This window comes from Cherax quadricarinatus, chromosome 53 (assembly GCF_038502225.1).
Source record: "Cherax quadricarinatus isolate ZL_2023a chromosome 53, ASM3850222v1, whole genome shotgun sequence".
Lineage (NCBI taxonomy): Eukaryota > Metazoa > Arthropoda > Malacostraca > Decapoda > Parastacidae > Cherax > Cherax quadricarinatus.
In genome coordinates this window covers 28,764,002-28,888,541 of record NC_091344.1, presented here as the reverse complement: position 1 = coordinate 28,888,541, position 124,540 = coordinate 28,764,002, and the positions used below count along the sequence as shown (strand labels likewise).

The 124,540-nt window shown below is 42.1% G+C and overlaps 2 protein-coding genes across 3 annotated transcripts in view; one reads left to right on the top strand and one right to left on the bottom strand.

Annotated features, from left to right (window-relative positions):
* Positions 1–2,883: 2,883 nt before the first annotated feature.
* LOC128692434 (uncharacterized) lies at positions 2,884–70,825 on the top strand. Of its 2 annotated transcripts, XM_070096511.1 has the most exons (15): positions 2,884–2,954; positions 3,514–3,730; positions 8,325–8,398; positions 33,948–34,158; positions 44,231–44,304; positions 44,863–45,079; positions 45,533–45,832; positions 47,440–47,596; positions 49,654–49,683; positions 51,594–51,778; positions 59,502–59,673; positions 60,664–60,748; positions 67,017–67,172; positions 68,957–69,092; positions 70,459–70,825. In XM_070096511.1, the coding sequence occupies exons 1-15, from the start codon at positions 2,889–2,891 to the stop codon at positions 70,665–70,667; spliced, it is 2,289 nt and encodes a 762-aa protein (XP_069952612.1). In that variant the 5' UTR covers positions 2,884–2,888; the 3' UTR covers positions 70,668–70,825. The 2 variants fall into 2 exon arrangements, with proteins under 2 accessions (XP_069952612.1, XP_069952613.1); XM_070096512.1 differs by lacking the exons at positions 33,948–34,158; positions 44,231–44,304.
* A 25,790-nt stretch (positions 70,826–96,615) lies between these two features.
* The window catches only part of LOC128692435 (pyrimidodiazepine synthase), a 106,795-nt gene continuing 78,870 nt past the window's right edge, over positions 96,616–124,540 (bottom strand). Inside the window, exons 7-8 of the mRNA XM_053781620.2 lie at positions 97,277–97,356; positions 96,616–96,794 (exon numbers count right to left, since the gene is read on the bottom strand). Coding sequence (XP_053637595.2) covers positions 97,285–97,356 — 72 coding nt within the window. The 3' untranslated portion in view covers positions 96,616–96,794; positions 97,277–97,284. The remainder of the gene's footprint in view (positions 96,795–97,276; positions 97,357–124,540) is intronic.

Genomic DNA, 124,540 nt, shown 5'->3' with positions numbered 1-124,540 from the left:
CTTCAGTCGAGTACAGAAAAGTTGATAGAAGCAGAAGATACTTGAAGACGATGTAATCAGTCCATCACCCTTAAAGTTTTGAGGTGGTCAGTCCCTCAGTCTTGAGAAGAGTATTGTTCCATAGTCTGAAACAATATGGAGTTGAAGTGACAGGATGGAGCCTTATATAGCGCCAAGAGGTGAGATGTAGGCCACTAGTAGAAGTAAGAATGATGTCGTTGGAAGATCAGGTCCCTCTCAAATCCAGCCATTCTCACTAGTAGAAGTTGACAAAGTTGATTTCAGGTCTGTACCAAGATACCCTTGGTGCATCTGAATGTTCAACTCTTGGGTATCTTTATTGAGGAAACGTTTCGCCACACAGTGGCTTCATCAGTCCATACAAAGGAGAAACTTGAAAAACAGGAGGAGAATGCCGTATTCTATTCAAGATTGATGGACTGACCACATCGACTCAAGGCTGAGGGACTGGTTACCTCATTCTCCTCCTGTTTTTCAAGTTTCTCCTTTGTATGGACTGATGAAGCCACTGTGTGGCGAAACGTTTCCTCAATAAAGATACCCATGAATTGCACATGTGTCTAATTTATCAACGTGTCGGTTCTGTGAACCATTCATCTTCAATCCTGTCAGACACTGCAACTTCTTGGGATCTTAATACTTGGGAATTCTTCGCTTGCCTAACCCTTGGGCACGACCTACTTCCACATTGGACAAATGTGACACCACCTACGACTGCTGCACCTCTCCTGTCTACGGATTATAAGCTGCTTCTCCGCTTATATGCCGTATTCTATTCAAGATTGATGGACTGACTACTTCGACTCAAGGCTGAGGGACTGATTACCTCATTCTCCTCCTGTTTTTCAAGTTTCTTCTTTGTATGGACTGATGAAGCCACTGTGTGGCGAAACGTTTCCTCAATAAAGATACCCAAGAGTTGCACATGTGTCTAATTTTTCAACATGTCGGTTCTGTGAACCATTCATCTACAGTTTCACTACTACTACTTCTACCACCTCTTCCCACGCGTCACTTCATGAACCTAGCACCTGTGCTTTACTAGTCGCTGCTACAGTGGCCAATGACTGGATTAAATTTTACCGCGAAAGTGGCTACGGCGATTGACTGAGAAAAACAAGAGGATTCGTAGTAGTCCTGTTTTGAGTCCTCGGGTCAAGAAGGGAACGTGGTCAGTGGCTGGACAGCATGGGACGAAGTTGACGATCAAGAAGATGAATGGAAAGGAAGAAACGATGAAGAAGAAAGAGACTGTTGTGGAAACATCTAATACATTCTCTGTGCGAAACGTTTCCTTTAATAAATGTCCTGAACTGTACATGAGTGTCTTTTTCCACATCTTGTCGGTATCACAATTTCATTTCCTCAGTAACAGTAGACGATGTAATCAGTCCACAGTAGGCGAAACGTTTCGCCTACTGTGTAGGAGAAACGTTTCGGAGTAAAGTTGCCTAACTGTTGCCTATGTGTCCTACCTACCAACCTGTCGGTATTGTATTCCACTTTGATATTCACTCTTGTTAATAATTTTATACTGATCCTGCATACTTTCTGCATTCGACTGAAGAAGCCTACTGTGTAGGCGAAACGTTTCGGAATAAAGTTGCCTAACTGTTGCCTATGTGTCCTACATACTTACCCAGATTTACTCCATGACAGTTACTATTAAGATTCTTAATATCAGAGCATAAGTCAATATATCCATACTCATTATTTATCATTTCTAAACCCATACCTCTAACTAATCCTAGTTTAAAGTCCTAACAACCCCCTCAACTGAGCTAGAAAGAAAACCCACACCTGCCCTGGATAAGTGAACCCCATCCCTGGCATGCATGTCATTTCGGCCATAGAAGTTGTCCCAGCTGTCAATGAATGGTACCCCTTTATCCTTACAGTGTTCATCAAGCCAACAATTAATACCAGTTGCTCTGGACAACCATTCATTTCCAACTCCCTTTCTTGGCAAAATGTCACATATAACAGGGCGCCCCACCTTTTTCCTAATTATGTCTATAGCTATCCTGAACTTTCTAACTAAATCCTCACTTCTACGCTTGCCTACATCATTGCCTCCAGCACTGAGGCAAATAATAGGATTTATCCCATTACCGTTCATGATGTTGTATATGTATAATGTTCGCCAAGACCAGGGTCCTGGCACGGGTCCCAAGATGGCACGGGTCCCAAGATGGCACGGGTTCATGATGTTGTCAAGCCGGCTAACAATATCCTCCATCCCAGCCCCAGGAAAGCAAACCCTCTGTCTCCTACTCCTGTCCTTCAAGCAGAATGCCCTATCTATGTACCTAGCCTAGCTATCTCCAACTACAACAATATTCTTACCTTCCTTGGTGTCGTTCGTCGTGACGATCCCAGTAGTCGACTCATATTCGTCGGGTAGCACAGAGAATGCATTAGATGTCTCCACAACATTTTCCACAGCAGTCTCTTTCTTCTTCATCGTTTCTACCTTTCCATTCGTCTTCTTGATCGTCAACTTCGTCCCATGCTGCCCAGCCACTGACCACGTTCCCTTCTTGACCTGAGGACTCAAAACAGGAAGACTACTACGAATCCTCTTGTTTTTCTCAGTCAATCGCCGTAGCCACTTTCGCGGTAAAATTTAATCCAGTCATTGGCCACTGTAGCAGCGACTAGTAGAGCACAGGTGCTAGGTTCATTTATCTGATTGTCACTATTGGGGGGCCATCGCTCGATTACCCGAACTGGACTCAGGGGTCTCAGTGTCATTATTGTATATTAGGCCACGGCAGCAGCGACGGCTGGATTGCCTGTGCCGGACTCGGTTGAGTATCGATACCATTTTGCCTTTTCATTTTTTTCCTCTGGTTACAGATGTGGTGATGCCAAAACCAAGCAACCTGCGGGTACTGACAACTAATAGTGAATATATCGACATAGATTGGCAGGTGAGTTGAGGATTCCTGTTCTCTTTAATTTACCAATAATAGACTATACTTTTTCCTCCATGGGACTGTGCTAACCTTCTCTATGTACCATGTTAATTAGCAGAAATACTTAATATTCTTCATAAACTATATATGAATTTTTTTCGATGTCTGCAACGGTGAATGCCAGTTACGTTGATATATGCTGATTAACAATGTAAGTTAGGTATAATGTATACACAGGATATATACACCTCTGTGTATATATCCTGTGTACAAAAAGATTACTTGATGTTAATGTCCAGGTGAAATGTCGCCTTAAACTTAACAATTTTAAACAAGTGTTCATCATAGCGAATATGTTTCAATGCTGAGTTTACACCAACGTGAAGTTTCCGGCTATTTAACTAGACACAGTATTCTGGTTTTGTTCCAGTATTGGATGTGGGTGATGCATATTGATGTTCGTAGAGAACAAGATGTCAACAAAATTATTTCATCTCATTATGATCATGATTATTTAATGTTACTGTCTTCATTGATTTAACAATAATCCTAATTTAGCTGTCGAATTTAACAGTTTGACGGAGATCAAAGAGACGTAGAGTACACAGTGAAGGTTTTCTACAGTAGCGGAGAGTTAGCTAAAGAACAGGGGTCACGAGTAGCGTCAGCGAGGGTGGGCGAACTGGCTCCAAGTACCGATTACACAGTGTCAGTGATGGCGTTTAAGGCTCTCCCTCGAGGTCGCCGAGCTAACAGTCCTGATAGCGATCCTGTCTCCGTTAGAACTCAAGGTTAGTTATTGTAAGCTAATGTACTGTGGGGCAATGATCCGACAAGCTAGAACAGAGATGTGTAATGTAGAGTAAGCTTGTATTTTAGAGGCAGACGATGCCTCGTTTAGGATTTACGTTTATTAAGTGTAATAAAGTTGGTAGAATTACCGACAATATGTAAAGTAAAAGGACACAAGTGCAACTAATGTGACATTTATTGTGGCAACGTTTCGCTCTCCAGGAGCTTTATCAAGCCATTACAAACAATACATGTTGTTAAAGATTCGCCGGTATTTTCCCGGCCCGGGCCCTTCCAAGTGGTGGCCCGGCACTGGCTCCCTGTCTAGGGAGTGTCTGAGACCTAAGTCTCCCATGGGAGGAGGCACAAGTACCCCCCTCATATTGTAAGGTACAAACTCGGGCTCTGGCACCAACCATGCCCTAGAAGGGCAATGCATGGTGTCGATCGTGCTAGCGCTTTACAAACAATACATGGACACAGAGGGTATATAAAGGCTCAGAGTGAGGTGAATACTAGTGAGGTACCATTTCGATGTTCACTAGTGGTAGTAGTAGTAGTAGTAGTAGTAGTGGTAGTGACAAAAGTAATACAATATGGTAGAGCAATTAATTCGTACATGAGTAAAAGGTGTGATGAATGATTTGAAAAACCGACAAGTTGAAGATTGAGACACTTATGCAGCATATGGGAATCTTTATTCAGGAAACGTTTCGCCACAACTTGTCGGTTTTTCAAACCATTCATCACAACTGTCAGACACTGCAGCATCATGGGATCTTGTTACAAAGAATTCTTCAACACTTGTTCAACCTTTGGACGAAGACCTACTTCGACTAGTGGATGATACCACTATGACCCCGCCTCCATCTGCTTCACGTCACCTCACTACAGTATATAAGCTACGTCTACGGCCCTATGCTGTACATTCTACAAGATTGATGGACTGAACACATCGACTCCAGGTTGAGGGACTGATTACCTCATTCTCCTCCTCTCCTTACGCCTTCCTCTTTGTATTGGACTGATGAAGCCACTGTGTGGCGAAACGTTTCCTGAATAAAGATTCCCATATGCTGCATAAGTGTCTCAATCTTCAACTTGTCGGTTTTTCAAACCATTCATCACAACTGTCAGACACTGCAGCATCATGGGATCTTGTTACAAAGAATTCTTCAACACTTGTTCAACCTTTGGACGAAGACCTACTTCGACTAGTGGATGGTACCACTATGACCCCGCCTCCATCTGCTTCACGTCACCTCACTACAGTATATAAGCCACGTCTACGGCCCTATGCTGTACATTCTACAAGATTGATGGACTGAACACATCGACTCCAGGTTGAGGGACTGATTACCTCATTCTCCTCCTCTCCTTACGCCTTCCTCTTTGTATTGGACTGATGAAGCCACTGTGTGGCGAAACGTTTCCTGAATAAAGATTCCCATATGCTGCATAAGTGTCTCAATCTTCAACTTGTCGGTTTTTCAAACCATTCATCACAACTGTCAGACACTGCAGCATCATGGGATCTTGTTACAAAGAATTCTTCAACACTTGTTCAACCTTTGGACGAAGACCTACTTCGACTAGTGGATGGTACCACTATGACCCCGCCTCCATCTGCTTCACGTCACCTCACTACAGTATATAAGCCACGTGTACGGCCCTATGCTGTACATTCTACAAGATTGATGGACTGAACACATCGACTCCAGGTTGAGGGACTGATTACCTCATTCTCCTCCTCTCCTTACGCCTTCCTCTTTGTATTGGACTGATGAAGCCACTGTGTGGCGAAACGTTTCCTGAATAAAGATTCCCATATGCTGCATAAGTGTCTCAATCTTCAACATGAGTAAAAGGATATAAAATCTATTACTTGGGTAACATAAAAATAGGTTGGACAAATATAAACTGGAATGAGGCAGCTTGTTTCAGTGTTCACTCTCTGTGCTTTGTGTAGTATAACAGGAGAGACTATGTGATGGCAGGGTTTACTCTTTTCAGGAGGATTCTTGCAAAGACTTCGGAGATGGTGAAGCTGCCGTTGTTTTGTTTAATTGTATTCGAAACAGCGATCAGTGCTGATTCGAGGCACTTGCGTCTGCGGAAATTAGTTTCTTTGATCACTAATTGGGCGTCTCTGAATTTCATGAGATGATTGGTGGAATTTCGGTGTTGTACACAGGCGTTGTTCAGGTTATCGTTCCTACATGCGTAAATGTGTTCATACAGCCTCCACAGGGTATAGTGTAAACTCCTGCATTGACTGGTTCGTGGTGCTTGGATTTTGTCCTGGTTATATCCTTTATTGAAGTGCTAGAATAGAAGCGATGGCGACTCTGGTGTTAGCTTGTGAATGTGCTTTTGAGACGTTCAGTGCAACCTGACTGTTGGGAAGAATTATAACTTTGCTGGGAGTGGTGTTGATGCGTGGAGAATTTATGATCTGAAGAGCTCTTTTCTTGCAGTCTTTGATGAAAAAAGAAGGAAAATGTAACTCTGTGAATGTTTGGTGAATGTATGTACACTCCTCGTCAAGAAACTCAGGACTACAAATTCATCAAAGACTGCAAGAAAAGAGCTCTTCAGATCATAAATTCTCCACGCATCAACACCACTCCCAGCAAAGTTATAATTGAGATTAAGACACATGTGCAACATCTGGGTATCTTTATTGTAGACGTTTCGCCATCCAGTGGCTTTATCAATACAAATTCTAGGACATAACTTGAAGACAGTAGAACTATGTACAGAAGATGAGGTAATCAGTCCCTCAACCTAGGAGTAGGTGCGAAGAGCACCATAGTCGTGGAGATTCTGAAGCAGAAGAAAGGAGCCTGGCGCTTATATAGTAACGTCAGGTTACTAACGTCAGGTGTAGCAGACGAGGGCATATTCACTGGTAGGCGGGATTCCCCAGTGGAAGTAGGTCCTTCCCAAAGTGATGGGTTAGTAGTAGTAGTAGTTGTCGTAGTTGTGAAGGTATTGTACTACTACTACTAACCCATCACTTTGGGAAGGACCTACTTCCACTGGGGAATCCCGCCTACCAGTGAATATGCCCTCGTCTGCTACACCTGACGTTACTATATAAGCGCCAGGCTCCTTTCTTCTGCTTCAGAATCTCCACGACTATGGTGCTCTTCGCACCTACTCCTAGGTTGAGGGACTGATTACCTCATCTTCTGTACATAGTTCTACTGTTCAAGTTATGTCCTAGAATTTGTATTGATAAAGCCACTGGATGGCGAAACGTCTACAATAAAGATACCCAGATGTTGCACATGTGTCTTAATCTCATCTTGTCGGTATTATATACCATTCGTACACAAAGTTATAATTCTTCCCAACAGTCAGGTTGCACTGAACGTCTCAAAAGCACTTTCACAAGCTAACACCAGAGTCGCCATCGCTTCTAGCACTTCAATAAAGGATATAACCAGGACAAAATCCAAGCACCACGAACCAGTCAACGCAGGAGTTTACACTATACCCTGTGGAGGCTGTGACAAGATTTACGTAGGTGAAACAGCCAGAAACCTCGACACCCGCCTCAATGAACACATTTATGCATGTAGGAACGATAACCTGAACAACGCCTGTGTACAACACCGAAATTCCACCAATCATCTCATGAAATTCAGAGACGCCCAATTAGTGATCAAAGAAACTAATTTCCGCAGTCGCAAGTGCCTCGAATCAGCACTGATCGCTGTTTCGAATACAATTAAACAAAACAACGGCAGCTTCACCATCTCCGAAGTCTTAGCAAGAATCCTCCTGAAAACAGTAAACCCTGCCATCACATAGTCTCTCCTGTTATACTACACAAAACACAGAGAGTGAACACTGAAACAAGCTGCCTCATTCCAGTTTATATTTGTCCAACCTATTTTTATGTTACCCAAGTAATAGCTTTTATATCCTTTTACTCATGTACGAATTAATTGCTCTACCATATTGTATTACTTTTGTCACTACCACTACTACTACTACTACTACTACCACTAGTGAACATCGAAATGGTACCTCACTAGTATTCACCTCACTCTGAGCCTTTATATACCCTCTGTGTCCATGTATTGTTTGTAATGGCTTGATAAAGCTCCTGAAGAGCGAAACGTTGCCACAATAAATGTCACATTAGTTGCACTTGTGTCCTTTTCTTTACACGTTTATTAAGTCTTGATAAAGCTCATTCCTGAGCAAGGCGATGATCGGAAGCAACATCTTAAGGTTCTTGACTGCAAGATACCCAAGGTGTGCTGCCGTCCTCTCGGGTCTTTCCTACAGTGTGTTGCGGGAGGAGGTGGTTAAGTAGGATAATGAACTAGCCACTTTTGCAGTAAAATTTAATTAAGTCATTGGCCACTAGCGACTAGTAGAACACACATGCTAGGTTCACTTATCTGACTGTCACTATTGGGCGGTGATCGCTGGATTACCCGAACTGGACTCAGGGGTCTCAGTGTCACTATTCTATATTAGGCCACGGCAGCAGCAACGGCTGGATTGCCTGTGCCGGAGTCGGTTGTTTGAGTATCGATACCACTTTGCCTTTTCATTTTTTCCCTCTGGTTACAGATGTGGTGATTCCAAAACCAAGCAACCTGCGGGTACTGACAACTAATAGTGAATATATCGACATAGATTGGCAGGTGAGTTGAGGATTCCTGTTTTCGTTAATTTACCAATATAGACGAAACTTTCTCCTCCATGGTACAGTACATTGTGCTGTCTCTGGAGGCGGTACAAGGTTCGTAGGGTCGAGCCCTGGCCTGCCGCAGTTTGGTAAATGATCTAAAAATCACTTGTTTCGTGTTGGTTCTCCCTTACATAAGAACATAATAATGCAGGAACATTGCAGAAGGCCTACTGGCCCATGCAAGGCAGGTCCTTATCATAACGACCTCTTCCTAAAGCTACCCAAGAAATAACTCCCGTACCCAATGACACCAATCAAACCCAGCCCCTCCCACTCATATATTTGTCCAGTCTCATCTTGAAGCTACCCAAAGTCCTATCCTCTATCACCCTTCTGAGAAGATTGTTCCACGCATCTACAACTCTGTTAGAAAACCGTGAATTTGCACAAGATGTCCTCTCTTGAGCAACTCTACCAGCAGCTAAAAGAGGAGCTTAGGGTTGCTAAGCTTGAGATACGGCGACTGACGGAGGAAAACAAGAGGATTCGAAGTAATCCTCCTGTTGTGAGTTCTCAGGTCAAGAGAGGAACCTGGTCAGTGGCCGGCCAACATTTTGAAGCTGAAAATCAAGAAGACTGTTGCAGTGGCGGAAACAACGAAAAGCCAGAAGACTGTGGTGGAGACTTCCAACCCATTTTCGGTGTTACCAGACGAATGTGTGTTGTCAACTGGAAACGTCGCAATGAGTACCAAGGAATCATTGGCAGAGGAGGGTGAGTCGACATCCCTTGAAACCCCAACGAAGACCATCGAAAACGTCACTACAAACTCCACCAGTGAAGGTAAGAACATTGTTTTAGTTGGGGACAGTCAAGTGAAATTTATGGATAGGGCACTCTGTCTTAGGGACAGGAAGAGGAGGCAGAGGGTATGTTTTCCCGGGGCTGGGATGGGGGAAATTGTTAGCCGTCTGGACGACATCATGAAAGGTAATGGGAGTAATCCTATTATCTGCCTTAGTGTGGGGGGCAACGATGTTGGCAGACGTAGGAGTGAAGACCTGATTAGCAAGTATAGGACAGCAATAGAGATAATTAGGAAGAAGGGTGGGAACCCTGTGATATGTGGTATTTTCCCTCTGAAGTTTCCCTCAGGATAGCTGGAACTCACAGGATGAATTTCATCCAGTAAAGCAAATGATTAGAGGTCTTGGGGACGAAACGTCCTCAACCTATTCTCAAACTTTAAATGGGTGAGATGCCGAGCTTGCTCGAACACTTTAATAATTAATGTCTTGGTCTGAAAAATGGCAGATGAAGTTCAATGTCGAAAAGTGTAAGGTACTAGCCATTGGTAATGAAAATAACTCTCGAAGCTATAATCTAGGTGAAGTAGAGCTTGATCATACAAAATGTGAAAATGACTTGGGAGTCATGGTGAGCAGAAATCTAAAGCCAAGACAGCAGTGCCTTAATGTGCGCAACAAGGCCAACAGATTACTTGGATTTATCTCAAGAAGTATAAGTAACAGAAGTCCAAAAGTTATTTTGCATCTCTATACATCACTAGTGAGGCCTCATTTAGATTATGCTGCTCAGTTTTGGTCCCCTTACTACAGGGTGGATATAGACTCATTAGAGAACATACAGAGAAGAATGACCAAAATGATTTACTGTGTAAGGATTTAGAAAGACACGTAAGCAAACTCTATAGAAGTGATCAAGGTCCCAGGACCGAAACGTTTTCTAATAAATATGTTATAGTGTTTGCTAACGTGTCTTTCTAAACCAACTTGTCGGTATTTATTACCAAGGTTTATACCACTGTGTAAGGAACCTCCCGTATGAAGATAGACTTAAAGCCTTAAATCTCCACTCTGAGGAGAGGCGTAGAATGAGGGGAGATATCATTGAAATGTAAAAGTGGATGACGGGCATAAACAAGAGAGATATTAATAAAGTACTGAGGGTGTCGAACCAGGTAAGAACAAGAAATAATGAATTTAAGTTAGATAAATTTAGATTTAGAAAGAACATAGGTAAGTACTGGTTTTCTAACAGAGTTGTAGATGCGTGGAACAGTCTTCCCAGTGGGGTGATAGAGGCTAGGACCCTGGGTAGCTTTAAGAAAAGATTGGACAAATATATGAGTGGGAGGGGCTGGGTTTGATTGGTGTCATTGGGTACGGGAGTTATTTCTTGGGTAGCTTTAGGTAGAGGTCGTTTTGATAAGGACCTGCCTCGCATGGGCCAGTAGGCCTTCTGCGTGTTCCTTCAATCTTATGTTCTTATGTGTGATGAATGGTTTGAAAAACCGACAAGTTGAAGATTGAGACACTTATGCAGCATATGGGAATCTTTATTCAGGAAACGTTTCGCCACACAGTGGCTTCATCAGTCCAATACAAAGAGGAAGGCGTAAGAAGAGGAGGAGAATGAGGTAATCAGTCCCTCAACCTGGAGTCGATGTGTTCAGTCCATCAATCTTGAAGAATGTACAGCATAGGGCCGTAGACGTGGCTTACATACTGTAGTTAGGTGAGGTGAAGCAGGCGGAGGCGGGGTCATAGTGGTACCATCCACTAGTCGAAGTAGGTCTACGTCCAAAGGTTGAACAAGTGTTGAAGAATTCTTTGTAACAAGATCCCATGATGCTGCAGTGTCTGACAGTTGTGATGAATGGTTTGAAAAACCGCCAAGTTGAAGATTGAGACACTTATGCAGCATATGGGAATCTTTATTCAGGAAACGTTTCGCCACACAGTGGCTTCATCAGTCCAATACAAAGAGGAAGGCGTAAGGAGAGGAGGAGAATGAGGTAATCAGTCCCTCAACCTGGAGTCGATGTGTTCAGTCCATCAATCTTGAAGAATGTACAGCATAGGGCCGTAGACGTGGCTTACATACTGTAGTTAGGTGAGGTGAAGCAGGCGGAGGCGGGGTCATAGTGGTACCATCCACTAGTCGAAGTAGGTCTACGTTCAAAGGTTGAACAAGTGTTGAAGAATGCTGCATAAGTGTCTCAATCTTCATCTTGTCGGTTTTTCAAACCATTCATCACAACTGTCAGACACAGCAGCATCATGGGATCTTGTTACAAAGAATTCTTCAACACTTGTTCAACCTTTGGACGTAGACCTACTTCGACTAGTGGATGGTACCACTATGACCCCGCCTCCGCCTGCTTCACCTCACCTCACTACAGTATATAAGCCACGTCTACGGCCCTATGCTGTACATTCTTCAAGATTGATGGACTGAACACATCGACTCCAGGTTGAGGGACTGATTACCTCATTCTCCTCCTCTCCTTACGCCTTCCTCTTTGTATTGGACTGATGAAGCCACTGTGTGGCGAAACGTTTCCTGAATAAAGATTCCCATATGCTGCATAAGTGTCTCAATCTTCAACTTGTCGGTTTTTCAAACCATTCATCACAACTGTCAAACACAGCAGCATCATGGGATCTTGTTACAAAGAATTCTTCAACACTTGTTCAACCTTTGGACGTAGACCTACTTCGACTAGTGGATGGTACCACTATGACCCCGCCTCCGCCTGCTTCACCTCACCTCACTACAGTATATAAGCCACGTCTACGGCCCTATGCTGTACATTCTTCAAGATTGATGGACTGAACACATCGACTCCAGGTTGAGGGACTGATTACCTCATTCTCCTCCTCTCCTTACGCCTTCCTCTTTGTATTGGACTGATGAAGCCACTGTGTGGCGAAACGTTTCCTGAATAAAGATTCCCATATGCTGCATAAGTGTCTCAATCTTCAACTTATGTTCTTATGTTCTTATTTTGCCTAGGAGAGGAGTTGGTAATGAATGGTTGTCCAGGGCAATTGGTGTCAATTGCTGGCTGTAAGGAAAATGCAGTAACATTCATAGACAACTAGGACCTCTTCTATGGCAGAATAGACATGTATGCCAGGGATGGAGTTCACTTTTCTAGGTTTGGGATGGGAGCACTGGCCATCGCAATGGAGGGAGCTGTTAGGTCTTTAAACTAGAAATAGATAGTGTTATGGGTTTTCGCGGAAAATCAATGGATTCTGAGTGTAGCGATAGAGTGAGTTTTAAGGAAACCAGTTATAGGAAGAATGAGGAAGAATTATTGGTGAACATAGGAAAGCCAATGGCATTAGGTGATAAGGAGAGTAACAGGCATAGTGGAGGAACAGAAATCAGCAATAAGAAGAAAGAGAAGGGAGGGTTTCTGAAAATATATTATACTAACAGTCGTGGTGCGAGAAATAAGATGGACGAATTGAGATTAGTTGCATGTGCGGGTAACATTGATGTTTTTGCCATAACTGAGACGTGGTTTAATATGAAAAATAGGGACATGCCTGCTGAATGTCACATACAGGGTTTGAAATTGTTCCAAGTAGACAGAAGTATTGGGAAGGGGGGTGGGGTGGCACACTATGTCCATGATCGTTTAAATTATTGCATAAAAACGGGTATAAAGTCTGAAACACATACTGAATCTGTTTGGGTAGAATTTACAGAGGGGCCTAGAAAATTGATTTCAGGCGTGATATACCGTCCACCAAAATTGGATAGAGACCGAGGAAGACTACTCTGGGAGGAAATTGTTAAGGCCACAAGGCACGATAACGTTGTAATTCTAGGGGACTTTAGCTTTAGTAATATTGATTGGAATCTTCTAACTGGGAATCTGGAATCTACGACTTTTTAGAAGTGGTTCATGATTGTTTTTTGAAGCAGTTTGTGATAGAACCTACAAGGGGAAATAACCTGCTTGATAGGTAAGACACATATGCAACAGTTAGGTATCTTTATTTCGAAACGTTTCGCCTACACAGTAGGCTTCTTCAGTCGAGTACAGAAAAGTTGATAGAAGCAGAAGATACTTGAAGACGATGTAATCAGTCCATCACCCTTAAAGTTTTGAGGTGGTCAGTCCCTCAGTCTGGAGAAGAGCATTGTTCCATGGTATGAAACAATATGGAGATGAAGTGACAGAATGGAACCTTATATAGCGCCAGGAGGTGAGACGTAGGTCACTAGGAGAGGTAAGAACTCAGATGTTGGGAGGGCAGGTCCCTCTCAAATCCAGCCGTTCTCACTAGTAGAGGTTGTCGAAGTTGATTGTAGGTCTGTACCAAGATACCCTTGTGTTGCAGTGTCAGACAGATTGAACATTAAAATGGTATAAAATACCGACAGGTTGTTAGGTAAGACACATATGCAACATTTTCTGTACTCGACTGAAGAAGCCTACTGTGTAGGCGAAACGTTTCGAAATAAAGATACCTAACTGTTGCATATGTGTCTTACCTAACAACCTGTCGGTATTTTATACCATTTTAATGTTCAACCTGCTTGACTTGGTTCTGGCAAACAAGGAATCACTTGTTAATAATTTAGAAATTTCAGAGGAACTGGGTGCTAGCGACCACAAATCAATTACATTTAGCATTGATTGGAAGTATAATATTAGGGATAACTCAGTAACAGTCCCAGATTTCTGCTTAGCAGATTACGATGGGCTTAGAGAACACTTATCATCTGTTGACTGGGATAACGAAGAGAGCTATCAGTATGAGAGTTTTCTAAACACTATAAATGCTGCCCAAAGAACATTTATCCCATATAAAGAATTTAGATCGAACAGACATGACCCAAAATGGATGAATAATAGGCTCAAATATCTTTTAGGACAGAAAAAGGGAATTTATAGGCGCATCAAAAGAGATGAGGGGTCATCTTTTGAGTCAGTATATTGACATTAAGAGGGACATTAAAAAGGGGATAAGAAAAACCAAACGGGACTATGAAATTAAAGTTGCCAGGGATTCAAAAACTAACCCGAAAAGTTTTTTCCAGGTTTAAAGAACGAAAGTTAGAGATAAGATAGATCCTCTTAAAAATAACTATGGGCATCTTACTGACAAAGAGAACGACATGTGCTCGATTTTAAATAATTATTTTCTCTCGATTTTTACTCAGGAGGACACTAACAATATCCCAGTAATAAATTTTTATAGTGGGCTTGAAGACGACAAATTATGCAATATCATAGTCACTAGCGAAATGGTTATCAAACAGATAGACCGACTGAAGCAAAATAAATCCCCGGGCCCTGATGAACTTTTTTCCAGGATTCTTAAAGAGTGTAAAATGGAATTTTGTGAACCATTGACTAATATTTTTAATATTTCTCTTCAAACAGGTGTAGTGTCTGATATGTGGAAGATGGCTAATGTTATTCCTATTTTTAAAGCAGGGGACAAGTCACTACCGTCAAATTACCGTCCAATAAGCCTGGCCTCAATTGTAGGCAAATTACTAGAGTCAATTATAGCTGATATTATAAGAAGCCACCTGGATAAGCATAGCTTGATTAATAATACTCAACATTTATTCACGAGGGGCCGTTCCTGCCTAACTAATTTATTACCCCTCTTCAGTAAAGCTTTTGAGGCCGTTGATCATGGTAAAGAATTCGATATTGTTTATTTAGATTTTAGTAAGGCTTGATAGAGTACCGCACCAGAGACTGTTAAAAAAAAGTTGCAGCTCATGGTAATGGGGGAAAAGTGCTGTCATGGATAGAGTCATGGCTCATTAATAGGAAGCAGAGAGTATGCATAAATGGGGTTAAATCCGAGTGGGGATCTGTAACAAGTGGCGTACCACAGGGATCAGTCTTGGGCCCGTTGTTGTTTATAATATATATCAATAACCTTGATGAGGGTATTATTAGTGATATGAGCAAATTCGCCGATGACACAAAGATAGATAGGATAATTGATTCAAACGTAGATGTTAGGGAACTCCAGGAGGATTTAGACAAACTCTATTCTTGGTCAGAAAAGTGGCAGATACAGTTCATTGTAGATAAATGCAAGGTTCTGAAGCTCGGGAGTGTCCATAACCCTAGCACTTATAAGTTAAATAATGTAGAACTTAGCCATACAGATTGCGAAAAGGACTTGGTGGTTATGGTAAGCAGCAACCTTCACCCAAGACAGCAATGCCTAAGTGTGCGTAATAAGGCAAATAGATTATTGGGATTTATATCAAGAAGTTGGTTTAGAATGACACGTAAGCAAACACTGTGACATATTTATTAGAAAACGTTTCGGTCCTGGGACGTTGATCACTTCTAACATACAACAATAAAGTTTTAAATCTTCTCAATGATGCCAACACATATCAGCCTGTATCAGAATCAGTGCTACTTCAAAGTACCCTGACTGTTCTTCGAAAGTCTCGTAGCATCTTACGAAAATCAGAACAAGGCAAAAAACTACTTAAACTTTTACCAGGTCAACCGATACCAGCACGCCTGTATGGCCTTCCTAAGACACACAAGCCTGGCATCCCACTACGGCCTATCACTTCGGGCATTGGGAGTGCACCACACAGACTAGCCGGCCACCTTGCCAAATACCTTTCAGCGCTTCTGGGCACCATCAGTCAAGCCCACCTCAAACACTCAGGTGACCTTCTCTCCCGAATTTCCAACTTGAATGTTAAAAACAAAAGCAAGGCTTCCTTCGATGTCACAGCCCTCTTTACCAACGTTCCTACTGACGCTGCAATCAACATTCTGAGACAGAGGCTCACTGAAAACCACGACCTCCCTTTACCTCTTCTAGATTTCATCAGTCTAGTGGATCTTTGTGTTAATTTCAACTTCTTCAAGTATCAGGACAACTGTTACAAACAGTGCTTTGGGATGGCAATGGGCAGCCCGCTCAGTGCTGTGCTTGCCAGTCTCTTCATGGAAAACCTCTTCATGGAAAACCTCTTCATGGAAAACCACCCTCATTCCCAACACCGTTACTTGGCTAAGATACGTTGATGATATATTGGTTTTATCTCCGAGACGTCTCAATATCCAGGCCCTTCTCAACAAGATCAATGCAGCCGAACCATCAATAAAGTTTACACTTGAACTCGAAAACGATGGCAAACTTCCTTTCCTCGACGTTCTCCTGTGCAGATCTCCCGACAGTGACAAACTTCTCTTCAAAGTGTATAGAAAGCCTGCCAACAAGGACGATCTTATACACTTTTATTCACACCAAGACACCCGCACTAAAAGAGGACTCCTCATTGGCTTCTTCTTGAGAGCTCTTCGCATCTCCAGCCCTTGTTTTCTTGAAGAAGAATGTACCTACATAACACAAGCCTTTACACGTCTTCAGTTCCCATCTTTCATCATCCGAGATTGCAGACTCAAGGCACAAGCTATCCTCAACAAACCGCCCATGGAACAGCCCCCTAAGCAGTTCATAGTGCTCCCATGTGGTGATGTGGCCACGAATACTCGCCGGTCACTTGCTATGAGTAACATCAACGTTTCCACCATAAACGCATCATCTATCAAAGACCTCACTACGAAACGCAGCACCACACCTCTAACTTCTACAGCAGGCGTCTACACCATCCTCTGTGAATTCTGTCCCAAGAAATATGTAGGCGAAACAGGCAGAGATCTTGCAGTCCGCCTGAATGAGCATCGAAATGCCTCTAACAGAGACGATGTAAGGTACGTCTGTGTCCTCCACAGAGACTCCACAGGGCATTTGATAAACTGGAATGAGGCACAACTCGTTCTCACCGAACCAGACCTCAGACGTCGACTGTGCCCAGAAGCCTCACTAATCGCCGTCACCGACATTATAGAACGTAACACTGGAAACTACAAAATTTCAAAAACATTGGCATACATGATACTCAAATACCACCAACCCAACAACGCAGGAGTCACATGATATCATCGTCTACCCGTCCTCATCTCAACATGACATTCTTCAGGTCACCGAGCGTCACTCACACCTCACTCTCCGCCTATATATATAAAATGTCTTTCTACCTCTGAATGCTAGAAGTGATCAAGGTCCCACCACCGAAACGTTTTCTAATAAATATGCCATAGCGTTTGCTTACGTGTCTTTCTAAACCAACTTGTCGGTATTTATTACCAAGGTTTATATCATGTCAAGAAGTGTAAGCAACAGAAATCCAGAGGTTATATTGCAGCTTTATACGTCATTAGTAAGGCCTCACATAGATTACGCAGCTCAGTTCTGGTCTCCATATTACAGAATGGACATAAATTTATTAGAAAACATTCAGCGAAGAATGTTTACAGTGAAACATATATAAGTGAACAGTATTAGATAAGGCTAAAGAGGTTTTTGTGGCATTTGTGGATTTGGAAAAGGCGTATGACAGGGTGGATAGGGGGGCAATGTGGCAGATGTTGCAAGTGTATGGTGTAGGAGGTAGGTTACTGAAAGCAGTGAAGAGTTTTTACGAGGATAGTGAGGCTCAAGTTAGAGTAAGTAGGAAAGAGGGAGATTATTTCCCAGTAAAAGTAGGCCTTAGACAAGGATGTGTGATGTCACCGTGGTTGTTTAATATATTTATAGATGGGGTTGTAAGAGAAGTAAATGCGAGGGTCTTGGCAAGAGGCGTGGAGTTAAAAGATAAAGAATCACACACAAAGTGGGAGTTGTCACAGTTGCTATTTGCTGATGACACTGTGCTCTTGGGAGATTCTAAAGAGAGGTTGCAGAGGTTGGTGGATGAATTTGGTAGGATGTGCAAAAGAAGAAAAATTAAAAGTGAATACAGGAAAGAGTAAGGTTATGAGGATAACAAAAAGATTAGGTGATGAAAGATTGGATATCAGATTGGAGGGAGAGAGTATGGAGGAGGTGAATGTATTCAGATATTTGGGAGTGGACGTATCAGCGGATGGGTTTATGAAAGATGAGGTGAATCATAGAATTGATGAGGGGAAAAGGGTGAGTGGTGCACTTAGGAGTCTGTGGAGACAAAGAACTTTGTCCTTGGAGGCAAAGAGGGGAATGTATGAGAGTATAGTTTTACCAACGCTCTTATATGGGTGTGAAGCATGGGTGATGAATGTTGCAGCGAGGAGAAGGCTGGAGGCAGTGGAGATGTCATGTCTGAGGGCAATGTATGGTGTGAATATAATGCAGAGAATTCGTAGTTTGGAAGTTAGGAGGAGGTGCGGGATTATCAAAACTGTTGTCCAGAGGGCTGAGGAAGGGTTGTTGAGGTGGTTCGGACATGTAGAGAAAATGGAGCGAAACAGAATGACTTCAAGAGTGCATTAGTCTGTAGTGGAAGGAAGGCGGGGTAGGGGTCAGCCTAGGAAAGGTTGGAGGAAGGGGGTAAAGGAGGTTTTGTGTGCGAGGGGCTTGGACTTCCAGCAGGCATGCTTGAGCGTGTTTGATAGGAGTGAATGGAGACAAATGGTTTTTAATACTTGACGTGCTGTTGGAGTGTGAGCAAAGTAACATTTATGAAGGGATTCAGGGAAACCGGCAGGCCGAACTTGAGTCCTGGAGATGGGAAGTACAGTGCCTGCACTCTGAAGGAGGGGTGTTAATGTTGCAATTAAAAAACTGTAGTGTAAAGCACCCTTCTGGCAAGAGAGTGATGGAGTGAATGATGGTGAAAGTTTTTTCTTTTTCGGGCCACCCTGCCTTGGTGGGAATCGGCCAGTGTGTTAATAATAATAATCAGCGAAGAATGACTAAATTAATACATAGCATTAGAAATCTTCCGTACGAAAAACGACTGAAGACTCTTAAACTACATTCACTTGTAAGACGAAGAATGAGGGGAGACATGATCGAAATTTACAAGTGGAAGATGGGTATTAACAAAGGGGATATAGATAAGGTCCTCGGGATATCTCTCCTAGAGAGAACCCGCAATATTGGATTCAAATTAGACAAGTCTACATTTAAGAACATAAGAACATAAGAATGTAGGAACACTGCAGAAGGCCTACTGGCCCATACGAGGCAGGTCCTTATCAAAACGACATCTACCTAAAGCTACTCAAGAAATAACTCCTGTACCCCTTGACACCAATCAAACCCAGCAACTCCCACTCATATATTTGTCCAGCCTCTTCTTAAAGTTACCCAAGGTCCTAGCCTCTATCACCCCACTGGGAAGACTGTTCCACGCATCTACAACTCTGTTAGAAAACCAGTACTTACCCATGTCCTTTCTAAATCTAAATTTATCCAACTTAAATCCATTATTCCTGGTTCTTACCAGGTTCGACACCCTCAGTACTTTATTAATGTCTCCTTTGTTTATGCCCGTCATCCACTTATACACTTCAATGATATCTCCCCTCATTCTACGCCTCTCCAGAGAGTGGAGATTTAAGGCTTTAAGTCTATCTTCATACGGGAGGTTCCTTACACAGTAAATCATTTTAGTCATTCTTCTCTGTATGTTCTCTAATGAGTCTATGTCCATCCTGTAGTAAGGGGACCAAAACTGAGCAGCATAATCTAAATGAGGCCTCACTAGTGATGTATAGAGCTGTAAAATAACTTTTGGACTTCTGTTACTTATACTTCTTGAGATAAATCCAAGTAATCTGTTGGCCTTGTTGCGCACATTAAGGCACTGCTGTCTTGGCTTTAGATTTCTGCTTACCATGACTCCCAAGTCTTTTTCACATTCTGTATGACCAAGCTCTACTTCACCTAGATTATAGCTTCGAGGGTTATTTTCATTACCAAAGGCAAGTACCTTACACTTATCCATATTAAACTTCATCTGCCATTTTTCAGACCAAGACATTAATTTGTTCAAATCGTCCTGGAGTTCATTGATATCCTCCTCAGAGTGGATTATACGGCTTATCTTTGTATCATCAGCAAACTTACTCATGTCACTAGTAATCCCTTCATCAAGGTCATTAATGTAAATTATGAACAGTAGAGGCCCTAAAACTGATCCTTGTGGAACGCCACTAGTGACTAATCCCCATTCAGATTTCACTCCATTAATGGTAACTCTCTGCTTTCTATTGGTAAGCCATGCCTCAATCCATGCTAGAACTTTACCTCCTATACCATGAGCTGCCACTTTTCTTAAGAGTCTCTTGTGAGGTACTCTGTCGAAGGCTTTACTAAAATCCAAATAAACAATATCATATTCCTTATCACTGTCAACTGCCTCAAATGTTCTATTGAAGAACGTCAGTAAGTTTGTCAGGCAGGAACGACCTCTCGTGAATCCATGCTGAGATTCATTTATCAAGTTATGCTCTTCAAGGTGACTTCTGATAATGTCAGCTATAATTGATTCTAATAACTTGCCCACTATAGAAGTCAGGCTTATTGGACGGTAATTTGAAGGAGTGGACTTATCCCCTGATTTGAATATAGGAACCACATTAGCCATCTTCCACAACTCTGGCACAACACTGGTAAGGATGGACGATTTGAATACACTCGTTAATGGCTGACTAAGCTCCATCTTGCATTCCTTAAGTACCCTTGAAAACAACTCATCGGGTCCCGGGGACTTATTTTGTTTCAGTTTGTCTATCTGTTTAATAACCATGTCCCTCGTGACAGTAATATTAGTTAACTTAAATTCATCAGGAACTAAATAATTGTTAATTACTGGAATCTCATTTACATCTTCCTGTGTAAAAACTGACAAAAAATAGTCATTAAATAAGGAACACATTTCCAGTTCATTATCCGTCAGCTGTCCATTCCCAGATTTCAGAGGTCCTACTTTTTCCTTCACCTTCGTCCTATACACTTGAAAGAACCCCTTTGGATTAGTCTTTGATTCATTAGCAACTCTAATTTCATAGTCACGTTTAGCCTTTCTAATCGCCCTTTTTACTTCTCTTTTAAGCTGAACATATTGGTCAGTAAGGTTAACCTCTCCTCTTCTGATGCGCCTATAAATTTCCCTTTTCTCCCCTAATAGATGCTTTAGCCTCCTGTTAACCCATTTGGGATCGTTATTATTAGACCTAAATTCTCTCTGGGGAATGTATATACTCTGGGCACTGTGTACATTATTAAGAAAACAATCATAAAAGCAGATCCCTTCATATTCATAAGTATGATTATTGTCAATAAAATCATTAGCTAGATAACCCCAATCAAGATTAGACAGATGTTCCCTAAGTCCATTATAATCGGCAGAACGAAAATCAGGGATTTTTACTGTATTATCATTATTCTTGCATTCCCAATTAATGCTAAAAGTGATGGATTTGTGATCACTTGCGCCAAGCTCTTCAGTGATCTCCAGATTATTCACGAGTGTTTCCTTATTTGACAAGACTAGGTCTAGCAAATTATTACCCCTGGTAGGCTCAGTTACACTCTGTTTCAGAAAACAGTCCTGAACTGTTTCCATAAAGTCACTGGACTCTAGATTACCTGTCAAAGAATTCCAGTCAATTTGACTTAAGTTAAAGTCCCCTACTATGACTATGTTACTGTGTCCAGAAGCCCTAACAATTTCGTCCCAAAGAAGTCTCCCTCTATCGTGATCCAAGCCTGGAGGTCTGTATAATACACCTAGAATTAGTTTTTCTTGACCCTCCACGAACTCTACCCAAACAGACTCTGTTACTGCTCCATCTATTTTTATACCTGTTTTAATGCAACAATTAATATTTTCTCGAACATACAATGCAACTCCTCCCCCCTTCCCATTACATCTATCCACATTGAACAACTTAACTCCCTGAATATTACACTCAGCAGTCATATCCCGACTCTTTAAATCATACCACGTTTCAGTTAATGCAATGACATCAAAGTTCCCAGCACATGCTACCAAACGTAGTTCATTAATTTTATTTCTTGCACTTCGACTGTTAGCATAAAATACCATCATATGTTTTTTCTTCTGCACATTTTTCCTATTCATCTTTGTTTTTACACAATTTCTGAAATTATCATTACCCAGAGTTACTCCATGACAGTTACTATTAAGATTCTTAATATCAGAGCATAAGTCAATATATCCATACTCATTATTAATCATTTCTAAACCCATACCTCTAACTAATCCTAGTTTAAAGTCCTAACAACCCCCTCAACTGAGTTAGCAAGAAAACCCACACCTGCCCTGGATAAGTGAACCCCATCCCTGGCATACATGTCATTTCGGCCATAGAAGTTGTCCCAGTTGTCAATGAATGGTACTGCATTATCCTTACAGTGTTTATCCAGCCAACAATTAATACCAATTGCTCTGGACAACCATTCATTGCCAACACCTCTTCTTGGCAAAATGCCACATATAACAGGGCGCCCCCCCTTCTTCCTAATTATGTCTATAGCTGTCCTGAACTTTCTAACTAAATCCTCACTTCTACGCTTGCCTACATCATTGCCTCCAGCACTGAGGCAAATAATAGGGTTGATCCCATTACCATTCATGATGTTGTCAAGCCGGCTAACAATGTCCTCCATCCCAGCCCCAGGAAAGCATACCCTTTGTCTCCTACTCCTGTCCTTCAAGCAGAATGCCCTATCCATGTATCTAACCTGGCTATCCCCAACAACAACAATATTCTTACCTTCCTTGTTGTCGTTCGTCGTGACGATCCCAGTAGTCGACTCACATTCGTCGGGTAGCACCGAGAATGCGTTGGAGGTTTCCACAGGAGTTTCCACAGCAGTCTCTTTCTTCTTCATCGTTTCTGGCTTTCCATTCGTCTTCTTGATCGTCAACTTCGTCGTCCCCTGCTGTCCAGCCACTGACCACGATCCCTTCTTGACCTGAGGACTCGAAACAGGAGGACTACTACGAATCCTCTTGTTTTCCTCGGTCAATCGCCGTATCTCCATCTTCGCTGCCCTCAATTCTTCCTTAAGTTGCTGGTAAAGTTGCTCGATGGAGGGCATCTTGGTTCAGTCCACGGGAGCAAACAAGACACTTCTTCACAGAGTTAAGTACAGGTCACCACTGGGTTAAGTACAGATTCACAGAGAGCACACAAACAGGTCTTCACCCAGAGCACACAAACAGGTCTTCACCCAAGCACACAAACAGGTATTGGTTTGGAAATAGGGTAGTTGATGAGTGGAACAGTCTACCTAGTTTTGTTATTGAGGCTAAAACCTTGGGTAGCTTCAAATTTGGCAATATAAACACAAATGCAGTATAATGTGATCCTTTATTGACTACGTTTCGCCCACACAGTGGGCTTTTTCAAGTCACAAACAGAACTACCTGGGGTGGAAGGAACGCGAGTATTTATAGTCCGGCTGAGGTCAGGTGAAGAATGCTGCATCTGATGATGTACCGAGTTGGGTTGTAGAGTCTAAAAACTTGGGTAGCTTGGAAAGGAGACTGGACAAGTTTGTGAGCAGACCTTCTACAGTGTTCTTATGTGGGATAGCGATGAAGAAGTTTCTTGGCAAGTGGTTCAGCTATGTTATAGAAGCCACTATTCTGGTTGAAGTTGTCGGATATAGAAATAAGTGATGATTCCAGGATTCTTCGGTATTGAGTGTTGTCTTCTGTGGCGATAAGTCTTGAGTTTCTGTAGTTTATCAAGTGGTTGTGTGAATTACGGTGTTGTACGCAGGCATTCCTTGTGTCGTCAGACCTGCTTGCGTATTGGTGTTCTGAAATACGTGTTTGGAGGTCCCTTGATGTTTCGCCCACGTATAACTTGTTGCAGTCATTACAAGGGATTATGTATACCCCTGCAGAGGATGGAGGCTTGTCCTGCCTACTACTGGTGATGTCCTTGATGGTCGTGGTTGTGGAGGTAGATACTTGGAATGATGTTTTGGCAAAGATGTTGGAAACATGTTTGGCAATGGAGTTGGTGGGAAGGACTATGTATCTCTTCTCGGCAGTGTCTTCTCTGGGTGTGTTGAAGATGTTTAGTGCTCGCCGTCTGCAGTCTCTGATGAAGTGACGAGGATAGTGGAGTTTGGAAAATACCTGTTCAATTATAGTGCATTCTTCTTCAAGGAACTCGTTGCTGCAGATTCTGAGTGCACGCAGGAAGAAGCCTATAATTACACCACGTTTGGTTTTGGTGTCGTGGTGAGAGTAGAAGTGGAGAAGATCGTTTTGGTTGGTGGGTTTTCGATAGACTTTAAAACGAAGTTCGTGGTCAGCTTTGCAGAGTAGAACATCAAGGAAAGGAAGAGTGTTGTCGACCTCTTCTTCAAGTGTGAACTGGATTGAAGGCTCGACCTGGTTGAGCTTGTCTTGGAGAGCTTGAACGTTGAAGCGTTTAGGAGTTATGAGGAGAATGTCGTCAACATAACGGAGCCAGGTGACAGACGAAGGAATAATGGTGGAGAAACGTTCGGCTTCTAGATGTTCCATGTATAGGTTCGCTAGGACTGCACTGAGTGGCGAACCCATGGGTAGTCCAAAAGTCTGCTGAAAGAGGTGATTTTCAAAAGAGAAACACGTAAAGCCAACACATAGTTCAACCAGGTCGATGAAGTCGCTGGCTGGAATGGGAAGATCAAGTGAATCGTCAATTTTCTTGCGCAAGAGATCGATGGCTTGTTTAGTAGGTACTTTAGTGAATAGGGAAGTCACGTCAAGGCTGGAAAGTTTCTTGTTCCTGATGTTGATGTTGCGAATGCGATTGAGAAGATCACCTGAGTGTTTGAGATGTGCTGGACTGATAGTGCCCAAGAGTTTCGAGAGGTGTTTGGCGAGAATTCCTGAGAGCTTGTGGGGAGCACTGCCTATTCCCGAGGATATGGGCCTCAGTGGGATACCAGGCTTGTGAGTCTTTGGCAGGCCGTACATTCTGGCAGGTCTGGGGTTGCTGGGCATGGTGTGCAGAAGTTTCTTCCCTTGTTCTGAGCTCCTCAGAATGCGGCGAGTCCTTTGAAGAAAAGTTTTAGTAAGGTTGTCCACTTGGTTAGTTGTGAGAGGTTTGTAGGTATCTGGGTCATTAAGTAGATTGAGCATTTTGTTCCTGTAATCGTCAGTGTTCATGATAACAACACCACCTCCTTTATCAGCGGTGGTGACCCTGATGGTCGTGTCTTCTGCTAAACCTTTGAGTGCATTGATGTAACGTCGGGGTATGACTGGGGAGCTGCGTGTTGAGATGGCTGCTGAGATGATGCCTTGAAGATAGCCTTTTTGGAAGTCGGAGTCATTGTGTCTGTAGTTTTTGGCGATGAAATTGAGGTCTTGTTTTGGTTTCGTAATTCCTGTTGCGAATTTGAGGCCTAAGCTGAGGGCTTCAGTTTCTGTGGTTGACAGTGGACGAGATGAAAGATTTTGAATAATTTCAGGTCTTCCTAAACTTTTCCAATTACTATGCACTATAATTGAACAGGTATTTTCCAAACTCCACTATCCTCGTCACTTCATCAGAGACTGCAGACGGCGAGCACTAAACATCTTCAACACACCCAGAGAAGACACTGCCGAGAAGAGATACATAGTCCTTCCCACCAACTCCATTGCCAAACATGTTTCCAACATCTTTGCCAAAACATCATTCCAAGTATCTACCTCCACAACCACGACCATCAAGGACATCACCAGTAGTAGGCAGGACAAGCCTCCATCCTCTGCAGGGGTATACATAATCCCTTGTAATGACTGCAACAAGTTATACGTGGGCGAAACATCAAGGGACCTCCAAACACGTATTTCAGAACACCAATACGCAAGCAGGTCTGACGACACAAGGAATGCCTGCGTACAACACCGTAATTCACACAACCACTTGATAAACTACAGAAACTCAAGACTTATCGCCACAGAAGACAACACTCAATACCGAAGAATCCTGGAATCATCACTTATTTCTATATCCGACAACTTCAACCAGAATAGTGGCTTCTATAACATAGCTGAACCACTTGCCAAGAAACTTCTTCATCGCTATCCCACATAAGAACACTGTAGAAGGTCTGCTCACAAACTTGTCCAGTCTCCTTTCCAAGCTACCCAAGTTTTTAGACTCTACAACCCAACTCGGTACATCATCAGATGCAGCATTCTTCACCTGACCTCAGCCGGACTATAAATACTCGCGTTCCTTCCACCCCAGGTAGTTCTGTTTGTGACTTGAAAAAGCCCACTGTGTGGGCGAAACGTAGTCAATAAAGGATCACATTATACTGCATTTGTGTTTATATTGCCATTGTGTCGGTATTTTATACCATTTATTTCCAGCTTCAAATTTAGGTTGGATAAATACATGAGCGAGAGTGGTTGAATTTGAGCGGGACTTGCGTATGATGAAATTAAGACACATGTGCAACATCTGGGTATCTTTATTGTAGACGTTTCACCATCCAGTGACATAACTTGAAGACAGTAGATCTATGTACAGAAGACGAGGTAATCAGTCCCTCAACCTTGGAGTAGGTGCGAAGAGCACCGTAGTCGTGCAGATTCTGAAGCAGAAGTGTATGTGTATAATGTTCGCCAAGACCAGGGTCCTGGCACGGGTCTTAATCTTGAGATGACCCGTCTCTGGCTTCTGAAGGAGAACTGATTCTTCACTCTTGCAGTATATGCTGCTCAAGCACTGTTCCGGACAGTTCAGCTAGTGTGCCTCATAAGCGACTGAGGTTACTCTATCTCAGCTGTTTCCTGAGCTGGGGACTGGGCTCTGTCCGCTCTGATAATCTGCAGATTCATGGCACATGTGCAACATATGGATATCTCTATGTTGCACATGTGTCTTAACTTTCATATTGTCGGTATTTTATACCTTTCTTGCACAACTTGTCAGACACTGCAACATCATGGAATCTTGGTTCAGAGGACATCTACAAGACCTTCTTCACGGCTGCTGCAACTAACCCATCTCTTTGGGTAGGACCTATTTCCACTGGGGAATCCCGCCTACCAGTGACTATGCCCTAGTCTGCTACACGTCCTTATCCACTGACGCCTATATAACCGCCAGTCTTCTTGCCTTTGCTCCAGATTCTCCTCCACCACGATGCTGTGAACACTAACTCCAAGGCTGAGGGACTGATTACCTCATCTTTTGTATATAGTTCTACTGTCTTCTAATTATGTCCTTGAATCTGTATTGATAAAGCAACTGGATGGCGAAACGTCTACAATAAAGATATCCATATGTTGCACATGTGTCTTAACTTTCATATTGTCGGTATTTTATACCTTTCTTGCACATTTCCCTGTTGATAGGAATCAGTATTGGTTCTCCCCTCAGGTTGAACCATATCTTGAACTTCAGTTTGTGCCGTGTTTCCAGGTGTGTAACCACGCCATAGTGGGTTTTGTGTTCCGTATAAGCCTTTACCTTGAATCTGGAAGGTGATTTGAGCTGGGTTACCTGCTCCTTGGAGGGACGGCGTGTCTTACAGTTCACATTGATCCATCCTTCCGTATTCTCTGGTTGCATGGTTATGCTTGTCAGAACTGGAGACTCTTCGTCTGATGACACGGAATGGTCTCGCAACTTCTTCGCTAGGATTGCGCTCCACATTTCTAAATCCGAGTCATCCGTCGTGCCCCTGGAACATCGTGACCTCTTCCTTTCGGCAGAAGCCATGTGTCTGTCCATGTGGTGCTGGACTGTGATGTTGAACTAATGAATCTATAATACCCTGTGTAATGTTCTGATGTGAAGGAAGCAGAAGCAAGAAGCCTGACGCTTATATACTAACGTCAGGTGCAAATGGGACGGGTAGCAGACGAGGCCATTGTCACTGGTAGGCGGGATTCCCTAGTGGAAGTAGGTCCTATCCAAAGTTAAATAACAAAAAAGGTACAATACCGTGACTGGAACGATACACAAATAACCCGCACATAAAAGAGAGAAGCTTACGACGACGTTTCGGTCCGACTTGGACCATTGACAAAGTCACACTAACCAGAGGTACGAACGAACGAACGAAAGTTCAGGTAAGATCCCAAATGGGATGAGCGGGGAAGACGGGACAGACGAAGAATAGTGCTGGAGAGGAGTGTTCTTAGTCGTAGAAATAGAGCTAGGGCTTAACCCAGCAGCGAGGCGATCGTGGGACAGATATTGAGAAGAGAAATTCAGGCTCTTCTGTTGGGACTCCGGTGGGGTGAGCGGGAAGGAAGGGACATGTGACGTTCAGAGCTAGAGAGGAGTGTAGAACTGAGCCATGTCTTAACCCAAAGGGTAAGGCGAACGTGGATCAGAGAATGGTACATGTCATAGAAGGTACCTCTCGAAGAATCCAAGGTTATTTGTAAATAGGGTTAGGAGCAGGATCATGCAAGGAGTAGAAAAGGTTGTGTTGGTTTGTGGGTCTGCGAATGTCTTCGTCAAGGAGAGAGGTCCAGTAGTCATGTCGTGTCACAAGTTTGTCAATCTGTCTGTCACTGAGCGTCTTCCAGTACAGATTCAGCGCAGGGATGTCTAACTGGGCATGGAGAGACTCGCTTGTGGCGAAGTCCTCCCATCTGACATCAAGCACCCAGTGCAGAGCTTTGTTCTGGACACGCTGCAGTTTAAGTAAGTTTGTTTTTGCTGCAAGGGAGAGGGCTAGAGGAGAGTAAGTTATCAGAGGACGTATTAGGGATTTGTAGAGGTGTAGTTTGGTGCGTTGAGAGGCATGTTTCAGCTTGTAGAGGCCCGCAAGGGCCTTACTAGCTATTACATGCCTTGAGTGAAAGTGTCCGTGTAAACGAAGAAGGTAGTCAAGATTAACGATAATGACAGTCACAGATTGTGTGATGGGGATGTAAGTGCGGGTGTCAGCTGTTCTGAGCTCGACAGGTAATGGAGGATCACGTTTCTTGTAGTTAAAATACGTAATGCTGGATTTAGCTGCATTGGTTTTAATCCTCCATTTTTGTTCCCAGATGGCTATCCTGTCGACCTCATTTTGTGTTTTGTGTGTGAGTATATCTATATTGGCATGAGTGATAAGTTGTGTAATGTCGTCTGCATAGGCTAGTGTGATGGAGTTGTGGTATACAGGTGTTGGAATGTCGTTAGTGTATAAAATGTAGAGGGTAGGGGAGAGGACAGATCCCTGGGGTACTCCTGCATTTAGTGTGAAGTAGTCAGAGTAACAGCCTTGGAATTTGATTCTCATGGTACGGCCGTCTAGGAAGTTGCAGAGGAGTTTACGAGTAGTGAGAGGCAGGTTGAAGTTAGTGCAGAGTTTGTACTTGAACCCTTCGTGCCAGACAGTGTCAAAGGCTTTTTCAACGTCTTTTGCAACCAGGGCTGTCCTGTTTCTTTGTTTTGTGTTTATGTGGATGTAGTTGAGAATGATGTTAATGGCATCTTGTGTGGATCTGTGTTCTGAAGCCAAACTGACCATCAGAAAGTAGAGAATTGTGTTCCAGGTATCTGCGAAGGCGATGATTGATGAGTTTTTCAAAGAGTTTTCCTAAAGACTCACGAAATCGTAATGACACGATTGCAAACAAACCATACCCAGGCAGGGATTGAACCCGCGGTCAGAGTGTCTCAAAACTCCAGACCGTCGTGACGGTCTGGAGTTTTGAGACACTCTGACCGCGGGTTCAATCCCGGCCGGGGTATGGTTAGTTTTCCTAAAGTTTCAAGGAGGCTGATAGGGCGATAGTCTCTAGGGTCAGAGTGTTCTTCATTGGGTTTAGGAAGGAGGATAGCAGTAGCAGCTTTAAAGAGGGAAGGGAAGTATCCAGAGGCAAGGGAGGCATTGAGGAGGTTTGTGTAGGCAGTAATGATAGAGTAAGGAAGGTGTTTCAGGATAATATGGTTTAGGCCAGAGGCACCAGGGGCCTTGCGAGGAAGATGTCTGAGGAGAGTTTTAACTACTGTGTTGGTGAAAGGAGTGTCAAGTTCTTGGGAGGAGGTAAGAGAGTCCAAATGGATGTGGCTATCTGGTGTTGTTTCGTGTGTGTGTGTAGTGTTCCAGTGTTCTATGTTCTGAATGTGTTGAATAGCTTTAGGGTGGGGTGGGTGAGGGTGGAAGATGTTCTCCCAGATGTGTTTGAAGATGTTAGTAGCAGCCTGCAGGTTTGAGATGTGTGTGTTGTTGTGGGTGATGTGTTTGAATTTGTTGGTGGAAGTGGTGCCTCTGATTTTTTTGACAGAGTTCCAGAAGGCTTTTGTGTTGTTGATACGCTGTTTGTCCGCTTGTAGTATGAGCTGTGACCAGTGATTGTTGTGGTCTTGGTCTAGACTGTGTAGAATGTTGTTTCTGAGGTAAGTGAGATCTAATCGGACTTGATTAAATCTATGTGTGTTGTAGAGAAAGCGGTTGTGGTAACAGATAATTAGTCTTCTTGTTCTGATTGAGGGTTTGAAAGAATAATGAGTGGTGTGAGTTTTCTTTGGTATTGCGGCGTTGGCTGCTTGTGTAATGGTGTCCTGGTTGAGAGCAAGTTGAGTGTCAATGTCAGAGATGGGTTTGTTGTTGTAGTCATAGGTGAGGTTAGTATTATATATGTGTTGTTTGAAGGCATCCCAGTCAGCGTTCTTGTAGGAGAAGGAAGGTGTGGCCGGGATGAGGATAGGGTTGGAGGAGATGTGTAAGATGACGGGAATGTGATCAGAGCCTGTAATAGGGCCAGGTGATATATAGTGTTGAAAGAGAGAGCTGGCTCGGTTTGCCAGAATGATGTCGGGTTTGCCTTGGCCAGTGTATAACAAAAAAAGGCACGATACCGTGACTGGAACGATACACAAATAACCCGCACATAAGATAGAGAAGCTTACAACGACATTTCGGTCCGACTTGGACCATTTACAAAGTCACACTAACCAGAAGTGGAGCAGGACGGCTATATATAGGCAGGAAGAGGTGGTGGTGGTAGTAGTAGTAGTAGTAGTAGAGGTAGTAGTAGTGGTAGTCGTAGTAGTGGGGAATAAGGAGGAGGAGCCAGTCAAATACAAAGAAAGGGGAGCACTGCAAGGGAGCTAGGTGCCCACAGAGGGAGAGCTTTACGTATTTTAATTATAGAAAACGTGATCCTCCATTCCCTGTCAAGCTCAGAACAGCTGACACCCACACTTACATCCCATCACACAATCTGTCACTGTCCTTGGCGTTAATCTTGACTACCTTCTTCGTTTACACGGACACTTTCACTCAAGGCATGCAATAGCTAGTAAGGCCCTTGCGGGCCTCTACAAGCTGAAACATGCCTCTCAATGCACCAAACTACACCTCTTCAAATCCCTAATACGTCCTCTGATAACTTACTCTCCTCTAGCCCTCTCCCTTGCAGCACAAACAAACTTACTTAAATTGCAGCGTGTCCAGAACAAGGCACTGCACTGGGTGCTTGATGTCAGATGGGAGGACTTCGCCACAAGCGAGTCTCTCCATGCCCAATTAGACATCCCTGCGCTGAATCTGTACTGGAAGACGCTCAGTGACAGACAGATAGAGAAACTTGAGACACGACATGACTACTGGATCTCTCTCCTTGACGAAGACATTCGCAGACCCACGAACCAACACAACCTTTTCTACTCCTTGCATGATCCTGCTCCTAACCCTATTTACCAATAACCTTGGATTCGCTGACAGGTACCTTCTATGACAGGTACCATTCTCTGACCCACGTTGGCCTTAGCTTATGGGTTAAGACATGGCCCAGTTCTACACTTCTCTCTAGCGCTAAACGTCGCATGTCCCTTCCTCCCCGCTCACCCCACCGGAGTCCCAACAGAAGAGCCTGAATTTCTCTTCTCAGTATCTGTCCCACGATCGCCTTCGCTGCTGGGTTAAGCCCTGGCTCTATTTCTACGACTGTGAACACTCCTCTCCAGCACTATTCTTCGTCTGTCCCGTCTTACCCGCTCATCCCATTTGGGATCTTTCCTGAACTTTCGTCGTTCGTTCGTTCGCCTTTGCTCATCATCAGTCGTAGTCGTCAATCACGGTGCTGCATTCCTCGTTTGTGATTTAGCTCGAGTGGTGACGTGTGCTTACCTAACACATCACTCACACATCGACGATCTCGCCTCTCTCGAATTACCCCGTATTGGGAGAGACTTCGCTTAGAGTAGTGCTTGCTGGACCTTCGTCTTCCTCTCCACCATCTGGATTGGTGCGTCGGTGGTTGCCTACCCAAGGGCAGGAAGCCTGTTGCTGCCTGAATTCTCTTCGCCTGTTGACTGCACGCCACACAGCCAGTCTCGCCGCCACTCAGGATATATAGCGCTCCATGAAGCTACAGTTCACCTCCTCAGTGTCCTGCGCCAGGCAAGTACGTGTGTCTACTTACACGTACTTGCCTAGCTGAGTACTCTCACTTTTTGGCCGACTGTCACCGCCAATTGCATCTTTTCGTAATTAGACGATGCCTTCATTGCCTTCCACCTCCCACCCCCCTTCCACTCTCCCCCAACCGCCCACAACTGCCTCTGCTTCTTCTAAATCCAATTCCTTCTCGCTAAACCTCAAATTCCCTAATGCCACTACCTGTCCTGAAAATTTATTATATCAGATCACTGGTGCACCTCAACTTAAAGTCTTCAAAACCAACTCAGGCTTCAAACTCCTTCTTGACAAACATTCCTACGAAGCGTACACCTCAAGCGATACCAGACAAAAACTTCTCAACGCAGGCGTCACCATTATTTGGACTCCTGAGCACCGTGCCAAAAGCACAGTCATTGTTAAACACGTAGACTACTCTCTCATGACAGCCTAAATTTGAAACTACCCAAAGTCCTAGCCTCAATAACCCAACTAGGTAGACTGTTCCACTCATCAACTACCCTATTTCCAAACCAATATTTTCCTATGTCCTTTCTAAATCTAAACTTATCTAATTTAAATCCATTACTGCGGGTTCTCTCTTGGAGAGATATCCTCAAGACCTTATTAATATCCTCTTTTTAATACCTATCTTCCACTTGTACACTTCGATCATGTCTCCCCTCATTCTTCGTCTAACAAGTGAATGTAATTTAAGAGTCTTCAATCTTTCTTCATAAGGAAGATTTCTAATGCTATGTATTAATTTAGTCATCCTACTCTGAATGTTTTCTAACGAATTTATGTCCATTCTGTATCATGGAGGCCAGAACTGAGCTGCATAATCTAGGTGAGGCCTTACTAATGATGTATAAAGCTGCAGTATGACCGCTGGACTTCTGTTGCTTACACTTCTTGATATAAATCCCAGTTATCTATTTGCCTTATTACGTACGCTTAGGCATTGCTGTCTTGGTTTAAGGTTGATGCTTACCATAACCCCCAAGTCCTTTTCACAATCTGTATGGCTAAGTTCTACATTATTTAACTTGTAAGTACTAGGGTTATGGACACACCCGAGCTTCAGAACCTTGCATTTATCTACATTGAACTGCATCTGCCACTTTTCTGACCAAGAATAGAGTTTATTTAAATCCTCCTGAAGTTCCCTAACATCTACGTTTGAATCAATTATCCTACCTATCTTTGTGTCATCGGCGAATTTGCTCATATCACTAGTAATTCCCTCATCAAGATCATTGATATATATTATAAACAACAAGGGGCCCAAGACTGATCCCTGTGGAACGCCACTTGTTACTGATCCCCACTCGGATTTAACCCCGTTTATGGACACTCTCTGCTTCCTGTCTGTGAGCCATGACTCGATCCACGAGAGCACCCTTTCCCCTATGCCATGAGACCTTTACCAGCTTCAAGCAACTTGCCTGAAGCATTCTAATATAAACTTCGAAATTAAGCACCTCACGGGGAATTTTTATAATTACTGCATAATTTTTGGAGAAGAACTAGACCAGTACTGATCACGTAGCAGCTTCATTTCACTGAATATTTCAACAGTATGGAGAAGGAGGTGTGGAGTTCCTGGTGAACGTGTACTACTCAGGAGAGCAGTTTGCTAAGGACCAGTTGGCCCGAGGTACGTCTGCAAGGGTGGGCGGGCTGGCTCCGGGCACCGACTACACACTGAAGGTCAAGGCTTTCAAGGCTCTTCCTCATGGCCGTCGAGCATACAGCGCAGAAAGTGAACCTGTTTCAGCCACAACTCAAGGTTAGAGTAAATATAGAAAGGAAGAACACTGCAGCAGGCTTTCTGGCCCATACGTGGCATGTTCTTATCAAATCCAAACCCTCTAAAAATACTCGCCCCACCCATTATAAATATTGCTCAACACTGGACAATATTGATAATGGTTTAGGCGAATATTTTATAGAGGATGAAGAATTGAGACACTCGTGCAACACATGGGAATCTTTATTGAAGGAACGTTTCGCCACACAGTGGCTTCATCAGTCCAATACAAAGTAGAAATGGGTAAGGAGAGGAGGAGTTCGAGGTAATCAGTCCCTCAACCTGGAATCGATGTGTTCAGTCCATAACTCTTGTAGGAAGTGCAGCATAGGGCCATAGAGGTGGCTTATATACGGCAGTCAGATGAGTTGAAGCAGGAGAAGGCGGGATGGACTGAACACATCGATTCCAGGTTGAGGGACTGATTACCTCGAACTCCTCCTCTCCTTACCCATTTCTACTTTGTATTGGACTGATGAAGCCACTGTGTGGCGAAACGTTTCTTCAATAAAGATTCCCATGTGTTGCACAAGTGTCTCAATTCTTCAACTTGTCGGTTTTCAAAACCATTCACCACATTTTATAGAGGGTTTGGATCTGAAAAAGATATGCCATGTATGGGCCAGTAGGCCTACTGCAGTGTTCCTCCTTTCTTATGTTCTTGTATGTAGAGCTGCGTTTAACCCTTTAAATCCAAAAAGTTTATGATTTGGAAAGAACTAAAAACAATTTCAAAGTTTGAGTGCTTGTCTCACAAACTGAATGATTAATTTCGCAACTAATTGTACAGGTGTATTTTTCTACACAATTTCAATAGATAATCGGCTTTTTATGCTTATTACAAATCGAAAAATAAAGTAAAATGTTCCTATTAAAGGCAGTTACTTTTGTATATATATAAAAGACCAGAAATAAACATGATGGTAGATAAGACACATAGGCAACTTTATTCCGAAACGTTTTGCCTACACAGTAGACTTCTTCAGTCGAGTACAGAAAGTAGGCGGGAGCAGTAGAGATGTGAAGACGATGTAATCAGTCCATCACCCTTGAAGTTGTAGAATTTGAGGTTGTCAGTCCCTCAGCCTGGAGAAGTTCAGTTCCATAGTCAGGAACTATCTGAAGATCAAGCGACAGTGTTGAGACTTAAATACTGTCTGAAGGAGAGGTGCAGAGTAGTAGTAGTGAGAATGTAGCCACTGAGAGGTCATGTCCCTCTCAGATCAAACAGTTCTCACTTTTTTCAAGTGAGATAATCACTTTTTCAAGTGAGAACTGTTTGATCTAAGAGGGACATGACCTCTCAGTGGCTACATTCTCACTACTACTACTCTGCACCTCTCCTTCAGACAGTATTTAAGTCTCAACACTGTCGCTTGATCTTCAGATAGTTCCAGAGCACTGCTTACTCACGATGCATTACTCTAACAGAGTAAAGATCAAACCAGCGAGTGGCACAACCAATGAGTCGTCCAAACTAGCACTTGCAGCTGTCGTTAGTGACGACACCCTCTAACCGGAGGGCCAAGAAAGAAGAAAGAAGAAGATGATCGTCACCCCCCACCCGGGGGGCCACTGCCGGGTCATCATCTGGAGAAGACCCGGGCCGGAAGTACCGGCAAATCAACATGAATGAATGAATGAAAATGAACACTAACACACGACACTCCACACAGGAGAGCACAGCGCTAGCACGATCGACACCATGCCCTGCCCTTCTAGGGCAGGGTTCGTGCCAGAGCCCGAGTTTGTAGCTCACAAGATGAGGGGGGTACTTTTGCCTCCTCCCATGGGAGACTAAGGTCTCAAACTCTCCCTAGACAGGGAGCCAGTGCCGGGCCACCACTTGGAAGGGCCTTGGCCGGGAGAATTCCGGCGAATCTTTAACAACAACCTATGCTGGACTTAGCTCGAGTGGTGACATGTGCTTACCTAACACATCACTCACACATCGACGATCTCGCCTCTCTCGAATTACCTAGTGTTGGGAGAGACTTCGCTTAGAGTAGTGCTTGCTGGACCTTCGTCTTCCTCTCCACCATCAGGATTGGTGCGTCGGTGGTTGCCTACCCAAGGGCAGGAAGCCTTTTGCTGCCTGAATTCTCTTCGCCTGTTTACTGCACGCCATACAGCCAGTCTCGCCGCCACTCAGGATATACAGTGCTCCATCAAGCTACAGTTCACCTCCTCAGTGTCCTGCGCCAGGCAAGTACGTGTGTCTACTTACACGTACTTGCCTAGCTGAGTACTATCACTTTTTGGCCGATTGTCACCGACAATTTCATCTTTTTGTAATTAGACGATGCCTTCGTTGCCTTCCACCTCCCACCCCTCTTCCACTCTCCCCCAACCGCCCACACCTGCCTCTGCTTCTTCTAAATCCAATTCCTTCTCGCTAAACCTCAAATTCCCCAATGCCACTACCTGTCCTGAAAATTTATTATATCAGATCACTGGTGCACCTCAACTTAAAGTCTTCAAAACCAACTCAGGCTTCAAACTCCTTGACAAACATTCCTACGAAGCGTACATCTCAAGCGATACTAGACAAAAACTTCTCAACGCAGGCTTCAAAATTATTGGGACTCCTGAGCACCGTGCCAAAAGCACAGTCATTTGCTAAACACGTAGACTACTCTCTCCTGACAGCCTATGACACAGACAAAGAAGACAATAAAAGATATCAGCACTAAGAACAAAGTCTCTGTTGACGATATTTACAGACCCGAAAGCTCTACCATTCTCAAAATACGCTGTTCTACTCCTGCTGACGCCTCTACACTCTTCAGTCAAGAAATCTTTGCTAAGACCATCCGCATTCCTCCAAACACTCTCTTCACTCCGAACTTCCACCCAGTTACACAATATCTTAAATACTACAAATTCGGCCACGACAAAAACACATGCACTTCTACACAAGTCTGCTCCAGATGTTCAGCAACTGGCCACTTCTGGAATACTTGCAACCTCCCCTTTAAATGTTCTAACTGCGGCGGGTCACACACTGCAGTTGCAAATTCCTGCCCTTCTAGAAAGCGCTTTTCTCCTCCCTCAGAGCTAGCCAACCTCCCTACCTCCCCAACCCCTTCCCTGCACCTCCCTCCCCTTCCATACCTCCCTCCTCTACCCCCAATGCCTGGGCCTTCCCATGCACTTGGTCTACCTCTTCTACTCTACACACATCAAACACCAACACACAGACTACAAGCACTTCTCCTTCTACACCTACACCCACACTAGACTACAAAACTAACTGTCAACTCGCCACTGCTGCCCACTCTGCGATGGTAATCTCTAAAGCTTGCCAATCAGACTACTCACATGTCCTTAACCTAATCTTGTCTGCTAACAATCTTCCCTCTTTAATTATCCCTCCTTCCTGCTTCTCTTCTAAGCCTCCTACATCCTCTCCCTCCCTCCTCTCTCCCACTCCCCCCACTTCCTACTCCCACCAGCTCTCCTCCTCCCCTACCCTTCTTCACTACTTCTACACCTACCACCAACACCCCTACTGCCGCTGCTACGACCACCCCTCCATCCACTTCCTAACTCACTTCCTCATCCCCTTCCAAAGCTTCCACTTCCTCATCCCTTACCTTAGCTTCCACTTCCTCATCCCTTACCATAGCTTCCTCTTCCTCATCCCCTACCAAAGCTTCCACTTCCTCTGCATCCACGTTAGCCCACTCCTCCACCACAACCAAAATTTCATCCAGGTCCAACTCCACCTCCTCCAGACAAAATTCACTCAAACCTAAACCTGCCCCAACTTCTGACAGACAGACCAAAGAAAATAAAAACAGATCCATCTCTTCCTCCCCCTCCAGGAAACGGGTCCGTAGCACCTACAAACACACGTCCTCTGATGGCACCACTATCACGGGCTTTAATCCAAACTCCTCCCCCGACATTAACTTTGGAATGACGAAACCATTAAATCATGTTTAAGGTGATTCAGTTCAACGTACGGTCTTACTTTTCAATTAGACACCTACTGGCCGAGCTCCTTGAAGCAGAGAGGCCAGATGTTGTTTTGCTAAACAGTACCTCCTCAAAGTCCCTCAACGTATCCGCCATTATGGTTATACTGCACTAAAGTCCCCCTATGATCCTTACGATGGGATTGCCATCCTTGTCAAATGCAACATAAAACACAAATTTCTCCCAATCCCTTTTATACAACAATGTCTTGCGGTCAGAATACACACCCACCTTGGCCCCTTTATCTTTTTCACCACCTATGCTCGCCCAAACACTACTCTCAACATACATGACCTTTCCTTAGTCTTCAACTGCACCAACACACCAACATACCTACTAGCTGATATGAATGTCAAACACACCGCCTTTCATCACACCAGTAACAACCAACTTGGTCACCAATTACTCAACTTCACAAACCACAAACACCTAGTTCACCTCGGCCCAGACTTCAATACCTTCTGCAATCACACTGGCCAAGGCAAACCCGACATCATTCTGGCAAACCGAGCCAGCTCTCTCTTTCAACACTACATATCACCTGGCCCTATTACAGGCTCTGATCACATTCCCGTCATCTTACACATCTCCTCCAACCCTATCATCATCCCAGCCACACCTTCCTTCTCCTACAAGAACGCTGACTGGGATGTCTTCAAACAACACATAGATAATACTAACCTCAACTATGACTACAACAACAACCCATCTCTGACATTGACACTCAACTTGCTCTCATCCAAGACACCATTACACAAGCAGCCAACACCGCTATACCAAAGAAAACCCATACCACTCGTTATTCCTTCAAACCCTCAAACAAACCAAAAAGACTAATTATCTGTTACCACAACCGCTTTCTCTACAACACACATAGATTTAATCAAGTCCGATTAGATCTCACTTACCTTAGAAACAACATTCTACACAGTCTAGACCAAGACAACAACAATCACTGGTCACAGCTCTTACTACAAGCGGACAAACCGCGTATCAAAAACACCAAAGCCTTCTGGAACTTTATCAGAAAATCAGAGGCACCACTCCCACCAACAAATTCAAACACATCACCCACAACAACACACACATCTCAGACCCGAAGGCTGCTATTAACATCTTCAAACACATCTGGGAGAACATCTTCCACCCTCACCCACCCCACCCTAACGCTATTCAACACATTCAGAACATAGAACACTGGAACACTACACACACACACGAAACAACACCAGACAGCCACATCCATCTGGACTCTCTTACCTCCTACCAAGAACTTGACACTCCTTTCACCAACACAGACGTTAACTCTCCTCAGACACTTTCCTCCCAAAACCCCTGGTGCCTCTGGCCTAAACCATATTATCCTGAAACACCTTCCTGACTCTATCGTTACTGCCTACACAAACCTTCTCAATGCCTCTCTTGCCTCTGGATACTTCCCTTCCCTCTTCAAAGCTGCTACTGCTATCCTCCTTCCTAAACCCAATAAAGACCACTCTGACCCTAGAAACTATCGCCCTATCAGCCTCCTCGAAAGTTTAGGAAAACTCTTTGAAAAACTCATCAATCATCGCCTTCGCAGATACCTGGAACACAATTCTCTACTTTGTGATGGCCAGTTTGGCTTCAGAACACACAGATCCACACAGGATGCCATTAACATCATTTTCAACTACATCCACATAAACACAAAACAAAGAAACAGGGCAGCCCTGGTTGCAAAAGACGATGAAAAAGCCTTTGACACTGTTTGGCACGATGGGTTCAAGTACAAACTCTGCACTAACTTCAACCTGCCTCTCAATAATCGTAAACTCCTCTGCAACTTCCTAGACGGCCGTGCCATGAGAATCAAATTCCAAGGCTCTTACTCTGACTACTTCACACTAAATGCCGGAGTACCCCAGGGATCTGTCCTCTCCCCTACCCTCTACATTTTATATACTAACGACATTCCAACACCTGTATACCACAACTCAATCACTCTAGCCTATGCAGACGACATTACACAACTTATCACTCATGCCAATATAGATACACTCACACACAAAACACAATATGAGGTCGACAGGATAGCCATCTGGGAACAAAAATGGAGGATCAAAACCAATGCAGCTAAATCCAGCATTACGTATTTTAACTACAGGAAACGTGATCCTCCATTACCTGTCGAGCTCAGAACAGCTGACACCCGCACTTACATCCCCATCACACAATCTGTCACTGTCCTTGGCGTTAATCTTGACTACCTTCTTCGTTTACACGGACACATTCACTCAAGGCATGCAATATCTAGTAAGACCCTTGCGGTCCTCTACAAGCTGAAACATGCCTCTCAACGCACCAAACTACACCTCTACAAATCCCTAATACGTCCTCTGATAACTTACTCTCCTATAGCCCTCTCTCTTGCAGCAAAAACAAACTTACTTAAACTGCAGCGTGTCCAGAAAAAGGCTCTGCGCTGGGTGCTTGATGTCAGATGGGAGGACTTCGCCACAAGCGAGTCTCTCCATGCCCAATTAGACATCCCTGCGCTGAATCTGTACTGGAAGACGCTCAGTGACAGACAGATAGAGAAACTTGAGACACGACATGACTACTGGACCTCTCTCCTTGACGACGACATTCGCAAACCCACAATCCAACACAACCTTTTCTACTCCTTGCATGATCCTGCTCCTAATCCTATTTACAAATAACCTTGGATTCGCTGACAGGTACCATTCTCTGACCCACGTTCGCCTTAGCTTTTGGGTTAAGACATGGCCCAGTTCTACACTCCTCTCTAGCGCTAAACGTCGCATGTCCCTTCCTCCCCGCTCACCCCACCGGAGTCCCAACAGAAGAACCTGAATTTCTCTTCTCAATATCTGTCCCACGATCGCCTTCGCTGCTGGGCTAAGCCCTGGCTCTATTTCTACAACTAAGAACACTCCTCTCCAGCACTATCTTCGTCTGTCTTGCCTTCCCCGCTCATCCCATTTGGGATCTTACCTGAAATTTCTTTCGTTCGTTCGTTTTATGCTGTACATTCTACAAGACTGGTGGACTGAACACATCGACTCCAGGCTGAGGGACTGATTACCTCAAACTCCTCCTCTCCTTACGCCTTTCTACTTTGTATTGGACTGATGAAGCCGCTGTGTGGCGAAACGTTTCCTGAATAAAGATTCCCATATGTTGCATAAGTGTCTCAATCTTCAACTTGTCGGTTTTTCAAACCATTCATCACAACTGTCAGACACTGCAGCATCATGGGATCTTGTTACAAAGAATTCTTCAACACTTGTTCAACCTTTGGACGAAGACCTACTTCGACTAGTGGATGGTACCACTATGACCCCACCTCCTCCTGCTTCACCTCACCTCACTACAGTATATAAGCCACGTCTACGGCCCTATGCTGTACATTCTACAAGATTGATGGACTGAACACATCGACTCCAGGCTGAGGGACTGATTACCTCAAACTCCTCCTCTCCTTACTCCTTTTTACTTTGTATTGGACTGATGAAGTCGCTCTGTGGCGAAACGTTTCCTGAATAAAGATTCCCATATGTTGCATAAGTGCCTCAATCTTCAACTTGTCGGTTTTTCAAACCATTCATCACAATTGCCTAAATGTTGCCTATGTGTCTTATCTACCAACCTGTCGGTATTGTATACCATTTGATAATAACTCTGTCAGACACTGCAACACAATGGCATCTTGGTACAGAAGAGAAAACACCTTGGACAACTTTTTCAAGTGAGAACTGTTTGATCTGAGAGGGACGTGACCTCTCAGTGGCTACATTCTCACTACTACTACTCTGCACCTCTCCTTCAGACAGTATTTAAGTCTCAACACTGTCGCTTGATCTTCAGATAGTTTCTGACTATGGAACTGAACTTCTCCAGGCTGAGGGACTGACAACCTCAAATTCTACGACTTCAAGGGTGATGGACTGATTACATCGTCTTCACATCTCTACTGCTCCCGCCTACTTTCTGTACTCGACTGAAGAAGCCTACTGTGTAGGCGAAACGTTTCGGTATAAAGTTGCCTATGTGTCTTATCTACCAAACTGTCGGTATTGTATACCATTTGATAATAAACATGATCGATGTTATCTCAAAAACATTACGTGACAGAGAAAAACCAAAAACTGTACTAAAGTTAGTTTCCAAAACTTTAAATGGCACACCAAAAATTATCTCTAACGAATATTCTTTGTTGCTCAGCGCAATAATAATAATAATAATAATAATAATAATAATAATAATAATAATAATAATAATAATAATAATAATAATAATAATAATAATAATAATAATAATGAAATAATAATTACAATAATAAAGTAATAGTAATAATATATAATAATAATAATAATAATAATAATAATAATAATAATAATAATAATAATAATAATAGTATATAATAATAATAATAATAATAATAATAATAATAATAATAATAATAATAATAATAATAATAATAATATACAATAATAATAATAATAATAATAATAATAATAATAATAATAGCTCAAAAGAACAACATTCAAAATATGAGTCTGAATTTATTAATAAAGATTTTGCAAGAATGACTTCCTCGGGAATAACAGAGATGGATTTCATGAACCTACCAACTTCAAGAATTTATTATTGTTGGTTTATTCTTCCAGGAAAACATGACGCTGGTCTTTGCTGGCACAACGGTGGAGACGCAACAATTTGGTTGTGTCTGTGAACACGAATGTACAAATTGATCCTTCGTGGACCGCATCAAGGCAAAAGGGCACAAATGCAACTAAAGAGACATTTTATTGTGGCAACGTTTTGCTATCACATTAATTGCACTTGTGTCCTTTTTACTTAACATATTGTCGGTAATTCTGCCAACATTATTACATATCAAGGCAAACCGAAACGTCGTCTAGTTTCGGTCTGCCTTGACCGGGCTGCAATCAGCGGGAGGAAGTTAGGACCTTCACTACTTGTTTGTCTGGTTAGGCAATAAATGTTAAGCGTATTACGAAAGATAAAGTATCTCTGATTTGTGGACTAGTTATGAATTATTTCATCACGGTATTGTGACTCTTATTTAACACAGGTATATATAGTTTAAGCCTGAATAAATCCATAACTCCTCATAAGATGAACTGAACAACTTACAATGTAAGTTGACTTGACCGATGTTATAGGAGCCAAATTTAATCTTCAGTCAGTTTGCAATATACACAGACAATCGTTGAACTAAATGCCAGGTACAGAGTCAGCGTTATGGTTACTCTCTCAAGCACTGTTTGCTTGATTGTCCATTTATTAAGACATACTGCGGTGGACATTATTGTAATCTGTGAGGTATAGCATTGAGTCCTAAAAATGAAAAGAAGATGCCAGACATTTTAAACAAATATTTATTTACAGCAGAAAAAACATTTGTTGTAAATATTTTTTTACAGATGTATTGTATTCCTTTTGAAGCCTAGTTCCAAGGTCTTTTGTGTATCCATTAGCTCGTTAGCATCGGTTCACATGATGTACATATGTTCACATGATATAGCGTGCATAATTAACCAGCAGGTACAGGTAGCATCGCCAGGAAGGATCCTGGTCCGGGTCTTCTCCATGCGGTGACCCGGCAGTGGCTCCTCACTGGGGGGTGTCATTAAGTTTTACATCGAGGTGGCGGGTGGCAGGCGATGATCGGCAGCAACATCTTAAGGTTCTTGACTGCAAGATACCCAAGGTGTGCTGCCGTCCTCCCGGGTCTCTCCGACGGTGTGTTGCGGGAGGAGGTGGTTGAGTAGGATAATGAACTAGCCACTTTCGCGGTAAAATTTAATCCAGTCATTGGCCACTGTAGCAGCGACTAGTAGAACACAGATGCTAGGTTCACTTATCTGATTGTCACTATTGGGCGGCCATCGCTCGATTACCCGAACTGGACTCAGGGGTCTCAGTGTCACTATTCTACATTAGGCCACGGCAGCAACGACGGCTGGATTGCCTGTGCCGGACTCGGTTGTTTGAGTATCGATACCATTTTGCCTTTTCATTTTTTTTCCTCTGGTTACAGATGTGGTGATTCCAAAACCAAGCAACCTGCGGGTACTGACAACTAATAGTGAATATATCGACATAGATTGGCAAGTGAGTTGAGGATTCCTGTTTTCTTTAATTTACCAATAATAGACTATACTTTCTCCTCCACGGGACTGTGCTAACCTTCTCTATGTACCATGTTAATTAGCAGAAATACTTAATATTCTTCATAAACTATGTATGAATTTTTACGATGTCTGCAACGGTGAATGCCAGTTACGTTGATATATGCTGATTAGCAATGTAAGTTAGGTATAATATATACACAGGATATATACACCTCTGTGTATATATCCTGTGTACAAAAAGATTACTTGATGTTAATGTCCAGGTGAAATGTCGCCTTGAACTTAACAATTTTAAACAAGTGTTCATCATAGCGAATATGTTTCAATGCTGAGTTTACACCAACGTGAAGTTTCCGGCTATTTAACTAGACACAGTATTCTGGTTTTGTTCCAGTATTGGATGTGGGTGATGCATATTGATGTTCTTAGAGAACCAGATGTCAACAAAATTATTTCATCTCATTATGATCATGATTATTTAATGTTACTGTCTTCATTGATTTAACAATAATCCTAATTTAGCTGTCGAATTTAACAGTTTGACGGAGATCAAAGAGACGTAGAGTACACAGTGAAGGTTTTCTACAGTAGTGGAGTGTTAGCTAAAGAACAGGGGTCACGAGTAGCGTCAGCGAGGGTGGGCGAACTGGCTCCAAGTACCGATTACACAGTGTCAGTGATGGCGTTTAAGGCTCTCCCTCGAGGTCGCCGAGCTAACAGTCCTGATAGCGATCCTGTCTCCGTTAGAACTCAAGGTTAGTTATTGTAAGCTAATGTACTGTGGGGCAATGATCTGACAAGCTAGAACAGAGATGTGTAATGTAGAGTAAGCTTGTATTTTAGAGGCAGACGATGCCTCGCTTAGGATTGACGTTTATTAAGTCTTGATAAAGCTCATTCCTGAGCAAAATGTACGTATGATGAGAGGGTTACCTATGTGAGCAGGGATAGTTTCTCAGCTTCTGTGGTACTACATTAAATCCTTATTCCTTAACAACCAATATTGGAATAGCATATATTCTTCTGCATTAGTTATATTTTGCACGCAGTGTTATTATTTCAGCAATCTCAAAATTCTTGCAACAGTTGAAAAAGACCAGTAAAAAAAATTGTGTGAGAAGAGCCATGCCACAGGACTAAAGATCTCTGCTCGAGATAGGTATCAAGGAGAAATATATATAGCTTTACAGAAACTGTTTCTTTTCCAGGGACTTCCCCGCCAGTCACTCCACCAACTCGCCCCACTACACCACCACCTCCACCAACTCGCCCCACTACACCACCACCTCCACCAACTCGCCCCACTACACCACCACCTCCACCAACTCGCCCCACTACACCACCACCTCCACCAACTCGCCCCACTACACCACCACCTCCATCAACTCGCCCTACTACACCACCACCTCCAACACCAGCTGGTTGTGGTGAGGGTTTGTGCTCCTGTCCCTCTCCTAACGAGCGTTTCTGCGTCTTCTGTCAGAGTATGGAAACTTGCAACAATCTAGGTCAGTAACTTAATGCTTTACTTACATTTTAATATATTGGTTTAGAAAGATACTTGTCGGTATTTATTACCAAGTTTTATACCATGGTATACCATGGTATAGCAGGCTTATTTTTTCAAGTAAACTTGTTGAATAGGTAAAATCTGCAATACAAGTATTGTTTTTATGAAAATCCGTTGATACTTCTCGTCTATACGAGGAAAAAGGAAGAGGAAGAATAAAGAGAAGGCAGGGGAAGACGGGGAGGAGCAGGGAGGGGAGGGGAGAGATGGGGAAGGGGGAAGCAAGGAACACTGACACAACGCTTCAGATATATCTGTTATGTCCAGCTGATGCCAGTCATGATTATAGCTACAAATCAATATCCGGAAAACTATTATTGGTAAAAGACTCTTAATCCAGTCGTGGATAAATCCTGGTTACCTCCAGTTCCCCGTATAATAATGATATTTATTATTGTGTTCATATTCTTTAATATAACACTTCTTTACGAGATCCACTGATACATCTTCTAGGAATATGTATAAGCAAATTACTCAACTCACAACAAACATGTAGCAACAAACCGTCACTACTATGTATCTTAAAAATAAGTAAAAAGAATAACTAAAAATTTTTAAAGGGGTGAACTGGTAAGCCAGTGGAAGGCCTCTGTCAGATGACCTAAAGCTCCAATGGCGGGCCATCATCTGCCTAAGACCCGCGTCAGGAAACACTTGTCCTGACGCGGGTCTTAGGACGAACCTTACCTAATCTAAAATAAGTGCAAATTTTGATATATTAGAATATACTACGTGTAGAAGCACTAACCGTCTAGGTATCGCACTTAGAGAATGGAAGGGTACCAGATTCGATTCGAGGAAGGAGAGGATTGTTCCAATCTCTTGAATCAAGAGACCTTCAGCAGCAACATAAAACCCTAGTCGAAGGGAAATTTTGACTTACCTCTACTGTATTTCGAGTTTCTTTTGACAGCCTGAAGTGGATCTGTTGTTGCGACCACTGGTACCTTGAACCAAGGAATTAGAGCTACTGTACTCTTCCTCCCATTAAATATGACTGACTTCCATGAGCTGTATCACCCTTTAATTTATAGTAATTAAGAGGCCGCCTAGTTGAAAAAAACATCAAATATATTTTTTCTTACACATCTGAACGGTTTATAGTGGAATCTCAGCAGGTCATGTGTCTGTGCAGTAGACAGTAACATTGCAGTTCAATGAGACAATTAAATCTAGTGTAGAAATTTTATGCAGGACAGAGATTCGCTTGATTTAAAACTTTTTCCCACTCAGAGCCAGTATAATATAGCCACTAATTATATTATGTTGCATTATTTTATTCCGCCTTGTTTGTATTCCGAAGACTTTCTGCTTACAGTCAGTGAAATGATGTTCTCACAGGAGACATGCTGACATGATGTTCTCACAGGAGACATACTGACATGATGTTCTCATAGGAGTGGTTGAAAAATATGACACGGACTCGGTATGGAATCTTTATTTGTGAACGGCATGAGCAAATGTTGCTAATTAACAAACGTTCCATAATGCTTTTCTGTCTTATTATATCCATTGTGTTGGTACAGTGTACCTCTGTTTTCACAGACAAGGAAGAAGCGTGCAGCGTGGTACCAGATTATTATTATTATAATCAAAAAGAAGCGCTAAGCCACAAGGGCTATACAGCGCTGCACGTGGTACCAGAGAGGAACGACATCAACATGACCGTCAGTGTTCTCTCCTGTGGATTTCAGATCATCGTGTTAGTACCATAATATTTTCCTTGTGTGCTTATGATTTCGCATTTTATCATTGATATATGTGGACGCTTAAGAAAGACACATGTGCAACGTTAAGAAATTTTTCTTCAGATATGTATCGCTCCAGGAGATCGGTAAGTTCAAGTGTCCCTCGTATACGTTTCTCGGTATAATACACCTTATGCGATACAGTCTGTGGAGATACTGTCCTATATGTAATTTGTGTGTATTTGAGTAATTGCCTGTGAGAATTTGAGTAATAGTGTGTACTTGAAGTAGTGAGTATGTGTGTACATTTGTGAAAATGATTATCTGTGAGTAGTTAGGGGATTGATTATGTTTAAGTATTGAAGAGAGTGACTGTATGTCATTATTTAAGGAAATATAATTGTGTGATGATATTTAAGTATTTATGTTTGGATTTGAGGGGGTGTTTGTATCAACATTTAGAGGTGTAACTGTGTCTGTTTTTGAAGGGCGAATTCTGTGAGAATAATTGAGAAAATGAGTGTAGTATAAGAAAGGATTGTGAGTGCACTGGAGGAAGCGATGTATATTTAAGAGTGACTGTGTTATGTATTTGAAGGAGTGAATATACAAAAAGGTAGACGAGGGTCTTGAACCGCGATTCGAGCCCCTCGTCCACCCTTCTGTTTATTTATTGAGAGTTATTTATAACAACTTAATTTGAGTTTATTTAGAGGAGTGTTTGTGTGTACTTTAAAGTACATATAGTATGATTTTTTCACGAAATGTTTTCGCTCATACAAACGTGATTTCATAGGCAAAAATATGCCAACAGATAAAGTAATATAAATATATAACGGGGTAATAATTCGAGCAATGTTTCTCTTCTGAAACATTAAACCAAACTTTGTCTATATGAAAGCTTTAAGGGCCTTTGCATTACCATATTTGTATATATAATGAAGCAATTTGTTTGCCTCAGCGTGTGCAGAGTCACTGTATCCGATGGTTATACATAAATCATTTGTAGATCGACACCATGCCTCACCCTTCTAGGGTAGGGTAGGTGCCTGAGCCCGAGCCTTTAGCTCATAAGACTGTCATTCCCATTTGCCCCCTTGGGGGCGGGGATGGCAGACCAGAGAGGCCTAGCTTGTGGCTAGGCCTGGGGACAGTTGGTCCCAAAGATGAGGAGGTACTTGTGCCTCCTCCCATGGGAGACTTAGGTCTCAGACACTCCCTAAAGAGGGAGCCAAGGCCGGGCCACCACTTGGAAAAGGCCCGGGCCGGGAGAATACCGGCTAATCTTTAATAATAAATAATCATTTGTACTCTCTTAGCATAAAAACCAGTAAATCATCTTTTGGAATACTTGCAGTACTAGAGAGACTTTTCGCCAACCAGAAAAACTTCATCAGTCTAATACAATCACAATAGAAAAGAGACATGTAGAGATACCAGAGAGGAAGTATTAACAGTAGCAGTCACACAAGCGTGGGCAGTGCTAACTGGACACTTTTACATGCATAACACAGCTGTCATGAACGACTACATGGTTGGCCAACATTGTTATTACTGTCACTTCATTATACGCCACGTACCTCTCCAGTACTTCCACGGCCAGTAAATTACGCCTCTACATTGGAGCTCTGTCCAAGTTTGTGGTGATAACTGTGTGGTTCGTCTATGTGAGACATTTCTCATGTCTCTGAATCAGACTGATAACGTCCTCGGAAAGCGATACTTCTCTCAGATAACGTGATGTTGCACTTGTGTCTTATTCATCAACTTGTCGGTATTATTTATCTCTGATACAGTTAGACTCGTGATTAACTACACTCTGTATACACTCTGTATACACTGTATACACTCTGTATACACTGTATACACTCTGTATACACTCTGCATACACTCAAAATACTCTAATAAAATCTGTATTAGTCTTGCGTTATACTGGTATAATTTTGGCGATAAAATAGGATGTTGTAATGCACTACTAATAATTATTCACATTGCTAAAACATTATCACCTGATATATGTCTTCTAGTATGAGAAAAAAATATTCTGATAATATTACCCTTTTTATTTCAGAAACGTGGAAGGAATTGTCCGAGAAAATGGGTAAGTTCACTGCAGCTCTAAGATGAAAAACATTACTGACAGTTTTCAGTCAGGATTATCTTTATAGAATGATTTGAAAGCAAAAACGTCAGTGATGTTTCTTTAAAATGTGATGTTTCTTTAAAATGTGATGTTTCTTTAAAATGTGATGTTTCTTTAAAATGTGATGTTTCTTTAAAATGTGATGTTTCTTTAAAATGTGATGTTTCTTTAAAATGTGACGTTTCTTTAAAATGTGATGTTTCTTTAAAATGTGATGTTTCTTTAAAATGTGATGTTTCTTTAAAATGTGATGTTTCTTTAAAATGTGATGTTTCTTTAAAATGTGATGTTTCTTTAAAATGTGACGTTTCTTTAAAATGTGATGTTTCTTTAAAATGTGATGTTTCTTTAAAATGTGATGTTTCTTTAAACTGTGATGATGTCATCTCGCACAAGGGTCTACCGTAGACCTATTATTGAGTGGGTTTTTTCTGGTGCTGGTGCTACTTGACTCAAGAAATCGTCGATCTGTAGTTTTATGCCTCACTCACCGCAGGTTCAATCCCTGCCCGTAACGTGGTTGATACTATTTGTTTCAGTTACCTGGTAAACGACCCCAATACTTCTTGAACTAAGTGCGTAGAAAAAAGTGGTAAAAAATCCAGAAGTAGTAAGGATATTTTATTCGGAAATTATTAATTCCATTTCCTGGTGTTTCCATGCATTTCTTTTGGCGTTTTTCCTTTCACGAGACACACGCCACATGTGGATGAGTGGAACAAACTCCCGAGTAGTGTTAATGAAGCTAAAACCTTGTGTAGTTTTAAAAATTGTTTAATGAGTGTGAGTTGGACCTGCCTAGCTTTGGCCAGAAGGTGTGCAGCAGTACTCCCACCTTTTTAAGCAAGTGTAACTTAGACCTGCCTAGGATGGGCCAGTAGGCCCGCTGCAGTGTTCTTTCTTATGTTCTAAACGTTACTTACAAATAAAGTTCGATCTTGTGTGGTATTTTGCTGGTCGACAGTCATCGCTATGCAATAGACAATAATACACAAATTTTTACTTTAACTTAGAGTAAATAGTGACAGGTTCAGCTGACCTGGTGTTGGGTGAGACTAGATCCTGATCATTGTCTAGTTGTGAAGAGGCGTTATCACTGTAATTGTTATATAATTGGTTGAAATACCTTCCTAGTTATGAAATACCTTCCTAGTTATGAAATACCTTCCTAGTTATGAAATACCTTCCTAGTTATGAAATACCTTCCTAGTTATGAAATACCTTCCTGGTTATGAAATACCTTCCTAGTTATGAAATACCTTCCTAGTTATGAAATACCTTCCTAGTTATGAAATACCTTCCTAGTTATGAAATACCTTCCTAGTTATGAAATACCTTCCTAGTTATGAAATACCTTCCTAGTTATGAAATACCTTCCTAGTTATGTTTCACTTACCAGTCCCTTCATGAAAGGTTCCAAAGAATTGTAACCATCCTCTCTTCCTTGATTCGAGTCTGGTTACCTCCTGTTTCTCTGGTGCTAAATCAGGAAAATAAGAAACGCTGATGAGAGGAGCGCTAAACCCTAAGGGTAAGCGCTCTTTTCATGAATGTAGTAATAGATTCACATACATATCTCGTTTCCCAGTTCGAGGATTCTATTTTATTTTATTACATAAACCATTTCTCATTAGTATAGGTGATTTAAAGAAGAAAACACGTTTACCATTACTCAGTTAGTACATGTGCGAAAGCCAAAATTCAGATGACCTTCCGAGTTTTAATATATAACTTCAGTTTATAATATGAGAAATTTAAGTGTTTGCTAAGGATTGTTTGCCACCTGTGTAGAACAATAACTTTTATCAGTGCTGTTTGCATTTGCTATATTATACAGAATACGATAATGATTACATTATTTTTTCTAGAGGACTTGTGTGTGGGACGTCCAAAGGAGTGCCAGTAGAGACAGTAGTGATGGCAGAATGTTGGGGCAGCGTCACGTTGTTGGCACAGTGCCGCCCTGATGGCATGTGGCACCCATATGGCAAGAACCAGGGCCAGGCACCCTCCACGCAACACCTGTGTCAAGATAATATCGTCAACTCTCCTGGTAAGCCATGCCTTCATGCTGCTAGTGCAGTGCTGCAAGTTCTGTACACACTTCCTCAGCATTAGTTAAGCTTTTCCAGCATTTCTCAGTCGCATTCGTTACATTGCAAACTTAACAATAATAAGGTTTTGTATGTTTCATGAATAATAAATGCATGAAATTCACTGAATGGGAGACTCTTGCTGCTCGAGCACCAAACCCTAGTGCAGCACTGGCTCACAAACAGTCAAGCTGGGATGGCCCGATCGCTGAAAAGGTGCTTGCCAACATGCTCAGGGCTGCAACATCAGATAGGGAGATAGTCTCCATGCTGTGAGCGCACATCACTCCGGGGACTTCCTCCAAACAGTTCTCATATCGGCAATGGGAACGCGACTCGACCCTAAGACAGTGGCTCTGCGCCTTGCTGCCCCAATTCACACAGAATATACGTGTATTTGCGCCGAAGCACAAGCAGACCAGTACGGTGTACATGGTCTTAACTGTTCCAAAACCAAGGGCTGGCATGCAAGACACAATGAGGTCAACGACATCATTAAGAGAACCCTTGCTACAGCTGGATGCCCAGCCGAGAGGGAGCCCCGATCACTAGCAGCCAACAACCCAGCAAACCGCCCCGATGGGATCACCATCTATCCTTGGAAGAATAGAAAGCTCTTAGCATGGGACTATACCTGTGTATCCACACTGGCTGCCACCTATATCCATCACAGTGTGGGGCGACAGGGAGGAGCTGCTGACCACAGGGAGGAGTACAAGATCAGCAAGTACAGGAACATAGCCAACAGTATCAATTTGTCCTAGTGGGATCAGAGACCTTGGGATCATGGGGAAAAAATGCCACTCGCGTCCGGCTTCGGAGGAGCTGGAGGAAATTTATGATCTTTAATACATTGTACCATTGTATTCATGTTTGTGTTTTTCTGTAAATGTATTCTGTTTATTAATAAATGCTTATATATATATATATATATATATATATATATATATATATATATATATATATATATATATATATATATATATATATATATATATATATATATTGAATGTATATGTAATGTATTGATTTTTAGTAGCCATGAACAATGTTTTATTAAGAACGAGAAGAAATACATTCACATATCATAATATATACACCAATATGTATTTATCTGTATATACTCTGAAGGTCTATTTTAATTCCTATCTTTAGGATTAAAGAATTGTTGTTTGGCAATAATCAGGTAATATAAAGCTTTATTGACCATGGCATGGTTGTTGAGATTTAACTCTAGCAAAATTAACCAACATTGACTTGTCAAAGTCTGATCTTACTTGTCACCTCTCAGATGACTGTATTTCCTTTCACTTGCATGAACATTGGGTCCATGCAGATATGATGCTATGCTTTCTTTGACTGTTATTGTAATTAATTATGTATGATTTGTTAGCTTATCTTTAATATTGTTTACAAAATCCACTTGGCATGGAACTAATTTACAATTAGGGGTGGCGAACCCATGACATGCCTGGCCAAGGTGACACACACAAAAAAATTGTTGGCACTCTGTATGCACTGTATGCACTGCCATCCCTAAGTTTTTTGGGGGGTCTCGATTCTGTCCATCATTTTCTCCGGTCAGATGTTAACAAATTATAAAATGGTCTGGCCTAACTTTACCTTACCATAACCAAACGTCATATGTTCAGTTTTCCTTGACTTTTTTTTTTTTATAATTTATAATATGAGCCAAAGTTTAATATTTCACCTTCACATTAATATTAAAAGTTTTTTTATCAAGTTTTCAGAAATACTTTTATTTACAATAAATTACTGTAAATACTAAGGATGTTTAAAGCTATAATAACAATTTAGGAAAGATTTTGGGTGGTTCAATATATTTTAAAGAATGTTTTTAACCCTTCAGAGGGCAAGACGAGGCTCTCTTCATAACTTTTTTTGTAAAATATTAATAATAATAATAATAATAATAATAATAATAATAATAATAATAATAATAATAATAATAATAATGAAATCTGCTACTTAAATTTTTCACTGGCACACAGAATCTTTCAGGGAATTATCGCCAATTTTGGCACACGCTCTCCAACACATTCGTCACCCCTGTAGGCACTAAATTGCTAGTGCCAGCCACCAGCGCCGGTTTCTGAACAATACACTGTTAAATACCTTGTAAAGCATCAGTTTTTAAGTCTAGTGAACATGACATTTAATTAAGTATCGTATAATAATCTATAAGACTTGTTGCAATATTTTTATTATTATAGGTTTTGTTATATGTACTGACTAGCTTTGTTGTCCAAGATTATCTCAAATTTGCTTCCTTGTACCTAGTATAGTTAATATATCTGATTAAATGAAGAAACATTTACTTCAATCCTCAGTTGTAATTTAGAAAGCCTTTAGCACCGTAGACGCTGCGTCAACAATCAGTGGAATGTGATAACTGACTAATGTTTGATATGAAACTTGTGGTTTATGGATGAAAAGTAACTCCGGAATAAGAAGTTGAGTTATCACTTGCACAGCGACTGCAAGTAACTTCGGATTAGATTTTAAAAGTTTTTTACAGAAGAACTTGAATGTTACTGATCAACAGTTATGGGACACAGTAGATACTTCCCAAATAACGAACACTTTGGAAAAGAAGCTTCATTTCGGGTCCGCTATGGGCTATTCTCAAGTCACAAGTGAGACATAATGATTCGAAATAAATAAATGGGTATAGTTAATTGTATCATAGATACTTTAGAAAAAAAACATGACAGAACAAAGAACAAAAAGGCACAATATCGTGATTGGAACAATCCCCTTCTATATACACTTACTTCCTCACCTTCGTGTGTTAGTGTGACTTGTAAATGGTATAAGTCGAACCGAAAGGTCGTCATAAGCTTCTTTCTCCTGTGTACATGTTATTTGTGAATGGCAGAACAAGTTTTTATTGGACAAAGCTTTGCTCTGTGTAGAGCCTAATCAAGTCATGACATGAGAAACCTCCACACACACACACAGAAATATCGTGTCATTAAAAGCTTGTCCTGGAGCGTGTGCTTATACCACATTACCAGCGGCAATACCTACTTGGATTTAGTTAAGAGTTAAGAGACATTGACGAGCTGGAAATACTGATGTTTTAAGAGAGGCCAAAATTGTTTCTCAGCTTATAAGAACATAAGAACGAAGGAACACTGCAGAAGGCCTACTGGCCCATGCGAGGCAGGTCCAAGTCTCCTACCGGCTTAAGCCAATGCACCCAACCTAGTCAGGTCAGGTCACATTGACTTAAGGGAGGAACACGGCAACCGACCTGGTAGCACAAGCTATCAGGTCTAACTCACACCCACCCACATCCACTCATGTATTTATCCAACCTATTTTTAAAGCTACACAACGTTCTAGCCTCTATAACGGTACTTGGGAGTTTGTTCCACTCATCCACAACTCTATTACCAAACCAGTACTTTCCTATATCCTTCCTGAATCTGAATTTTTCCAACTTAAAACCATTGCTGCGAGTCCTGTCTAGGCTAGATATTTTCAGCACACTATTTACATCCCCTTTATTTATTCCTGTCTTCCATTTATACACCTCAATCATATCCCCCCTAATTCTACGTCTTTCTAGAGAGTGCAGTTTCAGGGCCCTTAGTCTATCCTCATAGGGAAGGTTTCTGATACATGGGATCAACTTTGTCATCCTCCTTTGTACATTTTCCAGAGAATTTATATCCATTCTGTAATACGGTGACCAAAACTGTGCAGCATAATCTAAATGAGGCCTAACCAAGGATGTATAGAGTTGAAGAACAACCTGAGGACTCCTATTATTTATGCTTCTTGATATGAAGCCAAGGATTCTATTAGCTTTATTGCGAACACTTATGCACTGTTGTCTTGGTTTCAGATTACTGCTAACCAGAACTCCTAAATCTTTTTCGCAATCCGTAATATTAAGATCTACATTATTTAGTTTATATGTGGCATGGTTATTGTCCTGTCCAACATTTAGAACTTTGCATTTGTCTATATTAAACTGCATCTGCCACTTCTCCGACCACTGCATCAGTCTATTCAAATCTTCCTGGAGTGCTCGAATGTCCTCGTCAGAATGAATTCGACGGCCTATTTTGGTGTCATCGGCAAACTTGCCGATGTCGCTCTTTATGCCCTCATCTATGTCGTTTATGTAGATTGTGAACAGCAGGGGGCCCAACACTGACCCCTGTGGAACACCGCTCGTGACACTTCCCCACTCTGATTTCTCCCCATTTATGCAAACTCTCTGCTGCCTATTTGTCAACCATGCCTCTATCCAGGAAAAAATTTCTCCTCCTATTCCATGTGCTTTAATTTTCCTCAACAGTCTCTGATGTGGGACCCTGTCAAAAGCCTTACTGAAGTCCATATACACAATATCATATTCATTACCATGATCTACCTCCTCAAATACCTTAGTGAAAAAAGTTAATAAATTCGTAAGGCAGGAACGCCCCTTTGTAAAACCATGCTGAGATTCGTTGATTAATTTATGCTTTTCAAGGTGGCTACGAACTGCCTCGGCAATTATTGATTCCATAAATTTTCCCACTATGGAGGTCAGGCTTATTGGTCTATAGTTCGAAGCTAAGGACCTGTCACCTGTTTTGAAAATAGGTATCACATTTGCCATTTTCCACTTATCTGGCACCATGCCAGTTTGTAGTGATATGTTGAAAAGATTAGCCAAAGGTGTGCTAAGCTCCTCTTTACATTCCTTTAGAACCCTTGCATACAGTTCATCAGGGCCTGGGGATTTGTTAGGTTTTAATTTATCTATTTGCCTAAGGACCATGTCACTTGTGACCCTAATAGTGCACAGTTTATTATCGTCCTGTTCTACATAATTTATCATTACTGGAATATCGCTGGTATCCTCCTGTGTAAAAACTGAGAGGAAGTATGTGTTAAAAATTCTACACATTTCCTTATCACTGTCAGTGAGCTGACCCGAGGAACTTTTGAGTGGGCTGGACTGCACCTCACTGCTGGTAGCCGTTGCTACCTCCCCAACTACAGCCTCCTCACAGCGAGAGACAGACTGCACCTCACTTGAAGCCTCATTCCCCACAACTCCAGCCACCTCACACTCTCTCCCAGACCCATTGAAGTGGTCCTTCAGCCTCCTAATCTCCTCCTGGAGAAGCAAGACCTCCTCCTTCAACTCTCCAACCTCAATTTTTAAAACACTGCAGAAGCAAGCCATGCTTTGTAACCGTCCACACTAATCCCCAAAGCAGCTCAGGGTCTGTGACCTCACGTGACGACTGACCACTGACGACTGACGACTGACCACTGACGACTGACTGACCACTGACGAAAGGAATTTCAATTATCTTATAGTCTAAATGACAAGCAAATTCTCGAGTGTCCAGATAAGTGCCTACGAACTTTAGCATTCATTGTTTACGCCGAGAAAAGCCAAGATATGTTCTGCTCCCTCATGTCAGGACCATTTTAACTTTAAGGTGTTAGGAATGAATGACTTGAAGTTCATGGTTGAAAGACAAGGTTCATGAAGACTGAAGTATTATTAATTGTATGAAGCGCTAAACAAGTCTGGATCATTTAACATGACTAATGGAAACTCTATACTTCGTCCTCTAATCATGAGATAAACACACTACAGAACTGTATTCGCCAGAATGCAGAAACCAAAGGGCATTTTCAGCAGTGTAAACAGAGAATGTATGAATGAATGAATTCAAAACGCTGTTTCCCACTAAATATCGTAGCGAAATTATAAGTTGATGAGAATCTCATCATCTGTCGCAGTTAAATAGAAGTTGATGCGTATGTGTAATTTTGATAATTGTAATAAACCAAGTTTATTAGTGTATATCATAAAGACAATAATAATTTAGAAGCTAACTCTCTGTTCGAAGGTAATAAATAACCCAAACCCAGCAATGATGTAAGAATACACAACTCATGGGGTGAAAGGTTCAGTAGGAATTAGGTCCCTTGACTCAAAGATTCGGAGGTACTTCACCCCTTTCCGGATAAAATGTGGTTACACCCCAATCCCTCCCATTCCCTAGGTGCTGTGCGACCCTCAAAAATTTAGTGATTACCCATGGATATAGTAATAGTTATATATAGTACGTGGTATATCCAGGCGCCACATCCTTCACGTATAGTTAACAAGGTGGTATTCCCATGAGATCACAAGTGCTTCACAGTCAGTTGTTGTCGGAGGAAACCGATTAAACACCAGTTCAAGAATATTTTGAGTTTGTAATTAAATGTTCATGGGGAAGCGTTAAACCTTCTAGGACTACTTTCTCAGATCAAGAGCCCTACATATCCATCAAGACCCTCCTCTTCCCCATTCTTTCAAGGGCCTGTTGAGTTACACCTGCCAGCTGACTGCTGCTGCTGTGAGATACGATGTCTTTTGTCTTATAAGACATGCCAGTACAGATGTAATTTTAAAAGGATAAGTGGGTTTACATCTGTACAGTGAGCATAGATGTGTCATCTGGGTTTATAATCGTTAATCTAACAATCATTGTCTGAGGCGACTATTTCTTTCCCTTGATAACTGTTGCCAAGAGAGAAATTATTTACAGTCCATGAAATTTTTAGGCTAGTAGAAAGCAGGCTAGCCATAGCGAATTATTTTATATTAAATAACAAGCGTCAAGCCCATTTGGTGCATACAGCGCCTGGGAGATGTCAGTACTCAGGTTCCATATTCACTGAGACTGGAAGATGTCAGTACTCAGGTTCCATATTCACTGAGACTGGAAGAGGTCAGTACTCAGGTTCCATATATATATATATATATATATATATATATATATATATATATATATATATATATATATGCAAAACAACCACTCTGAAAGAATAGAGAAATTCCAAGCGCTTTCGTGACTACTCACATTATCAAGGAACTATGAAAGTAAAGCATCCAAGGAAGCTATATAAGGGGTCGGCCAGCACCTCACTATCAGATCCCACAACGGTTAAACACGTGACGCGCGGCGAGCCAACTTGGACAGGTCCTTTGCAAAACTCACCCCCAAGCTATTTATTTGTCCAGTGGTGATGAATGGTTTGAAAAACCGACAAGTTGAAGATTGAGACACTTATGCAGCATATGGAAATCTTTATCCAGTGTATTATTAAATTTAATAATACACTGGACAAATAAATAGCTTGGGGGTGAGTTTTGCAAAGGACCTGTCCAAGTTGGCTCGCCGCGCGTCACGTGTTTAACCGTTGTGGGATCTGATAGTGAGGTGCTGGCCGACCCCTTATATAGCTTCCTTGGATGCTTCACTTTCATAGTTCCTTGATAATGTGAGTAGTCACGAAAGCGCTTGGAATTTCTCTATTCTTTCAGAGTGGTTGTTTTGCATATTTTGAAATCACCTGTTTACTGTGATCTTATTGCATATATATATATATATATATATATATATATATATATATATATATATATATATATATATATATATATATATATATATATATATATATATATATATATATATCAGGTATATATATATATATATATATATATATATATATATATATATATATATATATATATATATATATATATATATATATATAATTTCAAGGATATCAAGAGTAAAGGACTCTGTACTAAGTAGTAAATACATGAGAATGTGATATGCCTCTCGCTCTGATACTTAACTCCTGCAGTGTGTGGTAAGCGGCCCAGGTACAGAAGTCTCGGTGCAAGCAATCCGCTGAACAGGAAGCAACAACCACAATGGCCTTGGCTGGCTGCTGTCATCATCAACGGGAATCATGGCTGCACGGCCACCGTCATCACTCACGACTATGTTCTCTCAGCTGCTCACTGCCTCACCAGGTAATGAACCTTAATTAAAGCTCACGCCGAATTATTTGATGCTCATGCTCGAGCATCTCTGCTAGTCCTTCCTTCTTGGAAAAGAATGACCGTACAGTTTCTGGAGCAATTTACTTGTAGTTCACCAAATGGAAACAGAAACTAAGCTATATTTCGGTGACTGGTAGACCATTGTCTGAACGCGAGGCCTTGAGAATGATCCAGAACAGACCGATACGTTTAGTTTTTAATTCCAGTTCATAGATTAATTTTGAACCTTTCTTTCTTTCCACTGATTCAACACATCTCAATTACGACTTTTCAATAAAAATTTTAATATTTTCATTTTTTCTAATCACCGTTATTATTATTATTATTATTATTATTATTATTATTATTATTATTATTATTATTATTATTATTATTATTATTATTATTATTATTATTATTATAAGTAGTAGTAGTAGAAAGTTTATTGTTATTAGAATAATAATTTTATCATTTTTTTTTCTGAAGAGAATCGCTAAACCCAGCAGAGTTATGCATCCCTTGGGAACTAGGAGGGGACCCAAGGAGTGGGAGAATTACTCCAGTTCTTTGGATCAAGAACTTCATGGCTGCACGAGTACATGAGCAAAGACATACGATTTGATACAGCAGCAGTAGTATTTAAAATCAGGATTTTTTTTTTTTTTGGAGTAATATTTGCAGTATTTTATACCTTGGATGCAAATTGCATATTGCAGACAATAGTTAAGAAAAGACTCGTTGCAGAAGCTTTTATTGAAAGAAAAGTTTAGTCTGAAACGATTTCTTTTTAACTTTATATATTGTGTATAAACCGATTACTTTTTTTTTTTTTTTTGAGTTGTCTTCATTACACTTAATTTTTTTATTTGCTTGCTCTAGCCACTGCAATACACACACACACACACACACACACACACACACACACACACACACACACACACACACACACACACACTTACTGATTTTATTTTCTGGCGACAGATCACAGGCGTCCAGTCAGGCAGTGAATGCAGAAGACATCAGAGTACAACACATCCAGACCAACGGACAACTCGTTACGTCATATGTGAGTTTTGGAAAGTCTGGGAATTTCAGTGATGTCTCTAAATACTACCGTTCAGCTTATCTTTCAAGCAAAAAAATGTATTTGAGGCTAAGAAAGAAACTGGGGAATAAGACACATGTGCAACACTTTGAGCTCATTAGAGACGATTAGTCCACCAAGAAGTTATATTAATTTTTATGGAGAGATGAAAAACGAGATTTAATATTTTAAAAGAGGAAGGGTGTAAGTAGTAGTGGGAATTATATGCAGTGATGAGGTAGTAGTAGTAATAGTTGTTGTTGTAGTAGCAACAATACCAGTGATATTACATGTCAGTAGATGGTGACATTTCAGTGGATATTCGTTTGTGATTTATCTGATTGTTGTGTCGTTACGTTTTATGGTTGTTGAGTCAAGACCTTCAGAGTCATTAAACTCCCCGTGCTTTGTACTATGGTTTTAAATGCATTAATAAGCAAAAATTCAAAATATCTGCATTTTTTATTTTTTATATTTGTGGTGATTTGGGCCTTGACCCAATTTATAAAGCCGTAACGGCTTGATAAAGCTTTTGAAGAGCGAAGCGTTACCGCAATAAATTGTCACATTAGTTGCGCTTGTGTCCTTTTGCTTAACATGTTGTTGCTGCCGCTACTACTACTACAGTACTACTACTACCACTAAATACTACTACCATAACTAGTAGTAGTAGTTGTGGTAGTAGTATTTAGTACTACTAATACTACTAACACTACTAATACTGGTGACGTGTACTTAGCTCAGTGAGGACGTTAGTGTACTCTCCTTGGATTGAACCAAGATGCCCTCCATCGAGCAACTTTACCGGCAGCTCAAGGAAGAATTGAGGGTAGCGAAGATGAACATACGGTGATTGACTGAAGAAAACAAGAGGATTCGTAGCAGTCCTCCTGTTCTAGGTCCTCAGGTCAAGAAGGGAAACTGGACAGTGGCTGGACAGCATGGAACGAAGTTGACGATCAAGAAGACGAATGGAAAGGTAGAAACGATGAAGAAGAAAGAGACTGCTGTGGAAACTGTTGTGGAAACATCTAATGCATTCTCTGTGCTACCCGACGAATGTGAGTCGACTACTGGAAACGTCAGGACGAACGACAACGAGGAAGGTAAGAATATTGTTGGGGATAGCCAGGTTAGATATATGGATAGGGCATTCTGCTTGAAGAACAGGAGTAGGAGACAGAGGGTATGCTTTCCAGGGGCTGGGATGGAGGATATTTTTAGCCTGCTTGACAACATCATGTACGGTAATGGGATCAATCCTATTATATGCCTCAGTGCTGGAGGCAATGATGTAGGCAAGTGAAGAAGTGAGGATTTAGTTAGAAGGTTCAAGACAGCAATAGACATAATTAGGAAGAAGGGGGGGCACCCTGCTATATGTGCCATTTTGCCAAGAAGGGGTGTTGGAAATGAATGGTTGTCCAGAGCAATTGATATCAATTGTTGGCTGGATAAACACTGTAAGGATAATGCAATTCAATATATTGATAACTGGGACAACTTCTATGGCCTTAATGACATATATGCAAGGGATGGGGTTCACTTATCCAGGGCAGGTGTGGGTTTTCTTGCTAACTCAGTTGAGGGGGTTGTTAGGACTTTAAACTAGGATTAGTTAGAGGTATGGGTTTACATATGATTAATAATGAGTATGGATATATTGACTTATGCTCTGATATTAAGAATCTTAATAGTAACTGTCATGGAGTAACTCTGGGTAATGATAATTTCAGAAATTGTGTAAAAACAAAGATGAATAGGAAAAATGTGCAGAAGAAAAAAATTATGATGGTATTTTATGCTAACAGTCGAAGTGCAAGAAATAAGATTAATGAACTACGTTTGGTAGCATGTGCTGGGAACTTTGATGTCATTTCATTAACTGAAACCTGGTATGATTTAAAGAGTCGAGATATGATTGCTGAGTGTAATATTCAAGGGTTTAAGTTGTTCCATGTGGATAGATGTAATGGGAAGGGGGGAGGAGTTGCATTATATATTCGAGAAAATATTAATTGTTGCATAAATAAGGTATAAAAATAGAAGGAACAGAAACAGAAGCTGTTTGGGTAGAGTTTGTAGAAGGTCAAGAAAAACTAATTCTAGGTGTAATATACCGACCTCCAGGCTTGGATCACGATAGAGGGACACCTTTTTGGGACGAAATTGTTAGGGCTTCAAGACACAATAACATAGTGATAGTAGGGGATTTTAACTTTAGTCAAATTGACTGGAATTCTTTGACAGGTAATCTAGAGTCCAGTGACTTTATGGAAACAGTTCAGGACTGTTTTCTAAAGCAGTGTGTAGCAAATCCTACAAGGGGTAATTATTTGCTAGACCTAATCTTGTCAAATAAGGAAACACTCCTAAAGAATCTGGAGATCACTGAAGATCTTGCCGCAAGTGATCACAAATCCATCACTTTTAGCATTAACTGGGAATGCAAGAATAATGATAATACAGTAAAAATCCCTGATTTTCGTTCTGCCGATTATATTGGACTAAGGGAACACCTGTCTAATCTCGATTGGGGTTATCTAGCTAATGATTTTATTCATGATGATCATATTTTTAATTATGAAGGGATCTGCATTTCTGATCTTTTTCTTAATAATGTACACCGTGCTCAGAGTATATACATTCCCCAGAGAGAAATTAGGTCTAATAATAACGATCCCAAATGGATTAACAGAAGGCTAAAGCATCTATTAGGGGAGAAAAGGGGAATTTATAGGCGCATCATAAGAGGAGAGGTTAACCTTACTGACCAATATGTCCAGCTTAAAAGAGAAGTAAAAAAGGGGATTAGAAAGGCTAAATGTGACTATGAAATTAGAGTTGCTAGTGAATCAAAGACTAATTCAAAGGGGTTCTTTCAGGTGTATAGGACGAAGGGAAAGGAAAAAGTAGGACCTCTGAAAATTGGGAATGGACAGCTGACGGATAACGAACTGGAAATGAGTTCTTTATTTAATGACTATTTTTTGTCAGTTTTTACACAGGAAGATGTAAATGAGATTCCAGTAATTAACAATTATTTAGTTCCTGATGAATTTAAATTAACTAATATTACTGTCACGAGGGACATGGTTATTAAACAGCTAGACAAACTGAAACAAAATAAATCCCCGGGACCCGATAAGTTGTTTTCCAGGGTACTTAAGAAATGCATGATGGAGCTCAGTCAATCATTATCGAGTGTGTTTAATGCGTCCATCCTTACCGGTGTTGTCCAGAGTTGTGGAAGATGGCTAACGTGGTTCCTATATTCAAATCAAGGGATATGTTCACTCCTTCAAATTACCGTCCAATAAGCCTGATATCTATAGTGGGCAAGTTATTAGAACCAATTATAGCTGACATTATTAGAAGTCACCTTGAATCTCAGCATGGATTCACGAGAGGTCGTTCCTGCCTGACAAATTTACTGACGTACTTCAATAGAACATTTGAGGCAGTTGACAGTGATAAAGAATATGTTATTGTTTATTTGGATTTTAGTAAAGCCTTCGATAGAGTACCTCACAAGAGACTCTTAAGAAAAGTGGCAGCTCATGGTATAGGAGGTAAAGTTCTAGCATGGATAGAGGCATGGCTTACCAATAGAAAGCAGAGAGTTACCATAAATGGGGTGAAATCTGAATGGGGATTAGTCACTAGCGGCTTTCCACAAGGATCAGTTTTAGGCCCTCTCTTGTTCATAATTTACATTAATGACCTTGATGAAGGGATTACGAGTGACATGAGTAAATTTGCTGATGATACAAAGATAGGTCGTATAATTCATTCTGAGGAGGATATCAATGAACTCCAGGACGATTTGGACAAATTAATGTCTTGGTCTGAAAAATGGCAGATGAAGTTCAGTGTGGATAAGTGTAAGGTACTAGTCCGTGGTATTGAAAAAAAAACTCGAAGCTATAATCTATGTGAAGTAGAGCTTGATCATACAGAATGTGAAAAACACTTAAGAGTCATGGTAAGCAGAAATCTAAAGCCAAGACAGCAGTGCCTTAGTGTGCGCAATAAGGCTAACTGATTACTTGGATTTATCTCAAGAAGTGGTAAATTAGACATATGTGCAACTCTTGGGTATCTTTATTGAGGAAACGTTTTGCCACACATTGGCTTCATCAGTCCATACACAGGAGAAGCTTGAAGAACAGGAGAAGAATGAGGTAATCAGTCCCTCAACCTTGAGTCGATGTGGTCAGTCCATCTATCTTGAATAGAATACAGCATATGTGTCGAGAAGTAGCTTATATACCGTAGACAGGCGAGGTGCAGCAGACGTAGGTCCAGCACCTACGTCTGCTGCATCACCTACGACTGCTGCACCTCTCCTACCTTCAGTTTATAAGCTCCTTCTCCGCTCATATGCCGTATTCTACTCAAGATTGATGGACTGACCACATCGACTCACTGTTACCTCATAAGCTTCTCTGTGTATGGACTTCTCGAAACGCTTAATGAAGACACCTAAGAGTTGCACATGTGTCTAATTTATCACCACTACATCAGTGCACATCAACCAGACTACTGAAGAATTGAGACACTTATGCAACACATGGGAATCTTTATTGAAGAAACGTTTGACATCACAATACGTAATCAGTCCCTCAACCTGGATTCGAGGTTCAGTCCATCACTCTAGTAATGCAGCATACCAGAGAGGTGGCTTATATACTGCGGTGAGAAGCAGGAGGAGGCGGGATCTTAGTCCTCACTAATGTAAGTGTCATCGTCCTTGGGCAAGCAAGTCTTTGTACCAAGATTCCATGATGTTGTGACACTGCAACATCATGGAATCTTGGTACAAAGAACGCTTGCCTTTGGACGATGACCTACTTACATTAGTGGCGTCCCACTAAGATCCCGCCTCCTTTCAACTCATTCACCGCAGTATAAAGCCACCTCTCTGGCCCTATGCTGCCTTATTACAAGAGTGATGGACTGAACACATCGAATCCAGGTTGAGGGACTGATTACCTCATACTTCTACTCTCCTTACCCATTTCTACTTTGTATTGGACTGATGAAGCCACTGTGTGGCGAAACGTTTCTTCAATAAAGATTCCCATGTGTTGCATAAGTGTCTCAATTCTTCAACTTGTCGGTTTTCAAAACCATTCATCACAACCAGACTACTACTACCTCTTCTGGTCCCCTACATTTTAAATCTCCTTTCTCATATCTGTCTATTAGATTAACAAAGCTACCCTTCCCGCTCCCCCTTGCAAATTTTTCTTATTCACCAACTTGCTGGTATTAAATATCTCTGATTAAATTTTAAGAAATAATCTTTACTCAGAAACGATGTCATTTCATCCAGAAATATACTTCTTCCCTTCCACCTTTATAAATCTTCATATGTTTTCCTCCTTGTAAACCCACTGGAGCATGACTCACGAAATCGTAATGACACGATTGCAAATAAACCATACCCCGGCCGGGATTGAACCCGCGGTCAGAGAGTCTCAAAACTCCAGCCCGTCGCGTTAGCCACTGGACCAGCTAGCCACAATAAGATTCGTCCAACTAGGTATATTTCTACACCATAGGAGCTGGACGGTAGGTAGGACGGGCTGGAGTTTTGAGACTCTCTGACCGCGGGTTCAATCCCGGCCGGGGTATGGTTTTTTTCCACTGGAGCATGTCCTTATATACCATCAAATATTCGCCTCTGCTTTTTTTACAGGTATGTCTCACTGTCTGCCTTCGAAATAATTTATTATATCCCTTTTGTAATTCCCAATGCTTTATTTTATTAATAATACTCCCCTGGTCTGTTTCTCACCCAAGTGATCAGATACTCACGTAGGTAAATATACTGATTTTCAAACAGGGTTGTCGATGCGTGGTACAATCTGCCGAGTTGGGTGATGGAAGCTAATACCTTGGATAGCTTTAAGAGACTGGACAAATATATAATGAAAAGAGCCTGGTTTGATTAGTACCTGAGGTACTGTAGCAAATTCTTTTGTAGCTTGCGGTAAAGGTTGAATAAATATGTGGGTGGGAATGGGTGGTTTTGATAATCTCTGCCTTGAATGGGCCAGTAGGCCTGCTGCAGTGCTCCACCATTCTTACGTTCCTCCCTCATACGTATTATACAGCAGTTTCTTTTATGGGTAATTACTCACCCGCTTCTCCTCAAGGGTATTTTATCGGTGTTTATGTTCCTGCTTTGTTCATTATTCACCTGATTCCTTATTAGGTAATCCTTCACATGTTTTCTGGCCAGATTAGCAGTGTGCATCTGTTTCCGGATTACAAACCAGGACGGAGACCTTCTAATGACGTATCTCTGCTTCGCTTGAAGAATGCAATCACCTTCTCCTACCATATACAGCCGGCTTGTGTCTTAACCCAAGACTTTCCTGGTGAAAAAACAGCTGTTGTAAGTAGTAGTATTATTATTGGCACTATCAGGGAACATGGAAAATGATGGTATAAACCTTGATAATAAATACCGACAAGTTGGTTTAGAAAGACACGTAAGCAAACACTATGACATATTTTTTAGAAAACGTTTCGGTCCTGGGACCTTGATCACTTCTATCATACAGAGGCAGAAAGACATTATATATATAGGCGGAGAGTGAGGTGTGAGTGACGCCTCACAGTAGAACGTAACACGGGAAACTACAAAATTTCAAAAACATTGGCATACATGATACTCAAGCACCACCAACCCAACAACACAGGAGTCACATGATATCATCGTCTACCTGTCCTCATCTCAACATGACATTCTTCAGGTCACCGAGCGCCACTCACACCTCACTCTCCGCCTATATATATAATGTCTTTCTACCTCTGTATGTTAGAAGTGATCAAGGTCTCAGGACCGAAACGTTTTCTAATAAATATGTCATAGTGTTTGCTTACGTGTCTTTCTAAACCAACATGGAAAATGAACACAAATGCAGTAAGAATATTAAAATGGTATAAAACACCGACAGGTTGTTAGGTAAGACACATAAAGATACCTAACTATTCCACATGTCTTACCAACAAATGCTGTATAATGTAATAAAGAATCGCATTATACAACATTTATCTTACTTTTTCCACCGTGTCGGTATTTTATACCTTTTATCTCCATCAGGGAACATAATACGTACTCTACTTTCTAGAGACAGCTTTTATTTTTATTATATGCTTACTTTTGCTATGTATATCCTCATTATTCTGCAAGAACCAAGTTTAAAAGTGAATTGACAGTCAGTTTTATATTCGTAAGACTGACCGAAAACTTTCCTCTCGAATTATTAAATCATTTTCCAAGGACGATGGTGACTCCGGAGAAGGAAACTCATCGACATGACTTACTCGAGGGTTATTGTACCAGAAGTGATGGGATATTACAGTTTAAGTGACCTTCTGAATCGCAACATTCATATCCATCTTTCAGAGCATAAGCACATATATATATGTATGATTTTAATAATCAGGATTATTTTTCATATATTTCCAGACAGAGAAACCAGTGCAAAATGAATTCACCTTATATCTATAGCAGCACATAAAATACTGTTTTTTTATTTACATTACAAACGTTCGAATAGAAGTGCAAATGAGTACAAAGAACTCATCAAAATTTTCATTGGTACTCTCAGAGAAGAGCAATGTAACTAAGCAAGAAAATAAATAAAAGTTTTGCTCTGCCGGATTATTCTAAGATGACTAGAATTTATAACGACGAGTTAGCCAAGTTTTTTTTTTTTTTTTTTTTTTTTTTTATTCACCGGTACTCTCCCGGCCCGGGTCTTTTCCAAGTAGTGGTGACCCGGCCTTGGCTCCCTATCTGGGGAGTGTCTCCCATGGGAGGAGGCACAAGTACCTCCTCATCTTTGGGACCAAGTGTCCCCAGGCCTAGCCACATTCCCCGCCCTCACGGGGCTTTGTAAAAACTGCAGCATCTATATAGCGAGCTGCTGACGTTGTTGAAGATAAAATACAAGGTGCAGAAAAAACTTTGATCGGAACATCACATGGCTCTGAGTACAACTTTAACAAATAATTATATGCTAAAGCTGTGCAGAGCGAAAAATAATGTTCAAATAAAGACTGGTTCTATTTTTTTCTTCTCATGAAATGCATAAATTTTAATGCAATTACATTATAACAAATCTGTAAATTTAAGGAAATTTTTTTATATACGTTGTTTTTCCTGGGCAGACATTTAAGCATCAGAGCGGAGATTACAATTGGGATGTAATTCTTCAGCAACACGACTCTCGGTGTGATTCTGCGCACAGCGCGTGTTCCAGAGCTACCAACATTGACTCCAACCAGTTCTGCGCAAATGATATTGGTAGGAAAAACAATGTTTATTGAATCTTGTTGAGAGAAACAACTTTAGATATTTTTCAGTGATATTTTCAAGTCTCATCATGTGAAAGCAGGGTTCCTCAGAGTGGTCAATAGACCCCAAAGGGTAGATGGGATTATCGAAGGGGTCGATAAATGGCTGTGGGTCAGTAAATGTCTGGGGAAGAGCTCTGCGTTGTGTATCTGTGAAGTTCCATCATCCTCCTTGTCTCTCTCATCTCTCCTACCAAGTATCAGTGTCCTTGTTGACGCTCATCAGATGAATCCTTTCCATTAATGATATCAACAGTTTCAGTAAAGAAGAGTATGTTAAATCTTATATTTTTCACAATTTAAATATTACCTATATTTTATGAAATCATCATTATTATTATTGTTATTATTATTATTATTATTATTATTAGTAGTAGTAGTAGTAGTAGTAGTAGTAGTAGTAGTAGTTTCGGGGTCGACGAACAGTCTAAAACTTCATGAAGGTGTCGATGAGTTGAAGAGTCTTGGGACTCCTAACTTAAAGTACTAGGATAGTCTTCCAAGTACGTGTTTTGTGGGGTTCAAATTAAGCGTTTGTTTCAGGGGGAGTAGTTGAGTGACAGGCGAGGAAAAGAAAGGAAAGGAAACCTTGTGGAAAACTCTGAATGAAAGGAGAGTGCATGGAAAAGGAGAGGAATCAATACTTGAAAGGGGTAGAGGAAACCTGGAAGGGAAAAAGATTGACTGAAATTGAAACCTGAGAAAAGAGGAATGGACCTCGAAAGGGAAGGGAGGGGAGGGGAAGACCAGTAATGGTATGGGAGGAGCAGGAAGGAAAGGGGAAGAACCGGAAGGGGTCGGGAGGGAGGGGAGGGGAAGACTAGTAATGGTATGGGAGGAGCAGGAAGGAAAGGGGAAGAACCGGAACGGGTGGGGAGGGAGGGGTGGGAAAATACCAGTTAATGATGCAAATTGGACGTTTCAGTCCGATTTGCATCATTAACTGGTCACACAGAGAAGCGTAAAGGAAAGAAAGAATATATACGAGAGTGGGGGAAGGGGGTGGAAGAGGAAAAAGAGGTAGTGGTAGCTAGTAGTGGTAGATGTAGTACATCAGTGATGGAGGTGGCAATAAGGAAGCAGTAGTTGTAATTAAAAATGGGGCAGAGAGTGGAGTACTAGCGAAGAAATAGTATTAGTAATAGTTGAGGTAGTCTAAGAAACAATAGTCACGATATTATGCCTTTTTTTAATCTTTAATCTAAGCTCTTTCTCCAAAATAAACTCAGATTTTGTAATAGTGTATTAACAAATTAATTGACAGGTATAGCATTTCAATAATTTCTATCCTTAATCAACCAACATTTTACTGACAGTGTCCGAGAGATTCTTAGAGGAAGGATCATCGGGAGGACCTTACCTAGTGAACGTTGGAACTCGTGCTCAGGATCAGTGGGTGGTTGCTGGCCTGGTAACTTTCCACACCCAGGACACCTGTGGGAAACCACTCACTATCTTCACCTCCCTGGTCAACTTCTGGCCTTGGATCTCCCAATGTGTGCACGAAGGAAAGTGTACAACTTAGCATGATCACTTAATTCATCCTGTGATTAGAATTTTAACTGGTATGATTTTGTGATATTCTTTTAAAGTTACTATGTAAATATTATTATAATATACTTCAAGATTCTGATGATGGATGAAAATTCGTCAGTAACGTCAATAAATAAATCGGATAAATAATGAAGACGGCATTCTTTACACACACACACACACACACACACACACACACACACACACACACACACACACACACACACACACACACTGTTATACAGCCACATAAGGAGGAAAACTACAGTCAAGGACCAGGTAATCAGGCTAGGGAAGGAAGGAGGAGAGGCAACAAGAAATGACCGTGTAGTATGTGAGGAACTCAACAAGAGATTCAAAGAAGTGTTCACGGAGGAGACAGAAGGGGCTCCAGAAAGACGGAGAGATGGGGCACACCGCCAAGTGCTGGACACAGTACACACAACCGAGGGGGAAGTGAAGAAGAGGCTTCTGAGTGAGCTAGATACCTCAAAGGCAATGGGGCCAGATAACATCTCCCCATGGGTCCTGAGAGAGAGGCGCTATGTGTACCCCTAACAATATTCAATACATCTATCGAAACAGGGAGATTGCCTGAGGCATGGAAGACAGCAAATGTAGTCCCAATCTTTAAAAAAGGAGACAGACATGAAGCACTGAACTATAGACCAGTGTCACTGACATGTATAGTATGCAAAGTCATGGAGAAGATTATCAGGAGAAGAGTGGTGGAACACCTAGAAAGGAATGATCTTATCAACAGAAGCCAACATGGTTTCAGGGACGGAAAATCCTGTGCCACAAACCTACTGGAGTTTTATGACATGGTGACAACAGTAAGACAAGAGAGAGAGGGGTGGGTAGATTGCATTTTCTTCGACTGCAAGAAGGCGTTTGACACAGTTCCACACAAGAGATTAGTTCAAAAACTGGAGGACCAAGCAGGGATAACAGGGAAGACACTACAATGGATCAGGGAATACTTGTCAGGAAGACAGCAGCGAGTCATGGTACGTTTAGAGGTGTCAGAGTGGACACCTGTGACCAGCGGGGTCCCACAGGGGTCAGTCCTAAGACCAGTGCTGTTTCTGGTATTTGTGAACGACATGAAGGAAGGAATAGACTCCGAGGTGTCCCTGTTTGCAGATGACGTGAAGTTGATGAGAAGAATTCATTCGATCGAAGACCAGGCAGGACTACAAAGGGATCTGGACAGGCTGCAGACCTGGTCCAGCAATTGGCTTCTGGAGTTCAATCCCACCAAGTGCAAAGTCATGAAGATTGGGGAAGGGCAAAGAAGACCGCAGACGGAGTACAATCTAGGGGCCCTGACACTACAAACCTCACTCAAGGAAAAAGATCTTGGGGTGAGTATAACACCAGGAACATCTCCTGAAGTGCACATCAACCAAATAACTGCTGCAGCACATGGGCGCCTGGCAAACCTCAGAACAGCATTCCGACATCTTAATAAGGAATCGTTCAGGACCCTGCACACCGTGTACGTTAGGCCCATATTGGAGTATGCGGCACCAGTTTGGAACCCACACCTAGCCAAGCACGTAAAGAAACTGAAGAAAGTGCAAAGGTTTGTAACAAGACTAGTCTCAGAGCTAAGAGGTATGTCCTACGAGGAGAGGTTAAGAGAAATCAACTTGATGACACTGGAGGACAGGAGAGATAGGGGGGACATGATAACGACATACAAAATACTGAGAGGAATTGACAAGGTGGACAAAGACAGGATGTTCCAGAGATTGGACACAGTTGGAAGTTGAAGAGACAGATGAATTACAGGGATGTTAGGAAGTATTTCTTCAGCCACAGAGTCGTCAGGAAGTGGAATAGTTTGGGAAGCAATGTAGTGGAGGCAGGATCCATACATAGCTTTAAGCAGAGGTATGATAAAGCTCATGGTTCAGGGAGAGTGACCTAGTAGCGACCAGTGAAGAGGCGGGGCCAGGAGCTTGGACTCGACCCCTGCAACCTCAACTAGGTGAGTACACACACACACACACACACACACACACACACACACACACACGAAAAAAAAAAAAAAAAAAAAAAAAAACCCACAAAGTGTGGGTATTCACACTTTTGCATATATACATATATATATATATATATATATATATATATATATATATATATATATATATATATATATATATATATATATATATATATATATATATATATATATATATGTATATATATATGTATATATATATATATATATATATATATATATATATATATATATATATATATATATATATATATATATATATATATATACATTATTTTATTATTATCACACTGGCCGATTCCCACCAAGGCAGGGTGGCCCGAAAAAGAAAAACTTTCACCATCATTCACTCCATCACTGTCTTGCCAGAAGGGTGCTTTACACTACAGTTTTTAAACTGCAACATTAACACCCCTCCTTCAGAGTGCAGGCACTGTACATATATATATACATATAAATATATATATATATATACATATAAATATATATATAAATATACATATAAATATATATATATATATATACATATAAATATATATATATATATATATATAGATAAACTGACAGCAGCCGGCTGTCCTATATCCTGTTAGGTTGGTATCAAGAGATATCCTTGAAGGTCATAAACATATCCACCATCCAGCACCTCCCTTTACAATACCTGTGTCGCAAAGGAGCTCAAACACGCTTCTTAGTGATTTAAGGAAAGATAAGTTGCAAAGCATCCTTTCACTGGAACACCGTCTCGCTGTGCAGAGTTTCATCGAATCAAGACCTGATTAAGCTTTACACGGAGCAAAACGTTGTTTCAATATGAGTTTGTCTTGTAACCTGCCTTTTCTACAGTCTTGTCGACAGTACGTCATTCTGAGCTGGTGAGTTGCTCCCGTAGCATGTGTGGCTATTTTACACAATCCCCTGTATTCTTGTATCTTACATAAACTCGGTAAATGAAAAAAAAAAAAAAACTTTCCACACACACTGCAGCCAGCAGCAACAGCCTGGTTGATCAGGCGCTGATCCACCAGGAGGCCTGGTCACAGACCGGGCCGCGGGGGCGTTGACCCCCGAAACTCTCTCCAGGTAAACTCCAGGTAAACACTTCAGTGAATGTAATTTAAGGACATTATTATTATTATTATTATTATGGAAAATTTTCTAGGGTGCTTACCTGTATGTACCTCAACATTATATACATACCAGTAATCTCAGTGGGAGACAATCATATTGTTTACCGTAGTCACCCCGTGTAGACATGTGAGAAAACTTAACCACCCCTGGTCGCGCCAAGTGGTCCCCTCGACCTCACAATCTTATCCATATCTATCCGAGACCAGTATTGATTGGATAGCACCCACAAGTACGGTGCTACTAATTAATTGTGGACTGTATAGATTATTTTAATTTAGCTGAATGAAGGGAAGGGGGGTAGGATACACCTGGATACATCAATCAAGGAAAACATTTGTACATAATCCCACCACTTACCAGATGTTCTCTGGTGGTCCCTTGATGTAGCTGGATCACTCATAACCTATCTAATCACAACATAACACAACTGGAAAGCCTAAGTTTGTTATAATTAGAAGGGTTACTTAACTGTGGGTGATTGATACTCCTTATTTCTTCCATTCACCATCTCAGTTTCGATGTCCTGCTACACCGACACGGTTCTTATTCCAGCAAGACGAGGTATCCGCTGGTTTGTCCCGCTTTAAACGTCGTGACTCAAGGAGCTTCGTTTCCTCGTCTCGGGAGCAACGAGGTCTAACATGTTCACTCGGAGCAAGACGACTTATTTCACTTCACGCATTCTCTTAACTTAGCGTTATTATCATTAATTACATTACAATTCACAAGACGATTTAATGGCTCATAACAGTTACGACACTTCCTATTACGAAATGAGGCCTATATTAATCCTTAGGCCGCCGTGAATGCCAATTTCGTGGTTCCATGCTTTGCCAGCTTCCTCTCCACCTTCAAAACAAACCCGCCACTGCCCCGGCACATCCGCGCATGCGCCAAGGGAACTCTTGGTTCTACTCTATTTTCAAATACATTTTTGACTCATATCGGCACATAAAACACCTATTAGGCGCTATAGTTTCGGAAAATTAAAAATTTTCCACACTGCGGCCGGGCGGAAGTCGTTGTTAGACGACTTAAATTGCGTCTTCCTCCAGGAGACGATTCCAGCCCTCTCTAGATTGCGCTGCTGTTTTCCTAGTGGGTCTTACTACAGTTTCTTCTTGCATTACCCGGTCAGTGTCTTCAATATCACTCGTGTCACTTTCCCTTAGGTTTCCATCTGCACTGGATTGAACACCATTTAATTCTAAGGGAATTAATTTATTAATGGTACGCAAACTTTCCTGACCACGACACAACACTTTGACGTTTCTGACAACACCTTGTGCATCTGGGTATAATGTAACTACCTTGCCCAGAGGCCACAATGTTCGATGTTGTTCAGTATCAATTAACACAATGTCACCTGGTTGAATGTTCTGTCGGTTTACTGCCTCTGGCGCACCATAAAAGTGTTCACGTAGTGTAAGAAGATATTCTTTACGCCACACATCAGACCAATGAATAATTACCTTATTTAACATCTTGAACTTGTCACTCAACACAGTCACGTTATTGTAATCCTCATCACTTCCCTCGGGATTATCTCTATAGATAGGTGCAGCTTCTAACCTTTGTCCACATATTAGGTGAGAGGGAGTCAGTATCTCCGCGTCAGGAGTGTCGCTCATGTATGACAGAGGGCGATTGTTCACTCGATTCTCTGCCTCCACCAACACTGCCCGGAACTCCTCCAAATCAATTCTCTTCCTGTGTAGCACCTTACGAAGACATCTTTTCACTGTACCTATCATTCTTTCGTACAGTCCTCCCTGCCAAGGGGCTCTGGGAGTAATAAATTTCCAGACACACCCTCGCTGGGTCAACAAAGACTGTACATCATCACTCTTATTTAATTTCATCAAGTGTTGAGCACCCGCTACAAAATTGGTGGCATTATCTGAGATCATCAATCTTGGACAGGATCGTCTAGCTGCAAATTTCCGGAACAGCTGTATGAACTGTTCTGCAGACAAGTCCTGAGCCACTTCTAGATGAACAGCCCTAGTAGCTGTACAAGTAAATAGACATACATACACCTTCAAGGGGACACCATCTGAAGTACCTGTCAAAATGATTGGCCCACTATAGTCCACTCCGGTCACATCAAATGGTTTTACCAACTGCACGCGTTCCTTGGGCAATGGTGGAGGACCTGGGTACATGTAGGTTCTGGCATCCACCCGGCGACATATTACACACGACTTGATAACCCCTTTTACACTTTGCCGTCCTTGTGGAATCCAGAAGGTTTCCCGAATACAGTTTAAGGTATCCTGTACCCCACCGTGCATCACGTTATTATGGGCATTAAAGACAATCAAGGTTGTCAGGTGATGAGTTTTGGGCAGCAAGATAGGGTGCTTAGCATATTCCCCCAATTCAGCATTTTGTAACCTGCCTCTGCACCTAATTACATCATCCTCTAAATACAGCCCCAGCTTTTCTATTATTGAGCCTTTCACAATTTTTCCGTCCATCATGAATTTAATCTCATCCCTGTAGGTTTCTTCTTGTACCCTCTGTAGCCAGTATTTCAGGGGATGGGGAAAATTATGTGAGATATTCATCTTACTTATAAATTTAAACACTAACCTGGTCACACTAATCAGCTTAGGTAAGGAAGAATACCTGTTCATATCAATGGCTAAGGAGGGACTACTGACCGGAGCGGTGCTCACCGTAATTTCGACAGGAGCAATATGTGCCTTTTGCACCGGCCAGTTAATTTTGTCCACCAGCCAACTTGGCCCTTTAAACCACGATAAAGCACTCACAAATTTTTCATAAGTCAAGCCTCGAGACAAGAAGTCAGCTGGGTTCTCGTCACCAGGAATGTGATTAAAGGTTAACATATGCTGACCCAAACTGTTATATTTCTCCTGCATTTGATTGATTTCAGCGACTCTGTTTTGTACATACACAATCTTACTGTTACCATTACGAATCCATTGTAAGGATACCTCGTTATCAGACCAAATTACGGTGTCGCTGATATTTATCTCTCGCAATTTATTTCTTATATAATTGGCTAATTTGACACCTACATAAATGGCCGTTAATTCCAACTGAGGTAAGGTGCGTGATTTGATTGGAGCCACCTTAGCCTTAGACATAACAAGAGAAATGGCACTATTACATTGAAGGTAAGCGACTGCTCCATATGCTAATTTCGAAGCATCGCAAAAAATGTGGAGTACATTTTCTCCATCTTGACTGGCCACATTACGGGGGAACTTCAACATTGGTAATTTTACATATTCCCCTATTAGTTCTTCCCACCTTTCAACAAATTCCTCAGGTAGGGTTTCATCCCAAGCACACTTAAGCTTCCATGCTTCTTGTATCAACAATTTTCCTCTTATGGTAAGTGGGGACACTAAGCCTAGTGGATCGAAGCATTTTGAAACTTCTGCAAGCAAGACTCTCTTGGTTAATTTATTGGGCATGCTGTAGTCATTAGACTTTAACGATAACAAGTCTCCCTCTGTGTCCCAAGTCAGTCCCAGCACATTACTATATTTGGACACTTCAACTCCAGGGTTGTCTTTATTTATTTGAACTCTTAAACTGGACGAATTACTGTTCCATTCCCTCAGGGGCATATTTGCACCTTGCATTATTTCATTAGCCCCTGCGTATATGCTCATTAGTTCCTCTTCAGTAGACGTCACCCCCAGGAAATTGTCCACATAAAATTGTTTACCCATTACTCCACTCAGTGGACCACCCGTACGCTTAAGGTGTGCATTTATCGTTGCCTGGAGTAGGAACGGACTGGAGGTAGCACCAAACAATACACTCCTGAAGCGAAAAGTCTTCAGGGGACTAAGTGGGTCACTAGGATTCTCGGGCCATAAGAACCTAGTGCAATCCCGGTCAGCCTCCTGCAGACCCACTCTCAGGAAAGCTTTACTTATGTCTGCCGTAAAGGCATAATTCTTAACCCTGAAGTTTAATAGTATGTCTCCCAGTTTTTCCGTCAACGACGGACCTGTCATCAAACAGTCATTCAAACTAGGTACACTTTTATTACTCCTGGCACTACAATTAAACACAATCCTCAGAGGAGTGGTCTTAGAATCCTTCTTCACTCCGTGGTGTGGCAAATAGTGACCATAAATCTGGGTTTGCTCGGGAGGTACCTCCTCTATGAATTTATTATTTAACTGCTCATTAATTATATCATCGTAAGCAGTCAACAGTTCTGGTGTCTTGCTCAATTCGTGGAGCTGAGCCTTTAATTGTCCATACGCCATCCGGTAATTAGTTGGTAGGTCTGGATGGTTCAGCTTCCACGGAAGTCTCACCCAGTATTGTCCAGATTCAAATTTAACATCCTTCTGGTATTGTTCTTGAGTAAAGGAATCATCTGGACTTTCTTCATTTACATTGATCCCTATGCTGTCCAATTCCCATAATTTATACACAGGTTCAACTTCATCCTCTATTGAAGTATATTTATACTGGGGTGATACTTCATGAGTAAGACACACCGTAACTGTATTTATGGATTCCTCCAGTCATTCATTATCGGTACGAGGAAGCCTGCCATACATCACGTGACCTCCTGCGGTCCTTAGAAGGGTGACTCCGCATTTCTTTGTCATACCCTTTACAAAGGTGGCATAATGGTCACTACCTATCAAAATATCTATTGGCCCCACAGAATCATTATTTATACCAGAAGGTGCCAAATTTACCTTACTCGAAAGCCTTTCAGTAGCGTTACCAAGCCCTATTGTAGATATTTTCTCTGGGAGCCTATCCACAATTACGGCATTAATACGTTTTCTCTCATTGCCCAGCCGGACAGTTACATAAACAGTGTCGTATGACTGGGCCTTCTTATTCGAGAGAAAGCCAGATAGCTTGAGTATAGCAGGATCTCCCATTTGTACCTTCATCCCATTAAGGCAGTTACGTTTTATGAAGGTACGTTGTGATCCCTGATCCAGTAATGCTGTTACAGTTTTGGATTTACGCCGTTTATCATTAATCACCACATCCAACACAGGCAAAGCTACCTCAGCTAGGCCATCATTACCGACGTTAGCTGCAATCTTTACGTGGGCTACTGTTGTGTCCGGGTTATTATCACTATCAGTACTATTGTTACCATCATTACGATTAGATCTGCCCTTACACATAGCTATGTGGTGTCTTCCCTTGTTACACTGATAACAATAGTGCAAGTTAGCACGGCAATCCCTTACATTATGATTTCCTAGACACCTGATACATCTAGCAAGCTCTTCCAATCTTTCCACTTTAACATCCCATGAATTATAGGCATTACAGTTCTTAGAGAAATGAGTACCGTTGCAGAAGATACAATCTCTCCTTTCTTTGCCTGACCTCTTATCAACTGGGCTACCCTTATTGTGGTACTTCCTCCTCTTGCTTGGAGGTGGAGAACCACTATAACTGGCACCTGTCACTTGATACGTGCCTACGTAACCCCGTGTAGTAGGTGGCTTAGGATTATTGATATTAGGATAAGGTTTCCCTTTGTGGAACTTGGCAGGTGCACTGGGGTCTGTAGACGTGGTATTCCTAGAGGTAATGGGTTGGCTGGTCTGCAGTTGGACAATTAGCTCTTGCAGTCCCACTCTTATTTCTTCCAACCTGAAGTAACCCTTGTGATATCTGTTAGATAACCACTCTATGGTCTTGTGGTTCAATTTATTCTGAATCAAGGCACTCAACAACCACTCTGCTCCCTCCAGATCATATTTATTACTCAAGGTCTTAAGAGTGCTTTCTAGTTTGATCCTAAATTGCTGTAAGCTGTTGCGGTTGTGATCTGGAGTCTTCAAATTAGCCAAATTAGCTACTAGGTCCAGCCTACTTTGCTCCAAGTTACCGTAAGTGACCTCCAACAAGTCAACTGCCTCACTATAGGAGTCATCTACATTTGGGAATGCTTGTATGAGAACATGCGCATCTCCCCTTACTTGTCCCTTTAAATAGCATAATTTGGTAACACTTGCAAGATCACTCCTATCATGTACGACTGCTTTAAAGATAGACCAAAACTCCTCCCAGTGTTCTCCCGGATTAAACACAGGCATACATAATTCTGGGAGTTTTGGTAGACGCCTCTGACTTTCCTTACTAGGTTGACCAACAACATTGTTTACACCCTTTACCTTCTCCAAAGCCTTAGTTTTGCAGGACACAATGTTGTCCTCCACTTCATAATGTTGATCCAGCAGTCGCTCCCTTTCAGCATCATCTGCACAATTCTCTAGCAGCTCTTTTTCATAGTCTTTAAACCACAATCTATATGACTCATGTCTATTTCCTAAGGCATCTAGGTGTAGCTTTAATTCATCAGGGTTTACCGTTTCTTGTTTCATTAACTCCATACACTTCTTGTATGATTTAGTAACATGACCCTTCCGAGCTTGTAGTGACGCTTTCTTTGCTTTGGCATCCATGGACTTGCCAGTCGCACTAACTTCCTCAGACCCAGCCATGGTTAGGGAATTAATAATCACCCATTATACTACTTAAGTAGACGCCTTATAAGAGTAATTCTTGCACTTTACTCTTGTATAAATCCTAGCCACCCATGTGCTAGCAATTTATTGGGCTAATTATCATCCATCACACGATCGATTAAACTCGTGCACCCTACACCCACTTCCTTCAATCAGTCACTTAATTATTAAGTAATTAATTCAATTAATTTTTTCACTGATTGCATCCGGTTCTCGAAGGACCAACGGGCAGATATGGAAAATTTTCTAGGGTGCTTACCTGTATGTACCTCAACATTATATACCTACCAGTAATCTCATTGGGAGACAATCATATTGTTTACCGTAGTCACCCCGTGTAGACATGTGAGAAAACTTAACCACCCCTGGTCGCGGCAAGTGGTCCCCTCGACCTCACCATCTTATCCATATCTATCCGAGACCAGTATGGATTGGATAGCACCCACAAGTACGGTGCTACTAATTAATTGTGGACTGTATAGATTATATTAGTTTAGCTGAATGAAGGGGGGGGGGTAGGATACACCTGGATACATCCATCAAGGAAAACATTTGTACATAATCCCACCACTTACCAGATGTTCTCTGGTGGTCACTTGATGTAGCTGGATCACTCATAACCTATCTAATTACAACATAACACAACTGGCCAGCATAAGTTTGTTATAACTAGAAGGGTTACTTAACTGTGGGTGATTGATACTCCTTATTTCCTCCATTCACCATCTCAGTTTCGATGTCCTGCTACACCGACACGGTTCTCATTCCAGCAGGACGAGGTATCCGCTGGTTTGTCCCGCTTTAAAGGTCGTGACTCAAGCAGCTTCACTTTCCTCGTCTCGGGGGCAACGAGGTCTAACGTGTTCACTCGGAGCAAAACGACTTATTTCACTTCACGCATTCTCTTAACTTAGCGTTATTATCATTAATTACATTACAATTCACAAGACGATTTAATGGCTCATAATTATTATACACATTAGAGATCACTCCATTAAGATCTGAGACCGATGAGTGATGATTAAACCAAGGGTAATTTTCCCCGGGACACAGTCCAGGACGACGCGTCAGTCACCCACGGTCCTACCCTTATTCACTCCTTTACCACTCTATTACCGTGGTCCCGTAAATCACGTTCCCTCACTCTCCACCAGGAACAGTTACGACACTTCCTATTACGAAATGAGGCCTATATTAATCCTTAGGCCGCCGTGAATGCCAATTTCTTGGTTCCATGCTTTCCCCGCTTCCTCTCCACCTTCAAAACAAACCCGCCACTCTCCCCCGCACATCCGCACATGCGCCAAGGGAACTCTTGGGTCTACTCTATTTTCAAATACATTTTTGACTCAAATCGGCACATAAAACACCTATTAGGCGCTATAGTTTCGGAAAATTAAAAATTTTCCACAGTTCTAGTACTTCATTGTGAGACGGTGAGCGTCCGTACTTCTTGCTTCGTGACGGAGGTGTTCCACAGGATATGGGGCTCCGCGCTATATATACCACCTCTGGTTGTGGGGAGAGGGAGGCAGTGGACCTGCCTGGAGGTAACATCTCTCATCTTCCCACACACCTTTTTCAACGTATCCTGATGCTGCTGAAGATCTCCATACCCAAGGAATTGGAGGTGCCCATTTAATTTCTTGAACCAAGGCTGTATGACCCAATCGGATTTAGTGCTTAACATGAATATAATAATAAAGATTCACTGGCACACTGCTTGCGGTTGCAGCAGGAACTGCCTCGTCACGATAAACCTCCTGCAACATTCACTCTATATAGCCAGTTTGTTCGGTTTATTGCAACTGCAAAATGGTCATTAATTCCGTAGTTATCAAATCTAAGAACATCATTCAAGAACATCAATGAATAATTCTCCACAATCTATATATATCTTGGAGGTGTCTATCCTTAAATTTGGGATACACACCTCCAGGAGTACGTATACACACCTCCCGGTGTACATATATACACTTCCCGGTGTACATATATACACTTCCCGGTGTTCGTATATACACTTCCCGGTGTTCGTATATACACTTCCCGGTGTTCGTATATACACTTCCCGGTGTTCGTATGTACACTTCCCGGTGTTCGTATATACACTTCCCGGTGTTCTTATGTACACTTCCCGGTGTTCGTATATACACTTCCCGGTGTTCGTATATACACTTCCCGGTGTTCGTATATACACTTCCCAGTGTTCGTATATACACTTCCCGGTGTTCGTATATACACTTCCCGGTGTTCGTATATACACTTCCCGGTGTTCGTATATACACTTCCCAGTGTTCGTATATACACTTCCCGGTGTTCGTATATACACTTCCCGGTGTTCGTATATACAACGTGCGCAGCGAGGCATCGAAAGCTGCTTTCTTTGACTCCAGGTATAATGGGTTAAAAAGAAAAAACTCATCCAACCATGAGAGAGCCAGTAGAGAGAAGTTCATGGCCGGAGACGAGAATCATCTTAAAGGACAACCTTAAAAAAAAAAACGTTCATTTTTTTTATCTTTAATAAAAAATACATTATTTTTAAGGACGGGGGAGGTGTGTTGTTGCTGCGATGGACTTTTTAAACGAATGTACTGGATTTACTCTTCCTCAGATTAAATCTAACCCCCCCCCCCTCCTTCCTTTCCCCGGGCACTGCATCGCCTTTAGGGTTTAGCGCTTCCGCCACGAGTATAATACCCGTAATGTGACGGATGAATTTATAACTTGCAATAAAGCAATATTCAGTAGTCAGCTTGTTCTGATTAACAATATATCCCAGAAATTCTGATAAATTATTTTTTAACATTCTTTTCGTCCAGGATGCATAACACTACGTAATCCATTCGGATTTAGCGCTTTCTTTTGAATCCATTAATAACAAAAACACCAGCAACAATAACAGTAATAATAATAAAAATAATAATAATAATAATAATAATAATAATAATAATAATAATAAAAATAATAATAATAATAATAATAATAATAATAATAATAATAATAATAATAATAATAATAATAATAATAATAATAATAATAATAGTAATAATAATAATAATAATAATAAAAATAATAATAATAATAATAATAATAATAATAATAATAATAATAATAATAATAATAATAATAATAATAATAATAATATGCTATTACGATAAATACTCTGTCTTGGCTTAATTAATTTCGTCTAGTTCATAATTATAGCGTCTTCAGTTAACAATCGATCAATGTTGGGTCGGTCCTAGAACAGCTGGAGACGACGGTCATGTTTCTTTACACCTGTTGCTCCTGTTAACCATTATGATTCTGGAAAGACCGCGGCTCACACAAGTTACAAGACTTTTTTTGGAGGGGGATGACTCTGCTACTCGAACACAATTCTCAACTGTGCCAGGTATTCCTCTTGCTGTCTCTGTACAGACGTTTACATCGTGTTGACATTAAGATAGTCTATGATATTCGTGAGCAAGAGTTGATGCCAATGTGATCGAAAATTTATTTGATGCTAATACCTACTAAATCTGGAGCAAAATCATTGCAACAGTCATTGCCATCTATAATGAAACGAATTTTTCTCATACTGTGGACAAAGTCATCTGTCTGATTTTTTGGGGGTTATCCTAGGTATTTTACACATATGCTGCTGTGTATGATAATCTATGTACCTGTATTTGTGTATACCTGAATAAACTTACTTACCTTCCTTGTGACGGTGGGTTTGTCGAAGACTCTCAGTAACACGCTGAAAGTTTCCGACAACCTCACATTCAGCAAAAGCTGATTAACCAACAGAAACATTATCTCAATGTAAATTTCCGTTCCGTCATGTCTTATTGCCGTCAAATGTGGTTAAGCGAATGGGTACTGAAATATCTGTCTTGCTGGCAGTTTCAAACTATTAGAAGAACTAATACACAAATAATCCGCACATAGAAGAGAGAAGCTTACGACGACGTTTCGGTCCGACATGGACCATTTCCAAAGTCACACAAAGTCACAGTGTGACTTTGTAAATGGCCCAAGTCGGACCGAAACGTCGTCGTAAGCTTCTCTCTTCTATGTGTGGGTTATTTGTGTATCGTTCCAATCACGGTATTGTGCCTTTTTTTGTTAGTTAGAAGAACTAATGTCTTGAATTTTGACCCATTTCAGAGCAATTTACAATAAAAAAAACTATATTTATCACATTTCAAATAAGAGAAACACTGGATATTTTATAGCATTCAATACTTTTAATATGCTTTAGAAAAGGTATTGGGTATCTAAAAAAACTATAGCTGCATTTTCAACTTCATACTTTTTTTAATAAGAGACAATGAAAGGCGTAGAATGAGTGAAGAAATGAGAGAGTTGTACTAGTGTTTGTCAGGTATAAATTACAGACATTAATATGGTGGTGAGGATAATAAAAAAACAAAGAACTCAAAACAATGGACTCAGGTGGATTTAATAAAGATTCAGAAAGGATATAGAAAAATATTGGTTTAATAATAGAGGTGAGAGTTGGACAAGCAAATAGTGTCGTTGAAGCTAATGCCTTAGGTAGCTTATTACACAAAAATATCAGTGGGTATGCACAAGTGTAGTTTGGATATATAAGACGAAATCAGATTGGGTATTGGTCATTAGTAGCATTCCAAACGACTCAGTTTTGGGCCCCTTGTAGCCTACTTCCTAGATATGTGTTGGTTAATAACGAATTAAAAGTCAATAAAGAATCGCACTTGATTCCATTTGTGTCTCGTTTTCCAGTGTGTCGGTATTTTTTTTAACATTTCTCTTCACAGACAAATTGATATTGTGCGCTTCTGGGGTAAGACATCCGGTGATTCACTCAGGGAGAAAGACCTTGGGGTGACCATAACACCGAGCACATCACCGAAGGCACACATCAACCAAATAACCGCTGCAGCATACGGGCGCCTGGCAAACCTGAGAATAGCGTTCCGATACCTTAATAAGGAATCGTTCAAGACACTGTACACTGTGTATGTTAGGCCCATACTGGAGTATGCAGCACCAGTCTGGAACCCACACCTGGTCAAGCACGTCAAGAAGTTAGAGAAAGTACAAAGGTTTGCAACAAGGCTAGTCCCAGAGCTCAAGGGAATGTCGTACGAGGAAAGGTTAAGGGAAATCGGACTGACGACACTGGAGGACAGAAGGGTCAGGGGAGACATGATAACGACATACAAGATACTGCGGGGAATAGCAAGGTGGACAGAGATAGGATGTTCCAGAGAGGGGACACAGGGACAAGGGGTCACAACTGGAAGCTGAAGACTCAGACGAGTCACAGGGACGTTAGGAAGTATTTCTTCAATCATAGAGTTGTCAGCAAGTGGAATAGCCTAGCAAGTGAAGTAGTGGAGGCAGGAACCATACATAGTTTTAAGAAGAGGTATGACAAAGCTCAGGAAGCAGAGAGAGAGAGGATCCAGTAGCGATCAGTGAAGAGGCGGGGCCAGGAGCTGAGTCTCGACCCCTGCAACCACAATTAGGTGAGTACAATTAGGTGAGTACAAGTGTGTGCACTGAATATAAAATAATAATAATAATAATAATAATAATACTATTACTGCTACTACTTCTACTATTACTACTACTACTACTACTACTACTACTACTAATAATAATAATAATAATAATAATAATAATAATAATAATAATAATAATTTATATATATTTTATATAAAACATTATAAATTACAAGGTGGTATAAAATATTAAATAACACCACAATACAGGATCTGAACAAGATTACCAATAATCACATCACGGGTGCAGAAGAAAAATTTGAAAACCTCATACAAAATAGGAATGTGTAACAAAAACATGATAGGGAGCCAAGGCCGGGTCACCACTACTTGGAAAAGACCCGGGCCGGGAGAATACCGGCGAATAAAAAAAAAAAAAAAAAAAAAAAAACTCAAAATACATACATACCATGCACTGACACACATTATATAAAATGATAAAATATTTGGCATATACACACAAAACTGTGGGGGGGGAGCCCCCCCATAAAACCTATCTATAAATACATCCACATCATTCGCACACTTAATGATCACAGCAGTGATCAAACATTAATTTATGTAACTGTTCTGATCTCTTCAGTAACATAACAATAGGTACTTACACAACAATGGTGATACAGGAACACCAAACGTCACAAAGACATACAAAATAACTGTAATGCCAATCTGTAAAAATAACTACATTTCCAATCTGTAAAAATAACTACATTTCCAATCTGTAAAAATAACTACATTTCCAATCTGTAAAAATAACTACATTTCCAATCTGTAAAAATAACTACATTTCCAATCTGTAAAAATAACTACATTTCCAATCTGTAAAAATAACTACATTTCCAATCTGTAAAAATAACTACATTTCCAATCTGTAAAAATAACTACATTTCCAATCTGTAAAAATAACTACATTTGAAATCTGTAAAAATAACTACATTTCCAATCTGTAAAAATAACTACATTTCCAATCTGTATAAATAACTACATTTCCAATCTGTAAAAATAACTACATTTCCAATCTGTAAAAATAACTACATTTCCAATCTGTAAAAATAACTACATTTCCAATCTGTAAAAATAACTACATTTCCAATCTGTAAAAATAACTACATTTCCAATCTGTAAAAATAACTACATTTCCAATCTGTAAAAATAACTACATTTCCAATCTGTAAAAATAACTACATTTCCAATCTGTAAAAATAACTACATTTCCAATCTGTATAAATAACTACATTTCCAATCTGTAAAAATAACTACATTTCCAATCTGTAAAAATAACTACATTTCCAATCTGTAAAAATAACTACATTTCCAATCTGTAAAAATAACTACATTTCCAATCTGTAAAAATAACTACATTTCCAATCTGTAAAAATAACTACATTTCCAATCTGTAAAAATAACTACATTTCCAATCTGTAAAAATAACTACATTTCCAATCTGTAAAAATAACTACATTTCCAATCTGTAAAAATAACTACATTTCCAATCTGTAAAAATAACTACATTTCCAATCTGTAAAAATAACTACATTTCCAATCTGTAAAAATAACTACATTTCCAATCTGTAAAAATAACTACATTTCCAATCTGTAAAAATAACTACATTTCCAATCTGTAAAAATAACTACATTTCCAATCTGTAAAAATAACTACATTTCCAATCTGTAAAAATAACTACATTTCCAATCTGTAAAATCAATACTGCTGCAACTATGACATTCATGCTCCATACAGCTTTGCCAAATACATTATATGGACATAACATAGTGTTATTGACAACAGTACAGTATAACATAAAATATGAATATGAAATAAATAACACATAACGACTGTGCCGAACACACACCTAAACACAAAAACTATAAATAACACACCTCGGTTGGCCAGCTTTATTTACACTATCTGATGTACATTAAACTCTTAACTCTCATAACAAAAGTTGAGAACTTCAGATCACCAATGACAAACAATAATGCACACTCAGTAATACAAAAATATTACAACATATCTCTGGACACCGTGCAGAATCACAACGTCAACAATGTACAGTGCAAGGCACACGGAACCAACGTTGATGCAATACATGCAATTATTAATCCTCCAAATTACATTGCCATTACCGTAAATCAATATTGGCACACACAGTATGCAAAATATAACAGTGGATTATCAAGAATTAGCATTAATTCTATTGGAAAACTTTTCACACCTATTAATGTGCCATACTCAGAACTCACCTTCCCAATACCCTTCTCACTCACAATTCCACACACACACAATCGACCTCTGCGAAACACTCAACTCCCCCTCCGGGGAAGGCCAGCCCGTTCATGCCCCTGGCAATTTATGAAGTCCATAAATCCCTCAAAAGAAAATCTCTATAGCCCTCCGAGAAATCCCTCTTCCACCTCCCGCATATATTTCCCTGTTGCGACACTTTGTTCTATAAAAGGAGGCTGCTAGGGCCATCCTACGTCACCCCGCCCCTTTGTCTCTCATTGCCCATGATATAAAAATGAAATCAACCACTAAGTAAGCCACCGCCCTTTGAACCTTTACCCCTACCCCACCTACATCTAAACTTAGCGCTCTCAAAATCGACAACCCTTTTCCTCCCACATACCGGATCACTTTCCCTAGCCATTCCCTCACCACCCCTAGGCCTTCGCAAAAATAAACTACATGAAAAACCGATTCATCTACCCCACAAACTTGACACTCCCCACCCTCCCTTATTCGTCTATTACATAATACAACCCCTGACGGCAATATTCCGTGAAGAAACCCATACATTACCTCCCTCACACGCGGCCGGATGCGTAACCCTTTGAACCGGCCCCAAATGTATACAACGGGTACACTCCTTCCATTGCCACAGCCACCCTAGGCTATAGCTTCCTCTCCATGGACCCTACCCGCATGTTCCTCGGATCTCTAACAGTCATTAATACACCCAACAGCTCCTCACAATCTCTCAAATCCCGTCCCCTCCACCATCTTCGCATATCTTCCTGCACCATCCTCAATCCTCGACTCCCCTCCCCACGGATCCTTAGAAACCCTTGCTTCACGTATACACACTTTAACCTTCTTTCCAAGTGGAATTAAGTCCAGCCCTCCCAAGGCCACCGGAAGTGTTACCACCTCCCTTCTCAACCAATCGCATCCCAAACCCCAGATAAAACGGAAAACTCTGCTCAACAATCTCCGGACATCCCCATACACCAAAGGGTACAAAGCTGCCACATGCCATGTTTTGCTAAACAAAAGCACATTGACCACAATGGCCCTCTGGTATAGCATCAGATGTGTCGACCACAACCCTGTCAATCTTCTCAATACTTTATCTACCACACCTTTTGAATTGACCTCCCTCCCCATCTGTGCATCGCCCATATACACGACTCCACAAATTTTCAACCAGTCCACGACACACCACCTCACCCCTGCCCTACCGCCCATTCACCTAATCTCATGAGCTTTGATTTATTCATATTCACTGTCATACCTGTTGCCTCCCCCAAAACATCTATGACTCTCTCCAGACCCTCCAATCCCTCCCTCTCCCTCACTAGGACAGTTGTGTCATCAACGTAACCCATGATACCAGGACTCCCACCTCGTACATTCTTCCTTACTCCCTCCCGTATGCACCTTTCCACTGCCCTATAAAATGGATTCTGTAAACATGCAAATAATATTTGTGATAATGGGCATCCCCGCCTCAGTCCCCTGCCCATTTGCACATGCAACCCCACCCTCCCAATAATCTGTACACACATCCTGGCACCCTGATATAAAGTGCATGCCCAATTTACAATTTCCTCCCCAAACCCCTGCCACCTCATAATTCTCCACAGAGCCTTCCTCTCGACACTGTCATATGCCGCTCTCCAATCCAATGCTAGGATCCCTCTTTTCCCCTCACACGAACACTCGATAAACCTTCTAATAACCCCATGCCCCTCTTACATTGATCTTCCCAGATTCCCATATTGGCCCCTCACTATTACCTTTCCAGTGACTTTCTTGATACAATTTCCCAAAATTTTTGCAAAGAGTTTGTAGTCTGTGTACATGAGTGATATCATTTGATAATCCCTCACCGTGCACTGACTTTCACCCTTTGGCACCAAAACTACAAGCACTGTCGCCTGCAACTGTCCCAACGCACCCCGCTCTTTTATGATATTAAACAAGTGCACCAAAAAAGTATTTTAATACTCCCCAATACTGTATATAAAAGTCAGTAGGCAGCCCGTCTATTTCCGGCACCTTACCCCTACTCATACCCATTAAAGCCATCCTCACCTCTTCCTCCACAATAGGCCCCTGTAACTGTTCCCTGTCGTCCCTGCGCCCATTCTCCTGTCTCCGTTAAAGCCCCCTCACTCACACACACACTTCTCATATATGCCCTAAGCCAAGCATCAACATAACCCTCAACCCCTCTGTTGTCACCAACTCTTGCCTCTCCCTATACCCTTCGATATTCTCAAGAACCCTCAAACCCACCATTTCCATAGCAACGCGCCGACGCCCCTGCCCTCGCAGGACACACGCCAACAGCCTATCACACCAAATGACCTCCTCCAGCCCCCCTAAAACCCTTGCCGCATCAAACCACTCATTTTGCACTTCCATTAGGTGTTCCTTCACTCCCTCTATGTCTGCCACTGGGGCTCCCATCCCTCCCTTCCTTTCTTATAATACTCCCTTAACTGCCCCTCAAGGTATCTAATAAGCCTATAAACCAGCTGATTCTAGTGCCTTCCCTGTCGAACACAGAACTCTCTAATCCTCTTCTTCGCTGTTGTATCCCACCAACTCAACACATCCCCCTGGATTTCCGCCCCAACCTTTAAGCCTTCCCAGAATTGTGCAAATAAGACCCTCCCCTCAACATCTTGAAGTAACCGAACATTCAATTTCCAATAACTCTTATACCTGTTCGGCCGTCCCTCCCATCCCAAATCCACCAAAATACCTGTCATCAGAAAAGAACACATCCAAAACCCTTACTCTCCGCACCACTGCTTTCCTTGTTACGTATATTCTGTCCAGACGTGCAGCATACCCCTGCCTCACAAAGGTGTGCTCCACCTCCCACGCTGCCCCCCACATCCACCAGCAACACCCCGGTTAACAGATCCCTCAAAACGCCAGAACAATATCCTGCTCCCCTGGGTTCCACATCCCTACGACATATGACGCAATTCCAGTCACCTCTTACCACAAGTAACATTGGAAGCGACCTTAAGTGATATACCAACAAATCATGTACAAACTCATTCTTCACCCGACTGTCCCCCTCTGCCAGACCGTAAACACACACAAAGGATATCTTGTCCCTTTCCCAAGTCCCATCCACTCTTATAACCTTCCCCTCCCCCTCCCTCCTCACAATGATGTACAGTAAATGGGCTAGCCTCCCTCACCAATATAGCCACTCCTTTCAATCTCGAGTGCTGCATATACAGTATACCCCTCAATCATCAACATACAACCCATCTTGTGGTTGTGCTCTTGTACAAACACTACATCTACACCATACCTAATAAGAAGCTCATGAAACTATACACACTTCCTATTGTTTCTCAGACCATTAATACAGTATTTATAGAGAGACTCTTGAATTTGACAATGGAGATTTTCCTTTATGCACTACAACACCCTATCCCCCTTTCCCATAATATGCCCTTGGTCTTCAATCACCTTTCTGGGATCTGCTTTTACAGGCCCCTTGCCCCTGGACTCCCCAGGCCCATGCTCAACCACATCCGCCCAAACCTTTTTGCCTGAACGCTGTGCCGGAGTGAGCACATCGTCCACATCCGAGAGCACGGCCGCTCTCTTCTGTGATCCTCGAACCTTCCTTCCCGCCTCCACCCGGAAGCCATCTTCATGTACACCTGCCACCACAGTACCAATTTGCAACCCAGCCTCAACTTGGGTTTCTGACATATCCCCCCTGCACCTCCTGGAACCCCAGCAGCATTCAGGGCACCCACAAGCCCCTCAATGGATACCTCTCGTGGGGTCCCTAACAGGTCGTGGAGGACTGAGTCAGTGGTAGCCTCCTCAGCCCTGTCCTCATCAAGCGACACCACACCTCTGGTCTCCGGTGCCTGCCCGGCAGAGCCAGACTCCTCCAGAAGAGTTACACACTCCTCCTCCCTCAAGGTGGCTTCCTCGACCTCCACACTTCAAGCCTTGCTCAAAGAAAGTGACTCAGGTCATGCCACCTTCATCGTCTCATGGTCCTTCGCTGCCTCCTTATGTTGATCATCCGCCTGTATACCCCAGCATTGAACACACTGCACAGCAATGTGATCGTAGGCACCGCATAAACGACAAGTACATCGTTGCCCCGCATAGGTCACCATTGCATGAGTCCTGAAGTCTTCTAGGTAAACATAGGAAGGAATGGGATGCCTCACTGTAATTTTCAAGGAAAAACTTTCCTCAGGCATTCCAGTATAAGATCCTTCTTTCCACTTCCCTAATGTCGCCATATGAACGGTCCCAAACTTCTCAAAGACGACACATAGGTCTGCCTCATCAGCCTCAAAGGGTACGTTCTTGATCTTCACCCACGTGTAATGACGGGACACGTCATGTAGCCTTTCCATCACAGCAGGATTCACTGGCACACAAAGATCTTGGAATCTGGCGACTATGTCTTTGTATACGCTAGCGTTGCAAAACTTAACAAAAATCCGATATGCCCCGTTCAAGGCCACACCATACAGCTCCTCATTTGCAATGCCATATGTGTCCCTGATAATGGCAGGTAATAGAACTTGAGCTGAGTTGGCATACACAGCCCTATGCACCACTTCTATACCGACAGTGTTTACCCTTCTTCTTGCCTGCTGCACCATTTTGTGAAAACCAAGTTGTCACCAGCTGACAGCAGAGGGCAGGCTCAGCGCACGTCCGCTCATCCCAGAGGTTGAGCGACGATTCCGATTGTAAAGGTGTTCTTACCCCATAATTTCATAATGCCCGCCTAGGCCTAACTCACCTAATTGTGGTTGCAGGGGTCGAGACTCAGCTCCTGGCCCCGCCTCTTCACCGACCGCTACTAGGTCCTCTCTCCCCCTGCTCCATGAGCTTTATCATACCTCGTCTTAAAACTATGTATAGTTCCTGCCTCCACTACATAGCTTGCCAGACTGTTCCACTTCCTAACTACTCTATGACTGAAGAAATACTTCCTAACATCCCTTTGACTCATCTGAGTCTACAACTTCCAATTGTGACCTATTGTTTCTGTGTCCCATCTCTGGAACATCCTGTCTCTGTCCACCTTGTCTATTCCATGCAGTATTTTGTATGTCGTTATCATGTCTTCCCTGACCCTCCTGCCCTCCAGTGTTGTCAGACGGATTTCCCTTAACCTTTCTTCATAGGACATTCCCCTTAGCTCTGGAACTAACCTTGTTGCAAACATTTGCACTTTCTCTAATTTCTTGACGTGTTTGACCAGGTGTGGGTTCCAAACTGGTACTGTGTACTCCAGTATGGGCCTGACGTACACAGTGTATAAAGTCTTGAACGATTCCTTACTGAGGTACCGGAATGCTATTCTCAGGTTTGCCAAGCGCCCATATGCTGCAGCAGTTATCTGGTTAATGTGTGCTTCTGGCGATGTAATCGGTATTATACTCACTCCTAGGTCTTTCTCCTTGAGTGAGGTTTGCAGCCTTTGGCCACCTAGCCTATACTCTGTCTGCAGTCTTCTTTGCCCTCCTCAGATCTTCATGATTTTGCATTTGGTGGGGTTAAATTCTAGGAGCCAGTTTCTGGACCACTCATCCAGCCTGTCCAGGTCTGTTTGTAGACCTGTCTGGTCTGCATCTGATTTAATTCTCCTCATTAACTTCACGTCATCTGCAAACAGGGACACTTCTGAGTCTATCCCTTCAGCCATGTCGTTCACATATACAAAGAATAGCACTGGTCCCAGGACTGACTCCTGTGGGACCCTGCTCGTCACTGGCGCCTACTGTGATACCTCATCACGGACCATGACTCGCTGTTGCCTCCCTGTTAGGTATTCTCTGATCCATTGTAGTGCCCTTCCTGTTATACGTGCCTGTTCCTCTAGCCTCTGTACTAATCTGTTGTGAGGAACTGTGTCGAAGGCCTTCTTGCAGTCACGATAATGCAAGCAATCCACCCCTCCCTCTCATTTCTTACTTCAGTTACCTTGCCATAAAACTCTAGTAGGTTTGTGACACAGGATTTGTCTTCCATGAATCCATGCTGGCTGTCGTTTATAATCTTGTTCCGCTCCAGGTGCTCCACCACTCTCCTCCTGATAATCTTTTCCAAGACTTTGCATACTATACATGCCAGTGACACTGGTCTATAATTTAGTGCTTCATTTCTGTCTCCCTTCTTAAAGATGAGGACTACATTTGCCTTCTTCCATACTTCAGGTAGTTGCCCAGTTTCAAGGGAAGTGTTGAAGATTTTGGTTAGTGACACACATAGTGTCCCTGCTCCCTCTCTAAGGACCCATAGAGAGATGTTGTCCGGTCCCACCGCCTTTGAGGTATCAAGGTCACTTAGGAGCTTCTCCACCTCATCCTCAGTTGTGTGTAATTCATCCAACACTTGTTGATACATCCCTTGTTGCTGTACGCCACTGTTTTGTCTTCCCGTTGTCCCTTCAGCCTCCACTGTTTCAAAGCCCTTGTTTGTTAGGTTGGCTTGTACTGAGGTGAGCGCGTGTGGCCAGTTCTCTCTCGACAGCTTCCCTGTGGACAATACCTACAGTAACTTCCCTTGGTCTTGTGCTCTTGGCTGACAATTATTCGTGTCTGCCTGGAATAACTTACAGCCAATAAACCACGGTCTAGTCTACGTGGGTTTATACTATCCTGCATGGCTCCTAATCCACCAGCTACCACGCCGGCAGTCACGGAGAAAGTGGATTATCCTATACCAAATACCTCTACACATCACCATTATAAGTTGGCATAGGTCGATACTGTTGTGGGAGTCGATACTGTTGTGGGAGTCGATACTGTCTGGTGAGTAGGTAACGAGTCGTCGTGAGGTGCAAACCTGACTATGTCGTGTCAGGAAGGTGGTGTGTTGAGCAGCTTGTCAACCAGACTCCATCTAACTGCAAACTTGGTTTGTTTTTGTGAAATTTTTTATTTGAATTAGAGCAAACTCGAGGCATTTAGTTTTGTAATAATAAGACAGTACATGACGACATCTTGATCACTTCCAATATATGAGTATTACAGAATACAAGCTAGATATAAGGACAGGAGAGAAGTTCTTGGATAGCTTTAAAAAGAGATTGGATTAATATACGAGTGAGAATGGCTGAGTTTGATTAATACCTTAGGTAATTCTTGGGAAGCTTTGAGAAGAGGTTGAGCAAGTAGGAATAGTTAGTTTAGATGAGGACGTGCCTAGTTTTCGCCAGTAGGCTTGCCGCAGTGTCCTTCCATTCTTATGTTCTTGGTATACTTATTTATTGCTCAGTAATGGGTAGGCAGGTGCCCATGTTGTTGAGGTCAAACACTACTGTTATAGCCCAAGGTATCTAGAATAACACCATCACCTTTGTTGTCAGTAGTGACAAGAATGTTCTCTTCTAATCCAATCAAAGGTTGTATGTATCTTCTGGGGATAGCAGAAGTTAAGGAACGGCGACGGTGATTATGCCCGGCAGGTAACCTTCCAGAAAGTCGATGTCATTGCAGTGATGGTTCCTGATAGTGTCGGGCAGGCGTTCTATTGTACTTTACTTACTAAAGGGCTGACTCGCGTCTCTAGCATCAACGTACAATAACAAACACAAAATCCTTTGATGTTCCTTCTCTCATTTTTAATGATCCCATTAAATCTAAAAGTGATAATCGCCTACCAGTGATAATCGTCAGCCTTACTAATGGCTTGTGTCATACACAAAAACTAAGGAACATCTCGTACACTGAAAGATGCAAATATGATCCGCAAGGAATCAGAGTTGAGGTTCTGTACGACATTCATTGGTATTGCGCGTCCATGTTAATATAATAATAATCTACTACTATTAACGCTTTTATTTAAATGCAACTCTCAGTTTTTCACTCTTAGGAGGAAACTCGTTGATTTAACAGAGAGATCTGGATACGAATCCTTCAACTGAGATACTACATGCTGGTGAAAGGCTCCGTTTAAGGTGCCTTTTACCGGCATGCAGTTCGATCGCTGGCTCACTCAGCTCACACACTGAGGTCCGGAAATCGAATCCCCGGTACGGCTGGAAAACATTAGGACGTGTTTCCTTAAGATACCTGTTGTCCATGTTCACCCATCAGTATAAAATGGGTACCTGGATGTTAGTCGACGGTGTGGGTCGCATTCTGGGACAAAACTGACCTAATTTGCCAGAAATGCTCAGCATAACAAATGGCTTTCTATATAGTAATATGTCATTGATGTCATCTAGGCTTGTATACCATTGTAGAAATAAAGATATTATATTATTTATTTTTTTATCTCGGGCTCAAGCTAATATTCACATAACCTAAGAACTGTAGAAGCCTTTCGTGTTTAGCGCTTCCATATGAATATAATAAAAGTTGGGACACGAAATTAGGAATTTTATTAAACAAAAATAAATACATTTATAATTTAGAAACATAGTAAGACAAATTTGGTCTACTAAAAAGGACTCTCCTGCTCGTGCCGGTAATATCTGTGGATGTAGTGGCGGCACCCAGTGGCGCCACCCAGCGGATCTCTTGTGAACTACAATGTCTCCACCTCCGTATCCACTGCTGGTCACACGAGAGATGGGATTTCCAGGCGTGTGAATGAGTTAGTTGCTAGATGCCGCCGCTCGCTTCTCCATCCCAGAAATACAAGCCACGGCAACAAGGAGTACCAGTACCTATGGACAAAATGTCACTTGTAAACGACAATCAATTTGGTTTTAGTCCTCAACCACAGTGTATATCACTGGAAAGTAGGATCGTAGATGGAGTACATAACAAATGCAATATATACCTTTATTAACAACAAAGTAATTTTTTCAGGCGTCATGATAATGTCGAACTTGATAAAGTTGTTGTGTGGGACGAATGCTGTGATTAATAAAGATATCCACTGTGTTGTTGAAATGTTGTGACTAATAAAGATATCCACTGTGTTCACGTAACATTGTCGTTAATAAAGATATCCACTGTATAGGCAATGGTTTGTCATTAAAGATATCCAACGCATCTGCCACCTACTCGAATGTACAACGCACTTTATACTGCTAATGTTTTCTTACTCTTTTTAGACTTTGGTGAGTACAATTAGGTTTCGAGCTGAATGACTCACATAAGTTCAGCCCTTTAAATTAATACTAATGAATGAAATAACACTCACCCAGCACTTCATGGTGAGACAATGAGCGTCCCTACTTCTACCGTCGTGATGGAGGTGTCCCACAGGTTCGAGGTTCTGACCTGAGGATAGGTGAGAATGGGAATGAAGAAGGAGGGGAAGGATGGAAAATTGGAAGGGGTTGGGAGGGTGGAGCAGGAGGTGGGGTTGCAGAGGTGAGTGGCCCGACCACTCTGGAGCACCCCACAGGATGTGGGGCTCCTTGATTTATATGCCACCCCTGGCGGTGGAGAGAGGGAGGCAGTGGACCTCTTAAGTAAAAGGACACAAATGCAGTTAATGTGACATTTTATTCAGGCAACGTTTCGCTCTCCGGGAGCTTCATCAATAATGTCACATTAGTTGCAGTTGTGTCCTTTTACTTAATTGTCGGTAATTCTACCAATATTAATGCAGACAGTGAACCAGCCTGGAGGTGACATCTCGCACCTTCCCACACACCCCTTCCATGGTACTTTGATGCTGCCGAGGGCTCTGAATCCAAGGAATTGGAGGCACACACTAATTTCTTGAACAGCTGAAGGCTGATAAACTAAAGGAGAAGGCAGTTAGGGTAAGATATAAGTGAGTACTGGTAGAAAGATGGGCCAGAGAAAGTATATAGGCAGTGAGATTGAAGAGTGTCCAGAAGAAGTCTGAGGATGTAGAAGGGTGGGTGCCGGAGGGAAGAGGAGCGATTGGTGGAATTATGAGGCAAAGAAAATAGTAAAAAAGTAACAGTTAACTTATGAGAAGTTTTTACGTAGAAGTGATATGAAGAGGGAGAAGTATATGAAGAGGGAGAAGTATATGAAGAGAAAATGAAAGGATAGGAGAGTGGTGAAGGAATGTAAAAGGAGTCCAAATGAGAGATAACAAAAATAAATTGGAGTCAGATGAATAAGTTAAAAAAGCCTACAAACAAATTGATTTGACTGTTTGAAATAGATGAGGGGAGTTATTAGATGGAAAGTTGGAACATTTTGAGGAACTGTGAAATACTGATGAAGATTGGAAAACTGTTATTTTCGCTCTGGCTAGGGAGGTTATGCATCTTTTAGGAGTGAGGAAGAGCTAGATGTGAGTGTGGGGGAAGTGCGTGAGGCTGTGGGTAGAAATGAAAGGGAGTAAATCAGCTGGGATTGATGGGATCAAGAGAGAATTGTTAAAAGCACGTGGAAATAGAGTTTTGGAATGGTTGGCGCGTTTATTTAAAAAAAAAAAAATATGACAGAGGGGAAGGTACTTATGAACTGGCCTCTAGAGGTATGCATAGTTCCTTCCTACAGGAAGGGTAGGGGTTTTGGTAGACCAAGGGTTTACAGTAAAGCATATAAGTGAACAGTATACAGATAAGGGTAACAAGGTTTTCGTTATGTTTATGTATTTGAAAGAGGTATATGTGGAAGCAATGTGGCAGATGCTGCAAGTGTATGGAATAGGTAGTAGGACACTGAAAACAGAGTTTTTACGAGGATAGTGATGTTCAGGTTACGGTATATAGGAGAGAGTAAGATTATTTCCCAGTAAAAGTAGGTATTAGACAGCGACGCATGATGTTACCATGGTTGTTCAATATATTTATAGATGGGGTTGTAAGAGAAGTGAATGTTCGTGTGTTGACAAGAGGTGTGCGGTTAAAAGATGAAGATTCTAACACAAAGTGGGAGTTGCCAAGGTTACTTTTTGCTGATTACACTGTGCTTCTGGGAGATTCTGAAGAGAGGTTGCAGAGGTTACTGGACGAATCTGGGAGGGTATGAAAAAAAAAGGAAATTAAAACTGAACATAGGAAAGAGTAAGGTGATGAGGATAACAAACAATTCAGGAAATGAAAGACTGGATATCAGATTAGGGGGAGGTGGTATAGAGGAAGTGAATATGTTCAGGTATTTGAGAGTGGACTTGATAGCAGATGGGTTTATGAAAGACGAGGTGAGCATAGAACTGATGGGGAAAAAAGTGAATGGTGCACTGAGGAGACTTTCTTAGTCTCCTCAGTGCACGACTATGAATAGCTTTCCGACATCTAGATAAGGAGTCATTCAGGACCCTTCACACTGTGTACGTTAGGCCCATATTGGAGTATGCAGCGCCAGTTTGAAACCCTCACCTAGCCAAGCATGTAAGGAAACCATAGGAAGTGCAAAAGTCTGCAACAAGACTAGTCCTGATAAATTAGACACATATGCAACTCTTGGGTATCTTTATTGAGGAAACGTTTCGCCACACAGTGGCTTCATCAGTCCATACGTAGGAGAAACTTGAAGAACAGGAGAATGAGGTAATCAGTCCCTCAACCTTGAGTCGATGTGTTCAGTCCATCAATCTTGAATAGAATACGTATTCTATTCAAGATTGATGGACTGAACACATCGACTCAAGGTTGAGGGACTGATTACCTCATTCTCCTCCTGTTCTTCAAGTTTCTCCTACGTATGGACTGATGAAGCCACTGTGTGGCGAAACGTTTCCTCAATAAAGATACCCACGAGTTGCATATGTGTCTAATTTATCAACATGTCGGTTCTCTGAACCATTCATCTACAAAGACTAGTCCTGAAGCTAAGGGGATTGTCCTACGAAGACAGGTTAAGGGAAATTGGCCTGACGACACTGGAGGACAGGAGAGTCAGGAGAGACATGATAACGACATATAAAATACTGCGTGGAATAGACAAAGTGGATAAAGACAGGATGCTCCAGAGATAGGACACAGAGACAAGGGGTCAGAATTGGAAGTTGAAGACTCTGATGACTCAGAGGAATGTTAAGAAGTATTTCTACACACACACACACACACACACACACACACGTGACAATGTTTTATTTACAGTGAGCAAAGTCAGGGTATTTTTCCAGAATGGTTTGTAATATACCACTGTAAATAAAATACTTTGACATATTTTGAACATTTCTGAGTGAGTTGTCTCTAAATTCATTAATTTTATCGCACTCTAGTACGTAATGACGCAAGGTGTGACAATAGTCCATCTGGCAAAGTTTACATTTCGTTTGGTCTACATCTGGTGGTGGTGATTTAACCTGCCAAAGATACTTGTAACCCAGCCGGAGCCGAGCGGTAGTGACATCCAAGAGTCTACTTATTTTGCTGGATGCACCATAGACATGTGACTCGTCCTGCATGATAGAATGATGATAGATGGACTGATTGGTGTCAGTCTCCCTGAAGTTGTTTTCGTATTATTGTTCTCAAATTGCTAACTGACAAGCCAAGATTTTAATCTACTCCTTTTCTGAGAGCATACAGCTTAGCCAATTCATCAGTTCTATCATGCATCTAAAGACCAATGTGAGATGGAATCCACAGCATGTGCACTCTGACTCCACTGGCCACAAACTTACCATACCTGTGTCTGGCGTCTGACACAAGCATTCCACAGTTTACATTTAATGTGTTGAGAGAATTTATAGATGACAACGAATCAGTTACAATTAAAGTGTCAACCTTAGATACATGGACGCATTTGAGTGCAAGGAGAATGGTAAACAGTTCTGTTTGAAGAGTGGAGTCCTAGTTTTTGTTGCGTGCTCCAATTTCTTTATGACAGCAATCACTGTATGATCACAGCAGCACTACCAGCTGCACCAGTGGATTGGTGAACAGAACCATCAACGTAAATAATTTGTGAAAGAGTGTGCTGTGTAACTAAGTTATCAGTTTAAGGCAGCTTGTTTGGTTTCAAGGCGAAGCTTTGGTTGGGAGCAGAAACGTGTCGCTGTTGCCTTACTTGACAGATCATGTATCTCGTTCATGCGGAGGTCGGTTCCAGTTTTCTCGATCCATCTGGAGGAGTGTTCACCAGTGCTGAGGAAAGTTTGAAGGGCTTCTGAGCAGGAATTTGAATGTACTTGCCTGAGCATTTTAACCCCATTTAGGATATTTCTTTCAGTAACACGATGTCTGATAACTGGAATATCAAGTTCTTTGCCTATATTAAAAATTTTGGAAGTACGAAGGTATCCTAGAATGGTCCTCATTGCTTCATTCTGCAGTCTTTCTAGCCCTCCAAGCTTCCAGTCAGAGACAAGAGCAAGTAGTGGTGCAGCAAAATCAACTGTTACTGTTTTCCCCTTTATAACGTAGCAATAAGTATAGGTTAAGGTTAAGTCTTCTCTTCATCAAAGATCATTAAATTTCATACAATAAGGAGACCAAAATTCCACAGACTATGCATATTAAAATATTTAATGTAATGTATTTTGAGCAATACTCTTTCAGTTTTCCTCTCAATGGATATGAGACCGCAATAATGCCATACGATATGCTTTGTAGGCTATTTAGGCTATGTTAGGTTACATACAGCAAATATACCTTACAATAGATAATCCTTACGTACACACACAGTTCATCATAACGTAATAGTGAATAAATGCCTTAAAGGAAACTATGTTTAATTTACAATATAGGCTAAACCCAGAGACCTACTGAGCACAATACTACGGGACAACCTCGAAACAATGAGAGACGTGGAAGACTCTTCGCTCGGAAGAGCTCTGAACCTAAGAAGAACCACACTGCCTAGAGCACACGATGTGCACCCTAGGTCAGGTTGAGTGACGTGACTTGAACCATCATGAGAGTCAACTCTTGGTGCTAAACTTGTAACAACCGTTACCTAACCACCATATCAGCAGTTATGCTCCCTAAATATTCCTACCTATAACATAACTAATTAGCATGAAAATGATGAAGATAATAATATTGATAATAATACAAAGTTGAATGTCCTCATTTTAGCTATTAATGAAGATATTCGCGATGCAATATTAAGTGTGGTTACAATTATGACTATAAACTCTTTGAGCCCTATCAATGTGCAACATCAATTAATGATCTAATATAAGTAAGACACATCATTTTCACAATTTTAACATTAGCAACATACCTTGAATGAAAACCTGCCACAACTCTAATTGCTCTCAGCCTTTCTTTGTATTGGCGACAAAATCTCGTTACAACACGTCCAAGTAGTGGGACCTATAAGCCTAAATACCTGTATCTAGTTACATACTCTAGAAAAGACCTATCATGCAACTGGATCTGGCGAACTGTGCCTCTCTGTCGAGGAGGACGTCTGTTGAGTATCTTTGTTTTATCAGTAGAGATTATCAACGCCAGGTCCTGACACAAGGCTAGTACATGATTAAGAATGTTCTGGGTGTTGGAAAATCCTGTGATGTGAAGCATTATATCATCAGCAAAATTAATCATATAATGATGGGGCTGACTAGGCATAACATTAAGTAAGGCATTAATTAGGATATTGAATAAGGTGGCACTGAGCACACCTCCCTGTGGGGCTCCTAATTCAAAGTCTTTAGTTATACTTTTATGCCCCTGGAACAACAGAAAACTTTCTGTTGAACTGGTAGCCAAAAGAAGAAGTCATCCTCCAACATCCTTTCTGGAAAGTTCACTAATGGCTACATTAAAAGCAGGTATAAGGTCAAGGAAGGTAGTGTATGACCTGTCAGTGTGCAGGTTGAGAAAGGTGGCTATGCAATGATACACACTCCTTCCATGCATGAAACCATGCAACCGGGGAGAAAAAATTAAGAATCATTCTCTAGAATGTTTTACACAATCAGCTAGAAATATCAGGCGAAATGCATTTTGCTAAATGGGCTTAGGAATGGGAATGATGAGGCTGTTGATCCAAGATTTAGGGCGCTCCCCAGTTACATAGCTCATGTTATATAATTCAAGTAAAGGATTACCTGGTACTCGACATAGCAATCTGAGTATGTTTTGAGTAATACCATCTTCCTCAGGCGAGGTGAAAGTTGCCCTTTGTTAGTGCTGCATCAAGTTCAACGTTAGTAATAGGAATGTTACAGTCATCTTCCCTGCTGAGCATAAAACAAATAAGTCTCTCCTTGTCATCACATTTGTCCATTAATTTCGCCTGTGTGGCACTGGGAAGATTGTCACAACTAGATGTAGCAGCCCAAGCACTGACTAACTCATTCGCCCTATGTATGGGATGAGGGTGCGCGATCTGACCAGTTCTGTTACATTTAATTTTATTTATGCCACTCCATGCCCGGCTAAGTGGGGTGTGGGAATTAAGGTCACTGACAAATTTTTCCCAGTCAGTTTGCCTAAGCTCTGTCGTACGCTGCCTGGCAGCAGTAAGGGCAGTTTGAAAGAGCCCCAGCTTTTCAGGGGTACGATGTTTTCTATAGGATAGGCCTAGTCTGTGAGCAGTACGTTTTAATGTATGAAGTTTAGGATGATTGTAATAGGTATGGTCTTTATGGGAGGTATGATTATTATGGAAGTTAATTGGGTTTAGAGTATCAGGAGGTTTCAGTGGCAGTTCTAAGTAGTTTTCAGTATTTCTCACAAGGTCATTGTTAAAGGTCTCAACAGAGGAACACTCATAGGAATTATATCAGTCCCTCACATGGGCGACAAAGTCATCAGGGGGAACATGAAAGCGTTTCCGTTTGAATATGCCACCAGGGAGGATAGTATTACCAATATCTATAGAGGTTATCCTTCGGAAATTATGTGACTATATATGTGTTATAATGGAAAATTCGTAGCTGGCAGAAGTAATCTTGAAGCCAATGCACAGATCCAGGACGCCTCCGTAGATATGTGTGGCTTCAAGCTCACCTACAATTTGCACATTATCATGATTATTTAAGATTGACAACAGGTGACAACAGTGACAACAGTTACAGCCGCTCTAGGTTGCATATGGTTCACAATTTAGGAAGAAGGCAGATAAGGAAGGCTAATAGAGAAGATGTGAAGGTAGGAAATCGATTCTCTGTTCTCCAGGACGGGTGTACTTCAGTGGTTAGTGATGTTAAAGGTACCACTGACTGCCCTGCTAATCTAGGTAAGAATATTCTGATTATGGGAGACTCTCAGGTAAGATATATGGACGGTGCTTTTGTAACAGCTATAGGAAGGTCAGACAGAGGGTGTGCATCCCAGGAGCTGGTGTTGGTGACATAATCAGCAGGTTGGATAATATTATGACTCATGAAATCGTAACGACACGATTGCAAACAAACCATGCCCCAGGCCGGGATTGAACCCGCGGTCATAGTCTCAAAACTCCAGCCCGTCGCGTTAGCCACTAGACCAGCTAGCCACAATAAGATTCATCCAACTAGGTATATTTCTACACCATAGGAAGGTTAGCACAGGCACCACTGTGACCACAAATGCAAGTTTTTACAGACGAATCTCCAGCTAGCGTGGCCATGACGAACTCTAGCTCAAGTCCCTTCACTGCCGTCAACATGACTCAAGAAATCGTAATGACACGATTGCAAACAAACCATACCCCCGGCCGGGATTGAACCCGCGGGCTGGAGTTTTGAGACTCTATGACCGCGGGTTCAATCCCGGCCGGGGGTATGGTTTGTTTGCAATCGTGTCATTACGATTTCTTGAGTCATGTTGACGGCAGTGAAGGGACTTGAGCTAGAGTTCGTCATGGCCACGCTAGCTGGAGATTCGTCTGTAAAAACTTGCATTTGTGGTCACAGTGGTGCCTGTGCTAACCTTCCTATGGTGTAGAAATATACCTAGTTGGATGAATCTTATTGTGGCTAGCTGGTCTAGTGGCTAACGCGACGGGCTGGAGTTTTGAGACTATGACCGCGGGTTCAATCCCGGCCGGGGGTATGGTTTATTTGCAATCGTGTCATTACGATTTCTTGAGTCATGTTGACGGCAGTGAAGGGACTTGAGCTAGAGTTCGTCATGGCCACGCTAGCTGGAGATTCGTCTGTAAAAACTTGCATTTGTGGTCACAGTGGTGCCTGTGCTAACCTTCCTATGGTGTAGAAATATACCTAGTTGGATGAATCTTATTGTGGCTAGCTGGTCTAGTGGCTAACATAGTGAGACTATGACCGCGGGTTCAATCCCGGCCGGGGGTGTGGTTTGGATAATATTATGTCAGGTAATGGGAACAAGCCCATCATCTTTTTTAGTGTGGGTGGAAATGACATCGGGAAAGGCAAGAGACAGGAGCTGCGGGATAAATACCGGTGAGCCACAGAAGTAGTAAGGTCTAAGGGAGGGATCCCAGTCATATGTAGCATTACCTAGAAGGGGAGTGGGCAATGAATGGATGTCTAGGGCAATTGATATAAATTGCTGGCTGGACAGGTACTGCAAGGAACTTGCAATCCAATACATTGATAACTGAGACAAATTCTATGGCAAACGTGATATGTATGCAAGGGATTGGGTTCATATGTCTGGGCCTGGAGTGGTTTCATTAGCCTGTTCGAGGACTCCACTAGCAATAGTGAGGATATATTACCAAAAACAACTGGTGGGAGCTCCATTGTTGGTGCTAGGGAGGATAGGAGTAAGACAGGGAAACATGCACCAACAGGGAATACAGTCACAGAAACCCAAGGCAAACGGAAACCAAGCCTGTGCACATACTATGCACTTGGTATCTGCAGGCATGGGAAATCTGGAAAAACAGACGGGACGTGCAACTATGACCACCCTAGAAAATGCCATGCCCATATGACAACAGGAAAATGCAAACTCCCTTCCTGTAAGCTTCTTCACCCTGAACTGTGTACCTCTTCATTACAGGAAAGACTGTGCTATAACTTAAATTGACAGGCACACCATCTAAAGGGGACAAAAAGATACAAAATATCCAGGCCATGGGAAAACCTGGGTAGCCACAGCCACTCAAGAGGGAGAGGTTTTTTAGTGCCAGGAAGGAAAAAAAACTGGCAGGAAATGGCAGAAATCGTACACCAAATCCAATCATTCCTGGCCACAGTCGATGGCCTCCACTCCAAACCAACAGATACAGACACTAATGCCGGAAAAAAAATCCCCCCCCAGCACCAACAATACCACCAGTCCGATGACATTCTTCTTTGCAAATATACAGGGTCTAAAGCCAGCAACAAACAACAAAATACCTTTCATCCGTGGACTGCTTGCAGAGGCAAAGGCAATGTTCGTGGCTTTCACTGAGACCCACATAAAGGATCACTTGGACAACGAAATATGGATCCCAGGTAACAACCTATACAGATGTGACAGAGTGAACAGGCAAAAGGGGGGGGGGGTTGGCCTGTACATTGCAGAGTCACTTGTTTGCACAGAACTTAATGCCTCAAATGATGTAGTGGAAGTTTTAGCAGTAAAGGTCGAGAACCAAAGCCTAGTCATTGTGGCAGTCTACAAGCCTCCGGATGCAACATCCCAGCAATTCCAGGAACAGCTGTTAAAAATTGACCACTGTCTGGAAAATCTTCCAGCTCCTGCACCCAACATCTTGCTCCTGGGGGATTTCAACTTAAGGCACCTAAAATGGAGGGATATAGCAAATAATATTGTTGCAGTAATAACACCAGGAGGCAGCTCTGATGAAAACTCACACTCACACGAGCTTTTAAATCTCTGCACAAAATTCAATTTAAACCAGCAAATAATAGAGCCTACTAGACTGGAGAATACACTAGACCTCATCTTCACTAACAATGATGATCTGATAAGAAATGTCACCATATCAAAAACAATATACTCAGATCACAACATAATTGAGGTTCCGACATGTATGCGTGGAGCCCCAGACCGACATAATGAGAATAGTCACGAGGGAGCATTCACCAAATTCAACTTCAATAACAAAAACATAAAGTGGGACCAAGTAAACCAAGTCCTAACCGATATAAGCTGGGAAGATATACTAAGCAACACAGACCCCAACTTATGCCTAGAACAGATTAACTTGGTGGCACTCGATGTATGCACAAGGCTTATTCCTCTAAGAAAAAGGAGGAGTAGATGTAAAATAGAAAGAGACAGGCGCTCCCTTTACAGGCGACGGAAAAGAATAAATGAGCGGCTAAAAGAGGTCAATATATCTGAAATGCGTAGGGAGACACTGGTCAGAGAAATAGCAAGCATCGAACTTAAGCTAAAGGAATCTTATAGGAGTCAGGAATCGCGGGAAGAACTAAAAGCCATAAATGAAATCGAAAGAAACCCAAAGTATTTCTTCTCCTATGCCAAATCAAAGTCGAGAACAACGTCCAGTATTGGGCCCCTACTTAAACAAGATGGGTCCTACACAGATGACAGCAAGGAAATGAGTGAGCTACTCAAGTCCCAATATGACTCAGTTTTTAGCAAGCCGCTAACCAGACTGAGAGTCGAAGATCAAAATGAATTTTTTATGAGAGAGCCACAAAATTTGATTAACACAAGCCTATCCGATGTTATCCTGACGCCAAATGACTTCGAACAGGCGATAAATGACATGCCCATGCACTCTGCCCCAGGGCCAGACTCTTGGAACTCTGTGTTCATCAAGAACTGCAAGAAGCCCCTATCACGAGCCTTTTCCATCCTATGGAGAGGGAGCATGGACATGGGGGTCGTCTCACAGTTACTAAAAACAACAGACATAGCCCCACTCCACAAAGGGGGCAGTAAAGCAACAGCAAAGAACTACAGACCAATAGCACTAACATCCCATATCATAAAAATCTTTGAAAGGGTCCTAAGAAGCAAGATCACCACCCATCTAGAAACCCATCAGTTACACAACCCAGGGCAACATGGGTTTAGAACAGGTCGCTCCTGTCTGTCTCAACTATTGGATCACTACGACAAGGTCCTAAATGCACTAAAAGACAAAAAGAATGCAGATGTATGTAAAGTAAAAGGACACAAGTGCAACTAATGTGAATATATACAGACTTTGCTTTTAAAAGCCTTCTTTAGCCTCTACAAGTGTGACCATGGCGTTATAGCGCACAAAATGCGTGCTAAAGGACTAACAGGAAAAATCGGTCGATGGATCTATAATTTTCTCTAACAGAACACAGAGTAGTCGTCAACAGAGTAAAGTCCGAGGCAGCTACGGTGAAAAGCTCTGTTCCACAAGGCACAGTACTCGCTCCCATCTTGGTCCTCATCCTCATATCCGACATAGACAAGGATGTCAACCACAGCACCGTGTCTTCCTTTGCAGATGACACCCGAATCTGCATGACAGTGTCTTCCATTGCAGACACTGCAAGGCTCCAGGCGGACATCAACTAAATCTTTCAGTGGGCTGCAGACAACAATATGAAGTTCAACGATGAGAAATTTCAATTACTCAAATATGGTAAACACGAGGAAATTAAATCTTCATCAGAGTACAAAACAAATTCTGGCCACAAAATAGAGCGAAACACCAACGTCAAAGACCTGGGAGTGATCATGTCGGAGGATCTCACCTTCAAGGACCATAACATTGTATCAATCGCATCTGCTAGAAAAATGACAGGATGGATAATGAGAACCTTCAAAACTAGGGATGCCAAGCCCATGATGACACTCTTCAGGTCACTTGTTCTATCTAGGCTGGAATATTGCTGCACACTAACAGCACCTTTCAAGGCAGGTGAAATTGCTGACCTAGAAAATGTACAGAGAACCTTCACGGCGCGCATAACGGAGATAAAACACCTCAATTACTGGGAGCGCTTGAGGTTCCTAAACCTGTATTCCCTGGAACGCAGGCGGGAGAGATACATGATTATATACACCTGGAAAATCCTAGAGGGACTAGTACCGAACTTGCACACGAAAATCACTCACTACGAAAGCAAAAGACTTGGCAGACGATGCAACATCCCCCCAATGAAAAGCAGGGGTGTCACTAGCACGTTAAGAGACCATACAATAAGTGTCAGGGGCCCGAGACTGTTCAACTGCCTCCCAGCATACTTAAGGGGGATTACCAACAGACCCCTGGCAGTCTTCAAGCTAGCACTGGCAAGCACCTAAAGTCGGTTCCTGACCAGCCGGGCTGTGGCTCGTACGTTGCGTGCAGCCAGCAGCAACAGCCTGGTTGATCAGGCTCTGATCTACCAGGAGGCCTGGTCACAGACCGGGTCGCGGGGGCGTTGACCCCCGGAACTCTCTCCAGGTAAACTCCAGATGGTCATTGATGACTTGTCTAGATCTTTAATCTGATAGATTGTAACTGGTCTGCGTGAATTTTTTATTGACTTTATGGCATATTTTTTGGTATATATATATATATATATATATATATATATATATATATATATATATATATATATATATATATATATATATATATATATATATATATATATATATATATATATATGGAAAATTAAACAAGAAGACTAAAGATCGCATAATATGGGACTTTCACATCAGAGCTTATTTCTTGGGTGGCATTGAAAATTGGGTTGGGCAAATGTTTTGTTAGTGGGATGAATTGTAAAGGACCTGCCTAGTATGGGCCAACAGGCCTCCTGCAGTGTTCCTATTTTCTTATGTTCTTATGTTAATATACCCAAATATTCCTTCAGCAATAAGGTCTGTTCCACACTCTGAAGGTATGCCTGTTCCTGTGCCACCTGAGACATTGCAAATTTAATCAGTCTGAGACCAGTGATTGTAAGACGATGGAAGTAGACTATGAACCACTAACAAATAATGATCCCAAACCCTTCAACAAAGTTGACCTCAGTGACTTGGTGAGACACCTTAACCTTCCAAAAGAAAGTGCACAGTTACTTGGCTCTAGACTGTGCTTTTCCATGATTACTTGCTTAATTTTTATATATTAACAATTTATTAAAAATTCACATTTTTTATCATTAATTTGCATTTTAATCAAAATCCTTACGTGATAGAGTATAATGGTTTAGGTAGGGTGTTACCAAGCACCATGGCTTGTTGTAGTGTTTTAGAATCTCAGGTTAAAGTGTTGAAGAAGAAGATTCTACTTCTTCAGGAGGAAAATAAGAGGCTGAAGCTTCGACTAGATGGGTTTCAGAGTGAGTGTGAGAAGGATTTAGCTGGTAAGGAGGAAATGGTCACAGCAGTGACAGTGGCAGCCGCTTTAAGTGGCAAGTGGTTTACAGTTCAGAAAGAAGGAAGATAAGGAGAGTTAATAGAGAAGATGTGAAGGTAGGAAATCAATTCTCTGTTCTCCAGGACGAGTGTACTTCAGTGGTTAGTGAGGTTGAAGATACCACCTACTCCCTTGCTTATCAAGGTAAGAATATTCTAATTGCAGGAGATTCTCAGGTAAGATATATGGACCGTGTTTTTTGTAACTGATGGAAAGGTCAGACAGAGGGTGTGCCTCCCAGGAGCTGGTGTTGGTGACATAGTCAGCAGGTTAGATAATATGTGAGTGCTAGGGGTAATGACATTGCAAAGGGCAGGAGACAAGAGCTGCTTGATAAGTACAGGTCAACCATACAAGTAGTCAGGTCTAAGGGAGGGATCCCAGTCATATGTAGCATCTTGCCTAAGAGAGGGAGTGGGCAATGAATGGATATCTAGGGCAATTGGTATAAATTGCTGGCTAGACAGGTACTGCAAGGAACCTACAATCTTATTCATTGATAACTGGGACAAATTCTATGGCAAATGTGATATGTATGCAAGGGATGGGGTTCATCTCTCTGGGGATGGAGTGGCTGCATTAGCCAATTTGGTTGAGGGGGTAATTGATGACTTGTCTAGGGCTTTAAACTGATAGATTATAGAGGTATGGATGTTTGTGTGAAACAATCAGGCTGCAGTATTAGGGTTGAAAACAGCAGATATTACCAGGATACCTCAGGGATATGTTTAAAAGACAATATTCAAAATAAAGTTGCTAGTAAAGGCAAAGCAATTGTTCAACAAACAGAGATAGTAGAGAGCAACCAGTGACTAGCTCCCTTAAGGTTTACTATACAAAGAATAGTAGTCTAAGAAATAAGATAGGCAAGCTAAGATTACTTGCTAGTGCAGGTAATATAGAAATTATTGCTATAATGGAGACCTGATTCAACTTGAAAGAGAAATGCTTTCCGAATCCAACATACAGAGCTGTAAACTATTCCATACTTATGGAATCAACAGGAAGGGTGGTGGAGTGGCAATGTATGTCAGATATAATTTAAATGGTTGAGTTAGGTAAGATATAAGATTAGAAACATCAGACACAGAATATGTTTAGCTACAGTTTCTCGAAGGTCTTGAAAAATTTATTTTGGGTGTGATTTATAGACCCACAAACCCTGAGAGGGAGTGCAGTAGGCGGCTATTGGACGAAATTCATAAGGCGTCTAGATATGAAAATGTGTTAATGGGAGATTTTAACTTTAGACAAATTGATTGGAACAATGTGACAGAAAATCTTGAGTCTAGTGACTTTCTTGATACGGTTTAGAATTGCTTTTTAAAACAGTTTGTGAAAGAACAAATTAGAGGAAAAAACCTGCTTGACATTGTTCTTGCCAGCAAAGAATCACTAATTAATAATAATGATGAGCTTGGAGAAAGTGATCACAAATCACTTAGTTTCAATATATTATCATCATCCTCATCGCTCTCGGGCTGTGTGGACCTGCTGCGCAGACGCTCCTGGTTCACCTAGTTTTTTGCGCAGTTTTCCTGTTTTGAGCATTCAAAATGGCAGATAAACATGGTTGACGTGTGAACACAGTCTGTGTCGAATTGGTTCATGGCACTTACCAGTTCAACGATGCAGGTGCTACTTCCTACGATCATCGGTGACTTACATGGCATCCCGAATGAGGAATTGTATGGCATAGGCATAAATGGAGTTTCGAGAATATTCATCAAGTTTAAGAATGCAGGTTTCTACTCTAGCATCGTTAACGCATATCATGAGAAGAGGTTGGCCGTGAACACTGCAGTGGAGGTATGCCTCCATGATGTTTCAAGCTACGTGACGTGGGTTAAAGTAAGGAATGTTCCATTTGAGGCAACAGAGCATGATGTGGTAACGGTTTTCCGAAACTACTGAACGATCCACGCAGCAGAATTGGGAGTGTGGAAGGATGGACCTTATGTGGGGTTGCCTGAAGGATCATTTACACTGAAGATGACATTAAGGCAGCCAATTCCATCGTATGTGCTATTGAACGACTTCCGGACTCAGGTCTACGTGTATTTTGCGGGACAGCAGAAGACTTGCAGATTGTGTGGGTTGTTCAACCATATGGTGGCTCAATACCATAAAAAAGCAGGATGGAGGGAGCAGATGCCACTGCCTAGAAATCAGCAGCAAGGTACAGTTGCGTCGGAAACAGGGGCAGTTGCAAGACAGGCACCTAATAGTTGGAGTGAGGAAATCAACAAGGCAGAGGAGGAAATGGACGCATGTGTAACGTTACCTGTTGGGACGGAACCTGCAACGACGACGACAAGGACGAATGATGACGGGTGTGCAGGTCAACAGGATGGATTGCTGGAGGTTTTAAACTCCTTTCTGAGTGAAGTCGAGGGTAGTATGGAGGACGCGAGGAGTGGACGAACGTCGGAGACATCACATGATGCTTTAGTGCCTGGGGAGACCTTGCGTACTAATGGCACGGTGCACACAGTTGTGGCTGAGGTACATAGAGAGGGAATGGGAAATGAAGAAGTGTGTGGTGAAGGCGGTTCAAGCAAGTGAACGGCTGGGACGTCGGAGATGGACGACGTTCTAACTCCAGGGCAGAGGTCAGGAAAAAAATCTTGGAAAAAGGAGTTGAACCACAAGGAGAGTGGGGGGAAGGGTGATGAGGAGACAAAAAGTTCAAAGGACAAGGGAGGGTTGGGGGTTTGATCAGGCACGGTGCCAAACGAGAACCTATCCAACAGTCAGGTATAGTGGGACACCTACCAAGGCAGAGGGGAAAGCCGCCACTGTTGCAGTAATTCAAGGTTGTGACAATTAATGTAAATGGTTTGAGGGCTGAAGTGAAAAGAGTGTGGGTGGAATGGTTCCTAAGGAGGTATGACACAGATGTTTGTTTCATACAAGAGCACAATTATAAGTTTGGTTGTGCATTGTTACTGAAAGGATATAAGTTGTATGTGAGTGGGTCCATGAGGTTAAAAGGTGGAGTGGCTGTGGCTGTAAAGGAGAACAGTCCTTTACGTATATTGAGGTGGGAAGAGAGGGGGGGAGGGTGGCGAGGGTGGGTGGTGAGTGGGGAGAGACTAGGGTATGTTTTATAGGGGTTTATATGCCAGCGGATGGTACAGTTAGAGTTAAGGAGGATTTTGTAAGGGAAGTTTTGATGCATCATTTCAGGGGTTCACCTTTAGTCATTGTCATTGGAGGAGATTGGAACTGTGTCATACGGGTGGGGGGGGATGGCGACGTGGAGCCAAGGGGGGCGGGGTGTGTGTTAGGTGCGCTATGCAATGTTTTGCAGGATGTGGGGGGTCGAGATATTGGGGGGAGGGGTGAATGGCGGATAGAGTTTACTTTTGTCAGGAGGGGTTATGCTGCATGTTTAGATAGAATCTATACAACGGACGCAGTTTGTGTGATGGGAGTGAGAACATTGGACGTGGGGTTTTCTGACCATAGTGCGGTTATGGCAGATCTGGATTGGGAGGGCATGGTTAGAATACAATCAGGTTTTTGGAAGTTAAATGCGAGACTTGTAAGGAGAGAGGAGATGAGTGTGGCATTTGGAGAATGGTGGCAAAATTTGTGAGGTACTAGCGGCGGGAAGTAGAGTCTCTTGGAATGATGGGAAGGTAGAGCTAAACCAGGTACAGCGGGTTTCTATAAGCGGACGGGATGGGAGGAGGCGAGGTGGAGGTATGGATTACAAAATTATTTCGAGTATCAGCTCAATGAGTGTCATGAGGTAGAGGGGGGGAGGCAGTATGGACACATAGTGCAGCTCAGAGATAGGTTGGCGGAGTTACATAATGATAGATTCGATGAGATACGAGTAAGGGCGGGAATAGAGGCAATACTGTGGGGGGATAAGCCTTTGGGAAGTGCTTTGCAAAGTTTTAGGACTAGGCAAAAAGAGTCAACTATTTTAAACTTAGAGGTTAGTGAGGATTTGGGAGGATATTACAAGGGGGCAAATGCTGAATACCACAGAGGGGATGAGTAATTATGCTGATTATTGGTTCCAAAGAAAGTGGAGGGAGGTAGGAAATGCTATTGAGAAAGTGTGGGGGGGGAGGTGCATGCATTAGGGATGTGTGGGGAGGAGATGGTTGGGATTGACGGTGTGATTAGTATGGAGGAAGTGGAAGAGGCAGTGTTCAATTTAAGTACTTGAAAGGCACTGGGAACATGGGATTTCGAATGACTTTTATAGAGTCCAATGGAACCATATTAACATAAGAACATAAGAAAGGAGGATCACTGCAGCAGGCCCGTTGGCCCATACTAGGCAGGTCCTTTACAATCCATCCCACTAACAAAACATTTGCCCAACCTAATTTTCAATGCTACCCAAGAAATAAGCTCTGATAACTCTATTCACTCATTTGCAAGTTCCACTCAAATCCAACCCCTCGTACTCATGCATTTATCCAACCTAAATTTGAAACTACCCAAGGTCTTAGCCTCAATAACCCAACTACGTAGACTGTTCCACTCATCAACTACCCTATTTCCAAACCAATACTTTCCTATGTCCTTTCTAAATCTAAATTTGTGTAATTTAAATTCATTACTGAGGGTTCTCTCTTGGAGAGATATCCTCAAGACCTTCACTGTCTAGTGATAGTAATGAATTGTATGCTGAGGGAGGGAAAGTTAGGAATGACACAGAGGACGGGTGTGGTCGTGTTAGCAAGAAAAAAGCAGGAGGGATGAACACTGAGTGTGTACTGGGCTATATCGTTAATGTGCACCGACTATAAGATTTTTGCGAAGATACTGGGAAACAGGATGAAGAGGGTGATAGGAGGAGTACTACATAAGGGACAGATGGGGGTTCCGGGACGAAGCATGAGAGATGGGCATGGTCGCATTAGGGAATTTTTGGAGGGTTGCAATGGAGGCGGACTTTTAGGTATTGATTGGGAGAATGCATATGACTGTGTGAATAGGAATTTTCTGGGAGCTAGTTTGCAAAGTCTAAGTTTTAGTGACAGGGTAGTAAGGTGGGTTGATATCCTGTATTCGGAGGCGGTGGTACAGGTGCAAATAAATAGCTGGTTGGGTAGGATTGTGGAAATGGAGAGGGGTCTGAGACAGGGGTGTCCTTTGTCTCAAATTTTGTTTGCGTGCATGCAACACCCGTTTTATGAGATATTTGAAGGGGGGGGGAGTTTAAAGGGGAAGGAGGCGGGGTTCAATGAGGTGGTAGGGTATCTAAATGATACCGCTGTATTGATCACTGGTGTGCAAGGATTGCGCACGATAGGAAGAGTGTTGGAGATTTTTGGGAGGGCGTCTGGAATGCGTATGAACAGAGCTAAATCGAGTTTACTAGAGATAGGTTCTTGGGTGGGGAGTGGCTTGGGGTTGAAGTTTGGGTGGGAAATTGTGGAACGGCTGAAAATTTGTGGAGTAATATATATGGCTGATGAACAGAAGGCTAGAAGAGAGAACTCGGAGTTGGTGGGGAAGAAGGTAGTGAACAGGATACGGAGCCTAAGGACGGAGGATGTTACCTTACTACAAAGGGCGATTATAATAAATTCATTGATATAGAGTAAAGTATGGAGTGTTGCTGTGGTGTATCCTTTACAGGTGCAGGAGGTACAAGAGATACAGAGGCAGGCGTTACGTTATGTTTGGGGTTTTGGGATTGCATGGCTCAGTAAGGAGGTGGTAATGTAGAATATACGCAGAGGAGGAGTGGGACTTTTGGCGCTGGGGCCAAGAGTGAAGGCATTGTATGTAAAACAGAGGTTCGTGAGGGAGGGGGGGGGGTGAGAGGGGTAACAGTTGGAAGGGTAATGGAGGATGTTCGAAAATGGTGGTGTGAAAAGGAATTACTAGAATGTGAGAATATGCTAAGGTTGTTGTTAGTGGTTGGAGAGGCAGCAAAACTTAAGGTTGGAAGGTTGGTGGAGATGAATAGGAAAGTGGAAACCATGCAGGGGGTATCGGTATACCCCTTGTATGATTGGGGAAGGATATGGAATGATTTCCGAAAGCTTAGGTTAATGCCGAGGGCGAGGGAGTTGGTTTATAGATTTATAATGGGAATTTTAGCTTCCAAGACTGCATTGTGCATAATGGGATTGGTGAGAGAAGCGACCTGCGATCATTGTGATGAACAGGAAACAGCTTTTCACACTGTTTATTTCTGTGAAGAGTTGAGGGAGGTAAGGTCGTGGTTGGCAAGAGTTTTCAGATTGATGGGTGGGGGTAGTGTAGAGATCCTGCGAGCCCTAACATTCGAGGTTCGAGGAGTCTCTGAGGACGTGAAAAGGACTATTATGTATGTAGTGGAAGATTACCTGTATATTTCTTGGGGAATGAGGGACACGGGAGGGGGGGATTAGAATTAGGTCAATTGTGGCAGGTATATATCGAACGGTCTGCAGGAATAAAATCATTTCTGGGGGACAGTGGAAAACACTTTTTCCGGAGTCATACCGCAAAATCACAGTACATGGTCTCATTAATTTGGTGAGCTAATTATATGTAAGGGACTGTTTTCTTTTTAAGCGGGTTTACATTAGTTTTTTGGGAGGGGGAGTGAATGGTGTAAGGTTTTTGAGAGAGACTGTATGGATAGCGTGTCAGCGTGCCTCGTTGTGCTCCGGGTTTTTCGTGTTTTCACGGTCGCTCTTACGTGCTAGAACTTTAATTTGTGTCATCAATCCTATACGATACATCCCTCTAGCGCCTGGAACAAATCTTGGGCGGAAAACATTATATACTGAGTCAAAAAAGGAGAATTAGTGTGCACTAGCAGAGTTTACTGCCAGAGGGGAATCATAGGCCTGTCCCGTGTGGAAAAAAATAATAATTGAACTTTTCATGTCAGAGGAAAGAAAGTCTCCCTGATAACATTGAGTATACATAGTGTATAGTGTATACTACAGGGGCTCCCTAGTATATTGATGATAAAGGCTAAAGTGTCATTTGAAAACAGGTGAATTTGTAAATGAAGTGATAAGCCTATAGAGGCAGGTGCCAGAAGTCGCCAGAACTTACCACAGGTCAGCTGTTTTTAATAATCTTCCTGGCTTGCCAGTGTACTCGCATATAACTAGTGATACCAGTGATTAGCAGAATACAGTGTTGTAGTAGCAACTAACCAGTATTATAATGGTACTTAGTGGAGTGGAGTGACTTTCATTAGTTTCTTTTTCTTGAAATACGAGACGTTACTGTGAATTTCATATAACCTGTAGTTACCAGCAGTCGCAATATACACAACGAGAAGCAATTATTACTACAGAAAAAGCGTCCTTCCTCCAAAATTTGCACCAGTCAACTATAGTGATAATATAGCATTTATTGTGGTGGAGACGGAAAAAAGAAAAAAAAAAAAAAAAAAAAAAAAAACAAAAAAAAAAAAAAAAAAAAAAAAAGAGAAAAGCCAGATACAGCGATTGATAAACAAGGAGGTGACCGTTCGTCATTGTAGGAGCTGCCAGATATCACCGGCTCTTCAACACGCAAGTTATACTTTTGTATCAGTCAAATCACATATTACTCGGGTAGATAATTTCCAGTAGATCCTTCATGTGTTAGCTCAAATCACCGACCAGTATGTTTTAAATAAGTGACCCACTGATCAGAGCAGATCGTCTGGCCCGAACCCTTGCCTGGTCCGAACCCTTGACTGGTCCGAACCCGGGACTGGTTTCAAACAGTTTCGTTGGACAATAAAGCAGACTGTAAACGGATGGGGTTGTAGGCGCCCTATAAACACAAACATTAAAAATCAGGAACGTGACGGTAAGCTGTCCAATATACAAAAAGAGTTAGAAACAGAAATACAAATAGCTAGAGCTTCATTTAAGGTTATTAATAGAATTTTCAAGAGGTTGCTAGTAGAATTTGCAGTAAATCAACCATTCAAATCATTATGAAGCCCTGTGTAGTCTGTGGTCAGTCAAACAAACGGGCTTCCACATGGATAAATTGTCATTTTTGTGGAAATTGGTGTCACGCCCCTTGTGCAGATATCCCAGAACTAGCTACAAGCAGTATTAAAACAGAGAAGTGTTTTTGGGTATGCTCAAATGAGGAAAATCTGTGGACTAAAATCACAAGGGTATTAAAAGAGGACAACATCAAAGCTGCTTTCATAGAAAACCTGGAAGCTTTCTACAACAGATGGGAACATAAAATGTCTGGGCTGAATGGTACTGCCCTTGATACTGGCCATGTAGTCATAAACTGTAAGGCTGGAGGTGATGTCCTGGTAGTCAGTAAATGTGGGGCTGATAGTGCTGTCCTGGGAGACAGTAATGGTGAAGCTGGAGGTGCTGTCCTGGGAGACAGTAATGGTGAAGCTGGAGGTGCTGTCCTGGGAGACAGTAATGGTGAAGCTGGAGGTGCTGTCCTGGGAGACAGAAATGGTGAAGCTGGAGATACTGTCCTGGGAGACAGAAATGGTGAAGCTGGAGGTGCTGTCCTGGGAGACAGAAATGGTGAAGCTGGAGATACTGTCCTGGGAGACAGTAATGGTGAAGCTGGAGGTGCTGTCCTGGGAGACAGAAATGGTGAAGCTGGAGATACTGTCCTGGGAGACAGAAATGGTGAAGCTGGAGATATTGTCCAGGTAGTCGGGAATTATACGCAGGAAGGAATACATATAAATGATCTCATAGGGGACAGGAGCCATAGTAGGGAAACAAGTGTAGTCAAAGATAAGATAAAACCAATATTGCAAACTAGAAATACCGCAGGAAATAGCAAACAAGAGGACTCCAATAGCAATAGTGAGGATAAATTACCAAAAACAACTGGTGGGAGCTCCATTGTTGGTGCTAGGGAGGATAGAAGTAAGACAGGGAAACATGCACCAACAGGGAATACAGTCACAGAAACCCAAGGCAAGCGGAAACCAAGCCTGTGCACATACTATGCACTTGGTATCTGCTGGCATGGGAAATCTGGAAAAACAGATGGGACATGCAACTATGACCACCCTAGAAAATGCCATGCCCATATGAAAACAGGAAAATGCAAACTCCCTTCCTGTAAGCTTTTTCACCCTGAAATGTGTACCTCTTCAGTACAGGAAAGACTGTGCTATAACTTAAATTGCCAGGCATACCATCTAAAGGGGACAAAAAGATACAAAACATCCAGGCCATGGGAAAACCTGGGTAGCCACAGCCACTCAAGAGGGAGAGGTTTTTTAGTGCCAGGAAGGAAAAAAAACTGGCAGGAAATGGCAGAAATCGTACACCAAATCCAGTCATTCCTGGAGTGGAACCACAGTCGATGGCCTCCACTCCAAACCAACAGATACAGATACTAATGCCGGAAAAAAAATCCCCCCCCAGTACCAACAATACCACCAGTCCGATAACATTCTTCTTTGCAAATATACAGGGTCTAAAGCCAGCTACAAACAACAAAATACCTTTCATCCGTGGACTGCTTGCAGAGGCAAAGGCAATGTTCGCGGCTTTCACTGAGACCCACATAAAGGATCACTTGGACAACGAAGTATGGATCCCAGGTTACAACCTATACAGATGTGACAGAGTGAACAGGCAAAAGGGGGGGGTTGGCCTGTACATTGCAGAGTCACTTGTTTGCACAGAACTGCTTAATGCCTCAAATGACGTAGTGGAAGTTTTAGCAGTAAAGGTCGAGAACCAAAACCTAGTCATTGTGGTAGTCTACAAGCCTCCGGATGCAACATCCCAGCAATTCCAGGAACAGCTGTTAAAAATTGACCACTGTCTGGAAAATCTTCCAGCTCCTGCACCCAACATCTTGCTCCTGGGGGATTTCAACTTAAGGCACCTAAAATGGAGGAATATAGCAAATAATATTGTTGCAGTAATAACACCAGGAGGCAGCTCTGATGAAAACTCACACTCACACGAGCTTTTAAATCTCTGCACAAAATTCAATTTAAACCAGCAAATAATAGAGCCTACAAGACTGGAGAATACACTAGACCTCATCTTCACTAACAATGATGATCTGATAAGAAATGTCACCATATCAAAAACAATATACTCAGATCACAACATAATTGAGGTTCAGACATGTATGCATGGAGCCCCAGACCGACAAAATGAGACTAGTCACGAGGGAGCATTCACCAAATTCAACTTCAATAACAAAAACATAAAGTGGGACCAAGTAAACCAAGTCCTAACCGATATAAGCTGGGAAGATATACTAAGCAACACAGACCCAAACTTATGCCTAGAACAGATTAACTCGGTGGCACTCGATGTATGCACAAGGCTTATTCCTCTAAGAAAAAGGAGGAGTAGATGTAAAATAGAAAGAGACAGGCGCTCCCTTTACAGGCGACGGAAAAGAATAACAGAGCGGCTAAAAGAGGTCAATATATCTGAAATGCGCAGGGAGACACTGGTCAGAGAAATAGCAAGCATCGAACTTAAGCTAAAAGAATCCTTTAGGAGTCAGGAATCGCGGGAAGAACTAAAAGCCATAAATGAAATCGAAAGAAACCCAAAGTATTTCTTCTCCTATGCCAAATCAAAATCGAGAACAACGTCCAGTATTGGGCCCCTACTTAAACAAGATGGGTCCTACACAGATGACAGCAAGGAAATGAGTGAGCTACTCAAGTCCCAATATGACTCAGTTTTTAGCAAGCCGCTAACCAGACTGAGAGTCGAAGACCAAAATGAATTTTTTATGAGAGAGCCACAAAATTTGACTAACACAAGCCTATCCGATGTTATCCTGACGCCAAATGACTTCGAACAGGCGATAAATGACATGCCCATGCACTCTGCCCCAGGGCCAGACTCATGGAACTCTGTGTTCATCAAGAACTGCAAGAAGCCCCTATCACGAGCCTTTTCCATCCTATGGAGAGGGAGCATGGACACGGGGGTCGTCCCTCAGTTACTAAAAACAACAGACATAGCCCCACTCCACAAAGGGGGCAGTAAAGCAACAGCAAAGAACTACAGACCAATAGCACTAACATCCCATATCATAAAAATCTTTGAAAGGGTCCTAAGAAGCAAGATCACCACCCATCTAGAAACCCATCAGTTACACAACCCAGGGCAACATGGGTTTAGAACAGGTCGCTCCTGTCTGTCTCAACTACTGGATCACTACGACAAGGTCCTAAATGCACTAGAAGACAAAAAGAATGCAGATGTAATATATACAGACTTTGCAAAAGCCTTCGACAAGTGTGACCATGGCGTAATAGCGCACAAAATGCGCGCTAAAGGAATAACAGGAAAAGTCGGTCGATGGATCTATAATTTCCTCACTAACAGAACACAGAGAGTAGTCGTCAACAGAGTAAAGTCCGAGGCAGCTACGGTGAAAAGCTCTGTCCCACAAGGCACAGTACTAGCTCCCATCTTGTTCCTCATCCTCATATCCGACATAGACAAGGATGTCAGCCACAGCACCGTGTCTTCCTTTGCAGATGACACCCGAATCTGCATGACAGTGTCTTCCATTGCAGACACTGAAAGGCTCCAGGCGGACATCAACCAAATCTTTCAGTGGGCTGCAGAAAACAATATGAAGTTCAACGATGAGAAATTTCAATTACTCAGATATGGTAAACATGAGGAAATTAAATCTTCATCAGAGTACAAAACAAATTCTGGCCACAAAATAGAGCGAAACACCAACGTCAAAGACCTAGGAGTGATTATGTCGGAGGATCTCACCTTCAAGGACCATAACATTGTATCAATCGCATCTGCTAGAAAAATGACAGGATGGATAATGAGAACCTTCAAAACTAGGGAGGCCAAGCCCATGATGACACTCTTCAGGTCACTTGTTCTATCTAGGCTGGAATATTGCTGCACTCTAACAGCACCTTTCAAGGCAGGTGAAATTGCCGACCTAGAAAATGTACAGAGAACTTTCACGGCGCGCATAACGGAGATAAAACACCTCAATTACTGGGAGCGCTTGAGGTTTCTAAACCTGTATTCCCTGGAACGCAGGAGGGAGAGATACATGATTATATACACCTGGAAAATCCTAGAGGGACTAGTACCAAACTTGCACACGAAAATCACTCACTACGAAAGCAAAAGACTTGGCAGACGATGCACCATCCCCCCAATGAAAAGCAGGGGTGTCACTAGCACGTTAAGAGACCATACAATAAGTGTCAGGGGCCCGAGACTGTTCAACTGCCTCCCAGCACACATAAGGGGGATTACCAACAGACCCCTGGCAGTCTTCAAGCTGGCACTGGACAAGCAACTAAAGTCAGTTCCTGATCAGCCGGGCTGTGGCTCGTACGTTGGTTTGCGTGCAGCCAGCAGCAACAGCCTGGTTGATCAGGCGCTGATCCACCAGGAGGCCTGGTCACAGACCGGGCCGCGGGGGCGTTGACCCCCGAAACTCTCTCCAGGTAAACTCCAGGTAAAAGCCTCCCTCCCCCACCCCCAATGCCAGGGCCTCCCCACGCACTTGGACTACCTCTTCTGCCCTACACACATCAAACACAAACACAGACTACAAACACCTCTCCATCTACGCCTACACCCACACTAGACTACAAAACTAACTGTCAACTCGCCACTGCTGCCCACTCTGCGATGGTAATCTCTCAAGCTTACCAATCAGACTACTCACATGTCCTTAACCTAATCTTGTCTGCTAACAATCTTCCCTCTCTAATCATCCCTCCTTCTTGCTTCTCTTCTAAACTCTCTACAACCTCTCCCACTCCCCCTCTTCCTACACCCTCCAGCTCTCCTCCTCCCCTACCACTCTTCACTCCCACCAACATCCCTCAGCCCCAACCCCTCTTCACATCTGCACCTCCTACCAACACCCATCCTCCCCTACCCCTCTTAACTACTTCTACTCCCCCCACCTCTTTACCCACTTCCTCCATTTCCAAAGCTTCCACTTCCTCTGCATCCTCCATTGCCCACTTCTCCTCCACCACGTCCAAAACTTCATCCAGGTCCAACTCCTCCTCCAAACGAAATTCACTCAACCCTAAACCTGCCCCAACTTCTGATATACAGACCAAAGAACATAAAAACAGATCCATCTCTTCCTTCCCCTCCAGGAAACGGTCCATAACACCTACAAACACACACCCACCGATGGCACCACTATCATGGGCTTAAATATAAACTCCTCCGACACTAACTTTGGTATGACAAAACCATTAAATCATGTTTAAGGTGATTCAGTTCAACGTACATTCTTATTTCACAATTAGACACTTACTGGCCGAGCTCCTTGAAGCAGAGAGGCCAGATATTGTTTTACTAAACAGTACCTGCCTCAAAGCCCCTCAACATATCCGCCATTATGGTTATACTGCACTACAGTCCTCCTATGATCCCCCGATGGGATTGCCATCCTTGTCAAATCCAACATAAAACATGAATTTCTCCCAATCCCTTTTATTCACCAACACTGTCTTGCAGTCAGAATACACACCCACCTTGGACCCTTTATCTTTTTCACCACCTATGCTCGTCCAAACACTATTCTCAACATACACGATCTTTCCTTAGTCTTCAACTACACCAACACACCAACATACCTACTCATTGATATGAATGCCAAACACACCGCCTTTCATCACACCAGTAACAACCTACTTGGCCATCAATTACTCAACTTCACTAACCACAAACACCTAGTTCACCTCGGCCCTGCCTTCAACACCTTCTACAACCACACTGGCCAAGGCAAACCCGACATTCTGGCAAACCGAGCCAGCTCTCTCTTTCAACACTACATATCACCTGGCCCTATTACAGGCTCTGATCACATTTCCATCATCTTACACATCTCCTCCAACCCTATCATCATCCCGGCCACACCTTCCTTCTCCTACAAGAACGCTGACAGGGATGCCTTCAAACAGCACATAGATAATACTAAGCTCACCTATGACTACAACAACAAACCCATCTCTGACATTGACACTCAACTTGCTCTCAACCAGGACACCATTACACAAGCTGCTAACACCGCAATACCAAAGAAAACCCACACCACTCGTTACTTCTTCAAACCCTCAATCAGAACAAGAAGACTAATTATCTGCTACCACAACCGCTTCATCTACAACACACACAGATTTAATCAAGTCCGATTAGATCTCACTTACCTCAGAAACAACATTCTACACAGTCTAGACCGAGACCACAACAATCACTGGTCACAGCTCATACTACAAGCGGACTAACAGCGTATCAAAAACACCAAAGCCTTCTGGAACTTCATCAAAAAAAATCAGAGGCACCACTCCCACCAACAAATTCAAACACATCACCCACAACAACACACATCTCAGACCTGCAGGCTGCTACTAACATCTTCAAACACATCTGGGAGAACATCT

Coding starts and splice junctions, on each gene's coding strand:
- LOC128692434 (XM_070096511.1), top strand. CDS start 2,889: ATGCCAAAACCAAGCAACCTGCGGGTACTGACAACTAATAGTGAATAT. Junction 47,597..49,653: donor TGTGGATTTCAGATCATCGT/GTTAGTACCATA, acceptor TTTTTATTTCAG/AAACGTGGAAGGAATTGTCC. Junction 67,173..68,956: donor CTGGTGAAAAAACAGCTGTT/GTAAGTAGTAGT, acceptor TTTCCTGGGCAG/ACATTTAAGCATCAGAGCGG.